The sequence below is a fragment of the Grampus griseus genome (assembly GCF_964374135.1).
Source record: "Grampus griseus genome assembly, chromosome: 1".
NCBI classification, from domain to species: domain Eukaryota; kingdom Metazoa; phylum Chordata; class Mammalia; order Artiodactyla; family Delphinidae; genus Grampus; species Grampus griseus.
In genome coordinates this window covers 148471857-148597737 of record NC_139017.1, presented here as the reverse complement: position 1 = coordinate 148597737, position 125881 = coordinate 148471857, and the positions used below count along the sequence as shown (strand labels likewise).

General features: G+C 46.6%; 3 protein-coding genes, 1 long non-coding RNA gene and 1 pseudogene across 6 annotated transcripts; 2 read left to right on the top strand and 3 right to left on the bottom strand.

Moving 5' to 3' along the window:
• Positions 1 to 6066: 6066 nt before the first annotated feature.
• Positions 6067 to 13733, top strand: ERMAP (erythroblast membrane associated protein (Scianna blood group); the record flags this gene model as incomplete). Its single annotated transcript, XM_082669398.1, has 8 exons — positions 6067 to 6151; positions 6885 to 7001; positions 7858 to 7890; positions 8892 to 8948; positions 11538 to 11558; positions 11651 to 11677; positions 11785 to 11811; positions 13009 to 13733. 8 exons carry the CDS (start codon positions 6067 to 6069, stop codon positions 13731 to 13733), a joined length of 1092 nt encoding a protein of 363 aa, XP_082525524.1.
• Positions 13734 to 17452: 3719 nt separating this feature from the next.
• On the top strand, positions 17453 to 62463 carry ZNF691 (zinc finger protein 691). 2 transcript variants are annotated; one of them, XR_014297618.1, is made up of 4 exons: positions 17453 to 17515; positions 53112 to 53171; positions 58884 to 59023; positions 62216 to 62463. XR_014297618.1 is itself a non-coding variant. In XM_082668882.1 (2 exons), exon 2 carries the CDS (start codon positions 21773 to 21775, stop codon positions 22628 to 22630), a length of 858 nt encoding a protein of 285 aa, XP_082525008.1. In that variant the 5' UTR covers positions 17460 to 17515; positions 21764 to 21772; the 3' UTR covers positions 22631 to 23258. The 2 variants fall into 2 exon arrangements, 1 of the variants encoding a protein (XP_082525008.1); XM_082668882.1 differs by lacking the exons at positions 53112 to 53171; positions 58884 to 59023; positions 62216 to 62463 and adding an exon at positions 21764 to 23258 and having other exon boundaries at positions 17460 to 17515.
• On the bottom strand, positions 58892 to 72015 carry LOC309831620. The gene is made up of 4 exons (XR_014297619.1): positions 71851 to 72015; positions 70766 to 70855; positions 62992 to 63072; positions 58892 to 58934 (listed from the first exon to the last, which is right to left on the bottom strand). It is a non-coding gene; the product is annotated as an uncharacterized lncRNA (long non-coding RNA).
• LOC309829632 (protein BEX3-like) lies at positions 69229 to 69539 on the bottom strand (annotated as a pseudogene). Its single transcript has one exon. The product of its transcript is annotated as a protein BEX3-like (transcript).
• A 2052-nt stretch (positions 72016 to 74067) lies between the features above and the next one.
• Positions 74068 to 102371, bottom strand: SLC2A1 (solute carrier family 2 member 1). Its single transcript, XM_082671598.1, has 10 exons — positions 102169 to 102371; positions 90587 to 90682; positions 79296 to 79456; positions 78902 to 79142; positions 78074 to 78236; positions 77800 to 77987; positions 77436 to 77540; positions 76903 to 77004; positions 75499 to 75702; positions 74068 to 75142 (listed from the first exon to the last, which is right to left on the bottom strand). Exons 1-10 carry the CDS (start codon positions 102184 to 102186, stop codon positions 74942 to 74944), a joined length of 1479 nt encoding a protein of 492 aa, XP_082527724.1. The 5' UTR covers positions 102187 to 102371; the 3' UTR covers positions 74068 to 74941.
• Positions 102372 to 125881: the final 23510 nt, after the last annotated feature.

The window sequence follows — 125881 nt, the reverse complement described above, 5'->3', positions numbered from 1 at the left end:
TGCAAATGATGTTTATGATATTTCAGACATTATAATTTCCTATAGTAATTATAACATTCCTATTCTTTTGAAGTTGAAACTTCTATGTACTGAAACACAGGTTTTCTAAGCTTCTAAATGTAGCCTTTCATTGCATATTTCAGTGGTCAGAACAGATGACCTCACATACACACACACACACACACACACACACACACACAAAGTTGTATTCAGTTTCTGGATTAACTACACAGTTATGATGCAATCACGTTACTAATTTGCTTGCCCAGTGAAATATGCTTATAAATGTTATGGAAGTGGGATGGCAGATAAGTTTAAAATGACACCCTTTTGCAAAGAGCTCAGACTTTTAATGAACTATTTTAAAATGGGTTGGAACTGGGAATTCCCTGGCAGTCCAGCAGTTAGGACTCCACGCTTCCACTCCAGGGGCACAGATTCGATCCCTGGTCAGGGAACTAAGATCTCATGAGCCGTGTGGCATGGCCAAAAAAGAAATAGGTTGGAACTCATTTTTCCCCTTTTAAAACAACTTGTGATCACGAATGCCATTATCTCTCAGATATTTGACCTTTTTGTTTCAGCTTAGGCATATATTGTATGAGTACGTTAATCTAAGCAGAGAGAATCTTTTCTATGCCTCTATTCTAGCGAATAGCAGATAAAAGGATAATAATAATCCTTTTATATTTAATAATAATATAATTTCATTATAATTTAATATTATTAAATATTATTTTATTTAATAATAATCAGATAAAAGGATCCATTTGAAAACTGTTAATTTTGAAAACTTCTAAGAAGCCAAAACATTATGGCCTAAATCACCCAGAAGACATATATATTGTATTTTAGTTCCACGTTAACTTTTTATCGATACTTTAGTTCCACAGTACTAAAAGCAAACACCTTTTACTTTAAAGTACTTTATCATATCATTTGATGTATGCAAGTCTGTGCTCTTTGACAAAATCAACATATAATGAAGACATGGCTTTGTTTACTGAGATTCAAACTTGATGCAATCTTTAAAATAAACTCAGTACTTTCAGAAACATAAAAAAAATGTATAAAATAAATAAGCTACAAGTATATATAGTACAACAAGGCAATATAGCCAATATTTTAGAATAACTATAAATGGAATATAACCTTTAAAATTTTTGAATCACTATGTTGTACAACTGAAACTTATATAATATTGTACATCGACTATACTTCAATAAAAAAAGGGGAAAATTGTGTGATCATCTCAATACATACAGACATATCAGTTGAAAAAGTCAACATCCATTCTTGATAAAAACTCTCAGAAAACTAGAAATAGAAGGGAATTTCCTGACCTTGATAAAAGGCATCTATGAAAACCTTATGGTTATCATTATACCTAATGGTGAAAAAGGAATGTTTTCCCTAGGATCAGGAACAAGGCAAGGAGCCAAGGCAACAAGGCAAAAAATAAGGAAATAAAAGACATTCAGATTAAAAAGGAAGAAGTAAGACTGTGTTTACTCATAGGTGATGTGATCTTCTATACAGAAAATCCTATGTAATCTACAGAAATGCTAGCATTAGTGAATGAGTTTAGCAAGGTCAGGGATATAAGACAAAACATACAAAACTCAATTGTATTTTTATATGTTAGTAATGAAAAATCAGAAATTAAAATTAATAACTTAATACTATTTATAATAACATCAAAATATTAAATACTTGTGAATAAAGCTGACAAAAGATGTGCAAGATCTATATGCTGAAAACTATAAAATACTGCTGAAAGAAATTAAAGAAGACCTAAATTACTAGAGAGATCAACTGTTCCTTGGCCAGAACACTCAATATTGTTAAGATATCAATGGTCCCCAAATTGTGTCATGTACATTGAACTTTAGGAAGTGAAATGATGCTTTATATTTATTAGGGGAGCTTTCTTCATAAAGGAATTTCATGATAACCACACTGAGAAGGAAGGAAGTGATTTGTGCATTTTGTAACTCATGACACAAGGCTGTGCATTCACTCATTCACTCATCTATTTATCCATGTTTTACATTCTACCTGCTTCCAGAAAGGATCCCGTCAGTTTGCTTGCATGATACCCTGATATGTGCAAGATTGCCTTGTTCTGAGCGTAAAATGAGGACAGTAATACCTATTTTTCAGGGTTGTTGTCAATAGCAAAGATAATATATGTAGAGTACCTACAGGTGCAATAAATTGGAGGTATTATGGATACAGAACAATATTAATAACTCAAAAATATATTTATGATTTAGTATTAATTCAATCTTACAGTAACACAATGTTGATTGTTATAATATTGATATATTATAATGTAAGTTAACTGAGGACATGATGCAAGAAGGCCATCCTGGCCAACCAGATGAGAAGAATAGATCTGGAGGTCAGTATGGTGACCAGATAGAGGGTTATTACAACCATGTAAGAAAATAGGAAATAAAAGATTTGGCAGCACTTAATTTTCCACTCAAAGCTCTGAGAAGAGATGCTGTAAAGCAACTGTGGCTGTGGCTTCTGACTTTGGACCTCGGGAGGCACTTCCTGCTGTGCTTCTTTGCCTCCTGGACTGTGTGTGCCTTTGCCCAAAGTGGACTCTGTTTCTTCTCCTCTTTCTCCTTCCCTTCCTGGTCATCCTCCTGATTCTTTCAATATATTTGTTTCCTGATAATCACAGTTATACATGTTCAAGGTAGAAAATTTAGAAAATACACAGCAAAAACCATAAAGCTCACCTTCATTCCCCTCTCCCACCCTCAGAAATACCACTGCTTAATATCTACATTTTTGCCTTTTTTCTAAGCATATTCTGCCTAAATTGTACCATCCTATGCTTCATTTTAAAAATTTATTGTTTGGGATATAGTGAAAATTTCCCAGTGCTATTAAAGATTGTTCTATCATGTGATTATGAAATACTGCATAGTATTTCATTGCAAGAATGTACCATAAATAATCATTCCCATTTTAGTGGACTTTTAGGTTGTCTTCAATTTTTTTCTTTTCGTAAATAACTTTGTGATGAGCATCTGCACCATCAAATCCTCATGCACATCCTTATTTATTTCTGTAGTATTCTTTTCTGGAGGAGAAATTACTGGATTAAAACTTTTGCCTAGGGCTTCCCTGGTGGCGCAGTGGTTGAGAGTCCGCCTGCCGTTGCAGGAGACACAGGTTCGTGCCCGGGTTCGGGAAGATCCCACATGCCGTGGAGCGGCTAAAAAACTTTTGCCTACATGTAAACCTTTTGATACTTATTGCTAAATTTTCCTTGTGAAAGTAGTTTAGCAATGGACAAGGGAGTCAGTTTGCCCACATGTGTGCTGACTCTGGGTATTTTTCCCCCTGATATTTGATAATTTGAAGGAAGACAAAGCATATCTAACTGTGGTCTTAATTTGCATTTCTCTAATGACTGGAGAGTGAAAGTCCTGTATCTGGTGTCATCCTTTCTAGCTCTCCTCCCGAAGCTACCTCACCTGCCCTCATTACTCAGAGTGACAATTGGATGGAAGGACTTCATTTGCTTTTTTAAAAAAATAGAAATATATATTACATTTATTTGTATTTTAACAACCCACATTGTCAGTTTTTAATTATTCCTCATTTATTTCCAACTTTTTTTTTTTTTTAATTTTTGGCTGTGTTGGGTCTTCGTTGCTACGTGCGGGCTTTCTATAGTGGTGGCGAGTAGGGCTGGGGAGGGCTACTCTTCCTGGGGCACACGGGCTTCTCATTGCAGTGGCTTCTCTTGTCACAGAGCACAGGCTCTAGGTGCACGGGTTTCAGTAGTTGTGGTGTGTGGGCTCAGTAGTTGTGGCTCGCAGGCTCTAGAGTACAGGCTCAGTAGTTGTGGTGTGTGGGCTCAGTAGTTGTGGCTCGCAGGCTCTAGAGTACAGGCTCAGTAGTTGTGGTGCATGGGCTTAGTTGCTCCGCGGCATGTGGGATCTTCCCACGGCTCGAACTTGTGTCCCCTGCATTGGCAGGTGGATTCTTAACCACTGCACCACCAGGGAAGCCCTGCTTTTTTATTCTCAGTATCTGGTGCAGACCATTGTTTTCTATGAATGCTCACTATAGCCCTATCTACGAGGTGGGTACTATTATTAACTCCACTTCATGTGTGAATGAGAGGAGACTTGGAGTAAACTAGTCTGTCCAAGGTCACACCAGGGAGGTGATGGCAGAACCAGGGCTTGAACCCAGGCTGACTCTAGAGCCCATCCTCTTAATCACTTAATGAACTATCTGAATCTAGGAAGATGGGGCCCTGGGGGTCTCCTTTTATTAAATTTCAGGCAGCCCTTGTTCAGCTTGCAGCTCCACATCACTCTGGGCATGGCTACCCAGGTTGTGTTTCAAAAATACCTTCTCATTGAGGGTTTGGGGATTGGGGTAATTCCAGGGCATCCAGGGCCCTGCCTACTTCCACCTTCAACCTTAATTGATAAGGTAGAGAGCCTTTCTCATTTACCTAACTTGTCTTGTTCACTTTCTGAGTAGCTGGTAACCTGCAGGAAAGTGGGTGGGATGGAGGCAAAACAAACAAACAAACAACAACAACAAAACCATCCTAACCGTATTCCTAACCTTACAATGTCCTAGCGTTATGTTGCCATTTGCAACATCAGGGGATTGGGGGGGTGTTATATGCATGCATCATGATTTTAAAACAACGAACAAAGAAAACAACCCTAAAGCAGTGTGCTGCTCGCTGTGAGAAAAACAGAACTGGAAACGTGTTCAAAGCTTGAGTCCATCCTCAGTTTCCCCATCTTGCTTTGACTGCCCCACCTCCTCCAAGCCCCACTTCTCCATCTTCCAAGACCTGCAGAGATCTGGCCTTATGACTTCCACAAAACTCTCCTCTATTTTTTTTTTTTTTTTGGTCAGTGCCACATGGCTCGTGGGATCTTAGTTCCCTGACCAGGCATTGAACCCAGCCCCTCTGCAGTGAAAGTGCTAAGTCCTAACCACTGGACTGCCAGGGAATTCCCCAAACCCTCTTCTTTGGAAAGGATTTGAAGTCTTGGAGAGAATGTAAGAGACAGTTTCTCTCTTCCTCGAGTATTTGCATTTGAACTTCAACCCCAGGGGTGACATGAAAGATTTGTTTCCTGCTCAAGGAATTTCAGACAGTAGCAAGTAGGAGGGGAAAGAGTCGTACAGGAGGGAATCCCTTAGGGTCTCCCTGTGCTTAGTGCACACAGTGACCCACACCTCCCAGGGACGATCGTCCTCTTTTAGTTTAGTAATAATAACAATAGGCATATGTGGCAAGTGCTCTACATGCATCATGTCCTTGAACCCTCACATTTGCCTGTGAAGAAGTTTCCCCATTTATACATTAAGAACTGAAGACCCACAGATGTCAACTTTCCCAGGGACACAGAACTAGTACACGGGTGGAGCTAAGACTTGAACCCAGGTCTTTCTAACTGCAGACCCTGAACTTGTAGGATTAGTGCCTTCATAATGAAATGCAGGAACTTCACTGCCCTGGTTTCTTGTTTCTCAATAGTCAAACTTGAAAAGCTGTCAGGGAAGAGCTCCAGGCTACGTTGTGGGTCCACGATTGGCTTGCAATAGGCACTTCCCAAGCCTGACCTGGGACACTAAATGCGAAAAGAAGCCAGTCCTCCCGTGTTTACCTGGCTAGCTCTGGGTATAGGTTCTCATTCTTCTAGACTCCTCCCTGTGCCTTCTAAGTCACACTCAGAGTGTCACCCTGCAGTGCTCACTCATGGCATTTATAGACTTAACCATGATGCCAGCCTCCGTGTTGAGCACTTACCTCCTTCAATCTTCACAATGATTCTGCCAGGAGGCACAGTTATTATACCCATTTCAAAGATGGAGAAACTGAGTCCCAGAAACTCAGGCCACATGGAGGTAAGCAGCAGAGCTGGGATTCAATACCTGGCCTGTGACTCCAGAGTGTACCCAATGCAGCCTCCATCTCTGCCCTACCTCCTGGGTGGTACCCTTTCTCCCATCAAGCTCGCCAACTCTTTCTGATGCCTCCCTGTGTCTGTCCTCCTAGTTTGGATGAAGATGGCAAGTTCCTCAGGCTCCTGGCTCTCCAGATGCTTCATCACACTCGTCTTCCTCCAGTTGCCTTTGCGTGTGTCAGGTGAGAGTTTCCGTACCTCTTTCCCTGCCTGCGACATCTGACAAAGGGGTTCCAAGAATAAGGAGGCCTGGCCCAAGGCCTTGTTTCTTCTCGGGTGCATGTTCCAGAGGGCAGGCCGGGCTTGGCGAGCCTCACTCTCTCTCCGGGGGTCACGCAGTGCTGAGCAAGAGCTCACATCCAGCTTAGGCTCTTCGCCACTTGTCCTAGAGCCTCTCCTGCTGTTCTTTTCTTCGCTCGTTCTTCCTTCCGTCCCTCTTTCTCTCCTGTCTAGACGTTTGGCTTGCTGCTGTGACACCATAGAAATAGTTTTGCCCCTGCTAATAGGGCTCGGGCAAAGAGTTCGCTGACTGCTGTTCTATCTCAGAGTGAGGATTTGAAGGGGGAGCAGGTGGGTGCTCATGAGAAGACTATAGCGGTTCCTGAGGAAGCACCTCCAGTTCTCCAAAGTCTCAGGCAGGATGAGATTGTGGTTGAGATGCTGAGTTTGAATCAATGTCTTCAGGCGGGACCATTGAAACCAATCCTGAGAGATAAACATCTCACTTTAAAGTCATTCCTGGGTCATCTGGGGTTTGAGTCGCTGAGAGAAGCAGAGAGCCTCACCAACTTGGCTGGAGGTCTCTCGCAAGGTGATAGAGGCAGTTGGGATGTGCCTAAGTCACCTGCCATTCGAGGTGGGGCCCTTGCCACGGAGAAGCTCTCAGAGGGTGGTCACAGGTGGTTTCTGTTTCAGCCCCATCTCCAGGGAGGTTCTCCTCATCAGCAGTGGCTCTTGCTGTGATCCTGCCTGTCCTGGGGATTTTCATCATGGTGGGCATTTACATCATCTGGAAGCAAAGAAGGTCAAAAGGTAACTAAGTGGTAAGGGAGCCCAGGCTGGCAGGAATTGGTACTGCAGCCTCTCTAGGAAAAGGCTGGGAGGAAGCAGACAGAGACCTAACAGTTATCCATAGGTTGTTTGGGAGAAAACTGGTAAAGCTGTGTTCTGGGGACCCACACTGAAGAGAGGATCATAGAAAGTGCAGAAATCTCCTGGGCAGAGCTGTGAATTAATTAGAAGACTGGCATCATGCCAGTCTTCTAATTAATTAAGAAATCCAGGGCTTCCCTGGTGGCGCAGTCGTTGAGAATCTGCCTGCTAATGCAGGGGACACGGGTTCGAGCCCTGGTCTGGGAAGATCCCACATGCTGCGGAGCAGCTAGGCCCGTGAGCCACAACTACTGAGCCTGCGTGTCTGGAGCCTGTGCTCCGCAACAAGAGAGGCTGCGATAGTGAGAGGCCCAGGCACCGCGATGAAGAGTGGCCCCCGCTTGCCACAGCTAGAGAAAGCGCTCGCACAGAAACGAAGACCCAACCCAGCAAAAAAAAAAAAAAAAATTAATTAATTAATAAACTCCTACCCCCAACATCTTAAAAAAAAAAAAAAAGAAATCCAATCATATCCATTAGATAAAACCCTCATTAATATGGTTGCATTGCATGGCTCGCAGGGTTGCCAAGGACCTTGAAAGTCACATGACTGAACACTCCTTTCCCTGTCTGATGGTTTGAAGACCCTCTAGTCCTTTCTAATGGTCACACACCCACAGCGACAAGGAGCAAAGTCCTGCTCAGGCAGCTTGTGGTCCCTTGGACAGCTCTGCCTGTTAGAAAAGGGCCTTCCTTAAGCCGAGCTTACATCTCTCTCTCTCTCTCTCCCTTCCAGAGAGGCTTCTCTATGAACACGCAATGGAGGTAGGTGAGTGTCCTGGGCTGGGCAGGTATGTTTCTCTGTTTTGTTCATTTTTGTGTCCCCAGGGCCCACTAATCTAAATTCCGGACCTGAAGATCCCAGCATCTGCTGGGTGGTGATGGTGGTGGTGGTGTCAAAACCTGTTGTTCCCAGTTTCCGCTGACTCTACCTTGTAATAGCTCGCCTTCCAGTATGTTTGGTGATTTTGTCTCTGAGCTCATGGCTTGATTTTATCCTGGGGGAGTCGTGTAGGTCTAAGGTAGGGGACCCTACAAATAATTGATAATTCTCTGCTAAGCGGTGCAGACTGTACCAGATGCTGGGGACACAACAGTGAGTGAAAGCGGATACGGTCTTTGCCTTCTTGGAACTTCTGTCTAGTCAGGGAGGTATACGTGCATTAAATAATTACACAAATAAATGTGTACAGAAGCCACAAAAGGAAGTTCTGAAGGCTGCGAAGATGGTGACTGGGTGGAACCAACCAAACTTCAGGGATGTCAGAGGAGTTTCCAGATGATGTTCCCAGTGATGTTTCATCTGGAAGACGGACAGGCATGGGGGAAGAGGGAATAGGAAATCACCCACAGCAGAACAGCTTGAGAAAGAAACATGGTGCAAAAGTGAGGGGAAAGGTGGCAGAAGGTGCTGCTGCAGAGTTAGGCGGGGACCAGCATGTGAGGCCTCGCAGATCCCATGAAGGGTTTTCGTCTTTCTCCTTGGAGCTGTGGAGAAGCTGCGAATAGGCTATCCTGACCAGAATTGTGCTTCCAGAAAGCTCTCTCTGGCTGCTCTGCTGAGAGGAGACCAGAGGGAGCGAAACAGAATTTGGGGGCAATTTGGGCCGCTCTTTCTGGCATCCAAATGAGAGAGATGAGGGCCTGGATCAGGGAGGTGGAGGTGGAGATAGAGGAGGACAGGTTCAAGAGCCCATAAACTCAATAGGAAGCAGGGACCCTCAAGGTAATGTCACAGAATCTCATTTTCTTTTACTTTCCTTCCTCTAGAAAATCTTCTCTCAGACCATGCAAAAGAAAAAGGTAATTATATATATAGGATAAGGGGTAAGGAACAAATAACATTTTTTCTCCTACATAAATGCTGGTGGTTGTTATACATACAATATATATGTGGTGTACGTGTATACACACACACACACACCCACACACACACCCCACACATATATTCTCTGTTAATACCATTGGAATTTATTTTTTAATATCAAGGGGTTATAGGGTTGGTAGCAGTGGCCAAAGGGATGCCTGGGGTCAAAATTCATAGGTTCCTTCATTGGCTTTCCCACCAATAACCTAAAAAGAAGATTCATATACTATTTTAACATATATTAAAATGGTATTATAGGAGGATCCATACAATCTTTGCATTGAGAGAGGTGGTGTGATACAGTGGGAGGGGCATAGGCTCTGGAGTCAGCAGCACCTGGCTCAGATCTGCCACTTGCTGGCTGGGTTAAGTCACTTTACTGCTCTGAGCTTTGGTTTCCTCATCTGTAAAATGGGGATAATAGATCTCTTCACCCAATTATTTTCAGGATTAAAAGAGACAACTTAAAAAAAAACCCCACACAACTCCTACTACAGTGCCTGAAACCTTTCCCTTATTGCCATTTTGTCTTCATTAATTGAATGTTTGCTCTGGGCCACTGAGGGTAAAAGACAGACACCCCAGGTACCAAAAAGCAGGTGGGGCTCTGCCCTCTGAAAGTCTAGCTGGGAAGACAAGTCACTGGCTCAGAAATGGCTCCACCTGCAGTGATTTCGGCATCTCCTCCCTTCCCCCCTCACATCTGCTCCAGACTAGTTAAAGCATAGGGGTGCACACCTCAGGGACACAATGACCGTCGTGTCCTAGAAGGGAAGGAACAGTGTGGGGTAGTGAGGATGGCCTCCAACTAGGAATCAGAGGGACTTGGGTTTGAATCCTGCCTCCTTGGCCACTTACCAGCTGGATAATCTGGATAAATTTCCATGTCCCTCTGAGCCTCAGACCACCAGTCTGTAAAATGGAAATAATAATTATATGTACCTCATATTGTTGAGCAGATTCAGGGCCTACGTCATAAAAACAGGACACACTAAATGGAGGCTGTTGGTAGTGGGAATGGTAAAAATAAACCGTTATCTTGTTAGGGACCATATCATATTCAGCTTCACTGCCCCAATGTCCAACACCTAACATATGCCCAGCCCTTAGCACAGGGCCTGGCAGTGAACTCAAATGTATAATTTCAACTCTGTGGCAGGGCCAGTGCTAAGGGGAAAATGTGGGCAGATGACCCTTCCAGAGAGGCTGCAAGTACTCCCTCAAAGCACAGAAGCATATGCACATGTCCCAGACCTTCTGGGGTCTCCAAATTTGTGTTTCTCCACAGTACTTCAGCGGGGTAGGGGGAGGTTAGTGTAGAGAATAACAGCCCACATCAGTAACTCGATGGTAGGCCTTCAGCTAGTTTTACACCATAGATATTATAAACAGTTATAAAAGGGTGGCAAGGCATACACTCATGGACACTCGGTTACAAACATATTGGAAACACTCATATGAACAGCGGAAATGAAACCAGACAGACAAAAGGAAGGGAAGAGGAACAAAAGTCAGGGTAGTCCAGGTCATCTGGAAAGTGGCACCAGCACCGGTGAATTCCCCAGTCTGCCCTTAGCGGGATGTGACTGTATTGGGGGCTGATAGGATTGTCATCATTCTTTCAGCCAGGGGTGGGGTTTGGGGGCTGGGGGGCATAGGGGTGGAGTGATGAGACTTCCTGGGCCCTGGGGATAAAGCGGCAGGATCTGCTCACTCGTGCCTCTTTCTCTGTTTTTTTAGGACGTCTCTATAAAGCCCTCAGTAAGTTCTGCTCCTCTTCCGTGCCACAAACCTCCTTCTGCTGACATCTTTGCTTTATGATGAGACTCTCAGATTCACCTCTTGGGGCAGAAGAGAGGGGGCAAGGCAAGGATACTTCAAGCATGAGGGTGGGAATTTCCTGGCTCCCTAAAGCCTCTTTTTCCTCAAATATTCTGTGCTCCTCTTTCCTGCACAATTGTTATGTAGTCACTAAATGGGAAATGTTTTAGCAAGAAGAGAGATACCCTCCATAGGTAAAGACGTCTGGGAGACACTTCTATCACTCAGGCATGACGTTGCCTTCGGTGGGATCATTCAACTGAATATGTGGAACAGTGCTTCTCCACCTGTTCATGTATGAGACCCTCTTCATAACAACAACAACCCCAAATCCTCAGACACGTGATATGTCTATTTGATTTTACATTGAGAAAACACGCATAAGAAAATCTAATGGAAATTAGTAATAGTTTTAAATGAACTTATATTTTATTCTTCTCCCACAACATCTGCATACGTTTATGTTGCCGTCACTTACATGTGTGAGATGTGTTGTTGATTCAATCTGCAAGTCAGGTTTGGCTCCCATAGGGACGCACTGACCCTCTGCAGTATCTCTGGGGACCCCAGGACCATGGCTGGGAGCCATTGCTGTTGGAAACACTGTCAGGGGAAAGTTCAGGGTATTGCTAGTGGGGATCTGCTCTGGGAATGCGGTTGGGATGGGACTGGAGCATCACAGGCATGTACAAGCCCTCATTCTGATTTGTCAAATTGTTATTCTTTAGAGAAACTCCGGCATGAACTGAGTAAGTTCCCCTGTTCTTATAACTTCTATACCAACTTATGTTGATTCTATGTTTCCAGTGAAAGCTCACTCCCCTTGTTTCTTCTTTTGTAGAGTTAAAGAGAGCTGCAGCAAACTCAGGTGAGGTGCACTCTCCCTGTCCCCCCACTCTACCTGCCCCCACTCCAACTGCACCAGGAGGTCTCCATTTCTCCATTACTTTAACAATCCCTTTTTCTGTCTTTTAGGCTGGAGAAGGGCCCGGCTACACTTTGGTAAGTTGCACCAGTTTAATGGATCCACATTTCAGAGCCCATTGCTCTGTTCCTTTGGAGGGCAGACTGTAATTAAAAAAAAAAATTAAGTCAAATCTGTTTATCTGCTTATCAAATTTAAAAAATCTTTGATTCAGAAAGTCTCCCTTCTTTTAGAACACTGGTAAATAATTGGTTTACTCTTCTTATGGGTTTTCTATGATTTTTGAGATTTTTCTTAAGTTCATTGGTTACTTGTATTTTATCTTTTTGGCTTGTCTGCGCCTGTCCTATTCTGGCACTTTTCGACTTGTGGGGACTTTTTCTATATTAACTCTTGTCCTATTTTTCATAAAATATTTTTCTGAGTTTTTCATTTGCATGTTAATTTCCTCATTGTATTTTTTTTTTTTTGGATGCATGAGTGTTTTATTTTTCTGCAGCCTCAGTAGTTGTAGCACACAGGCTCAGTAGTTGTGGCTTGTGGGTTCTAGAGCGCAGGCTCAGTAGTTGTGGCACACGGGCTTAGCCGCTCCGCGGCATGTGGGATCTTCCTGGACCAGGGATCCAACCATGCCCCCTGCATTGGCAGGCGGATTCTTAACCACTGTGCCACCACGGAAGTCTCTCTATATTACCATGTTAAAATGATAATTATAAGCAATAATTTTAGCTAAGAAAATGAGCGTCACACACTCACTGTGTGAACAAGGCACTATCTCATGCATTAGCTCATCAGATCTGCACAACAGCTTCTCCAGCATATTATTCAGTGGTGCTATTATTCCTTCTTTACAGATGAAGAAACTAAGGTTTTGAGGTGAATAACAAGCCCAGGGTCGCATAACTAGCTTGTGGCAGAGCTGGGACTCAAAACATGCTATCTAGCTACAGGGTCTAACATCAAAGCCTGTTTATTATCACGCATTAGATTCCTTTGGACCAGCAAAGACAAAGGCAATATTTCCTAAGGACTAAGGCAGCTTCACAGATGGGTGAGAAACATTTCCTCTTTTACTTAGCAGACCACCAGCAGATCTAGGAGACTGGAAGACAGTTTTCTTTAGTTCCAGGACATGTGAAGGTGAGGGCACCATAAACTAAAATGGGCCGATGACAGTGGTTGCAGACCTAGGGATGATTATTCCCTCCAAAGCTACTCAAAGATCCCTTGAGACCTAGCCGTCTCAAACCTCACATCTCTGTGACTCTCTGCAGTGACTGTGACCCTGGACCCAGACACAGCGCATCCCAAACTCATCCTGTCTGAGGACCGCAGGTGTGTGAAGCTTGGAGACACAAGGCAGCCTGTGCCCAACAACCCCCAGCGATTTGACTTCGTCGTCAGTGTCCTGGGCTCTGAGTACTTCATAGCTGGCTGTCACTACTGGGAGGTGTCTGTGGCAGACAAGAGCAAATGGGCCCTGGGGGTGTGTAGTGAGTCAGTGAGCAGGAAGGGGAAGGTCACCGCCTCGCCCGCCAATGGACACTGGCTCCTGCGACAGAATCGCAAGAATGAGTACGAGGCCCTAACATCCCCGCAGACCTCCTTCCGCCTGAAAGAGCCCCCGCGGTGTGTGGGGATTTTTCTGGACTATGAAGCAGGAGTCATTTCCTTCTACAACGTGACCAACCAGTCCCACATCTTTACTTTCACCCACAGTTTCTCCGGCCCCCTTCGCCCTTTCTTTGAACCTTGCCTTCATGATGGAGGGAAAAACATGGCACCTCTAATCATCTGTTCTAAACTCCAAAAACCGGAAGAATCAACTGTCCCCAAGCCAGAAGAAAAAGGTCTTGCTAATGGAGACGTGGCCCGGCAGGTGGACCCTCTTCTGCTCCCCGCTCAGGCACAAGAGCTCCTCCCACTCACAGATATGATCCTGTCCTGGCCCTCTGACACTGGCCCAGCCCTGCAGGGGCTCAAGGTTCCTTCTTTTTAGGGATGAGCCTCATCACCTGCTCCCCAGATGCTCCAGCCCAGTGCCCTGGATTTCAGTCTCTTGGCCTAACCACCTGATTCTGGACCGTCTCTCCTCCTTTCCCCCAGGCCCCTTTGTGGTTTCTCTTGTACCAACTTTCTCCCAGGGCTCAGTTCTAAACCATGTCTCCCTTCTGGGGACTTGAAGTTTACATTGCCCTGGAAGAATTCTTGAAAACCAAATGATGGGAATTCCCTGGTGGTCCAGTGGTTAGTACTCCGTGCTTTCACTGCTGAGGGCCCAGGTTCAATCCCTGGTTGGGGAACTAAGATCCCACAAGCCGTGTGGTGTGAGCAAAAAGATGGGAGGAAAACCAAATGAACAATCAGATTAGGTTTAGGTGGTGGTGTTGAATGTGTGTCACTGAGATACAGGGGCTCTTTACTCGAGGGGCTGTTTAAAAGCACTTCATCCTGCCTCATCCTGCACTCAGGCTTGTAGTCATGAAGTTATGATGACCAGTGACTTCTTACTTATCCTGTCAAGAACTGCTTTTCTCCTTTTCTCTGTTCAGGCCTCTAGCCCCCATAGCCAGCTTTTTAAAAGTAAACATGTTTTGGATCACACACTCTTCCTTCTTTCTTCTGGAATATAGGGCAGAAGGCCAGGGGAATTAAAAAAAAAAAAGCCACCCTTTTCTATTTCCTTGATCCTGTTTACAGCAGTTTGGTGACATTCAGTGCTAATGTACATGTTTTCAAAGCTAACTTGGTGATAACCAGGTATGGGGACTTTAAACGTGGTAGCCGTAATCCTGAAAAACCTCAGGAGGAAGCTGGGAGGTATGGCTTCAAACAGAGCAGCTCAGCTGTGTGTGGCCTTGAAAAGGCAGCAGTGGGTTAGGCCATCTGTTGCACTGGCCTTTTTGAATCCCCTCTGGGATTCAGAGAGGCCCAGCTAGAAGAAGTGGCAGTTTTAACCACCAGTGCAGAAGCTTTTGTTCTATAAGACCATAATATTGGAAAACTGGACTATTTGTGGAGCAAACAGCCTCTTAGATCACATAGGAAGTTGGTAGACCAGGTGTGAGGATAAAATAATGAACTTGCTTTTTTGGTGTGGGTTTCAGAAAGAACCCTAATCACTCTCAAGTCACACCACATATGTGATCTGACCTCTCTGTGGTGATGTTGGCTATCAGTTTGCAGATGGGTGCACAGTTCTGCCCAACAGAAAGTGGCTCTATGTGTCTGTCAGAAGTTCTCTTAGTGCATGTATTAGGGTTCTCCAGAGAAACAGAATATGTATTTTATTTTATTTTTTTTGCGGTACGCGGGCCTCTCACTGTTGTGGCCTCTCCCGTTGCGGAGCACAGGCTCCGGACGCACAGGCTCAGAGGCCATGGCTCACGCGCCCAGCCGTTCCGCGGCATGTGGGATCTTCCCGGACCGGGGCACGAACCCGTGTCCCCTGCATCGGCAGGCAGACTCTCAACCACTGCGCCACCAGGGAAGCCCCAGAATATATATTTTATATGTGTGTATACAGACGCACACACACGCACACACACACACACACAGCAGGAAGAATATATATATATTTATTTATTATAAGGAATTTGTTCACACCATTATGGAGGCTGGCAAGTCCCAAGATCTGCAGGGTTAGTCAGCAAGTTGGAGGCCCAGGTGAGCCAATGGTTTAGTTCCCATCCAAGTCTGAAGGCCCAAGACCCAGGAGATCCCATGGTGTAATTCCTGTTTAAAGGCTGACAGGCTTAAGACCCAAAAACCAATATTTCAGTTTGAGTCTAAAGTAGGAAAAAGGTTGATGACTCAGTCTGAAGGCTGTCAGGCAGGAAGAATTCTTTCTTACTTGGCGGGTGGTCAGCTATTTGGTTCCATTAGTCCTTCAACTGATTGGATCAGGCCCACCCACATTAGGGAGAGCAATTTGCTTTATTCAATCTACCGATTTAAATGTTAATCTCATCTAAAAACCCCTAAAGGAAATACTCAGAATAATGTTTGACCAAATATCTGGGCACCCTATGGCCCAGTAAAATTAACCATCACAGCTCCTGAATGGAATATTTTGTTTGCTTTTGTACAGTCCTTAAATAAAAGTTTGTTATTCATTGTTTGGCATGCTCTTATTTTCATTGTGAATGAGAAGTTGTGGGGAAAGGCTTTGGGCTGGTAAGAGAAGGGCACCTTATGGGATTGGTTTTGAACAGCCTGATTCCACCCATGCAAGCTTTAACCACAGTTAAAAATAAAGCCACAGCTTTATTTTTGCATCTGCCTTCTCAGTATTTCATTTATATCAGTTTATAAAGTAATAGCGTGTATGGGGTATTTACATTTCACTCATCCATATTAAATTTCAAACATACTTTTGTGAATATCCCAGTCTTAAAACTAATTCACATTATTCACATTGGCTGCACCCAAGGAAACTTACCAGCAGGAAAGAGAACTGACATTTATGGAGGCAGAAGCATTACATATGTTAACTCTTTTTCTTCTTCTTCTTTTTTTGGGGGGCTGCAGTGCACTCCATGCAGGCCAGACCAGGGATCGAACCCATGCCTCCTGCAGCTGAAGCGTGGAGTCTTAACCACTGGACCAGCAGGGAAGTCCTGACTCATTTGATCCTTACAATAAGGAAATAATGCTCTAAATGGCTAGGTAGTAGAACTGGGAGCATAAATCTAGTGTATCTAGCTCTGAAGACAATACCGTTTTCTCTTTGCACTGAAATACCTTGAAGATATGAGAGGCGTGTAGAATTTTAGCATACATATTTGATTAATTAGACTTTTTTTTTTTTAAGTTAAACCTGGAAAAAAAATCCTAATCCTGGATGTGCCTTAGTGGTCTTGTGTCTGAACTGACGAACTACAGTCAGGTTTAATTAAACAGCACTCAGAAAAAACCCTGCGCAGGGGTTTTGGGAAACCAGAGGTGGTTCCTTGGACAGAGAACATTTAGCTTCTCTGACAAATGTATTGGATTAGTTGATCTTTGAACTCCCTTCCAGGGGGAGGGACAAATTAGGAGTATAGGATTAACAGATACAAACTAGTATCCAAAAAATAGATAAGCAACAGGGATTTACTATATCATACGGGGAATTATACACAATATCTTGTAATAACCTATATAATGGAATATAATCTGCAAACAACTACCCCAAATCACTATGCTGTACACCTGAAACTAACACAGTATTGCAAATCAACTGTACATCAATATAAATAAATAGACTCCCTTCCAGTTCCACAATCCTTTGGCTTTAAATTACCACCAGTGAGGCGCGGGACTCTGGCTTCGCGGGGTGTCTACAGGACCATCAACGGTCGCCAGCTCAGAGTAAACAAGCAGCTCTGAATTCATGACCCCTTGGAGGTCATGTAGGTTAGTTAGCGCTACATATTCTACAACTTCCCAGACCGGTGGCCCTGAACGTTGGGCTTTTAACGCCAGAGCGCAGAAGGAAATCCGACGACCTTAGAGGGAATCCAGTCTCCACCACTAAATTCTAAACTCAAATTTCTTCTCTGCGGCTACCATCTTCCACAGGACTACAACTCCCAGCAGGCCACGCCCGAGGCCAAAGCTTACTGGCGGCCCTGCCCGAGTTTCTTGCCTTGTGGCAGCCAGTATAGCCAATAGCAAGGAAGGGCAACCCTCAGGGACCAGTCCTGGAGAGGCAGGGCGGATCCTTTCAGGGTTCCGGTTCCGACTCCTTCCCCCGGCCACCCGAGGTGGTGCTGTCCCTGACCGTACGGCTGGAGCTAGGTTGGTCGGCGTCGGGCCCGGGGTAGCGGTTGCGGGGGGACGGGGGGGGGGGGCGCGCGCATGGCGTCGCGGGGAACTCTAAACGTGGCCCCTTCCCTCTCACCGGGCAGTTGGGGCTGTGGCTTTGCTCCCCGGACCCAGTGGGGAGCAAACGGGCCCCTGTGGTCCCTCCGCCCTAACTCCTGACCCCTTCCCCCGGCCTGCACGACCAGACTGCTGGCCCCAAACCACTACCTTCCCGCCCTTCTCTTGGCCTTTGAGTAGTCCAGCCCCGCTTCCACTGACCATACATTTGGGGTCAGCTTCTTTTCTCCCACCGCTCCGGCCCCAAGCCCGTCGGCAAGCCTGAACCCAGCTCCTGTGCTCTACAACGCTCGTGCCCTCAGACTCCGCCCCGCTGCACACGACCCGGCCTCTAGGGCCGGGTCCCCTGACCAGTCTCCTCGGACCCTCTGACTCTTTTGGTCCTTCTCTATCTCTCACCCCTTATCCACCCCCCCTGTACAATTCCCAGTTCTTTAACACAGTTTCCCTGATCTTTCCAAGCTCCTCTCTCCCCTTCCTCCCCCGCCAGCTCTCGACTTGATCCCAAAGACCCCGAACTAAGGCCCTTCAGCCCGCTTTCCAGCTTGGCCTCTTCCCTCTAACCCAGGCCTTTGGCCTTCAGCATCAGTGATCAACCCCACCTTCTTGGCGCTAACTTCTTAGACTTGGCTCCTTTACCACTGCCTCAGTCCCTTCCACCTTTGGTCCTCCCTGTACCTCTGAGCCTCCTGGGAAGACAAGCCCCATGGGCCCCTTTCTCCCCTGAAATGTAATATGTAAGAGCCTCTTTACTTTACCTGCCACTGTCTTCTCAGTAGATGGTGGGCTCCCCATCTCACTAAGTCCCAACGTTGCTCACCCATCCTGCAAGTCGTAGCTCAAAGACCACCTTTTCCGTCAAGCTGCTCATCTCTGAGCTCTTCAGGGAGATATGCCTGTGTCATCAGAACTACCATGGCGCTGTTCCTTCTTTCCTTTCTTCCTTCCCTCTTTCTCTCCTCTTCCTCCGATACTGGTGTAGTGCTTAAAAGCACTGGCTTTGGAGTGATGGGCATGGCTCCCAGTTCTGCCACTCACTTGCTGTGTGCCCTTGGGCAAATTACGATTTCCCTGCTTCCACTGGAACTTAACCTTCTACACTGTATGAGTTTCTGGAGTTCATGGCCTATTTCACTGCACTGTACCATAAACTCTTTTAGGGTGGTGACTATAATCTTAAATCTTTTTGCTCTTTTTTGACCCAGCATTCAGCCGTGGGTAGAGTCGCAGCTTGGTATATTGTGGGTTCTCAGGATAGCAGGATTGGTAGTGAATGGAGGCCATGTAGCTCGTTGCATAAAGACAGATGTTGGAGCCCTAGGTGGGATGGGCAGCGGTAGGAAGTAAATTAGATCATATCCATTCCCTTGTACTTAAAAAAAGTTTTGAGCACCAGGCCTTGTGCTGGAGAGATTGCCAGAATGACCCAGTCCCTGCCCTCAAGTTGCTTATAAACTAATAGTGGAAATAGACATGTAAACAGATAATTGCAAATCACTGTAAAAGCAAGTACAAGATTCTGTGGGTGCATAAAGGAGGAAGTGGGCAGGAATTAGGAGATTGTTAAGGAATAGTGGGTGAGAATAGACACAAGTAGGCATGAAATGGGTTCTGGAGACAGGCCCGGCCTTCATTCAGTTCGTTCAGCAGATATTTATTAAGGATCTACTAGGTATGACTGCCACTGCTGTAGGAGTTGGGGTTATATTAATGAATAAAGCAAAGAACCTGGCCCTCGCGGGACTTAGGTTTTGCAGGGGGAGGCCGATACTAAATAATAGACATAAAAAACATTGTTAGGAGTTGAGAAGTGCTGTGGGGCAGGGGAGACTGAGTGAAGGGGAAGGGGTCGTAATTTTTTAATTTATTTTTTTGGAGGGGTTGTAATTTTTAAAAGGATGGTCAGGAGACAGTGAATAAGTATCGGAATAAATTGTTCCTGATTTTTTTTTACATTTTTGAAGGTGAAGCAAGCCTGTTATTTTTCACATCACTTATCTAGATTCTTGAAAAAGCACTCTCTAATAGAGATTGGTAAATTATACTTCACCTCCTTTTGTTTTTTTTAATAGATCTTTATTGGAGTATAATTGCTTCACAATGCTGTGTTAGTTTCTGCTGTACACCAAAGTGAATCAGCCATATGCGTACATATGTCCTCATATCCCCTCCCTCTTGAGCCTCCCTCCCATCCTCCCTATCCCACCCCTCTAGGTCATTGCAAAGCACCGAGCTGATCTCCCTGTGCTATGATGCTGCTTCCCACTAGCTAACTATTTTACATTTGGTAGTGTATATATGTCAATGCTACTCTCACTTCGCCCCAGCTTCCCCGTCCCACCCCGTGTCCTCAAGTCCATTCTCTATGTCTACATCTTTATCCCTGCCCTGCTTTTAAATAAAGTTTTATGAAAACAGACACACCCAATCATTTACAGATTTTCTATGGCTGCTTTATGATACAATGGCAGAGTTGAGTAGCTGCAACAGAGATCCTATGGCCCCCAAAATTTACTAAACATATACTCTCTGGTCCTTTACAGAAAGTTTGCTGACCTCCCACTCCTTAAAGATTTAAGGTACTGTCCATATTTCACATTTTAGATTATATGTACTGTACCATTTTTTAATTGAATTTTTTTTGTTTCCCAACAAGATCATGTAAGGGATCTTTTTCATACTTGCCTTCTTCACAGGGCTAGCATGTAGCGTCTTCAACAGTTGTAGTAGCAGCTGTCATGTACTGAATGACTAGTACTGCCACACTTTACACTGGGCATATTATAGGCATTTTCTCTAACAAAGTCCTGCTGTGTCTGTTGGTATCACAATTTTAGTGATGTGGAAGTTGAGGCTCAGAGTGGTTGAGTAATTTGCAGAGTTGTAAGGACTGTATGTGTCACTATAGGGATCCAACCCTAAATTCAGTCGGTGTCCCTTCCATTACCAGACCCCACCTGGAGCAGTTATGAAGCTTTCATTTTCCATCATCAGTGCCCCATCATTGTGCTTCCCTCCCTCATCCCTTTGTTCATGTCACTCTGTACAGTATCTCCACCAGCCCATGCTGCCTTTTGAAATGCTGTTACTTCTTCAAGGTTCAGAGGAACTACTACTCTCCTCTTATCAGTACTTTCTTCCCCTCATTCCCTGTCCTTGGCTGTCAGAACTCAAAGGAGTCTGTGCAGCTTAGCAAGCATTTGCTGATGTTTGCATAAGTAGGCCCTGTGTTGGGCACTCTGTGTGGGGGGCAGGGAATGTGTGTTTGGGAGACTGTGTGTGGTGTGTGAGTATAGCTGGATGTGTGTATGGTGTGTAATTGGATAGCCATGAATGTGGCTCTGTGTGTGGGAGGGGTGTGTGTGGTATGTATGCGTGTGACTGTGTATGTGTGACTGCGTGATACGTATGTGTGTTGTGAGAGTGGCTGAGTGTGTTGGTATGTGAGTATGGCTGTGTGTGGTGTGAGTCTATGTGTGAGACTGTCTGTGTATGCACTGCTGTGTGTGGTGTTTGAGTGGAAGTGGGTACTGACCAATCAGAACAGACACAGCCTAGGCCCTCAGTGGGTCTTGGAGGACCCCGATGTTAAGCCTTTATTTGCTAGACTGTGGTGAGGTCTGGGGAAGGGAAGGAGTGTACACGTAAGAGGATTCAGAGCTGGGCCTTGTAACCGAGTAGGAGAGCCTCAAGAATTAGAGATTCTGTTCTCTTCATTTTGAAAACAGGCAAATAGGTGGATGCTTTTAAGGAAGGCTTTTCAGAAACGATTAAACATAATGGGAATTTCAGTTAACTTAACAGTTAGGCAGAAAAATCGAACGCATCCCCAAATGGAAGCTCCTTTACTTGTAGGTGAATTCGAGTCTAGACTGTGGTATTAAGAAAAGTGACATTGTGCACATCATACAAATATCTTTTGGGGCTGGACAAAGCTGAGGCCTTCTTTTTGCTCTGGTGGGTAGCTTTAAATATCTGTGGAAGTTTGTCACTTGACAGTAAGTAAAGGCATTCTATCCGAGTATTCCAGTTAATTGAGGTTATTTCTGACGGATGGTTCCAAAGGGATGGTGTATACCCACCCCTTCAACCAGGACGAAAGATTCCCTGGGGTCTGGCCTGACCCAAGGAATAAAGGTGTTGGCCATTTGTGTTCATTCTCAGGGTTCAGAGATGGGCAGTGAGAAGGAGCAGAGCCCAGAACGGCACCTGCCTGAGGAAGGGGAACGGGGTAATAAGCCATGGAGAGTGGATGACTCAGAGGGTTCTTGGATCCCAGATGGGGAGAAAGAGCATGGGCAAGCAAGCCTGCCAGAGGGGCCACAAGGGCTCTATCCAGAGAAGCCACCGCAGGACGTCACTGTCCCCGCTGGAGAGCCAGAGGACCTCTCTGCTCATCCGAGGCACGAGGCTGATGAGAAGCCCTTTATATGTGCCCAGTGTGGCAAAACCTTCAATAATACCTCCAACCTGAGAACACACCAGCGGATCCACACAGGCGAGAAACCCTACAAGTGTTCTGAGTGTGGCAAGAGCTTCTCGAGAAGCTCCAACCGCATCCGGCACGAGCGCATCCACCTGGAGGAGAAGCACTATAAGTGCCCCAACTGCGAGGAGAGCTTCCGGCGGCACTCGGACCTCACCACGCACCAGCAGGACCACCTGGGCAGGTGGCCCTTCCGCTGCGACATCTGCGGCAAGAGCTTCAGCCAGAGCTCGGCGCTGGCCGTGCACTACCGGACCCACCTGGAGCCGGCGCCCTACATCTGCTGCGAGTGCGGGAAGAGCTTCAGCAACAGCTCCAGCTTCGGCGTGCACCACCGCACCCACACAGGTGAGCGGCCCTATGAGTGTGCCGAGTGCGGGCGGACCTTCAGCGACATCTCCAACTTTGGGGCGCACCAGAGGACCCACAGGGGCGAGAAGCCCTACCGGTGCACGCTGTGCGGGAAGCACTTCTCCCGCAGCTCCAATCTCATCCGCCACCAGAAAACTCACCAGGGAGAGCAGGCTGGGAAAGATTCCAGCTGAAGAGGGCGAGGAAGAGAGAGAGCAGAGCCTGGGACCCCAACCTAGTGCAGAAAGATCTTTAGGATCTCCTGCTGCCCCCTTGACCTCAAGCCCTTCCTCCCACTTTGGAGAATGGTTTTCTGTTGCCTCTGAAGCCAGGATCTCCAGGAAGTCCTGAGAAGGGACTCTGAGTAAAAATCTTCACTTTTTTTCCAGGCCGATTTCTTGTGGTAGAAAGTCAGAGGACCCCGTCTTGGCTTCACCTCCTTGGGGTGAAAGAGAAATAAGGTAGGCTTAGGACATGCTCATATCATTTGGGCAACTGTCCCCTGGCCTTTGAGGAAGTACCTGTGAGGTGGGCATCACTGTCTGGAGGTCCTCTGTATAGTATGTGGACCGCTTAGGGCACACTGCGGTGGTCCACTAGCTCCCACCTGCTGTGCCTCAGCTGGGCTGGGAGGAGCAGGGGAGAAAGGGGCCCCCTTGGCCCAGAGAAGAGGTCTGAGGTCCTACTTTCGGAATGAAAGGGAAGCCCTCAAGGAGCCATGATCCAGGGACCCTCACACTCCCTCCTGTTTGTGACTTGTCACCCCCGCCCCAACGTGCATCTGTTTCCCCAGGGTTAGCAGTAAAAACCCTTTAATGAAAAGGACCCGTGTACTTATTTGGGGGCATCGAAGAAGTGGGGAGGTGGTTGCACCACAGCCACTCCGGAAGGGAGTTGAATTCCAAGAAAGAATGGGTGGCTGCTCTGAAAAGCAAAAGGAAGCAGCTGACTCTGAGGTCTGTGAGGAGGAAGGGGAAAGGGAAGGAAGTAATATTAACTGAGCATGCACTCTATGCCCTGGATTCTGCAGGTCACTTTCACATTCTTTATCTCATATAGTTGTCGAAGCAACCGCAAGGGAGTAAGATGAGGCAAGTGAGGAAAGGTGAAGTCACTCGCTGTGAAGTCGCACAGCAGGTATGTGGCGGAGCCAGAGTTCAGACCTGGGCCTCCCTTGATTCTGAGCTGATGCTCTTTCACTACATTCACCTTGCTGGCTTCTGAAGGAGGAGCCACTTAGGGGGCTGGCCTGGGACCAAGTGATTCCCTGTAAGTGGGAGTTAGTGTGGCCTCTTGATACAGCCCTGGACCCTTTGCCCTGTGGGATGTCAGTGCCAAGCATGAGAACCTTTTCAGCTTTAGATTGATTATTGATTGACACTTATTCGGTGCCTAGGAAAATGACAGTGACGGAATAGGGGGTGAAGGGTGGGACAAGATGAACCTAAGGTCTGCCCTTAGTAGCAGTAGTGCAGTTCCTAACTGAACTGCTCGTTAGGGATCGTGCCTGGCTTTCTGCCCTTCTGAAGGCCTGGCTCCACGTGGCAGTTTTCAGCATGGAGGTTTAGTGTTCATCCAGATTTCCTCCAACAAATACAAAAGACCCCTCTCTATCTCTCTTGCCAATCTGGAGCCCTGCTCTTCCAGAGTGAGGGGCCCTCCTCATTTGTAGCCAGTTGGCAGAATGTGACTGGCACTGCTGATGACCTGACCTATCACATGGGATCTTGCCGCCTACCCAGGAAGGGATATGCCAGTCGTCATCCTATTCTCACAACAACCCTGTGAAGTAAGAATTACCCACATTTGACAGATGCAGAAGCAGGCTTACATGGCAAGTCAGTGGCAGGGTCAGGAACCTAACCTACTTCTACCCAAACCCAAAGCCTGTATTTTTTCTGACCATAAAAGACGACTTCCCAAACAATTCCCTGACATTTTGTAGGATCCTTTTCAGCTTACAAAGCACTTTTATTTCATATACATTTTCCTGCTCCTTGAAAATCTCCATACAAAATATTTTAAACATATAGTCACCCAACTTGCATGTATGAATTGCTCCCTAATAATAGAAGTTGCCAGGGGCTTCCCTGGAGGTCCAATGGTTAAGACTCCATGCTTCCACTGCAGGGCGCACAGGTTCGATCCCTGGTTGAAGAACTAAGATCCCGCATGCCATGTTGCCAAAATAAATAAAACTTTAAAAAGTTGCCATCTAACACCTACTGAATGCCAGTTACTATACACCATCATTTCTGATCTCCATGACTAGTCTGCAAAGTAGTAGTATCCCCATTGTCAAGATAAGGAAATTCTGAGGGGTTAAATGACCTGACCTAATGGCCGAGCTGGGATTCCAATCAGGTGCCTCTGATTCCAAGGCCAGCTCTTCATTTTGCTCATTACCAAGCTAGGTCTGCTGTTCTCCTCTCAGTCTGGGGAGCTTGGTAATCCTTCCAGACCCAGAGCCTTAGTGACAACTGCTGTGATTCTTTTGGAGTCTGCTGCCAGTGAGACCCAGGACCTGCTTTGATCTTGGGACATAACTTGCTGGCCGATCTCATTTGCCCTTTTTTGACCAAATTCATAGGCTAGGTTTTCTGTGTTGGTCCAGGCTATTGAGTCCTGACTAGTCCATTTATTCACCCTCTGACTTCCTTTTTTGCTAGCTTCCTTTGTTTTCTCCTTCATTCCCTTTTCCTCTTCCCTTTCTTCTCCCTTTCCTCTCCCCTTCTTTCCTTCCTTTCCTCTCCCCTTCTTTCCTCCCTCCCCACTTCCTTCCTCTCTCTCTTCCTCCTAGTTACTAGGAATACTGACAGTGAAGATGTGGCTCCCGTGTTCTCTGATGTGGGGTGGCTGTCAGGTTTCAACAGCAGGCAAACCTGGAAGGGTGGGGCCCTCGTCAACTCCCGGCACTTGATCCTGGTGTGGTGACCACCCACAGGCTCCCTGCCCTTAGCCTGAATTCAAATGAAGCCCTTTCCCTCCCATCAACCTTATGGCCTTCATGCAATTCAGTTCCACCCACCAACATTTATCACGTGGCTATTATGTGTCAGGAAGCAGGAGGTTCTCCCCGCCTCACCTAAGGGAGTTTTAACTGGATGCCCGGCAGGGTCCAGAACTGGGAAGGGAGGCTGGGGGTAGGCAGGGAGAAGGGAAAAGCTGTGCACACGTAGCCTATGTTCAGGCCCTCTTTCTTCCCTCTGCACTGGAGGAACTTGACCCCTGAACTCTCTCCCCCGTGATAGGAAAGGTACAAGGGACATCAGTACAGCCATAGGCAGAGCCCCTGGACCCCAACTTCTGTTGAAACAGGAAGTCATGCCTGGTCTCTTTCTGCTCTGAAAGTTCTGGGTTCCTTCTGCTATGAGATCCCAGATGAAAGGAGAGACCCACGTGCACCTTTACCCACAGGCCTTGCCGCCTACCATCCAATACTCGCTCCTTGGAATCAAGGCATTTCCCCAGAGTCTCTAGTCAACAGGGAGACATTAACCCATTACTGTTTGGGTAACATAACTTCTTTCCCATTCACTATCACAGTACAGTAGTGCAGGCAAATTACAGGATTGCTTTTGTCAGAGCCTGGAAGAGAGGCCTGGAGCCAGTCCTACACACGTCTGGGTATTGGAAAATAGTGATTATAACAGCATTTACTATTGAGCCTAATTTCTAAATCTTCACAATGCTGCAAGGTAATTATTGTTTCCATTTTGCAGATGATGAAATTGAGGTTCAGTTAGATCAAGTGACTTGCTCATTTAAGGTCACATGGCTACTAGGTGGCTCACCTGGGATTGTAACCAACCCAGGTCTCATACTAATGCCTTCTTAATGACCGCATGGTCGTTAAGCCTTGCTCCCTGGAGCCCCGCTCCCTGTCAGTTCCCGCTACTCCTTAGAGCGGTCCCATCCCAGAAGGATGTAGTTCTGTCACGTCTCTCTCATGGTTGTTTGGCTGGGCCTAGGAGTTGATGCTCCTGGGAAAGGTGGGGTGTACAGAGCCAAGGCAAAGCTGCTGAGGGTGAGGTCTGCTGGGGAGAAGTCTGGACAAGGACAGAGGGGTCAGCTGCAGCCCCGTGGAGCTCCTTCTTGTTCTCCCTCCACATAGGGCATCTCCAGGGCAGTGCAGAGTCCTGCTCTTGTCCCCAGGGTGTTTTGGGACCCGAGGACAAGCGAGGCTTGCTCTCCTTTCTCCTTATCTGACTCTGAGAAGCTGCAGGACTTTCTCTTCCCCCTGCCCTGTCCAGGGCCTCAACCTACTGGCCTGAGGCTCCCACCCTGGGTTTAATTTCCACCAATAATGCGCTCAAGTCCTGGGTTGAGACGCCAGACCAGGGTACAGCCCACAGAGCTCCTTCACCTGCAGTAGCGGGCTAGTGACAGGTGGGAGGGGGGGAGCCTCGCGGCCCCAGGTAGCTGTCCCCCTTGTAGGGGGTGGAAAATAACTGTCCCTTCACCCTTCAGAGTTCTTGGCTGAGACCCCTGTAACAAGAGACAGATTAACAAGAGAAAAACAAGTTTATTCATGTGTACACCTCACATATACCTGGGAGACACCCAGGGAAAATGAGTTAACTTGCCCAGGTGGCCTAAGCCATCTTTAGCCAAATATGAAATAAAGAAAGGTGAGGGTGGGAGAGGAAGGCAGTTATGGGAAGTTACCAGGAAAAGCAGGGTAAACAAAGGTAAGGTTTGTTATGCAGATTAAGTCTCTGCCTTCTCCATTGATAACATTCTCTTAAGATTTAGTCATCTCCTCCAAGTGCAGCGAGGTAGACACCCTTAACAAATGGAGATTTCCTTTATAAGCATAAATTTCCCTCTCAAAAAAGTAATTTCTACTCTGTTTTCCCAAGTTTCTCCCTTTGAGTGCAGGAGATTGGCACTTAAACCCAGAGTTCCAAGGCAGGATGATAGGTGTCATTACAGTTGTGCCCGGGGTGTGTGTGGGGGGGTGCTGTAGGAGCCCCGAGGAGGGCCCTAACCTGGCCTGTACTAGTCATTGGGCCTCAAAAGTGAGTAAGACACAGTCCTTCCTGCAAGGAACTCAGAGGAAGAGAAACTCCCTTCTGAACAAGGTGTTGGGGGAACACAGGTGGGATGGCTAACTCTGCAGGGGAGGAGAAGACAGAGAGGGATTGAATTTGGTCTTGGAGAATGAGTAAGTGTTTACTAGGTAAAGAAGAGGAAGGCTATTTCCGACGGAAGGGAAGCCTTAGTGTTTTAGGGAACGGCGAAACATCTGAGGTAGTGAAGATTGCCCTGTGTGGGGAGGAGATGAGGCTTGGTAGGTAGTTGGAGGCCGGGTCATGAAGGGTGTTGGATGCCAGGATAAAGAATTTCAGATTGTGGACAGTAGAGAATTTTAAAGCCGAGGGATGGCATGATCGCATTCACCCTCTAGGAAGAACACCAGGCTAGTGTGGAGTACGAACTAAAGGGGGCAAGTAAGTCGGGAACGTGTATATAGAAGCCAGGTTCCAGCTGGGGCCTCCCAACCCACAGAGAGCTCTCTGATTGCCTCAGAGCCTTGCCAAAGCCACAGCACGGGAGAGTCCAAACCTGCCACAATTTCTGCAGATTCCTGGCCCTTAGGCTCTCATGGTCTCTTGCCTGAGGTTCCTGCGGTCTGCGCAGTCCTTCTCTGTGTTGATAAAAAAATTAATCAGTCGATCTAAGAAAGAAATGGAAAATTTTATTAGAGCCAAACTGGGTATTATGACCCGGAAACAGCCTCTCAGAAAGCTCTGGGAACTGTTCCACCCGTTAGAGGTCAAAGCTCAGTTATATAGGTTTCTGAGACAGAGGGCTGTACATTAAGTGACGTATTATTGACAGTTTACACAATCCAGATCTACGTGTACAAAGCAAGTAGCAGGTCATGGGTCATCATGGGCCCTTACAAGATTAAGAAGGAACGTTATCTCCCAAGGAGTTACGACCCTTGATGAGATTAAGAAGGAATGTTATCTCCTAATGAGGTCTGGTTAGTGCAGGTGCACAACACACACTAAAGGGGAGGGAGGAGGAAAAAAGAAAAATGTTATTTAAATTTTTCTTGTCTTACCATAAAACATGAATTTTACTTCATCATCTGTTTTGTCCCCATTTGCCTTATCACAGAACTAAGCACCTTCATGGGTTCCCTGAGAAGTTCTGTCATACCAAGCATTTTGTGCATTTAGAATCCCTTGAAGAGATTGGGAATCTTGGGGAGAGGTCACATCATGGTGTGTGGCTAACTTGCTCTTCTTTTTTTTTTAAAAAAAAAGTTTATTTATTTATTTTGGCTGTGCTGGGTCTTAGTTGCGGCACGCGGGGTCTTCGTTGTGGTATGCGAAGTCATGAGAACTCATAGCTGCGACATGCGGACTCATAGTTGCAGCACGCAGGATCTAGTTCCCCAACCAGGGATTGAACCCGGGTCCCATGCATTGGGAGTGCAGAGTCTTACCCACTGGACCACAAGGGAAGTCCCTGCTCTTCTTTCTTCCCATCGCTGTCCTTACCCCTTCTCCCTCAGATTGCCACGGAAATATCAGGTTGTTTTACTCTATTATAAAAAGCTGTTTAGTTTTCCTCAGCCTCTGATACTAAGTTGTATACAAAAACACATCAAGGGGCTCAGCAGAACAAGGTCTCACCACTTAACGGTGGTACACCCACCCCAAAAAAAGCAGCTGTAAAAAACCCAAACAAATAAAATACCCTTGAAGATTTGCAAAGCATGTAAACATATTAAAGTTCAAGACAGTAGTGTGAGCACAAGTGGTGGTTTCCCCTTCCTTTTGAGACCTTCATTAAAATGACAGAATAGGAATGTAAACACATAACAGCAAAGAGAATGGCAGGGAAGAGGGGTGGCAAGTGTAGAGATTTCAACAAATTTCTAGAAGTAAATGACAGCACACTGGTTGCTCAGCAGAGTGGAAGAAGCCATAGCCCAGAAGGTAGGCAATGGGAGTGAAAGCCAGTCTTCCTGGCAAGATCCCAGAGAGGCTCTGAACTCATAACCAGCAAGTGCTGAGACAGACATGAAAAGTGGACCTAAAAACAAGGGCGTTTGTAGAAGGTCTGTCTATGCAGAAGCTTGTACCAGTCACCCCCTAACCCCTTTACCTTCAAAATGGAGAGTGATTGGCACTTACTTCCAGACAAGCAACACACACACACACACACACACACACACACACACACACACACACAGCAAAACCAAGAAGGCTTATTCTATAGAAATCCAGTAAGTCCCCAGGAGAAATCTAGGGTGTTTAATGTGTTGACATCCCAGAATAAAACTTTTGTTATTGTGACATTTATAAACCCTCCCCCCACCCTTTCCCCCAACAATCACCCACACATTCACCCTACCTGCCTGCCAGAAAACCCTACTGCCAAAAGTCCTTCATGTTCTGTCTCAGGGAAACAGATACAGGGAAACAGAGGAAATATACAGCAACAGAAGACACCAGCTCAGTTACTAAGATTGTTGGTCTGTTATTCCATAAACATGCAACCAGGAGGACCAGAATTATAAAGACAACTAAAAGCATAAGAGAGAGACAAGATAAACAGAATAAGTGACTCTAGACAACAGAAAGTTGTAATGGCACAGTAGAATCTTTTTTTAAAAATTGAGGTATAGTTGATTATAATATTATATGAGTTTCCAGTGTACAACATAGTGATTCAGAATTTTTATAGATTATACTTCATTTAAAGTTATTATAAAACATTAGTTATATTCTCTGTGCTCTACAATATATCCTTGTAGCTTATTTACTTTATACGTAGTAGTTAGTAACTTAATCCCCTATCCCTATCTTGCCCCTCCCTCTTCCCTCTCCCCACTGGTCACCGCTAGTTTGTTTTCTGTATCTGTGAGTCTGCTTCTGTTTTGTTATATTCATTCATTTGTGTTATTTTTTTAGATTTCACATATAAGGGATAACAGACAGTATCTGATTTATTTCAGTAAGTATAATACCCTCTGAGTCCATCCATGTTGCTGCAAATGGCAAAATTTCATTCTTTATGGCTAATATTCCATTGTGTATATATATATATATATATATATATACCACATCTTCTTTATCCATTCATCTGTTGATGGGCACTTAACTTGTTTCCACACCTTGGCCATTGTAAATGATGCTGCTGCAAACATTGAGGTACATGTATCTTTTTGAATTAGTGGGGTTTTGTTTTGTTTTGTTTTGTTTTTTCAGCTATATATCCAGGAGTGGAATCGCTGGGTCATATGGTATTTCTATTTTTAGTTTTTTTGAGAAACCTCCATATTGTTTTCCACAGTGGCTGCACGAATTTACATTCCCACCAACAGTGTACAGGGTTCCCTGTTCTCCACATCCTCGCCAACATTTGTTATCTGTGGTCTTTTTGATGATAGCCTTTCTGACAGGTGTGAAGTGATATCTCATTGTGTTTTAATTTCTTTGATGAGTAATGATGTTGAACATCTTTTCATGTGCCTGTTGGCCATCTGTATATCTTCTTTGGAAAAATGTCTGTTTAGGTCTTCTGGCCATTTTGAAATTGCGTTGTTTGTTTTTTTGATATTGAGTTGTATGAGCTGTTTATATATTTTGTATATTAACCCCTTATTGGTCATATCATTTGCAAGTGTCTTCTCCCATTCAGTAGGTTGTCTTTTCATTTTGTTGAGGTTCCCTTTGCTGTGCAAAAGCTTTTAAGTTTAATTAGGTCCCATTTGTTTATTTTTGCTTTTGTTTCCTTTGCCTTAGGAGATCCAAAAAAATATTGCTATGATTTATATCAAAGAGTGTTCTACTTATGTTTTCTTCTAGTAGTTTTATGGTTTCTACCCTTACATTTAGGTCTTTAATCCATTTTGAGTTTATTTTTGTATATGGTGTGAGAGAATGTCCTAATTTCATTCTTTTACATGTAGCTGTCCAGTTTTCCAGCACCACCTATTGAAGAGACTGTCTTTTCCCCACTGTATATTCTCACCTCCTTCGTTGTAGATTAATTGACCATAAAGGTGTGGGTTTATTTCTGGGCTCTCTGGCACAGTAGAATCTTTAAAAACTCTAATGATATCCTCAGGAAGATCTTGGAAGAAGACTACCTCCATAGAACAAGAAAGGTTGCTAGTGGAAAGAGACCAACTGGAAAATTAGAAATAACTTTTGGATATTAAGCATATGATAGCTAAAATAAGATATTCAAGAAACCACTTGGGAGATAACATCAAGAAAAGCCCCTAAAATATAAGGCAAAAATACAGAGATAGGGAAAGAAGAAATAAAGGACACAGAAGATCAACTTCTTATGATGAAGACTGCTGGTTGTCCTCCAAAATCTGTTCACCTTTTTTATTGGGGGCACTTAACTAACTAACATTTCCTAGTCTCCTTTGTAGTTAGGTATAATCCTATAATTTAAGTTCTTGCCAATGGAAAATGAGCAGAAATGGCATATGACATTCCTGGGCCTAGACCCTCAGGAAAGCAGGCATGCCTTCACATCATTTTCTTTCCCCTTTTTACCAGCTGTAACCTGCAGGAGCCCAGCTTTGATGATTGCAGACTATACAACCATCTAGGTTGCAGACTATACAACCTAGTGTAGACTTGCCAGATAAAACACAAGGCACCCAGTTAAATCTGAATTTCAGATAAACAATGAATCATTTTTAGTATAAGTATGTCCCAGATATTGCATCTTAGTGGATGGCAGAACAACAGGATAAAAAGAACTGGGTTTTTGAATTTAGCATGTAGCAATGCTACCCCATTCACTTGGATACACATTTCAAAACTGTTAATGACAGAGAAACACACTCTTTTTGTACTCCAAGCCACTGTGTTGTTTGGTCTCTTTATTACAGCACCCTAATCTTTCATCCTAATACTTAGAGTGAATTTCTGCCATAACAAGACTGTGGCTCATCTTACTATGTATGATGTCTTACTCTTGCCATTGGTCATTTTTCCTCCACATTTTAACATCTCCAAAATTAGATGCTGTTTTAGATAAAATAAAATACCATATTACAAGAAAGAGATAAGGCAGTGATTTCAGCAAGATAGTGGAATAGGAAGTCCCAAATGTCAGTCCTCAACAGAGACGCCAGCTTAACAACAATGTATGGACCAAAATATCTTTTTGAGAACTCCAGAAACCCACAAGCAGGCACATCTCAACTTGGGTTGTTTTTCAAGGGGTTGTGGTGAGGGTGGGAAGAAGAGTGGAATATGCATTCAACATTCTGGCTTTTCAGAGGGTTTCCCGAGGGACTGGTTTCTGTCTCTCTTGACTTGCGGTACTGATGGGGAGCCAAAATACTTCGGATGCCACTAAGCACAACATAGTTTGGGATGCTGCTGAGTGAGGTGGCTTGACGCTGTAGCACCAGAGAACTTTCAGTACCACAGACAGACACCAGAGGGAGCAAGAGATTATGAAAAAGAAACCTAAAAAAGAAACCAGCAGACCTCTCTAATTGGAAAATTAGCTGCACAAGCTCAGAGAAGTCGCATCCACCAAAAAAGTTTTCAGAGATTCTCCAGAATCTCTAGTCAGGTTAATTATTAAAGATCTTCCCCTCACAGAAGCCCGTCCAAATGAGGATATCAACAAAGAGACAGAAACTATAAAAAAGAACCAAACAAATTCTGGAGCTGCAGAACGCAGTAAGTGAATTGAAAACTTATTAGAGGGGTTCAACAGCACACTTGATCAAACAGAAGAAAGAATCAGCAAACTCAAAGAAGGTCATTTGAAATTATTTAGAGTCATAGGAACAAAAATAAAAAAGAATGAAGAAAAGTGAAGAAAGCCTAAGGGACTTATGGGACACCATAGAGTAGACCAATATATGCATTATGGGAGTTCCAGAAAGAGAAAAGAGAGAGAACAGGACAGAAAGCATATTTGAAGAAGTAATGGTCAAAAATCTCCCAAAACCAAGGAATTAGACATCCAAATTCGAATATGTTCAAAGGACTGCAAGTATGATGACTCCAAAGGGGCTCACACCAAGACACATTATAATCAAACTGTCAAAAGTCAAAGATAAAGAGAGAATCTTGAAAGCAGCAATAGAAAAGCAACTTGTTACATACAAAGGTAGCTCCCATAAGATTACTGATGTATTTCTAGGAGAAACTGTACAAACCAGAAGTGAGTGGAATAATACATTCAAGGTGCTGAAAGAAAAAAAGAAACCTTGCAACCAGTAATACTGTATCTGGAAAAACTGTCTTTCAGAATGAAAGACAAAGACTTTCTTAGATAAACAAAAGCTGTGGAAATTCATCACCACTAGACCTGCCTTATAAGAAAAGCTAAAGGGGGCTTCCCTGGTGGTGCAGTGGTTGAGAGTCCGCCTGCCGATGTAGGGGACACGGGTTCGTGCCACGGTCCGGGAAGATCCCACATGCTGCAGAGCGGCTGGGCCCGTGAGCCATGGCCGCTGAGCCTGCGCCTCCGGAGCCTGTGCTCCACGATGGGAGAGGCCACAACAGTGAGAGGCCCGCATACCGCAAAAAAAAAAAAAAAAAAAAAAAGAATGAAAGAAAAACTAAAGGGAGTCTGCAAGTTGAAACAAAAAAGCATATAAAAATATACAGCTTGTTGGTAAAGATAAAAATATAGACAAATAGAAAATACTATAATACTGTAGTGGTGTTACGAAAAGCACTTTTAATTCAGTATAGAATTTAAAAGACAAAAGCATAAAAATAACTATAACTATAAAACTATGTTAATGGATACAATTTATATACAGATGTAATTTGACATCAGTATAAAGTAGGGGTGGGGAGATGCAAAGGAGGTTTTTTTTTTGAATTTTTATTTTATTTTTTTATACAGCAAGTTCTTCTTAGTTATCTATTCTATACATATTACTGTATATATGTCAATACCAATCTCCCAATTCATCCCACCACCACCGCCCCCTTGCTTTCCCCCCTTGGTGTCCATATGTTTGTTCTCTACATCTGTGTTGCTAATTCTGCCTTGCAATGGTTCATCTGTACCATTTTTCTAGATTCCACATAATATGCATTAATATTCCATATTTGTTTTTCTCTTTCTGACTTACTATACTCTGTATGACAGTCTCTAGGTCCATCCACGTCTCTACAAATGACCCAATTTCGTTCCTTTTCATGGCTGAGTAATATTCCATTGTATATATGTACCGCATCTTCTTTATCCATTTGTCTGTCAATGGGCATTTAGGTTGCTTCCATGACCTGGCTATTGTAAATAGTGCTGCAATGAACATTGGGGTGCATGTGTCTTTTTGAATTATGGTTTTCTCTGGATGTATATGCCCAGTAGTGGGATTGCTGGGTCATATAGTAATTCTATTTTTAGTTTTTTAAGGAACCTCCATATTGTTCTCCATAGTGGCTGTATCAATTTGCATTCCCACCAACAGTGCAAGAGGGTTCTCTTTTCTCCACACCCTCTCCAGCATTTGATGTTTGTAGATTTTCTGATGATGCCCATTCTAACTGGTGTGAAGTGATACCACATTGTAGTTCTGATTTGCATTTCTCTAAAAATTAGTGATGTTGAGCAGCTTTTCATCTGTATGTCTTCTTTGGAGAAATGTCTGTTTAGGTCTTCTGCCCATTTTTTTATTGGGTTGTTTGTTTTTTTTAATATTGAGCTGCATGAGCTGTTTATAAATTTTATAGATTAATCCTTTGTCCATTGATTCGTTTGCAAATATTTCCTCCCATTCTGAGGGTTGTCTTTTCATCTTGTTTATAGTTTCTGTTGCTGTGCAAAAGCTTTTAAGTTTCATTAGGTCCCATTTGTTTATATTTGTTTTTATTTCCATTACTCTAGTAGGTGGGTCAAAAAAGACCTTGCTGTGATTTATGTCAAAGAGTGTTCTTCCTGTGTTTTCCTCTAAGAGTTTTATTGTGTCTGGTGTTACATTTAGGTCTTTAATCCATTTTGAGTTTATTTTTGTGTATGGTGTTAGGGAGTATTCTAATTTCATTCTTTTACATGTAGCTGTCCAGTTTTCCTAGCACCACTTATTGAAGAGACTGTCTTTTCTCCACTGTATATCCTTACCTCCTTTGTCATAGATTAGTTGATAGGTGCATGGGTTTATCTCTGGGCTTTCTGTCCTGTTCCATTGATCTATATTTTTGTTTTTGTGCCAGTACCATATTGTCTTGATTACTGTAGCTTTGTAGTATAGTCTGAAGTTAGGGAGTCTGATTCCTCCAGCTCCGTTTTTTTCCCCTCAAGATTGCTTTAGCTGTTCGGGGTCTTTTGTGTCTCCATACAAATTTAAGATTTTTGTTCTAGTTCTGTAAAAAATGCCATTGGTAATTTGATAGGGATTGCATTGAATCTGTAGATTGCTTTGGGTAGTAGAGTCATTTTCACAATATTGATTCTTCCAATCCAAGAACATGGTATATCTCTCCATCTGTTTGTGTCATCTTTGATTTCTTTCATCAGTGTCTTATAGTTTTCTGAGTACAGGTCTTTTACTTCCTTAGGAAGGTTTATTCCTAGGTATTTTATTGTTTTAGTTCAAGTGGTGAATGGGATTGTTTCCTTAATTTCTCTTTCTGATCTTTTGTTGTTAATGTTTAGGAACACAATAGATTTCTGTGCATTAATTTTGTATCCAGCAACTTTACAATTAACTTTATCAATTAGCTCTAGTTGTTTTCTGGTGGCATCCCTAGGATTATCTACGTATAGTATGTCATCTGCAAACAGTGACAGTTTTACTTCTTCTTTTCCAATTTGTATTCCTTTTATTTCTTTTTCTTCTCTGATTGCCATGGCTAGGACTTCCAAAACTATGTTGAATAATAGTGGTGAGAGTGGACATCCTTGTCTTCTTCCTGATCTTAGAGGAAATGCTTTCAGTTTTTCACCATTGAGAATGATGTTTGCTGTGGGTTTGTCGTATATGGCCCTTATTATGTTGAGGTAGGTTCCCTCTATGCCCACTTTCTGGAGAGTTTTTATCATAAATGGGGGTTGAATTTTCTCAAAAGCTTTTTGTGCATCTATTGAGATGATCATATGGTTTTTATTCTTCAATTTGTTAATATGGTGTATCACATTGATTGATTTGCATATATTGAAGAATCCTTGCATCCCTGGGATAAATCCCAGTTGATCATGGTGTATGATCCTTTTAATATGTTGTTGGATTCTGTTTGCTACTATTCTGTTGAGGATTTTTGCATGTGTATTCATCAGTGATACTGGTCTGTAATTTTCTTTTTTTGTAGTATCTTTGTCTGGTTTTGGTATCAGGGTGATGGTGGCCTCGTAGAATGAGTTTGGGAGTGTTCTGTCCTCTGCAATTTTTTGAAGAGTTTGAAAAGGATGGGTGTTAGCTCTTCTCTAAATGTTGATAGAATTCACCTGTGAAGCCATCTGGTCCTGGACTTTTGTTTGTTGGAAGATTTTTAATCACAGTTTCGATTTCATTACCTGTGATTGGTCTGTTCATATTTTCTGTTTCTTCCTGGTTCAGACTTGGAAAGTTATATCTTTCTAAGAATTTGTTCATTTCTTCCAGGTTGTCCGTTTTATTGGCATAGAGTTGCTTGTAGTAGTCTCTTATGATGCTTTGTATTACTACGGTCCATTGCAACTTCTTCTTTTTCATTTCTAATTTTATTGATTTGAGTCCTCTCCCTCTTTTTCTTGTTGAGTCTGCTAAAGGTTTATCAATTTTGTTTGTCTTCTCAAAGAACCAGCTTTTAGTTTTATTGATCTTTGCTATTGTTTTCTTTGTTTCTGTTTCATTTATTTCTGCTCTGATCTTTATGATTTCTTTCCTTCTATTAACTTTGGGTTTTGTTTGTTCATGTTTCTCTTGTTCCTTTAGGTGTAAGGTTAGATTGTTTATTTGAGATTTTTCTTATTTCTTGAGGTAGGATTGTATTGCAGTAAACTTCCCTCTTAGAACTGCTTTTGCTGCATCCCATTGGTTTTGGATCGTCATGTTTTTGTTCCGTCGTCATTAGTCTCTGGGTATTTTTGATTTCCTCTTTGATTTCTTCAGTGATCTCTTGGTTATTTAGTAACGTATCGTTTAGCCTCCATGTGTTTGTGTTTTTTACGTTTTCTTTCCCTGTAATTGATTTCTAATCTCATAGCGTTGTGGTCGGAAAAGATTCTTGACATGATTTCAATTTTCTTAAATTTACCAAGGCTTGATTTGTGACCCAAGATGTAATCTATCCTGGAGAATATTCCATGTGCACTTGAGAAGAAAGTGTAATCTGCTGTTTTTGGATGGAATATCCTATAGTATCAATTAAATCTCTCTGGTCTGTCGTGTCATTTAAAGCTTGTGTTTCCTTATTAATTTTCTGGCTGGATGATCTTTCCATTGGTGTAAATGAGGTGTTAAAGCCCCCCACTATTATTGTGTTACTGTCAATTTTCTCTTTTATAGCTGTTAGCATTTGCCTTATGTATTGAGGTGCTCCTATGCTGGGTGCATATATATTTATAACTGTTACATCTTCTTCTTGGATTGATCCCTTGATCACTATGTAGTGTCCTTCCTTGTCTCTTGTAACGTTCTTTATTTTAAAGTGTATTTTATCTGATATGAGCATTGCTACTCCAGCTTTCTTTTGATTTCCATTTGCATGGAATATCTTTTTCCATCCCCTCACTTTCAGTCTGTATGTGTCCCTAGGTCTGAAGTGGGTCTTTTGCAGACAGCATATAGATGGGTCTTGTCTTTGTATCCATTCAGGGAGCCTGTGTCTTCTGGTTGGAGCATTTAATCCATTCACATTTAAGGTAATTATCGATATGTATGTTCCTATTACTGTTTTCTTAATTATTTTGGGTTTGGTTTTGTAGGTCCTTTTCTTCTCTTGTGTTTCCCACTTAGAGAAGTTCCTTTAGCATTTGTTGTAGAGCTGGTTTGGTGGTGGTGAATTCTCTTAGCTTTTGCTTGTCTGTAAAGCTTTTGGTTTCTCCGTGGAATCTGAGTGAGATCCTTACCAGGTAGAGTAATCTTGGTTGTAGGTTCTTCCCTTTCATCACTTTAAATATATTGTGCCACTCCCTTCTGGCTTGTAGAGTTTCTCCTGAGAAATCAGCTGTTAACCTTTTGGGAGTTCCCTTGTATGTTATTTGTCATTTTTCCCTTGTTTCTTTTAATAATTTTTCTTTGTCTTTAATTTTTGTCAATTTGATTACTATGTGTCTCGGCATGTTTCTCCTTGTGTTTATCCTGCCTGGGACTCTCTGTGCTTCCTGGACTTGGGTGGCTATTTCCTTTCCCATGTTAGTGAAGTTTTCAACTATAATCTCTTCAAATATTTTCTCGGGTCCTTTCTCTCTCTCTTCTCCTTCTGGGACCCCTATAATGCGAATGTTGGTGTGTTTAATGTTGTCCCAGAGGTCTCTTAGGCTGTCTTCATTTCTTTTCATTCTTTTTTCTTTATTCTGTTCCATGGCAGTGATTTCCACCATCTGTCTTCCAGGTCATTTATCCATTCTTCTGCCTCAGTTATTCTCCTGTTGATCCCTTCTAGTGTATTTTTAATTTCAGTTATTGTATTGTTCATCTCTGTTTGTTCTTTAATTTTTCTAGGTCTTTGTTAAACATTTCTTGCATCTTCTCGATCTTTGCTTCCATTCTTTTTCTGAGGTCTTGGATCATCTTCAGTATCATTATTCTGAATCCTTTTTGTGGAAGGTTGCCTATCTCCACTTCATTTAGTTGTTTTTCTGTGGTTTTATCTTGTTCCTTCATCTGGTACAAAGTCCTCTGCCTTTTCATTTTGTCTGTATTTCTGTGAATGTGTTTTTCGTTCCACAGGCTGTAGGACTGTAGTTCTTCTTGCTTCTGCTATCTGTCCTCTGGTGGATGAATTTATCTAAGCGGCTTGTGCAAGCTTCCTGATGGGAGGGACTGGTGGTGGGTAGAGCTGGGTGTTGCTCTGGTGGGCAGAGCTCAGTAAAACTTTAATCCACTTGTCTGCTGATGGGTGGGGCTGAGTTCCCTCCCTGTTGGTTGTTTGGCCTGAGGCAACCCAGCACTGGAGGCTACAGGCTGTTTGGTGGGGCTAATGGCGGACTCTGGGAGGGCTCCTGCCAAGGAGTACTTCCCAGAACTTCTGCTGCCAGTATCCTTGTCCCCGCGGTGAGCCACAGCCACCCCCTGCCTCTGCAGGAGACCCTCCAACACTAGCAGGTAGGTCTGATTCAGTCTCCTACGGGGTCACTGCTCCTTCCCCCTGGGTCCTGATGTGCACACTACTTTGTGTGTGCCCTCTAAGAGTGGAGTCTCTGTTTCTCTCAGTCCTGTCGAAGTCCTACAGTCAAATTCTGCTAGCCTTCAAAGTCTGATTCTCTGGTAATTCCTCCTCTCGTTGCCAGACCCCTGGGTTGGGAAGCCTGATATGGGGCTCAGAACCTTCACTCCAGTGGGTGGACTTTGGTGGTATAATTATTCTCCAGTTTGTGAATCACCCACCCAGCAGTTATGGGATTTGATTTTATTGTGATTGCGCCCCTCCTACCATTCCATTGTGGCTTCTCCTTTGTCTTTGGATGTGGGGTATCTTTTTTGGTGAGTTCCAGTGTCTTCCTGTTGATGACTGTTCAGAAGTTAGTTGTGATTCCGGTGCTCTTGAAAGAGGGAGTGAGCACATGTCCTTCTACTCCACCATCTTGATCCAATCTCAAAAGAGTTTATATATACTATTAAAGTTAAATTGTTATCAGCTTAAAACAGATTATTATAAGATGTTTTGTGTAAGCCCCATGGTAACCACACACAAAAAAAATACCTATGGAAGATACACAAAAGAAAATGAGAAAGGAATCAAAGAATGTCAATGCAAAAAGTCAACAACACACAAGAAAGGCAGAAAGAGAGTAAAAGAGGACAAAATAGTCACAAGACAGGCAGAAAACAATGAACAAAATGGCAATAGTAAGTCCTTTCCTTTTAGTAATTACTTTAAGTGTAAATGGAGGGACTTCTCTGGTTGTGCAGTGGTTAAGAATCCACCTGCCAATGCAGGGGACACGGGTTCGAGCCCTGGTCTGGGAAGATCCCACATGCTGTGGAGCAACTCAGCCCATGTGCAACAACTACTGAGCCTGTGCACTAGAGCCCATGAGCCACAACTACTGAGCCTACGTGCTGCGACTACTGAAGCCCGCACGCCTAAAGCCCGTGCTTCACAACAAGAGAAGCCACCGCAATGAGAAGCCCATGCACTGCAACAAAGAGTAGACCCCCTGCTTGTCACAACTAGAGAAAGCCCATGCACAGCAATGAAGACCCAACGCAGCCAAGTAAATAAATAAATAAATGTAAATGGATCAAATCCCTAATCAAACGACATGGAGTGGCTGGATGGATTAAAAAAAAAAAAAACCCTGTACTCATTGTTTGCTGTCTACAAGAGATTCATCTTATGTGTAAAGATACACATAGGCTGAAAGTGAAAAGAAGGGAAAATATTCCATGCAAATAGAAACCCAATGAGAGTAGAAGTGGCCATATTATATCAGACAGAATAGACTTTAGTTAAAAACTGTCGCAAGAGACAAAGAAGGACATTATATAATGATAAAAGTGTCCATTCACCAGGAAGATATAACAATTATAAATATACACACAGTTAACATTAGAGCCCTGAAATATATGAACTAAACATTGGCAGATCTGTGGAGAGAAATAGAGAGTAACACAATAATAGTAGGATATTTCAATACCCCACTTTTGATAATGGATAGATCAATAAGAAAGTAGAAGACCTGATCAACACAATAAACCAAACAGACCTAACAGGTATAAACAGAATATTCTATCATTTTCTATCTATTCAACATCAGCAGAATACACATTCTTCTCAAGTACACATGGAACATTCTCCAGCATAGACCATGTTAGGCCACAAAACAATCATACCAAGTATCTTTTCAGATTACAATAAAATACAACTAGAAATCAGTAACAGAAGGAAAATTGGAAAATTCACAAATATGTGGAAATTAAACAAACCACTCTTGAGCAACAAATGGGTCAAGTAAGAAATCATAAGGGAAATTAGAAAATATCTTGAGACAAAATGAAAACACAACATACCAAAATTCATGGGATGAAGAAAAGCAGTACTAAGAGGGAAGTTTATAGCAGAACATGTGTATACTAAACAAGAAGAAAGAGCTCAAATCAGCAACCTAAATTTATACTCTAAGGAACTAAAAAAAAAAACCCCCAAACTAAACCCAAACTTATCAGAAGGAAGGAACTAATAAAGATTAGAGCAGAAATAAATGAAATAGAGATTAGAAAACAATAGAAAAAAATCAACAAAACTAAGAGTTTTTTTAAATATTTATTTATTTAGTTGTGCTGGGTCTTAGTTGTGGCAGATGAGCTCCTTAGTTGCAGCACGTGGGCTCCTTAGTTGTGGCTCACTGGCTTCTTAGTTGCAGCTCGCGTGCTACTTAGTTGCAGCTTGCTGGCTCCTTAGTTGCAGCACACAGGCCTCTTAGTTGTGGCATGCGAACTCTTAGTTGTGGCATGCATGTGGGATCTAGTTCCCTGACCAGGGATCGAACTCTGGTCCCCTGCATTGGGAGCATGGAGTCTCAACCACTGTGCCACTTAGGGGAAGTCCCTAAGAGTTGGTTTTTGAAAAGAGCAACAAAATTTACAAAACCTTAGCTACACTAAGTAAGAAAAAAAGAGAGGACACAGATAACAAAAATCAGAAACGAAAGAGGAGACACTGCAACTTCTGCCACAGAAATAAGAAGACTCATATGAGACTTTTGTAAACAATTATATGCCAACAAATTGCATAACCTAAAAGAAATGGATAAATTCTTGGAAACATACAATGTACCAAGAATGAATCATGAAGAAACAGAAAATCTGAACAGACCAATAACTACTAAGGAGATTAAATCTGTAATCAAAATGCTCCCAACAACAAAAGGTCCAAGACCAGATGGCTTCAAAGGAGAATTCTACCAAATATTTAAAGAAAAATTAACACCAATCTTTCTCAAATTCTTCAAAAACTTGAAGAGGGAGGAACACATCCAAACTCATTTTATGAGGCCAGCATTACCCTGATCCCAAAGCCAGACAGGCACTACAAGAAAACTATAGTCCAATATCCCTCATGAATTTGATGCAAAAATACTCAACAACATACTAGGAAACTGAATTCAACATCATATCAAAAGTATTATACATCATGACCAAGTGGGATTTATCCCCAGGATACATGATGGTTGAATATATGAAAATCAATAAATGTATATACCACTAATAGACAAAGGACAAGAATCACATGAACATCTCGATGCAGAAAAAGCATATGACAAAATTCTACATCCTATCATGTTAAAAACACTCAACAAACCAGGTATAGAAGGAATGTACCTTAACATATTAAAGGCCATATATGAAAAGCCCACAGGGAACATCACACTCAGTGATGAAAAACTAAAGCTTTTCCTCTAAGATTAGGAACAAGGCAAGGATGCCCACTCTGAACACTTTTATCCAACATATACTTGAAGTCCTAGCCAGAGAAACTGGATAGATAGATAGACAGATCAATAGATAGAAAGACAGATAGATATAGATAAAAGGCATCCATTAGAAAGGAAGAAGTAAATTTATCTCTGTTTACAAATGAACTGATCTTATATGTAGAAAACTCTGAAGACCACGAAAAAACTGTTAGAAGTAATAAATTCAGTACAGCTGCAGAATTAAAAAATCAGCATACAAAAACCAGTTGCATTTCTAGAATAATGAACTAACTGAAAAGAAAATTAAGAAAACAATCCCATTTACAACAGCATCAAAAAGAATGAAATACTTAGGAATAAGTTTGACCAAGGAGGCAAAAGACTTATACACTGAAAAAAACAAAACATCACAGAAAGAAACTAGATGCAAATATTGATAAATGAAAGACATCCCATGTTCATATTGGGGAAGACAATATTTTAAAGATGTCTATACTACCCAAAGTTATACACAGATTCAGTGCTTTCCCCATCAAAATCCTGACATTTTAAATAGAAATGAAAAAAAAATCCTAAAATTCACATGGAACCACAAAAGATCCCCAAAAGCCAAAGCAATCTTGAGAAAGAAAAACAAAGCTGGAGGCATCACACTTTCTGATTTCAAAATACATTATAAAGCTACAGTAATCAAATAGTAAGGTATTGGTATAAAGACAGACACATGGAACAATGGAACATAATAAAGAGCCTAGAAATAAACCCACACACATACAGTCACCTGATCTTTGACAAGAGAGCCAATAATACCCACAGCCAACATCATACTCAATGGTGAGAAGCCAAAAGCATTCCCTCTAAGATCAGAAACAAGACAAGGATGCCCACTCTCAACAATTTTATTTGACAGTTTTGGAAGTCTTAGCCACGGCAATCAGAGGTGAAAATAAAAGGAATCCAAATTGGAAAAGAAGTAAAATTATCGCTCTTTGCAGATGACATGATACTATACATAGAAAATCCTAAATGCAACTAGAGATTATCATACTAAGTGAAGTAAGTCAGAAAGAGAAGGACAAATACCATATGATACCACTTACATGTGGAATCTAAAATATGGCACAAATGAACCTACGTACAAAACAGAAATAGACAGAGAACAGACTTGTGGTTACCAAGGGGGAGGGAGGGAGGGAGAGGGATGGACTGGGAGTTTAGGGTTGGTACATGCAAACTATTACATTTAGAATGGATAAACAACAAGGTCCTAATGTATAGCACAGGGAACTATATTCAATATCCTGTGATAAACCATAATGGAAAATAATATATAAAAAGCACGTCTCTATGTGTATAACTGAGTCACTTTGCTGTGCAGCAGAGATTGGCACAACATTGTAAATCAACTGTACTTCAATTTAAAAAAAAGGAAAGAAAAGAAAATTCTAAAGATGCCATCAGAAAAATACTAGAACTCATCAGTGAATTCGGTAAAGTTGTCAGATACAAAATTAACATACAGAAATCTGCATTTCTATACACTAACAATGAAATATCAGAAAGAGAAATTAAGGAAACAAATTAAGGAAACAAATCCATTTACCACTGTATCGAAAAGAATAAAATACCCAGGAATAAACCTACCTAAGTGGTCAAAAGACCTGTACTCCAAAAACTATAAGACACTGATGAAAGAAATTGAAGACAACACAAACAGATGGAAAGATATACTGTGTTCTTGGATTGGAAGAAACAATATTGTTAAAATGACCATACTACCCAAGGCAATCTATGGATTCAATGCAATCCTATCAAATTACCAATGGCATTTTTCACATAACTAGAACAAATAATTTAAAATTTGTATGGAAACATGAAAGACTCCAAATAGCCAAAACAATCTTGAGAAAGAAGAACAAAGCTGGAGGAATCACTCTCCCTGACTTCTCCCCTATTACAAAACAACAGTAATCAAAACAGTATGGTACTGGCACAAAAATAGACATATAGATCAATGGAACAGGATAGAAAGCCCAGAAATAAACCCACACACTTATGGTCAATTAACCTATGACAAAGGAAGCAAGAATATCCATTCGAGAAAAGACAGTCTCTTCAGTAAGTGGTGCTGGGAAAACTGGACAGCTACATTAAAAGAATGAAATTAGAACATGCTCTAACACCATATACAAAAATAAACTAAAAATGGATGAAAGACATAAATATAAGACGGGATACTATAAAACTCCTAGAGGAAAACATAAGTAGAACACTCTTTGACATAAACCACAGCAATATTTTTTTGAATCTGTCTCCTAGAGTAATGGAAATAAAAGCAAAAATAAACAAATGGGACCTTATTAAACTGAATAGGTTTTGCACAGCAAAGGAGACTATAAACAAAATGAAAAGACAATGCTCAGATGGGAGAAAGTATTTGCAATTGACAAGGGATCAATTTCCAAAATATACAGACAGATTATATAGCTCAATATCAAAAAACCAAACAATTCAATCAAAAAGTGGGCAGAAGGGACTTCCCTGGTGGTGCAGTGGTTAAGAATCCACATGCCACAGTGGTTAAGAATCTGCCTGCCAGTTCAGGGGACGTGGGTTTGAGCCCTGGTCCGGGAAGATCCCACATGCCATGGAGCAACTAAGCTTGTGTGCCACAGCTACTGAGCCTGCGCTCTAGAGCCCACAAGCCACAACTGCTGAACCTGTGTGCCACAACTACTGAAGCCTGCGTGCCTAGAGCCTGTGCTCCACAACAAGAGAAGCCACCACAATGAGAAGCCTGCGCACCGCAACGAAGAGTAGCCCCCGCTCACTGCAACTAGAGAAAGCCTGTGTGCAGCAACGAAGACCCAACACAGCCAAAACTAAATACATAAATAAAAATTTAAAAAATAAATGTGGGGCTTCCCTGGTGGTGCAGTGGTTGAGAGTCCACCTGCTGATGCAGGGGACACGGGTTCGTGCCCCGGTCCAGGAAGATCCCACATGCTGCGGAGCGGCTGGGCCCGTGAGCCGTGGCTGCTGAGCCTGCGCGTCCGGAGCCTGTGCTCTGCAACGAGAGAGGCCACAACAGTGAGAGGCCCGCGTACCGCAAAAATAAATAAATAAATAAATAAATGGGCAGAAGACCTAAACAGACGTTTCTCCAAAGAAGACATACAGATGGCCAATGGGCACATGAAAAGATGCTCAACATTGCTAATTATTAGAGAAATGCAAATCAAAGCTACAATGAGGTATCACCTCACACCAGTCAGAATGGCCATCATCAAAAAGGCTACAAATAATAACTGCTGGAGAGGGTGTGGAGAAAAGGGAACCCTTCTACACTGTTGGTGGGAATGTAAATTGGTGCAGCCACTATGGAAAATAGTATGGAGGTTCTTCAAAAAACTAAAAATAAAGATATCATATGATCTGGCAATCCCACTCCTGGGCATATATCTGGAAAAGACAAAAACTCCAATTCGAAGAGATACATGCACGCCAATGCTCATAGCAGTACCATTTATAATAGCCAAGACACGGGAGCAACCTGAATGGCCATTAACAGATGAATGGATAGAGAAGATGTGGTATATATTCACTGGAATATTACTCAGCCATAAAAAGAATGAAATAAGGCCATTGCAGCAATATAGGTGGACCTAGAGATTATCATACCAAGTGAAGTAAGTCAGACAAAGACAAATATCATGTGATATCACTTATATCTGGAATCTAAAAGAATGATACAAATGAACTTATTTACAAAACAGAAATAGACTCACAGACATAGAAAACAAATTTATGGTTACCAAAGCGGGCAGAGTGGAGGAGGGAGGGATGAATTGGGAGTTTGAGATTAACAGTTATATACTACTATATATAAAATAGATAAACAACAAGGACCTACTGTATAGCACAGGAAACTATGTACAATATCTTGTAATAACCTATAATGGGAAAAATCTGAAAAAATATATATGATATGAATATATGTATGAATCACTTTGCTGTACATCTGCAACTAACAACATTGTAAATTAACTACTTAAGTAATAATATTAAAAAGAGAGAGCTAAGAATACACAATGGGGAAGGATAGTTTCCTCAACAAATTGTTTTGGAAAACTGGGTATCCACATACAGAATAATGAAATTGAACCCTTATGGATTAAAGACTTAAATATAAGACCCAAAACTGTAAAATTCCTAAAATAAAACATAGAGGAAAAGCCTCTTGGCATTGGTCTTGGTAATTTCTTGGATATGACACCAAAATCACAGGCAACAAAAGCAAAAATAGACAACTATGACCACATCAAACTAAAAAGCTTCTGAACAGCAAAGGGACACAATCAACAAAATGAAAATGTAGCCTACAGAATGGGAGAAAATATTGCAAACATTATACCTGATAAGGGGTTAATATCCACAATATATAAGGAAGCCCTACAGCCCAGTGGCAAAATACCAAAATCTCAATTAAAAAATGGGTATGGACTTGAATAGACATTTCTACAAAGAAGACATACAAATGGCCAACAGGTATATGAAAAGGTGCTCAACAGCACAAATCATCAGGGAAATGCAAATCAAAACCACAGTGAGATGTTAGCTCACAACTGTTAGAATGGCCACTATAAAAAAAAGAAAATGAGGGGCTTCCCTGGTGTCAGAGTGGTTAAGAATCCGCCTGCCAATGCAGGGCACACAGGTTCAAGCCCTGGTCTGGGAAGGTCCCACATGCCATGGCGCAACTAAGCCCTTGTGCCACAACTACTGAGCCTGCGCTCTAGAGCCCACAAGCCACAACTACTGAGCCCGCATGGTGCAACTACTGAAGCCTGTGCACCTAGAGCCCGTGCTTCACAACGAGAGAAGCCACCACAATGAGAAGCCCGTGCACCGCAATGAAGAGCAGCGCCGGCTCGCCAAAACTAGAGAAAGCCCACATGCAGCAACGAAGACTCAGCGCAGTCAAAAATAAATAAATAAAATAATTTAGAAAAATAAAAAGTGAGAATGTGGAGAAATTGGAACTCCTGTACACTGTTGGTGGGAATATAAAAATGGTACAGCCACTCTGGAAAATAGTAGAGAGATTCCTCAAAAAATTAAAAATTGAACTATCATATGATCTAGCACTCCCATTTCTGGGCATATATCTAAAATAATTGAAAGAAAGATCTCAAAGAGATATCTACATTCCTATGTTCACTGCAGCATTTTTCACAATAGCCAAGATGCAGAAACCACTTAAATGTCCATTAATGTAGCCTAGATAAAGAAAATGCAGTATATAATACAGTGAAATACTGATCAGCCTTAAAAAAGAAGAAAATTCTGCCATGTGCAATAATATGGATGAACCTTGAGGACATTATGCTAGATGAAATAAGCCAGTCACAGTAGGACAAATACTGCATGATTCCGTTTATCTAAAATAGTCAAGCTCATAGAAACGGAGAGTAGAATGGTGGTTACTAGGTGCAAAGGAAATGGGAGGTATTGTTCAATGGGTATAAAGTTTCAATCATGCGAGATGAACAAGTTCTAAAGACAAATATAGTGCCTTAGTAACAACAGTACAACATAGTACCTGTACAACACAGTGCCTATGGTAACAATACCATTTGTAAGCTTAAAATTTAAGAGGGTAAATCTCATGTTAAATGGTCTTACCACAATAAAAAATAAATAAATAAGATGTACGGATACAGAAAGATCGAAAGTAATTTAAAAAGATATCCCAGGCAATTACTTACCAAAAGTAAGCCAGTGTGTAGCTACATTAATATGAGAAATCACAGACTATAAGGGAAAAAGTATTATTAGGGTCAAAAAGGACCACATAATGATGAATTATAATTCATCAGAAACATATAATGATCCTGATGCTATGAGAACCTAGTAAAGCCTCAAAAGTTAGGTGTGGCCTTGTTGCTTCTGGGTGGAAGCTCTAAGAATTAGCACGTGCTTTGCCACATGCCCTTGTTTTCCTCCACCATGGCAATCAGGACTGTCCAGATGGTACCTTCTCCATCAGCCTGGGTCCTAGAGTGAGGATAATGAAAATACTACTAGCAATTCATGATGCACATGGAGCATGAGTAAGAAATAAATCTTTACTGGGCTGCTTGTTTCTGACAGCTTTATTGAGGTAAAATGAGCACACAATGAACTACACATATTTAAAGTCTACAATTTGTTAAGTTTTGGCACACATGTGCACCTGTAGAGCCATCACCACAATCAAGATAATGAACACATCCAATATCCCCCAAATTTCTTCATGTCCTTTGTGATCCCCCCTCTCATCTTCACCCTCTGCTTGGTTCCACGTGACCACTGGGATCTGCTGTGGTCATTGTAGATCACTTGCATTTTCTGCAATTTTATATACATGGAATCATACAGTATGTACTCTTGTTTGTCTTTCAATCAGCACAATTATTTTGAGATTCATGCATGCTGTAGGGTTCATAAATAGTTCATCCATACTTATTGAGTTGTATTCTGTCATATAGCTGTACATTTATGTATTTATCCATTCACCCATGGATGGACATTCTGATTGTTTCCAGTTTTTGGCTATTACCAATAAAGCTACTATGAACATTCCTGTAGAAGTCTTTGTGTGGACGTATGCTTTCATTTCTCTTGGGTAAATACCTAGGAATGGCTGGATCAGATAGTAGCTGTATATTTACCTTGTAAAGAAACTGCCAAACTGTTTTACAAAAGTGTACAATGGTGGTTTTGATTTTCATTTCCACGGCGACTAATAACATTGAAAACCTTTTTATGAGCTTATTTGTCCATCACCCATATATCATCTTTGGTGAAGTGTCTGTTTGAATATCTGCCCATTTTTTATTGGGTTGTTTGTTTTCCTTTTCAACTCAAAACTTCTGACCTTTGGAAGACACTGTTAAGAGAATAAAAACACCGTTGAGGACAGGTTGTGTGTGTGTAACTATAAACAGTAGAACAAGGGAGATCTTTGTGGTAGTTTTGTATCTTGATTGTGGTGGTGGTTATACAAATATGTACATGTGATAAATAAAACATACATAGTATCAATGTTAATATTCCTGGTTTTGACAGTATATCATAATTATGTAAGATATAACTGTGAGATAATAGGAAATATATATATTGGTCTCTGCCCCTGGTTCCTGGCCCAGAGCTCCTAAAACCCTTGTGATTTCCTAAGTGATAAGAGCACTAGGAGCATCGTTTGTTCCAATATTTGGTCTTTGACCCCATCCCTGATATAGGGTGCTAAATCCCTTGGAACTTCCTGTGTGATAGGAGGGTCTTTTGTTCTAATGAAATGACTCTGGGTGGACTCCCGGATGGCTCTTAGATGGGGGCTGGTCACCAGAAAGACCAAGCCATAATAAGAAGCTTGGGATCCAGCCCCCCACCCCCGCACCCCCCCCTCCCCTGCCACAGAGGCTGAAAATCGAGTTAATAATTGATCATGCCTGCATGAGGAAGCCTCCATAAAAATCTCAACAGAAGGGGTTCGTGGAGCTTCCAGCTTGGTGAACACATCCACCTTCAGGGAGGGTGATGCAACCCAACTCCACAGGGTCAGAAGCTCCTGTGCTTGGGACCCTCCCAGACCTCGCCCTATGTATCTATCTGTTCATCTGGCTACTCATGTGTGTCCCTTATCATATCTTTTAATAAACTGGTAAACGTTAAGTCAGTGTTTCCCTGAGTTCTGTGAGCTGTTCTAGCAAATAACGGAATCCAAGGGGGAGGAAGTCATGGGAGCCTCTGATTTGTAGCTAAGTTGGACAGAAGTTGTGGCTAATCATGGGGTCCTACTATTTGCCATTGGCCTCTAAAGCATGTGTGTGTGGGGGGAGGACTCATGGGAATGAGCCCTTAACCTGTGGGATTTGATGCGTCTCCAGGTTGATTGTGTCATAATGGAGTTAAGCTGTAGGACAACCAGCTGGTGTTGCGGAGAATTGCTTGTGAGGAACCTATCCCCCCACCACACGCACACATCTGGTGTCAGAAGTGTGAGTGTGGTAGTGGTGTGAAAGTAAAGGAGAAACACAGGAGGAAGACTGGGTTTTTCTAACTCAATAACCACTGAGGGAAATTGGGTGAAGGGTATACAGGGCCTCTGCACCATCTTTGCAACTACCCCTGAAGCTAAAATTATTTCAAAAAAAAATTAAAAAGAAAATAAACAAACCCCAGACTTTCTAAAATAAATGGTGTTTGGACAATTGATTATATATTAGGGAGAAAATAAAATTGGATCCCTATCTTACAATATACATAAAAGTCAACCCCTAGAGTATTAAAGACTTTAATATGGATAGAAAATTATTAGAGAAGACAGTATGGAAATTGTCTTTGTGACTGCAAGATAGGAAAATATTTCTTAATGTTCAAAAAAGAGCACACCAAAAGGAAGAAAATCAATAAACTTGACTACATTTATATTAAGGATTTTTGATTCACATAAAGAGAGTGAAAAGATAAGCTACAAACTGAGAGAATAATTGCAACACATAAAACCGAGTAAGATTTAATATCTAGGCTATATAAGTTACTTCGATACATCAATAAGAAAAGACAATTCAACTAGCAAAATGGACAAAGAAATGAATGGTATTTTCACTTAGGAGAAAGCATAAATAATCCATAAACATTTGAAAAAATTTTCCAGTTCATCTGAAATCAGGGAAATGAAAGTTGAAATCATAATAAAATCCAATTACACAGCCACCAAATGCAAAAGTTAGATAATAGTGAACGTTAGCTAGAATATGGACTAAAGGGAACTTTCACGTGTTGCTGATATTGGTGTAAACTGGAAAAGTTCCCTAGGAAAATAGTATGTCGTTACCTTAATAAGTTGAACAGTGCATACACTGTACAAGCTAGGAATTCTACTATGAGGTATACTTCCTAGAGAAACTCTTGCACATGGGCAGCAAGGGACATGTAGAAGAATGTTTATAGCTGCATTGCCTATAATAGCAAAACATACAAACAAACAGAGAGAACAAAAATGATGGCTTCATCACTTTGAGATTTATCTATGTTATTGCATGAAGCTGCATTTGATTTTCACCACTCTATTGTATGAATACTGTTGTACGGGGGGAAATGCCACAACTTATTTACCTATTCTTTTCATTAAAAGCCCTAAAGCCAGACTGTTTTACGGGTGAATCTTTACTAAACTTTCAAAGGAACAGATAATTCTTATCTTATACATGTTATTCCAAAGGGGAGAAATTATCCAACTCATTTTTGTTTTTTGTTTTTTGTTTTTTTTTTTTGCGGTACGCGGGCCTCTCACTGTTGTGGCCTCTCCCGTTGCGGAGCACAGGCTCCGGATGCGCAGGCTCAGCGGCCATGGCTCACGGGCCCAGCCGCTCCGCGGCATGTGGGATCTTCCCAGACCGGGGCACAAACCCGCATCCCCTGCATCGGCAGGCGGACTCTCAACCACTGTGCCACCAGGGAAGCCCCAACTCATTTTTAAGAGGTTAATATAATACTGATACCAAGACCACTTAAGGGCAGTAGAATGGACAACCTCATTTGTGAACATGCAGCGAAAATTCTAAATAAAATATTAAAATTTAAACCTAGTAGTAAATTTAAAAATAATGTATTACATACAACCAGAATACAGCTTATTCTAGGAATGTAAGGATTCTTGAAAATTAAAAACTGTCGTTGCTTTTGGCTTCCTAACCTAGTCCCACTACGTATTTGTAGGCAATAAATAGCACAGGCAAGGAGAACAATCCAAGCAGTAAGCCACTACAGTTACTGTGAACCAGGACAAATTATATGGAGGACCAGGGAATGAATGTCTGGGGTTCGTTCATACAGCAAGGCTAATGATTTCAACATACGGATAAAACAGATGTGCAGCTGCATGATTTATTAACTTTAACTAGGTTGAAGTTGACAGGGAAAACACCTGTCTTATGGATCCAGAACCCAGAAGCTCTCCTGGGTGTAAAGGCTCAGGATAATGTTTTTCTTTCAGGACATCATGTCTTTGTCTTCTGCATAAATCCCTTGTAGGTGCCTCCCCAGATCTTCCCCCAAGGTAGAGTTAACATCTCTAACTTCCACTTATTTCATTTGCAGGTGGTATTATTGCCTTAGAAGATCACAATTTTACAACCATCATGTAATGAATAGATTCAGGTAAGGATCATCAATGTATATACTAAAACTATTGGGTGAAAGATTGCTGCAGAACAGGAAATTTACATTGTTTCAAAGTATCATTCCATAGGTTAACTGATTAACTATAAAGAGGAAAAGGTAACTTTAGAGTAGAATTCTGATGGATACCACCTGAAACAAATTATCAAATTTACCATCACCAGTAACAAGGCAAACTGACATTATGTGCCTCTTGATGTGATGTGATGGGAAGTACACATCATCACACATATAGTATTTTTGCCAAAAATGATTCACCTGAATCTAATTGTTGAGGGGAAGGTGACCAAATCCAGATTGTGGGACATTCTAAAAGACAACTTCCCTGGACTCTTCAAAACCAGTAGAGTCATGAAAGACCACCTATGTGTGTGTGCATTGCATACATGCATGTGTATGTGTACTGTTCTAGATTAAAGATAAAGATAAAAGGATACTAAAAAGGCTTGACAACCAAATGCACTGTGGGATCCTTAACTGGATGGTAGGTCAAATAAGAAAAAAATTATAAAGGAAATTGGCGATAATTGATGAAATTTTACCATGTTATTGTATATTAAATATATTAATGTTAAATTCCTTGGATGTAATAATGGTATTGCAGATATTTAGGAGAATGTTCTTGTTAAAGAACTACGTGCTGAAGTGTTCAGGCATAAAGCATCTTCATGTCTGGAAATTTCAAATGGTTCAGCAAAAAGAGAAAAAAGTACATAGATGGATACCCAGATAAATAAAATGTGGCCAAACGTTAACAACTGGTGAATCTAGGTAATGGATAAGCTATTAATTCATTATACCATAAGTTCACCTTTTCTGGGGATTATTTTTCAAAATAAAAAGTTGGGGGAAAAAGAAAAAAGAAAAAACTAAAAAAAAAATGCATTACTACAGTTGGCAAAAGGCAAGGGCAGCAAGGGAGAAATGATATGCAGTGCAAAATTACAGAAACTTTAATCTTACTTGGTTAATCACCCACTGTGTTCTTGAAACCCTCACTTTTGTGGTCACAAAAATGGAAACATTCCATACTTTTTGTTTTTCTCCTCTCTCTTCATGAGGTCTGACTCATCTGAATAACTTCTCCTGAATTTACTTATTAGTGAATTTATTTCTTGGTAGTTAACCTTGATGCTTTTCCCACCTGCTATATAATAAACTCCCCTTCTCAATTCGCCCCCATTGATCAATGCTGTCCTTTCAACAAGTGAAATTCACCTTAATAGCTTAAAGGAGGAAAACTATATGATTGTTGCCCTCAGTGCAAGGAAAGCACACAATAAAATTCAGTGCCTCTTAAAAAGTGAGAAAAGAATTTCCTTAATATGAAAAGGAGCATCTGTAGCAAAACCTCCATCAAACCTCATACATTAAAGTACAAGTACGCTTATGAACCTTAGAAGCATTTCCTTTAATAGTGGTAATGAAGTAGACGATTAGGATGCAGGGTACTTCTATCACCACTAATGTTCAGTGTGATATTGGAGGTCCTGACCAACACAATAAGACCAGAAAATGAAAGAGTAACTCTAAGTATTGGAAAGGAAGAGATTTATTTGCAGATTATATGATCATTTGCATAAAAATAATCATAATAAGAATAGCTAATGTGTATTGAGTACTTAATATATTGCAGGAGCTGTTCAGTAAGCATTACATGTATAAATGCCACTTAATCCTACTTTAAAACAACCCTAGGGGATAGGTATAACTATTATCCCCATCTTACAGATAGTGACAGTAAGGCACAGAGAAGGTAAGAAATTCGCTCAAGACCAACCAAAGCAGTCTAATTCTAGGCCCTTAAGTTTTAATCACTCTTCTATATTATAACTTTACTGTCATGAACACAACTTGCGACAAAGAGAGGTATGAGAGGTAGTCAAGAGCCAATGCAATAAAATTAGTATGTCTTTAGAGCTAGAGGAGAAGGCGTAACAGTGGTTCTCGATATTGGCTACATACTGGAATCACTTGGAGAGCTTTGAAAAATCCTGATGCCCAGCCTGCAGCCAGACCAATTACATCTGAATCTTGGAAGAAGGGTGGAAAGGCCTTGGTAGTTTTTAAAGAACAATTGCACTAAAATGTCTTAAGAGAACTCAAGAATTCAAATTGTGGTGTAAGTTTCCTTTCTTGCAAGCTGGGTGAGGTTGCACACTCTGAGCAGATGAATTACAGAAGGGTGTAATTTGAACCCAGGAGAAGGATAGGGACTAGAAGTCCCACATTGTGGTGGAGACTGTAAAAAGGTCTCAGTGTATCCACATGCGGCTCAGATAGAGTCATCCTGAACCCTGCAAAGCTCAGGTGTCAAATCTCTGACTGATAATGACTTATTGTGCTAATAAATTGTCAACCCAATAGCCTTGACTTGTTTAAGGTGTCAATCTCAGCCTTCCTAAGAAGGTAACTATATCACAGCCAGGAACTGTTAAGCTGGTTACCTCAATGTGGCCTCCCTAGATGGTAACTCTATCATGATTGTGAATTGTTGACCCAGTAATCTGAAATCCCTGGAGATGGTAGAACTTCTTTCTCAGTGCGTAAGTGGCTTTTCAAGTCTGAAAAGGCTTAGAATTAAATATAGAAATGGGGACTTCCCTGGTGGTCCAATGGCTAAGACTCCATGCTCCCAATGCAGGGGGCCCAGGTTTAATCCCTGGTCAGGGAACTAGATCCCACATGCTGCAGCTAAGAGTTCGCATGCCGCAACTAAAGATCCCACATGCCACAAGTAAGACCCAGCACAGCCAAATAAATAAATAAATATAGAAATGATAAATAAATCAAACCTATCACATAAAATACTTTTGTGTTTAAAATAATTGTGTGTATGTGTTTGGTACTTAAAATGTAATTTTGAAATAATATGGCATATTGAAGAATCTAAGAGATTAGCCTAGTTTGGTAGATTAGACCTATGAAATGTAAGGAAATTTAATTGTTTGTAAATAATAGTATTCTTTTTTATTTATTTATTTATTTTGCGGTACGCGGGCCTCTCACTGTTGTGGCCTCTCCCGTTGTGGAGCACAGGCTCCGGACGCGCAGGCTCAGCGGCCATGGCTCATGGGCCCAGCCGCTCCACGGCATGTGGGATCGTTCCGGACCGGGGCACGAACCCACATCCCTTGCATCGGCAGGCGGACTCTCAACCACTGCACCACCAGGGAAGCCCAATAACAATATTATTTAAAAAAAAATTTTTTTTTTGGCCATGACGTGCAGCTTGTGGGATCTTAGCTCCCCGACCAGGGATTGAACCCAGGCCCTTGGTGATGAGAGCACAGAGTCCTAACCACTGGACCACCAGGGAATTCCCATGTAAATAATATTAGAATACTAGATCTACTAGATCTATATGTTATTTATTTATTTTAAAATTTATTTATTTATTTACTTGTGGCTGCTTTGGGTCTTCGTTCCTGCATGCAGGCTTTCTCTAGTTGCAGCAAGTGGGGGTTACTCTTCGTTGCGATGTGCGGGCTTCTCATTGCCGTGGCTTTTCTTGTTGTGGAACATAGGCTCTAGGCATATGGGCTTCAGTAGCTGCAGCACACGGGCTCAGTAGTTGTGGCTTGTGGGCTCTAGAGCGCAGGCTCAGTAGTTGTGGCACATGGGCTTAGTTGCTCTGTAGCATGTGGGATCTTCCCGGACCAGGGCTTGAACCTGTGTTTCCTGCATTGGCAGGAGGATTCTTTTTTTTTTTGTGGTATGCAGGCCTCTCACTGTTGTGGCCTATCCCGCTGTGGAGCACAGGCTCCGGACGCGCAGGCCCAGCGGCCATGGCCCACGGGCCCAGCTGCTCAGCGGCATGTGGGATCCTCCCGGACCGGGGCACGAACCCGTGTCCCCTGCATCGGCAGGCGGACTCCCAACCACTGCGCCACCAGGGAAGCCCTGGCAGGAGGATTCTTAACCACTGCGCCACCAGAGAAATCCTGATCTATATGTTATTTATATATATGTAACAAATTTTTGTTAAGTACTTGGGAAGAATTTGCTCACCAGAGATGAAACTTGATTGAGCAGGCATATGATGGGTGTAAAATGAAAAGAGAATACATGAAATTTATATTCAGTTTACAATGTTTAATGAAATTACATTTTATAAATTTTAAATTTTTTTTTTTTTTTTTTTTTTTTTTTTTGTGATACCCGGGCCTCTCACTGTTGTGGCCTCTTCCGCCTCAGAGCACAGTCTCCAGATGCGCAGGCCCAGTGGCCATGGCTCACAGGCCCAGCTGCTCCGCGGCATGCGGGATCCTCCCAGACAGGGGGCACAAACCCGCATCCCCTGCATCGGCAGGCGGACTCTCAACCACTGCGCCACCAGGGAAGCCCCCCAAAATGGAATTGTTTAACAGAGTTTAATTGTTCTGCCTGAGTTATCCGAACAATAATAAAAGATCTCCTTAAGCCTAATCATTATTTTTATATAAATATAATCAATTTATAAATAGAATAATATATTTGTAAGTTGAACTTTTAAGTTTTAAATAAAGCCAAGGTTTTGAGTTTGTAGATGAAAAAATTTAATATTAATTTAGAACTTAAAATTCTGTAGTCTTTTGTGCTCACAAAATCTACCCTCAGACATGAAAAAAAAATCACATCAACACTATTATTATCTGCATTTAACTGACGAAGAAATGGAAGCTCAGAAAGGTTAAGAAAACAGGAATCAACTCCATGCGTGTGTGGCTTTAAAGCCTGTGCTCTTAACCAGTGTGCATGTGGTTTCCCTGATGGATCAACCTCCTGAAAAGTCAAATGACTTTGGAATAATTAAGTAAACTATTTTGAAGTGACTTAAGCAATGTCTGCTCATATGCATTATAGGTTGACTTCACAGCTAAGCGGTCAATTTCAGCTCAAGGAAAGAGACTTTACTGGCTCATGTGACAGAAAATTCTGGCTTCAGGCAGGGTTGCTACAGACTCAAACCCTGCTTCTCTCTGTCCATCAGTCTGTGTTGAGTCCATTCAGACACAGGCTTTCTTGTGGCGCAAGATGACTGGTGCTATCCCTCTGGGCTCAAGGACAGCTGGAAAATGTGGCTGCCTCTCTCCCAGTGTTACCACAAAGAAATCATTGCATCTCACTGACTCTGATTAGCTCATGGGTCTATTCTGGAACTAATTACTGTGACCGAGAAAATGTGATGTTTTAAATGGCCATGCCTGGCGTCTCAGGTTGACCCCTAGAGTTGGAGGTGGAGTCAAATCCACCACAAACACGTGGGCTGAGAGTAGGGAGGGAGCAGTCCTGGAGAAGGGTGATTGGATGACAGTCAGAAAAAACAGATGTCCATTACAGTGGGCAAACTTTTCTCTTACTTAAGTACCTCACTATATCATTCACATGTACTGCTGACAAAGTCTCTTCCTTTTGGCCAGGAATCACGATACAACATTATAACTTAACTGTGTATCCTTTATTCTGCCCATTATTGCATTTTGAGAGCAGGGATATCTGTCTTTCCTTCCATCAGTGACCAAAATAAAAGCTGTTCAGGCATTTATGTAAATGAATGAAACCCAGATTACAGGAGCCTGCGTTTGTTACCTCAGAAGAGAAATAAGGAAGATGGGAAAGTGTTTTTATGGTATTGTGGGTGGTAGCTATGTAGTATAAGGAAGGTAAGTCAAATTCACCAGACACTTATTGATAACTTCTTTGTGTTAGGCTGATTCCTGTTGGGGACAGTGTTCCAGTGGCCTTCAAGGAGCAACCAGCCTAGAGGAAGAGACAGATGGAAGGTGTTGGTTACTGTGATTTGGTTTCGGCCCAGATCCATGTTACAATGGGCCACCATATAGCCCTTGGTAATGGGTTGAGTCCTGGAGAGGGTTGGGGTTATCAAGTGTAATGTTGATTGGGTTTAAGGTTTTTAGTTTCCATTTATTGAGCACCCCCATCAAGTTACTTATACCCAAGGCCTGGGGCCTGGGGAGTAGGCAGGTCAAAAGGCTCCCAGAGTAGGCCCAGGTCCTGGCTCAGGGTTAAAACCACCACTTCAGAGTGTGAAGAACCTAGCCACAAGATACCCACAAAACCACAGACATATGGGGCAAATTGAGACAAAGCAGAGACCATGCTTCCAGACACCCAAAGGAATGGAGCATTGTCCCAGAGACAGCATGTCTACAGACATGGAAAGGGTACTGCTTAGTTCCAGAGCAGGGGTGTGCAGGGTACCTGAGCTTGAGACTTTGTGAAATAGAGTTGATCACACTTTTTACTTTGGCTGTTCAGAGGAAGGACATCTTTATCAAACTGCACCCATTCTGAAAACCTGACTGTGGTCATTCAGAAGCCAAGGCTTGCATAGGAAGTGGGGGAAAACAGGAGTAGAGCTAGAGAAGGAGCCATTCAGGCTCTATGAGAGAACAGCTCATTCCTTTTCCCTCCTACCTTCCTGGAGGGAGAGGCTAGTGATAGAAGGCAGCCCACCATGATACTCATTTCTCAGTGTATGTGGGTCTGAGGTAAACATGGAGAACTTCTTAAGGGTGAACAGGGAATAGCCTGCCCTCCTGGTCAAATGGTAACCCTGCTGCTGTTACATATGGGCCCAGGACGGCTGCCCATCACTCATCACTCAAGGCCTGCCAGACAGTTCCCTTGACCCAGATGCCCCAGGTAGGGGATGGAAGAGAACCTGAATAGGGAGCTGGTACCCTGTCAGCACAACAGGAGCAGAGTTAGAAAACACAACCCCAAGGGAAGCCAGAGGAATACTAATCTGGACCCTCTGGAAAAGTTGTCTTCAAACTGGGTATGCATACCCCTGGGGGTTCACAAAAACTTTCCAAGAGGTATGTGAGCATATTTAGCTTACAGGGAATCAATGTAAAGATGCTCAGCTTCCAGGTGTACTCTTTACAAAAATTAATCTGACTAAGAGGAGTGATGACAGCAAGATGGTAAAGTAAGAAGCTCAGACTCCCTTCCCCAACAGAGACATTGACGTAACAATAATAGACAGTCCAAAAAGCCTTTATGAGAATTCCAGAAACCAGTGAAGAAACTCACAGTACCCAGGCAAACTAAAAGCCAAGAACAGCTACACTGAAACAGATAAGAGGAACCATTTCATTTCACTCACAATAGCCCTTCTCCCAAGCTGGCACGGCTTGGAGCACTCAGGAGTAGAATAGAAATCATAGAGTGAGTGCTCTCAGACCACAGTGGAATTAAACTAGAAATTAGCAACAGAAAAATGGCTAGATAATCCCAAAATACATGGAATTTAAAGTATTAAATAAACTTTAAATAACACAAAACTTCTAAACAACACACAGGCCAAAGAAGAGATATCAAGAGAAATTTTTAAATGTTTTGAACTAAATGAAAAACACAACTTATCAAAATTTGTGGGATGTAGCAAAAGAAGTGCTTTGATGGCACTGAATAACATATATTAGAAAAGAGGGAAACTCTAAACTCAATAATCTAAGCTCTACCTTTGGAAGTTTAGAAAAAGAAGAGAAAACTAAATCAAAAGTAAGCAGAAGAAAAGAAATAATAAAAATTAGAGCAGAAATCAATGAAGCTGAAAACAGGATATCAATAGAGAAAATGATCAAAACCGAAAGCTGGTTCTTTGAAAAGATGAATAAAGTTGATAAGCCTCTAGCTAGGCTAACTGAGAAAAAAGAGGACACAAATTTCTAATATCAGAAGTGAAAAAGGGGGCATCTGATCCCATGGACATTAAAAGGATAATAAAGGAATATGAGCAACTCTATGCCCACAAATTTAATAATCTAGATGAAATGGGCCAATTCCCTGAAAGATATAAACTATCAAAACTCACATAAGGGGCTTCCCTGGTGGCCCAGTGGTTGAGAGTCCGCCTGCCGATGCAGGGGACACGGGTTCGTGCCCCGGTCCGGGAAGATCCCACATGCCGCAGAGCGGCTGGGCCCGTGAGCCATGGCCGCTGAGCCTGCACATCTGGAGCCTCTGCTCCGCAACTGGAGAGGCCACAGCAGTGAGAGGCCTGCGTACCGCAAAAAAAAAAAAAAAAAAACCTCACATAAAAAGAAACAGGCTATCTGAGTAGGCTTATATTTATTAAAGAAATTGATCAATATTTAATAACTTCCCCAAACAGAAAGCACCAGGCCCAGGTGGCTTCATTGGTGAATTCTACCAAATATTTAAGGAAGAAATTATATCTATTTTCTACAATTCCTCCAGAAGACAGAATCAAGAAGGACTACTTCCTAACTCATTCTATGATATCAGCATTATGCTAATACCAAAACTAGACAAAGACCTTACAAATACAGAAAACTACAGAAAAATATCTCTCATGAACATAGATACAAAAATTCTCAACAAAATATTAGTAAATGGAATCCGACGATGTATTCAATATAAAAAGAATTACAGAGGGAGGATTCTGGGAAGATGGCAGAGTAGGAAGCACCTGGAATCTGTTTCCCCACCAAGACAACAATTGAACTGGCAGAATCTGTCTGATGTAACTATTTTGGAGATCTGGCTGGAGTCTACTGAAAGCCTGCAACTTACAGGGGAAGGCCTGGATGATAAATAGCAGTTAATTCTGGTCAATTTCAGCTCTTAGCACAGTAGCAGGTACTCATCCTCCGCTCCAGCCTCATAGCAGGCAACACACACATTTCTTGGAGTAACCTACACAGAGCTAGTGGGAGCCATGGTGAATAAAAAGGACACGGTCCTCCAAATATTGGGGATCTGTGCTCTGATTGCTGCTGCTGCTTTCTTTTTTTAAAATAATTTTTATTGGAGTACAGTTGATTTATAATGTTATATTAGTTTCAGGTGAACAGCAAAGTGAATCAGTTATACGTATACATATATCCACTCTTTTTTAGATTCTTTTCCCATATAGGTCATTACAGAGCATTGAGTAGAGTTCCCTGTGCTATACAGTAGGTCCTTATTAGTTATCTATTTTATATATAATAATGTGTATAGGGGCTTCCCTGCTGGCGCAGTGGTTAAGAATCCGCCTACCAATGCAGGGGACACAGGTTCGAGCCTTGGTCCAGGAAGATCCCACATGCCGCAGAGCAACTACTAAGCCTGTGCTCTAGAGCCTGTGAGCCACAGCTACTGAGCCCGCGTGCCACAACTAGTGAAGCCCACGCACCTACAGCCCGTGCTCTGCAATAAGAGAACCACTGCAATGAGAAGGCTGCGCACCACGACAAAGAGTAGCCTCCACTTGCCGCAACTAGAGAAAGTCTGTGCACAGCAATGAAGACCCAGTGCAGCCAGAAATAAATAATAATAAATAAATATTTTAAAAATCTTTAAAAAATACTGTGTATATGTCAATCCCAATCTCCCAGTTTATCCCTTCTCCCCTTTTCCCCCTGGTAACCATACACTTATTTTCTATGTCTGTGACTCTATTTCCGTTTTGTAAATAAGTTTATTTGTACCATTTTTTTAGATTCCACATATAAGCAATATCATAAGATACTTGTCTTTCTCTGTCTGACTTACTTCACTCAGTATGACAGCCTCTAGGTCTATCCATGTTGCTGTGAATGGCATTTGATTGCTGCTTCTGATCACAGAGGTGCAAAGAGAAGGGCAGCTATTGTTGTATCTTCCCCCACTGTCACAAGCCACTCCCCCTCTGGTTCAAGTGACTTCCAGGTGATTTAAAGGACCAGCACCCTTTTCCTGCCCTTCATTTTTCTTTTTCTCCTTTTGGAGCCCAGATATTAAAGACTAGGAGATTCAAAAACAACTGAATATATGGGGAAAATTAGAATGTGACTGTACATACCCAGGGAAAGATGCAGGTCCAGAAAAGACCTGAGGAGACCTTAAGTTTACATCTCAGGCTGATCTGTGGCGCAGAGACAGCCTACAATAATAAAACAAAAAAAACAAACAAATCCATCAAGTCCTGGGGATGGGAGAGAATATGATTTCCAAAGTTACCACATTAGATTCAAATGTCCAGTTTTCAACAATAAAAAATCACAAGGCATACAAAGAAACAAGAAATCATGGCCCATTCAAAAAATAAAAAAATTTTAAAAACCAACAAAAACTGTCTCTGAAAAAAGCCTGATGGCAAATCTACTAGAAAAGACTTAAAACACTTGTCTTAAAGATGCTTAAAGAACTAAAGGGAGATGTAGAGAAAGTCAAGAAAGTAATCTATGAGCAAAATGGAAATATCAATAAAGAGATAGAAAACCTAATAAGAAGCCAAAAAGAAATTCTGGAGCCAGAAGTTATAATAACTGAAATGAAAAATTCACTAGAGAGATTCAAAGTCACATTTGAGCAGGCAGAAGAAAGAATCAGTGAACTTGAAGATAGGACAATAGAAATTGTTAAGTCTGAGGAACAGAAAGAAAAAAGATTAAAGAAAAGTGAACAGAGGGCTTCCCTGGTGGCGCAGTGGTTGAGAGTCCGCCTGCCGATGCAGGGGACACGGGTTCGTGCCCAGGTCCGGGAAGATCCCACATGCCGTGGAGCGGCTGGGCCTGTGAGCCTGTCCGGAGCCTGTGCTCTGCAACGGGAGAGGCCACAGCAGTGAGAGGCCCGCGTACCACAAAAAAAAAAAAAAAAAAAGAAAAGTGAACAGAGCTTAAGGGAACTGTGGGACAACATCAAGCAGACTGATTATATGCATTGCAGGAGACCCAGCATGACAAGAGAGAGAAAGGGACAGAGAGAAAATTTGAAGAAAACAGTGTTTGAAAACTTCCCAAATTTGATGAAAAATATGAATATAAACATCTAACAACCTCAATGAACTCCAGGTAAGATGAACTCAGAGACTCATACTGAGATATAAAAGCAGCGGGAAAGAAGCAAATCATCACACAAAAGTGAGTCTCAATAAGATTTTTGGCAGATTTCTCATGAGAAACTTTGGAGGCCAGAAGGCAGTGGGCCAACATATTCAAAGTGTTCAAGGGAAAAAACTGTGAACCAGAATCCTATATCTGGCAAAACTGGCCTTCAAAAGTGAGGGAGAAATTAAGACATTCCCCAAGAAACAAAAGCTGAAGAAATCAATCTCTATACTTGATCTGCAAGAAATGCTCAAGGGAGTTCTGCAATGTGAAATACAAGGACATTAAACAGTAACTTGGAGCCATATAGAGAAATAGAAATCTCAACGGAAGTAAATACATGGGCAGTTACAAAAGCTAGTATTATTGTAACAATGGTTTGTAACTGCATATTTTGCTTTCAACATGATTTAAGAGACTAATACATTTAAAGAAAAAAATCTAATTAGTCTAAAAGCTAGTAGTCTTGTAACTGGTTTGAAACTCCAAATTTCATTTTTGACATAATTTAAGAGACTAATGAATTTAAAAGAATTATTAGTTTATGTTTTGGGGCACACAGTGTATAAAGATGTAATTCTGTGGCATCAACAACCAAAAGGGGTGGGGATGGAGATGGAAAGGAGCAGAGTTTTTGCATCTTATTGAAGTTAAGTTGTTATAAATTAAAATTAGAATGTTATAAGTTAAGGATGTTCAATGTAGTTCCCATAATAATCACAAAGAAAAGAACTACAGAATATAAACAAAAGAAAATGAGAAAGGAATGCAAATGTTTTGCTACAAATAAATCAACTAAACACAAAAGAAGACAGTAACACAGAAAATGAGGAACAAAAAGCTATGGAGCATATAGAAAACAAGTAGCAAAATGACAGAAGTAAGTCCTTCCTTATCAGGAATTACTTTAAATGTAAATGGATTAAGTTCTCTAATCAAAAGACAGAGACTGGCAGAATGGATAGAAAACACATAATCCAACTATATGCTGTCTACAAAAGACTCACTTTATTTTATTTATTTTTTTAAACTTTTTATTTTATATTGGAGTATACATATACATGTATCCATTCTCCCCCAAACTCCCCTCCCATCCAGGCTGCCACATAACATTGAGCAGAGTTCCCTGTACTATACAGTAAGGTCCTTGTTGGTTATCCATTTTAAATATAGCAGTGTGTACATGTTCATCCCAGACTCCCTAACTATCCCTCCCCCCACTTTCCCCTTTGGTAACCGTAAGTTTGTTTTCTATGTCTGTGAGTCTGTTTCTATTTTGTAAGTAAGTTCATTTGTATCATTTCTTTTTAGATTCTGCATATAAGGGATGTCATACAATATTTCTCTTTCTCTGTTTGACTTACTTCACTCAGTATGACAATCTCTAGGTCCATCCATGTTGTTGCAAATGGCATTATTCCATTCTTTTTAATGACTGAGTAATATTCCATTATACATATGTACCACATCTTCTTTATCCATTCCTCTGAAAAGACTCACTTTAGATCCAAAGACACAAATACAGTAGATTGAAAGTGAAAGGATGGAAAAAGATATTCCATGGAAATAGTAAGCAAAAGAGAGCAAAAAGACAAAATAGACTTTATATCAAAAAAGGTTACAGATTACTAGGGGTATTAGCAGAGGTAAGGGTGTAAGAAAAAGCAGGCCAGAGAGTACAGAGTTTTAAATGGCAGGCTAGGTATTCTTTCTGCAGTGTACAGTCATCAAGGCCATCCAGCAGGGAGGAGCCATAATCCTAGACCTGAGTGTGAAGGATGAAATGAGAAGAGTGTGGAGGAAGTCAACTTGGTTGAGGAGTTATTTCAGTTTACTCAGAGAACAATATACCTTTTTCCATAAATGTCCTGATATAAAATACCTCTAATAGGGCCTGCCTCTGAAAATATGTCTCAAAGAGTTAGACATGATTTTTGAAAGTATAAAATGAAAGGCTAAAGCTTGGCCCAAGCTCCAGCACCTATTGCCCCAAAATAAAATAACAAATAAATGTACAGATTTTGACCCAGTTGCTTTTGTTCTAATTGGTTTTTAAGAGAGCCAGCATAGGTTGGCTGTATAATAATACAATAATAATAAAACACAACATTGTAAATCAACTATACTTCAATTAAAAAAAGAATTAAAGGGCTTCCCTGGTGGCGCAGTGGTTGAGAGTCTGCCTGCTGATGCAGGGGACACGGGTTCGTGCCCCGGTCTGGGAGGATCCCACATGCCGCGGAGCGGCTGGGCCCGTGAGCCATGGCCGCTGAGCCTGTGCGTCCGGAGCCTGTGCTCCGCAACGGGAGAGGCCACAACAGTGAGAGGCCCGCGTACCGCAAAAAAAAAAAAAGAATTAAAAACAAATAAACAAACAAAATGATTATAGTAACCATTGAATGAGCACTTGCTATGAGCCAGGTACTGTAAGTCTTTCCTCATTCAATACTCACAAACCTGTGATGTAGATTCACTTATTATCATCATTTCACAGATAAAGAAACTGAGTCTAAGAGAGGTCAGAGTCAATATGCAGCATTACTTAGATTAAAATGCTGTGCTTTCTATTTCAAAATCATGTCTCTACCCATTGCACTTCATGTGCTTAAGCAGCTGTGCTTGGCAGACAGCGTATAGCATTGCCCCTAGGGATGATGATGTGACAAGAAAAGAACTGCTTGACTTCTTTGTGTCTTGATTTGTTCAGCAGTAAGTGGAAATAATAACTGCCTTTTCATCAGGCAGAGTAACGGGAGATAAGACTGTTTTTCCCTCTTGGTTTGATTGCAAAAGAGGCCATGTCCACCCATAGGTGTGAATGGAAATAAGAGGCCACTTACAGAGTGTGGTTTGTGTTGGTGGCCCAAGTGCAGTTGCCTCATCTATACAATGGGTATAATAATAATAGTGTCCACCTCCTAGGATGTTTGTAAGGATCCAATGTATTCATACATGTCACAGATTTAGGACAGTGCTTGACAAATAGCACTCGCTATCTAAATACTAGCCATTACTGGTATTAAAGATAGAAACTTGGCTACCAGGGATCACTGTGGCCATAAATATATGTAACCTCCAAGCAGAGATAGGGAGAAGCCTCACTCACCCTGGCTTTTTCTCAGTAGGCATTTAGTTAGGAAGATTAGCTAGCTATAATCTTGGCCAATAGTAAGCAGAGCGCAAAGAAAATGACAGGGATGGAGAAATAACGTTATCAGAAAATAAAAATAGCTCCTAATTTTTACCATTTCTACAATCAAGCACCACATTAAGAGTATACCAACTTGGTCTTGCCTAATCCTCACAGTTCTGTGGGGTAGGTGTTATTAACTGTGTCCTCTGTCAGCCTCCACTCCCACCTCTGTAAAAAGACAATAGAAGGTGATGGGAGAGGTGGGGGGAGGGTGGTCCTGCTGGGCTCCTGGCCAAGCAGCTTCTCTTGGCTCTCTCTGAGGCAGGAAGCGCCTCTTCCACAGGACATCAGTGTAAGCCTGAATAACAAAAAGAATTTCTCCCTCCTAAGCCATGGCACATCAGTTGCACAGAAATACCACTTTGGGAAACAGTCTTCAGGAGAGCCTCGATGAGCTCATACAATCTCAACAGATTACCCCCCAACTTGCCCTTCAAGTTTTACTTCAGTTTGATAAGGCTATATATTCAGTGTTGGTACAGAAGGTCAGGAACAGAGTCAATTCCAGGCCTGTGTATGTTTGGCTACCTTCCCTAAAGAGTTACTGAGATTTCAAACGTCTGAAACATTATCTGCAGGATTGAAGGGCTCTCTAAATACCTACAGATTCTGCGATAATGTATGGACTTTTGTATTGAATGATGTTGAATTCAGAGAGGTGACAGAACTTGATAAAGTGAAAATTGTAGCCTGTGAGTGGGACCTCTCTGGTGGACAAGTGGCTAAGACTCTGTGCTCCCAATGCAGGGGGTCCGGGTTCGATCCCTGGTCAGGGAACTAGATCCCACATGTCGCAACTAAGAGTTGCGCATGCCGCAACTAAAGTTTCCTCACGCGGCAACCAAAATAGATCCCGCAGGCTGCAACTAAGGATCCTGCATGCCACAACAAAGATCCTGCACGCAGCAATGAAGATCCCATGTGCTGCAACTAAGACCCGGCGCAGCCAAATAAATAAATAAATAATTTTAAAAAGTGTAGCCTGCAATGGTAAAAATTCTGGCTCCAATACTACAGAATGAATAGAAAAAAACTGGCTTTTTAATGCCATCCTGTTATTGTTCATCTCTTTTCGAAGAGAAGCATAGGAGACTTTTTAAAAAATTTATTCTAGCATTGCAGAAATGACTACACTGTGCCGTACTATCAGAGAATTCCAGTAGAAAGAAGCTTATAACTCTGTACCCTCTTACATTACATTTATTATACATCATGAAGAAACAGAACTTTCTTTTTAATGACACATCAAACACTGTTGCCTTCCTAAGACTATTCTTTAATAAATTCATTTTAAAACAAACAAACAAAAAGTGATGGGTATTCTTGCCTGGGCAATATGACCCCAGAGCCCACACTTCTAACCTCTACCCTCAGCTTCTTTGAGGGTTTACCACTGGGAACCAGACGTCAAGGTGGGGGGTCAACAGGCTGGGGTGGAGGTGGGGGAACTAAGACACGCCATAATTACACCACAGTCTGCAGTAGGGTTTAAGGAAATAAATTATAGGCCCCCAGTACTTTGAGTTTCCTCGTTTAAAATCAGATTTTAAACCCTAGGCCACAAGTATCAATGGTACTTTCTGAGAAACTCTGATTGAAGCCTGTTGACACAAGTGCTTTTGAAAGTTCAAAACACCAATAGATCTTGTACCCTCTGCTTAGAAAGAAAGGAGGGAGGACAGAGAATATCTACTTCCCAGGTTTTATAAAGTTTAGGTTAAATTTATACTTATTCTTGTTTTTTTGGGTTTTTTTTTTTTTTTGCTTTTTAATTGCTTTATTAACTTCACATTTTCCATGCAAATGGGTGAACCTCTCAATCTGAGTTTGTTGACAGAAACTCAGATTGGGTGCCAAGGCAATCTCCAATTAGAAGCTGGTAACACAGAACCCACCTGACATGGAAATTACGTAAGGTTCACAGCAAATGGATCAGAAAAGGTGTATCAGGAAAATGCAAGAGAAAAGAGAACAACAGTGGGAATCACAGTACTAATCTCATGGAAAATGGCAGGAGTCAATGCATAAGGCAGAATTCATCATGATGGTCATGGTGATTAGAGAGCTCCCCCATAAAGATATGTAGACAATTCCTCAACTGCAACTCCCTAAGTTTTCTCCTGATTTCGCTCATCTCTTCATGAACATTTCCATGTAATCTCCATCTCCACCCATCCCATCTTTGACCTGCCTATTGGGTATGGCTCATCAGAAATTAGGGGCAAGTTGGCGAGCCTGTCCCCGTCTATTATTTCCTGCCGGCTGGTGGCCTTCGCCCCCTCCCAAAAGGCGGTTTTCCTTTCCTTTTTGCACAGGCTGCTCCATTTCTTCGTTTCCCTGGGCCTTCCTTGCTGTCTCCTGCTCCTCCCGATTCCCGCCACAAGTGCGCCACCGTGAAACTTAATACTTATTCTTTATACTTATTTCTATCTTGCAGAGCAGTAGAAATTTCCAAGACTCGTTACTGGGAAAGGCAGTGAAATTTCTGTAAGAGTCAGAGGTTTGTTTTCATAATTATCTTCCATGGGTTGTTTTCCCCTTACAATATATTTTCATTACAGAAAACTATATGTGTTGCAATATAGGTCCCCTCCAAGTTGTAAAGTCTGTCACAGGAGGGTGGATTTGCTCACTAACTCTATGATAACTAACCTGCTAAGCATAACTGCATATTATAATGAACACAAACAAAATACCAAAACTGGGAAGTTTCTTCTTACATTAAAAAAAAAACCCAAAACAAAACCCAAAGTCCTCATGTGATATATGAGGCCCTACACGATCTAGCATCCTGCCACCTCTCTGCCCTCATCTCCCTGTCGCCCTGGTCCAGCCATCCTGGCCTCCTTGCTTGTCCTTCAACACACCAGACATGGTCCTGCCTTTGTACCTTTGGACTTGCTGTTCTCTTGGCTTAGAAAAGCCTTTCCCCCAGATTATGCATATGATTTGCTCCCTTACTTCATTCACATTTGTTCAGATATCACACCCTCAGGGAGACCTTCAAATTATCTCATCTAAAATCAAGCCACCCACTTCACCCTCACATCCATCATCTTCTATTCTTTGGTTTGCCTCTTCTTCCCCATAACACAAATCATCATCTGATACTTTATTATACGTTTGTTGATTGTTGATTGCTGGGTTTTCCCCACCAGAATGTAAGCTCCATGAAGGCAAATCTTTGTTTTGTTTGTTGCTGTATCCCCAGCCCTAGAACAATGCCTGGCACCCAGCAGGTGCTCAATAAATGAATGAAGTGAAACTAATGAAAAGATATGGGTTCCATGACAGGAAAGAGCTTGCACTGGGAACCCTGCACCAGGTGGTTTAGGAGATGCCGACCATCAGAGCCAGAGATGACCTTGAGAAGGGAAGCAATCCCTGGGAATTCACAGAAACCTGGGGGGTGAGTACCAGACTTTATGAAGGGGGTGAAAGGGGGAATATGGAGTAACTCTAACTGACACATGCATCACACACACATTATCTTATTTCATCTTAATATCACAACAGATGAGGAAATTGAAGATCAGAAAGGTGAAGTGACTTACCCATGGTTATTCAGCTAAGTAGCAGAGCCTCGATCTGAAGTCAACTCTGTCTGACTCTAGAAACCATGTTCTTTTCAAGACACCACACAGCTGAGGAGAAAGTTTGGCAAAGAGTGTGTGTTCAGTTAAGTAACAGTTGAAGGAATGAACAAATGCTTCATAGAGAAAGTGTTAATTTGGTCTTTTTTGAGATCAAACAGCCTTATGGAGAGACCAAAGGCAGACCTGGAGAAAGAAAGAGATTGAACAAAAAGTTTTAAGATTAGATAGTTAGGTGAGGAGCTGTCCAGGGAACACTGAGTACATCAGCTTAGCTGGATCTTAGAGTGTTAATGGAGCATTTTGGGAGATAAGGTCTCCAAGGACCCAAATGTGAAAGATCTTGACTGCTTGCTTATGGAATTCGGACTTTACCATGAGACGGTGGGGAGCATTAAGCTGGAGAGTAATGTGCTCAGACACTGCTTTTTGCCTTTTAGAAAGATCACCAAGATTGCAGTGTGGAGAATGAGGGGAAAGAGACAGGAAGCAGAGAGAACAGTGAGGAGGTGCTGCAGTGATCCCCAGAGAGATGATGAGTGGTCTGAACTAGGGTCAGCAATTGAAGTGGACAGAAGGGGTCAGATTTGTAGGTGACTTAAGAAATAAAAATCATAGAATGAGAAAGAGGGCATTAAAATGTAGTTTTCAAAAAAAAAAATGTAGTTTTCACAGAAGAGAATGAATATTCTCTCCCCATTATTAAGAACACTTTCTGAATTGTTGGATTTTCTCCCTAAAACTGCAGTGGAAGAGCTCAGATCGTGGAACTTCTTTAGGTCTAAATTCACTCAGTCTGTGGTGGGAACCGGCGACAAAGGAATGACTTAGCAGTTGCCTCTCCACTGGTGGAATAACAGTCAACTGTACAGTGTGGTGAGGGCTTTGATGGAGGAAATACAGGACAGTGTGGGGTCCAGCGGGGGAACCTGATGTAGGTTTCCAGAGAGAGGAGACTTGTGAGCCCAAAATATGCAAAGGATCTCACAAAACTGTCAGTGAGCTAAGCACTGGAAAAGAAGGGAGTCTGGGAGCAGCCCCGTTACCTGTTTACCCCTTTTCGTCACAAACCGTAGGCGTCACCTTATGCGCGATAAGGTGTCCCAGGTGAGCTACATTCTCCAGGATGAAAGCGCTAACCCAGCCACGGTCGCCAGCTCCTGGAGCAAACTCACTTCCCAGAAGACAGACATGCTTAGCGTCCCTCAGAGGCTCCTGGACCACCGCCCAGGGCAGACAGGCTGTGATTGGTGGGAGCTTGGGGCCCGCCCCTCACCAGCCCCAAACTGCGGTTCTGATTGGTGGAGAAACAGCGTAGCCCCGTCTCTCCCGCCAGTCGGCAAAGGAGGCTACCCAGGTGGGTGCGCGACTGCTGAGGGGGCCCTAGAGCACCTATGTTACGGTCTGGGAGAGATGGAAGATCTCCCCGGCCCCAAATCTTCTACACCCGCGATGGACTGCAGTCCCTAGAGAAAAGGCGTCAAGGGACCGGAAGCTGTGCTTCCCGGAGCATTGTGGGCCCAGGCGGGGGTGGGCCGGGTCTTCCGGCGCCTGCGTGCACCTAGCAGTTTGGGAAATGGTGGCCCCCGGCACGTTGGTGTAAGCCCTGTGAGGGGCGGGAACCCGGGAGTGGGTTCTCGGGCATTTTCAGACCAGGGTGTGGAGCCGTGGGCTGGGGTGGGGCCGGGATGCTACCGGGCGCCGCCCCGCTTTGGGGCCTCCTCGGGCGCCACTGCTTTGCATCCTTAAGCTCAGGCCTCTAGCGTGCCCCTTCCGCCCCAACCCCACCCCTAGTCCGTTTCCTTCCATCCGGTGGGAACAGCAGCAGGGGTGCCACCATAGGATTTTAAGAGCGCCGAGTGCGCACCTGGCATCCTGGGCCCCTGACTCCTCTTTGCATTACCCCTCCCGGGGCCCCTGCGAAGCAAGAGCTAACTCCTTTCAGCAGAAGCCTGCTGGGGCCATGTGATAAGGCCTCCTCCATCGCACCTGGTCCCAGCCCTTCATCGGTTAACCACCCTGCCCCCAGGCTCAGGCAAGGCACAACCCTTCTCCGAGCCTCACTCCTGATTTGTGAGATGGGGATGGCTAACTCCTCAGATTCTCTGTACCGAATGATAATACACACAGGCACTGCCAATTACGATGTACCCGTTTTCCCTTCTCACCCTCTCCGTACAACCCCGCTTCATGGCAAGCAGATTTTATAGTTTAACCTGTGTGCAGTTATGAAGGCTTCGACAGGCATATCCACCCCACCCCCCGATTTTGTCAGCCGAGCCTCTAGGGACAAATATCCTTGGTGCTTTTATTTCAACTGTTTTCTGAGTGCCTGCTCTGTGCCAAGCACTGTATTTAGTACTGAAGACCCAGATGAACCAAATTGACTTCTTTCCATGAAATTGAGACTAGTGGGGGAAATAGGAACTTGTGATAAAGGTGGTGATAAAAGACATGTGATAAAAGATACAGTGCCACAAGAAAGGAACAAATGAAGTGCTCTTGAAATTCAGGGATTGGGAGAAGGCGGTTAGAAGTCTTTAGAGGGTGTGCAGTAGCCTATAAGCTGGATCAGAGGGGGCATTCTGAATTAAATAGATGGGAGAAGGCAGCTTGACAGCTCACTCTGCCCATGCAGTGAACATGGTTCATTTTGCTTTGGAGGGGCTGGGGGTTTGGGGTGAGGAGTGGGGTATAGGGTGGGGGGTGTGCAGTATAATTTTTTTTTTTTTTGGCCACGCGGCTTGCGGGATCTTAGTTCCCTGACCAGGGACTGAACCTGGGCCACCACAGTGAAAGCGCCGAATCCTAACCACTGGACCACTAGGCAGTTCCTGCAGTATAATTGTTAAAAGCAGGGGTTTTAGCGTATTTGCTGTGAGACTTCAGGCACGTTAACCTCTTTGAGCCTGTCAACTGTACAGAGATAGTACCTACCTCACATTCAAGATAACGCGTATTATCTTGATGCCTGAGCATCAAGGTCAGCACATAGCTGTCATTTTTTTGAATACCAGCTATCCTACGTGAAGGAAAATGGGAATGCCTCGAATGCCAAGATTTTTAGATTTTTCTCTAGGTAATAGAGATCAAACAGATTTTTAAGCAGTAGAGCGTGTTGATCAAAGGTGCTTGGAAGTGACAATCTTGGAGTCAAAAAGTCTGAAGCCGCTCTAATAGTTGCTTCTTTCCCATTCCCATCCAAATCTGTCTACCCTCAACCCATATGCATTTCAGAACGATGTTTCTAAAAACCAGCCATTTATATCTGCTTAGGTAAGTTACAGAGTAAGGTGGTGTATTTACAAGTTGGTTTGTCCAGATATACTATAACTTAGTGTCTGTATTTAATATTGACAACCAAAAAATATATATAAATATCTTCCAACTATACACAGCAGGGCAGGAGTGTTCACGTCTTCTTGAATAGTGAGTTCTCAGTTTCCCATGGCCCTCCTCTCTTGGTGACCGTCTGGCCCTCAGTGCAAAGGAGACTAGCACCTGGCAGCCCAGTCTGGCCCTTCCCCTCTCCTCCCTGTACTCCAGTGCTCCCAACTGGTCTCAGGCAAGGGAAGATTAATTTGAGTGGTTGGGTAGGAAGAGACAGGAATGGGCGAATCCTAATGGAGCCTGATCCCGGAGCCTGATCCCTAGGTGGGGAGACCCAGGCCCACAGAAGGAGTGGCCAGAGCCACCTCTTAGGGTAGAAGACTCATGGTTCGTAGTTCGATTAGTGTGTCCTTGGGTCATAGGTCCGGCCCTACAGATTAGCTTGGCAAAGAAGGCAAGTGTCTAGGCAGGGCTTGGTCCCCACCCTCAGGCACTGAGCCATTCAGGGTGAAGCCAGGGATGTGGATAAAGGAGACTCTGGCTGATAAAAAAATAATAACAAAATCAGTAATAAAAAAATTATAAAACCTGTTGCTTGTCTGAATAGATCTGAGCAACAGTCATGTTAAAATCCTGGAGCCATTAAAAGTCCTGAATATTCTTCTGGACATCACTACTGGCTGAAGGAAAGAGCCCCAGGCCCAGCTCTGCTGAGATCTTGTCAGTTTGAAAGTCTCATCCAGCTGCCTGTGCTCCGAGAGATCCTTGGGCTGCTGGGAGCAGACCGGGCTGGTGGTGTGGGGCACCTCACACTTGTGAATCAGCTCCCAGGGGGTGGAACAGCTCCTCGGGTGTCTTGTCACTTTGGCTCGCTCCCCCCTGCCGGAAGCCGGAAGCAATCTCATCGAAGGTCCTGCCTTTCGTCTCGGGAACTTTGAAGTAGGTGAAGATGAAGAACAGAACCAGGAGCACGGTGAAGATGATGAAGACATAGGGACCACACAGTTGCTGAAAGATACACAGAAACACTCGGTTGGAGACCTGACCCTACATCGGGCCGTAGGACCTTGGCTAAGTCACTTTACCTCTGGGCCTTTGATCTGAAAAAGGGAACACCCACCGACAACCCAGGAGCATTGGGATGTTAGTATTAGACTCTGCGGCAGCTGGCATGTGATAGGAGCAGTTTCCCACAGCAGAGCAGAACAGAAAATTCAAAGATAAGGAAAGAACCCTGTGTGACTTGGGCTTCTGAGCCCCAGCATGATTCCCGTAAGAACGGTAGGGACAGCATTTTGCACAGTACTATGGGGTCCTGCATGCAGGAGAGAAATGCTGAGTGTGGGCACTCTGGGAGTTCTCACCTCCACATACTGGAAGCACATGCCCACAATGAAATTTGAGGTCCAGTTGGAGAAGCCAGCGACAGCAATGGCAGCTGGACGAGGGCCCTGGCTGAAGAGTTCAGCCACAATGAACCATGGGATGGGGCCGGGGCCCACTTCGAAGAAGGCCACGAAGCCAAAGATGGCCACGATGCTCAGGTAGGACATCCAGGGCAGCCGCTCCTGTTGAGGACGAGAGACGGGAGGAAAGTTAGATTGGGCTGTGCTGGATCCTCAGAAGAAACAAACTGCAAAGGCAGCCCAGGGCAGGCCTAAGAGCTCTAGGCTGGAAAGCAGGAGGCCAGGGTTGATCCTGGATTTGCCGTGTGACTTAGGTACCCTGTGCCGGGTCTCGGATTCCTCATCTGAACAAAACAGTTTAAGTCCTGTGTGGTCTGCCCTCCCAGAATGGTCATGTAGTTGCGTGTGGAAGGCGCTAAGAAGAGGTCCCTGGGGTCCCCTGGCTCTGGCTGTGGAGCAGTCTGCTTACAGTAGGAGGATGTGGAAGAACATTCCTGGGGGTGGGTGTCAGAAGACTTATAAGGTGCCCTACTCGGGACTGGCACAGAGCAGGCATGTGGTTTTACGTATAATCATTCTCGAGGAAGCTGCAGTAGAAAAGTTCTATGGGCTTCGTTCCAGATCCCAGATCAGCCGCTCATTGCCTACGGTATTGCCAGGCCTCTCGGCCATCACCGCACTCTAAGCCTTGGTTCGGCTGTAAAATGAGTGTACTGGTGCTTTCCTTGCCCAGGTGTTGGACAATCAAGCGTTGTGTGTGAAGTGCCTGGGACAGGATCATCACAGAGATTACAGTCACGGGCTTGGGGCCAGCAGACCTGAGGTTGACTCCTGGCTTCATCCTTTATCTGCTATGTTACTAACCTCACTGGGGGAGGCTTCCTCACCTGAGAAATGGGAATATTGACTGAACTACACCTGTGCGTCGTGAGGACTGAGTGAGATGAGGCATGTTTCCACGCCTCTGTGGTGAGGAGGGCATTACTTTCTAGGGCTGTTCTGAAGATGAATTGAAGATGCAGAGAAGACTTTGAAAAATTTAGTATCAGGCAGAGTAGCTCCTGGGGAGAGAGAACTTGAAGTCTGGGGCTGGAGGTGCGGTGGTGAGAAAGCACCAAGCAGCGAGGAGCCATTTGAAGACAGGATGGGAGCGGGATGGAAGAAGCCAGCCTTAAGAGGCAGAAGGTCAGGCCCACGCCCGGGATTGTGAGGGGTGCAGAACCAGGGCGAGGGCAGCCCCGCTGCCAACACCTGGCCTCCAGTGCTGCTCGCCAGCCTGGGGCTGAGACAGGCACTTTGGGGTCTGATGCCCACGTGAGCTCCCCCCACCTGCCGCCTGGCCCCCCGAGCAAGGCAACTCACCAGCAGCGCCAGCGCGATGGTCATGAGCACCGCACAGCCTGCCATACCGGCCAGGCCTATGAGGTGCAGCGTCCGCCGGCCAGCTCGTTCCACCACAAACAGCTGTGGGCAGAGAGGATGTCAGTGCAGCCTGCCTGGTGCCCCTCTGAACATACCCCTTCCTCCGGGAGGGTGGCCCCCAGTGCTGGGAAAGCCACGTGGCACTGCAGAGATGGATGCCTCCTCCCTGGGGCTCAGCTCGGGGACTACACAGGATCTGAGGGAATGCGAGCTGGCCCCCGAGAGCCAGACAGCTGAGCATTCTGGCTGTGGCCTTGGGCCAGCCATTGCACTTCTCTGAGCGCCAGTGTCATCAGCTGTTTGATAGAGTAATGAACTTGACGAGTTGTCCAAGATGAAATGAGAGAGCACTTAGGGAGCCCGTGATGCGTGCCTGGCTCACAGTAAAGGCTGCTGTTTGGTCATGAGGCCCTGAGGCCCCAAACTGGACCCCAGCTGCCGACTGGCTGTGGGCAACGATGCAAAAGACTCACCGACACGACAGTGAAGGCTGTGTTGACGATGCCGGAGCCGATGGTGGCATACACAGGCTGCTGCACCCCCGCCTTCTCGAAGATGCTTGTGGAGTAATAGAAAACCTACGGGACACAGAATTCGCGGAGCTCAGCCAGGTGCGGTGGCTCTTCCCCGGCCTCTGTCCCAGTGGGGTCAGGACACACGGTCAGTAAAGAATGAAGGGGACACTGCACCAGTGCCCTCATGGGTTCTGGTTCTAAAGGACAGCTGCTCCTCTGGCAGGGGCTCGTCTGTTGTTTTAAGTGTGGGACCTGTCCACAGCACACACTTGACTGCAGGGTTTGGCTGGGGCCACAGGAAAGGGTGGGTGAGGGCACTCACAGCATTGATGCCAGACAGCTGCTGGGACAGCTGCAGCACCACGGCAATGAGGATGGGCTGACGGTAGGCGGTCGAGCGGAACAGCTCCAGGATGGTGACCTTCTTCTCCCGCATCATCTGCCGGCTCTCCTCCTTCATCTCCTGCAGGTCGCGGGTCACATCCGAGGTCCCGCGCAGCTTCTTCAGCACTGGGGGGGCCGGAGGGAAGGCGGGGGTGGCTCAGAGCAGGGAGGAGGCCGGGGCCGGGGGCGGGGAGGGGCAGGGCCCGCCGTACCGCTCTTGGCCCGGTTCTCCTCGTTGCGGTTGATGAGCAGGAAGCGGGGGCTCTCAGGGCAGAAGGGCAGCAGAATGCACTGCAGCAGGGCTGGGATGAAGATGACGCTCAGCAGCAGGGGCCACAGGTCCTGGTTGCCCATGATGGAGTCCAGGCCAAACACCTGGGGGCGGCAGGGCCAGAGCAGCAGCTGTGAGCACCTTGCCCTGGGCCCACTCGCGGCCCCGATCCACCCAGGGGCCTTCTTTGCCTGCTTTGTGGCAGCTGCTGCTTTCGAGAGAGGGCTCTCGTTCTCAGTCTAGTTCTGCCACTAACGTGAGGCTTAACTTCTCTGAACCTCGGTTTCCTCATCTGTGACAAGGGGGAAGTAGGACCTACATCACGGCATTAGTGGGGGATAAGATGGCAGGGCTACAGACATGTCTGGCAGGGGGATGGGGGCTGCTACTTTGCCACAGGAGGATTTAGGGATGGGGCAGGGAGAGCCTCGAGAGAGGGGAGTGCATATATATATATATATATACACAAGCATCAAGGCGTGGAGGTGTGAGAGGGTCGGCATGTTGAGGAACCAGTGGGCTGCCCTGTGGTTGGATCCCCACAGTGAGAAGAAAGGACGCGAGGCTGAGTGGGCTGGGATGAGAAGGGTCCAGGCATCTGGACTTGCTCTCCCACCGGGGGGGCCCCGGGAGAATGGTGAGCGGTGTTCTCGGGACCTGCGCCTAGGATGTGTCTACGAGGCTGCCCTTTGCAGGGCTGTGGAAGGCCAGGTGAGGAGTTGAATCAGGACACACACCTGAGGCACTGGAGCCACGGGTGGGGGCTTACCTGGGCGATGAGGATGCCGACGACGATGCCCAGCTGGTGCAGGGTACCCAGGGCCCCGCGAAGGTCCGTGGGGGACACCTCCCCCACGTACATGGGCACAAAGCCAGTGGTCAGGCCGCAGTATACACCAATGACGAAGCGGCCGAGGATCAGCATCTCAAAGGACTTGGCCAGTTTTGAGAAGCCCATGAGCACAGCGGACACAAAGGTCAGCAGGTTCATCATCAGCATTGAATTCCGCCTGGGGGGCAGGACGGGGAGGAGGTCACAGGTCAGGCAGGTCCCTGGACCCCCCAGAGGCCCCAGGGGCTGGGTCATAGGTAGACCCTAGGACAGCCAGGGAAGGCCCCCCACCTCCCACTCCCTGGGCAGGGCCAGGACCCCTTCTGCTCACCGGCCAAAACGGTTAACGAAAAGGCCCACAGAGAAGGAGCCAATCATGCCCCCCACGGAGAAGATGGCCACAGAGAGGGACCAGAGCGTGGTCAGTGTGGTGGGCAAGATGCGCTCCCCATAGCGGTGGATCCATGTCTGGTTGTAGAACTCCTCAATCACCTGCAGGAGCAGAAGCAGCCTGGTGGGCGAGGCCAGGACCCAGTCATCCTTCTCCCTTGCACTCCCCCACCTCAAAGAGGACCATTTTATCACGGGATGCTAGAGGCGGCCCAGGGGCCCAGCACCAGGCCCAGCCCCAAACTCGCTGCTTTCTTACGCCGGGTGCCACCCCTTTTGTGGGCCTCAGCCACCCACACCACCGAGGGAGAGTGGCGCCGGCTCTCACACCTCCCCCAGGGGTGGTTTCCAGTGCCCCGTAGTTTCAGGCGCTCAACAGGACTTTCTGGGGATGATGGCAAGTGAACAGTGGTGGAAGTTCAGGCATAGCAGAGAGAGGCTCAGAGAGAGAGTGCTTCTTCCCGCATGCCCCTCCCCAATCCCCCTTGCTGGGGAGGAAATACAGCTGGACAGAGGCCCTTCGAGGAAGGGAAGGGCAGGCTGACTTTGCACTCAGGCCTGGTGTGAGCAACTTGCACACAAATGCTTGTGAGACCCACCCCCGGCTGGCCTGGGAGTTCCGCTCTGAAGGACCCATGGCCTCGTCCCCTCTCTCAGGTGCCCAGTTGGGCGGTACAGGGAAAGCTACAGACAAGGAAGCAGTTCCAGGAACTGGAGACACCTGTCCTAGAACAGGCCTCCTGCTAGCCCTGCCCCCACCAAAGGGAGGGCCTGGCTGGCCCAGGCCCAGGAATGTGGCAGGCGGGCAGCACTGGTTCTGCTTGCTCACACTCACCCCTCCTCTCAGGTGATGCAGATACATGCCCAGTGCCTCGGGACAAGCCCGACCCACCCAGCAACACGCGCAGCCACAGGCCCACCGTACCCAGAAACAGCCTCCTGTGTACACACGCCATCACACACACGAACTCGCGCTCACATAATCTGAACATTCCCGACTTCCGCCAGTCACAAACCTGCATGCCCCTCTTCCCCTCCCCACTTGCAGCTCAAACTCAACTCCGCGCGAGCCCAACCCATCTGGCACCCCTCCCCACTGCAAGTTTGTGTGCACCGGGCAATATGCAGCCTCTCATACAGTACGATCTCCACTGGCACTGCTCTTGGCCCTCCATAACCCTCCCAAGCTCCAGGGGTCTAGCAGAAGAGGAGGCTGTGGGTAGCCGCAACCGCCAAATGGGGAACCAAGCCCCACAGTCCCAGGGAAGCTGGACAGCTCAGGGGTGAGGAACCCGGACGCAACCAAGTTCAGACCCAGCTCTACCACTCATCTCCAGTGTGACCGAAGGCAAATGATTTTATCTCGAATGACATTAGCAATATCCACTTCCATAGTGTTGCGGGAGGTTAATGAAACACCCTTGGCAGTGCTCACACGGTGCTTGGTACCACCACTGAGCTGAGGGACCCCACCACGTTCCGGTACTGACCCAGGGGCAGTGCAGGCCACTGACAAAGGCTAACAGAGCCTGCGTCCCATAATTCAAAGTCAAGGCTCCTGCCAGGTATCAGTCCCACCTCCCAGCATCTCTACTTTTGCCCTATGCACCCTTTCCCCCAGTTCCACGGTTACTCCTCCTGGAGGGCCCACCTGCCTTACCACGCTGAAACCTTTTGAGACCCAGCTCAGAGGGTCCCAAGAGTCTGTCCTCCCTGAGGGCAGGGACCCCAGTGGATTCACCCCAGGGCCTGTCCCAGAGCTGGTGCAGGGGGGCCTAGCAAGTGGATGGAGGAGCAATGAAAGGGCCTTAGGCTTCCCTCCTAGCAGCCCTTGCTTCTGCCAGGGGCAGAGAAGGCAGATTTCAACAAAACAAACACAGAGTGCTTGTGTTCTTCAAGGGACAAAACCAACCCCAGAGGAGGACTGGTTGGGAACAGTAATGCTCCACTTATCAGGCTCTGCAGAAGCAAGCTGTCCTGGGTAAGGGAACTGTCCAGATAGATGGCCCTCACCCCTTGGAGGGCCCATCATCTGGCTGGAAAGCTTTCTCCCTCCTGTCCCTCACACTCTGCCGCCCAGAGCAACCAGACCTACAAGCAGGGCTCCAGGGCACTGATGTCCTTGGGGCTCTCTGCAGGGGCAAGGAGAGGTGTTTGCCCCAGATGACACTTAATTTTTGCATGCTGTAGTTCTCAGGCTCACCCCCTGCCCCCTGTGTTTCAGATGCTTGTCTCACAGAGCTCTCCACATCTCGTTTTAAAATTTGTCAAGTCGGCTAATGGAACTTGCCTGAATTGTACGCAGAGCCAATACGTGTAGTATTTAGGCAGTAAGTGCTTACTACCTAAATGGGTTTAAGGGTGTGAGGCTGAGGTCTTTAACCCTCTCCTTGGGATCTGGCTGGAGATGTTGAGGAACCATGTGTTAAGTGAGGTGTTACCAGAGCCTCCCCAGTTAAGTCTCCTGCATGTGGTAACAAGTCAGAGGGGCCAAACCCTGGCCATGGCTAGCTCCTTTATGGCTCCTGAGCCCCTTGCTGCTTAGACCACTTTATGGGGTTGAGGCACGGTGAGCAGCCAGCACCGTCCACCTTGGCCCCAGGCTCATCCTCTTCACCCCCCAGCAGCACTTCTTGGCCAAGCCGAGGTTGCCCACTGGGTTCCTGCCTCTTGATCTGGTGCTTGAGATTTGTGGGAAGAAGCCAAGTGTGGTTTTCCTTTCCTGTGGGCGGTGCGTGGGCTGTTTGTCCTCTCCCCTCGGGTCCATGCCCTGTGTGGGGGGTGAAGCTGGCCCTTGGCCCAGGAAAGGCGGTGGGTCCCTGGAGAACAGGAGAACCCTGCGTGGGGAGAAGTTCTGGGGTCACCTCTTCCACCCAGCCGCTGCCTTGAGCATCATCCAGCAGTGGCTGGGTGCCCATCATGGAAGAAGAGCCTCCTTACTGCTCTGCACCCTTAACAGGATCCCACAGGCCCGGTCTCGGCAGCGAGCTTCCTGGCGGCCTCCTCAACCCCGGCTCATGTCTGAGGCGAGGCCTCACACGTGCTTCTTCTGAATGTTCTTTGCTCACATTCTGGTTACAAGCCTGGGAGCTACCCTTGATCCTGCCACTGCCCCACATGCAGTCACTCACCAGGTCCTGTCCATAAAATCCTACCTCCTTATCGGTCCTCCTCTCTACTCACGCAGCACCTGCCCTAGGTCTCACCTGGATTCTGCTCCTGATTCCTCCCATCCACCGAAGCCAGATTCCGATTCCCACCATTATTCCCTGACTTGGCAGTCGAGCCCTGGACGTCAAGCAGACCAGGCTCAGCTCTCCGTTTGTCTCTGTTCCCTTGCCAGCCCATTCCCAACCCCTCTCCCTGCCAAGGGTCGGTGTGAGTGCCCGCGTGCTGGGGAGAAAAGGCAGGTCCCGGTCAGCCATGGCATCAGGCTGTTGGAAGCTGAGGGGCTATTAGAGCTCTTTCTCTAAGCATCCCCTCATTGAACCTAGGGCAGAGGCTCACTTGGCGACACTGTAGGGGCCAGCCTGGAGAAGCAGGATGGCCCTGGGCAGCTGCCATCCCTTGGACTGAATGGTTTCCAGTAAAGAGCTATTCCTCATCCCAGCAGTTCTCCTGGGGGTGAGGGTGGGGAGAGGCTTGTGTCATGTCTGTCATCCCCCCTCCCTTCCCTGCCTGGGTAACTGTGGCTGAAGGACCACACGTCTCTCTGTCTAGAGCAGAAGTTCTGACTTCCTCTGTGTCAGGGCAGCGTCTGTAGTGAGGCTCTGGGTGTGAGGCGGAGCCCACTGCCTGGCACATGGAGTAAGCTGTTCCTTGTGTCACTGTTCTCTCAAGGAGAGAAGCCATCTCCTTGAGAGGAACATTAAGGACAGAGTTTTCCATTTTTTAATTACTGCAAGACAAAGCATTAACCTAGGAATTATAGTACAAGAAAGAACCTGAAGGAACTAGAGGCTTGCCCTGGGGAGTAAAGCTCTATCTTCAGAACTCGCTGGCTGCCCAGGCCGAGGGACCCAGCAGGTCTGCAGAGCCCCAGGGCACAGACTTCAGCTCAGGGGAAAGAAGAGCTTTCTAGGCTTCAGAGGGTGAGATTACCCATGTTACAGTTAGTGAGTCCCCTGTCAGCAGGGAGCATACAAGTCAAAGTTTGGATCAGGGATTGATATAAACAATTTATGTAAAAGGCTAGATAGAAAATATTAGAGTCTGTTGATGACTGCTTATTTTTCTTCCCTTCCCTCCCTCCCCGCCACCCCAACCTTTTAAACACGTAAAACCCATTCTTGGCTCATAGGCCATACAAAAACAGGCTGCTAGCTGGATTTGGTCCCCCTGCCAACCCGTGTTCTAGAATTCCAGACCACTGCCAAGAGAAGGGGTATATGTTTTGGAATTGCTGGCTGCTCTCCACATATTCCCTGCAGAGGCCTGGTCTCCTAGATCAGCGGGCCCCAACCTTTTTGGCACCAGGGGCCGGTTTCATGGAAGAGGGTTTTTCCACGGACCGGGGGTGGCAGTGGGCGTGATTCAGGCAGTAGTGATTCAGGCAGTAACGCGAGCGGTGGGGAGCGGCTGACCGGCCCGCCGTTCACCTCCTGCTGTGAGGCCCCCCGTACTGGTCCCTGGCCCGGGGTTTGGGGCCCCCTGTTCTAGATCATCCTGAGAGGGAATCAGCTCTCTCTCAACCCTTTCTTCTCTTAGATATACTGTGGGGATGAAGGGGTTAAACAGCCGCCCAAGCTTCGAGGTCCAGTCGGGAGGAAGAAAGGGCCAGCTTGTCCAGTTCAGCCCCTCAGCCTGGCTTTGACCCCTATTTCCAGTTCCCTACCTACCCCTCCCCCACAGCTGGGGCTGCCCCCACCCCTCGCCCCAGGTGGTATGTCTCCATAGCAACTCAGCCACGCCCCAGGGTCAGCTGGGAGTTCGGAGACAGATGCTACAGGTGGGGCTGGACAGATAACTTCTGGGTTCCTCAGGGCCTCTCCCTGGGGCCTGGTGAAGAGGCCCAGGCAGCCAGATGGAGCTAGAAGCTGGGCCCCAACCCCAGAGCAGATGATCGGACCACCCTGGCTGCTTTTCTGGAAGAGCCCTGATAGGGCTTCTCTCCAAGCCTTTGCTCTGACCTCCTCACTGGTCCCTGGCCTTTGGGGTCTCCCCTGCAAACAGAAGGATCTTCATTTCCCCTGCTCACAGCTTTTCTTGTCTCCCCACCACCCTCAGGATGAAGTGTCTCTTCCCACCCCACATGGCAACGCCCCCATGCTGCCTGGGCACCCCACACCTCTGCACCTTCGCTTTGCTGCTGCTTCGCCTTCTGCCTGGTGAGCTGTTGGTCACTTTCTAGAGAACGCGCCATCCCTCCTCTGGAAAGCCTTCATAACCTCTTCATTACTGCAGTGGTTCCCAAACAGGGGCAATTTGCTCCCCCCCACAACGTCTGGAGACATTTTTGGTTGTTACACTGGCAGGGGTAGAGGCCAGGGATGCTGCTAAACGTCCTACAGTGCATGGGACGGCCTCCGTGATGCCAAAGAACTATCTGGCCACAAATGTCTATGGTGTTGAGAAAAACCCTCCTCTATGGGCCAGGTACCCTCTCCCTCCCCCTTGTCCGCTTACACCAGCCTGTCCTTGTTTCCATCACCGCCCCGGACAGCTAACTATGAGGCACTGTGTGCTCCCTCTAGACTAAACTCCAACAGGGGGACAGTCTGGTTCATCTGGGTCCCAGCACAGGGCTGGAGGCAGAAAGCATTGTCACTAATTGATGAACAGGCCATGAACCGGAAAGGCTTAAGAGATGAGGGAGCTGTGGCAGGGTGTCGTGGTGTAAGAGGCTGTGCAGCTGTGCGTGGGAAACTGGGACGTCTGTGCGTGACTCAGCTTGAAGTAAGAGCAGGAGAGAGCAGCAGGGTAGCAGTTGTTGGCATGTAAAAGGGTGTTTCGGTGCCTGTAAGTGTAACTGCCATTTCTTCTGTGGTGGTCAAGGATGTAGACTGGAGCCAGACTCCCTGGATTTAAATCCCAGCTCTGCCACTTACTAGCTGTGTGCCCTTGGTTTAATTGCTTAACATCTCTGTGCCCTAGTTTTTTATAAAACAGGGATTATGGTGTCTCCCTAATGGGGTTATATTATATGGAACAATTGAATTATTGTTTCTAATGCATTTGGAACAATGCCTGGCACGTGACAAGTGAGCTGTAAGCTGTGAGGGTCCATATAAGCGGAGATGGGCGAAGGGGAGAGGGGGCCCAGAGCCCTCTGGATCTAGGCAGAGGTAAGGAGAGGCTGCCTGGAGCCTGGGCTGGGAAGCCCATCTTGCCTCCAGTACTTTCACTCACCAAGCAGGTCGTCCTGGGCAGACCTCGCCTGCTCTCTAGACCAAGTTCTTCCTTTGGCAAACAAGGAACGTTGAGCCTGCGGACTGTCAGGCCCCTTCCAGCCCAAGCGGTCTGGTTTCTGAGGATGCCTCAGACATGCCTGACACTGTCCCTTGGCCGGGAACTCATGGTTCCTCAATGGCCTTTAGTCACCTCTGTTGGCAGCTCAGCCGTTTGGGGAGGGGAGAGGTAGTTCTCTCCACTCAGTATGATGGTCAGGACGCCCTTGCTCATTTATCTGCTCTCTGTGTGACTGGGCTCCCCTCCTACCCTGCAGAGGCCGGAGGCCTGGCAGGGCTGTCGTCATCAGGCGTGAGGCCTGGCGTCCATCTGTAACTCAGCCTCTCACTCTCCAGGTGACCTCTCCCAGCCTCGGTGCCTCCTTTATGAGGGGAAGATAAGCCCGGCCCCACCCACCTTGTGGGGCTGCTGTGAGGAGGCAACTTATTAGGAGGTGCTTTGTAAACATTTAAGATGATGTTATGATTAATTAACCACTTCCAAGAGGAAGCCCTTTGGGGCCTGTTTTATGGAGGAGACCAAGCTTCCGGTAATTAACAGCAGTACTGGCACCCTCACCTCTAGTGGGACAAAGTCTCCATTGGCAAGTAGGCCAACCTGGCCAGCGCAGTGCAGTTTCCTAAGGGAAGTGCCTCTAGACAGACAAGGGGGGTCGGCCTGGTCAGCGCGGGCCGTTAGCAATTCCCCATCAGTGGAACACTTCATGCCACCGCATCTCTGCACAAGCCGCTCCTATTGCCTGGGATACCCGCCCCTCCTTCCCTCTGGGGCCGATTTGCCCTCAAGGTCTAGCACAGCTGCTAACTCCTTCGTGAGGCCCCTTCTGTCTCTGCCATCAGCCCTACCCCCAGCATTAGTCATTCCTTTCTCTTCGTTCCCATAGCACCGAGAAGCCCTCCGTTAATAATACTGCGGCTCTTCCCAAGGGGTCTCCCCTCCCCACCCCGCCTCTGCACTCTGGATGGTTGAATGTCTGGAGGGCAGGGACAGGGCCCAGCTCTGACCATGTGTCAGGCAGCTTCCTGAGGGCCAGGGTGAGCCTGCGGTGTTCTCGGCTCTATCCCTCCCCCCATCTAGGGCAGTGCCTGGCATAGTCCACGTTGAGTGACGGTGTTGGCACAATCACTGGGCCCTCCCAGGACAATGGCTATGGTGCCTCCCGAGGCATGGCTGTCGGCTCTGAGCCCCGCTTTCATCTCTTCCTCTAGTGTTGTCCTCTCCCCTCTTCACCTGTTAAGTTTATCCTGTTTGCTCCGGGTTGGGAAAACTACGGCCAGGCTTATGAGAAGTGTCTGTAAAGTACAAGAGTAAACAGGCGGAGGAGTGCCTGAGCACACGCCCCCGGAAACGCCACGCAGGTCTCTCACCTCAGTCCTCAGAGGCCGGCTGCCCAAGTGACCTTTGGACAGGTGCCCGCAAATGCTCCTATAAATGTTTACCGCTGGGCCGTCTGTGCTGCCCGGATCCCCTGCCCGCTGTCCCGCCCATCTTCCACTGTAATTCTCACCTTTCGCCTGTTTCTGATTAGATGGGAAGTCCCAAGAATTAGAGAACATCACTCTGGGTTTGTCCACAACTGCACCCTTGGAAGTGTCTTAGTCCCTTCCGGCCAAATGCGACCCCTTTGCCTCTGCTCCACCACCACCGGCCTCCTGAAGGACCACCCCCCCCTCCTTATCTTCACCCTCTCCTCCTCTGCTGATTCCTTACAAGCTGTTTAAAACTGAAGTCTTCGTATTAAAAAAAACCTTAGCCAGACAACCCCTCTGGTGACCACCCTTCTTTCTTCCTTCTCTACCGAGTCCCTTGGAAGGGCTGTCTCTGCTCTCCCCCATCTCCCTTCTCCCTGTTCAACCCACTGCAGGGAGTCTCTACCCACAGGACTCCACTTGGACAGCCTTTGCCACGGCAGGGTCACCGGAGGGTCTTTTGCCTTTGGCAATATGGAGCTGATCTGCCCAGGTCAGCCTCCGGAGCACCGGATAGCATCCCTTCACTCCGTCCACATCTGAGTGCCTGTTCCTATGGACGGGCACTGCTCTAGGGACGAAGGACATGGCCATGGACGCTCATCCTCAGACGCTTCCATTCTTCCTCTGGCTCAGAAGGGTCTTGTCTCCTGGCGTAGAGGTGCCAGCTCTCCTCCTCCTTCCCAGGATCTTCTGTCAGTGGGTGTGCTCTCCAGGGCTTGACCCTTACTTCTCTTTTTACTCTGCAGTCCCTCTGGGAGATCCTTCTCTATCACTATGGATACCGGTGACCAACCTATCGGTCTTCTCCCACTGACTACCCTCCAAAGAAACAGACCCCCATGTCCAAGTGCTTGTCCCGCCGTGTCACCAAACCTCAGTTCCTGCATATCCCACGGCACCTCCCTGCTCTGCCTCCAGACCCACATCGCCCGAACCAGAAATCTAGAAGCCAGTTTTAAACCCCACTTTCTCATCCTCAGGCTGAATCGATGATCAGCTCCTGCCCATTCTTCCTATTCAGTGTTGCTTTTTCTACCCCTAGTACAGCAGCAGCCTTCTCACTATTTCCCTGTCTCTAGTTTCACATTCTGAGACCCATCCCACTGCACCAGACGCCTGAATCATTTCCCTAAAATGCAAATCTGATCCTATCCGTCCTCTTTAGTGGAGCTCTGAAGTCCACACTCCCCAGCTCGGCCTACACATTGGTGCCCACCTGCCCATTCTTGCTGTGCCACGCCCTGCCAGTGGCTGAAGATTCTGCAGATGAAACTACCGACCACAAGAGCCCCTTGTGGGCAGCTTCTGGCTTACCTCGTCGCCCTCCCATCCTTCTCCCTCCTCCCATTTACCCTAGTGACACACAGACTTTCTTTCCTCTGGGCATTTTATCCCCACCTGTGGGCCCCTGCTTACCACAACCCTGTTCTGTTTCCGGAAAACACCTCTATCCTGTTCTTAGAGTCCTAGTTCTGTCACCATGCGTAACTCACTATGTGATCACAGTCACGTGACCACCCCTGTGATCACTTAATCCAGTGCTTCTCATCTTTTGCTGCACATTAGAATCAACTGGGGAGCTTGAAAACTTTGATGCCCAGACAGCATCCCAGACCAATGAGGTCAGATTCTGTAAGTGTCAGGGGACACTGTCTGTCCCCTGTCTCTAAGACTGTACACACTTTGCATCTGTAAGGATTCCCAAAGGAAGCCAGCTCCGAGGCACACACCTTGGCAAGATCTGCTCAGAGCACTTAGCAGAAGCAGGGCTTGGAACTGCTTCAAGCATGGGCCCATGGTCGCCATTTCCCACAAGCTTGGAAAAGCCCCATCACGTCCGCTGCAGCTGAGCATGACTCAGCAGGCCTGGCCGCTCTGGTGACCTGCTCCCCAGCATCGGGTGTGGCCCCCACGGCCACCCTCCGCCTATTTGGAGGAGGCCCAGCTCCCCCAAACAGGCCCCAATCCTCGGGAAGCAGCCACATTCACTTCCTGGCCTCACCCGTCTGGACCATGAATGTGGCCTTGACAGGACAATCCACTCTCATCTTGTCCTGCCCAGGAAGGTAGAGACTTTTAAACTGACCAGGTGGCTGGTCCGGAAGACAGCCTGAGGTTGTGTAAACAACAGAGTTTGGCTTCTGACTCCACCATCCCCTAGCTATGTGACCTTGAGCCCATTGGTCATTTGACCTGCCCTGGGCCTTGGTTTTCGGGTGTATAAAATGGAAATCACCGCCCGACCTTATGAATGTACACAACAGGCCTGGCGCAGAGGAGGGGCTCGTTACAGTCTCCTTTCCTGCCCCCATCCTCCGCTCTCCTCCCCAGAGCGGTGGGTTGGCTACGCTGGAGGCCCTCACCGGGGCACCCCCCAGTCCCGACACTGGTGAGCACGTGAGGACAGATCTGGGTTGTGCTGTGGGGAGAAGGGAATAAGCGCACACTTGCACCCCTCCAGTTCCCTAGGGCAAGACGCCATTTTTGCTTTGCCTGGCCCAGGGCCTCCAGGGAGATAGGCAGTTTCAGCCTAGAATGGGCTCCCTTACAAGGGAGTGTGCTGCATGTGGATGGGTGAGAGCACGGGCTTGGGGACCACCTGGCAGGGAGGGCGCCAAGGCAGACTGGTGTCGTATACCAGCTCCATCCCTGACTAGCTGGTCATGCTGGGCAGGTTCTGGCCATTCCCCACACCTGCAGGGTAGGAGTGGGCACGGCTGCCTGCCTGCCTTAGGGCTCGGTGTGATCAGGTGAGAAAAGCACCACGGAAGCCCTCTGTAGCCCCAGAGGGCCGCACGAATGCAGCATCACTACACCGAACACGGCTTCAATTTTTACAAGTTTCTGTGTCGGGTGGGAGGTTGGTCAAGATGACCTATAAAGGGCTTCCCTGGTGGTGCAGTGGTTGAGAGTCCACCTTCCAATGCAGGGGGACATGGGTTCGTGCCCCGGTCCGGGAAGATCCCACATGCCGTGGAGCGGCTGGGCCCGTGAGCCATGGCCGCTGAGCCTGCGCGTCCAGAGCCTGTGCTCCGCAACGGGAGAGGCCACAACAGTGAGAGGCCCGCGAACCACAAAAAAAAAAAAAAAAAAAAAAAAGGTAACCTATAAAGACCCCGTGGTTCTGTGGGCCCCAAGGTTCCAAGGCCAAAGCTAAGAGCCTCTAACCCATTCAGGGCCAGAATATTGGCTGGTAAGGCAGATGGTGAGTTGATGTAAATGACTCCAATGTCCAAGAGGCAGGGTGAGCACGTGTGTGTGTGTGTGTGTGTGTGTGTGTGTGTGTGATGGGGGCTGGGGTGCACAGCAGAGCCCTCTGGTCTCGAGAAGCCTAGGACAGCACAGCACTCACCTTCTGGGGGGCATTGATGACTCCAGTGTTGTAGCCAAACTGCAGGGAGCCGAGCACTGCCCCTCCCACGGCCAGCATGAGGCGGCCCGTCAGCTTCTGCAGAGAGAAAAGCCCACACTGTTGGAGGCACGCCAGGCCCAGGTGACTAGAGGGCAGGGCCTGGGCTGGCAGGTTCCCTTGTTCAGATAGCTTGCCTGACTCCTGGCACCACACCAGCCCTTCTCTGAAGAAACCTGGCCACTTCCTGACCTCAGGTGCCCAAACCAGCCCTGCCAACTTCTAGACACCGGGCTGGCCAGACTCATTCCTGGGGAGAGAGGGTAATTAGGGTCTTCCCCCTCTCTGTAGCCAGGGCTTGGCCTTCTCCGGGGTCTCATTCCCCTGTTGAAGCCATGCCTGGGCTTGAGGTGGCTCCAGCCTCTCTGGCTGGGAGGCCCAGGAACCAAGGCAAGGGGGGCCCAGTTACGTGGGAGGAGCGGCATGGATGGGCGAAGTGCCCTGGATTTGGAGCCCAAGATGCCGGCTTCTAATTCCAGCCCACCTGCCTCCTTGCTCTGCGAATTCCAGCAGGTGAGTCCCCTTCCCCACTCCTCCCAGCCCGTCTGGTTGCTTGTCTGCAAACCCTCGCCTCCATTCACAGGGTAGATACTGAGGCAGAGACAAGTTCCAGCTTACTCAGGGGTCTGCAGAGAGCCAGGCTGAAGCTCGGGGCAACCATCCCCAGACCACGAGCTTCCCAGGGTTGTTAGGACACAGATGACATACCAGCCAGGAATGTGCTTTGGAAAAGTACACGACACAAGGTGAGTAAGAGTGCTGGGTCGAGGTGTTTCCAATGGGCAGAGGGCTGGGGGAGAAAAAGGGCAGTGGGTTCTGTCACCTGGAAGCCAAGGGCTGGAGGCAGCAGGGAGGGAGGAGGCCAGCAGGCAGGAGGGCCCGGGGAGAGCAAGGTGCCTTGCTAGGGAGAGGACTTTTGTTTTCTTTTAAAATGAAGACGCCAAGATGTATGACAGTTAAGGCAGGCCCTTAACTGACCGAAAGAACGGGGCCCGGGGGGAGGGATGCCAAAGAAATGATGGGCGGGCATTCACCAGGTGCACCACATAGGGCTGGGCACTGGAGGAGAGGGGTGGAGGCACAGATCCTGAGCCGCACCTACCTGTGGAGGGGAGAGCCTCAGCTTGGCGATGGCCTTGGTCTCCCCCCCTCCCCCCAGAACCCAGAAGCAGCCCTGACTTCGAGATCCTCACAGATAGCGCTGGGCTTAGCTGTTAATCAGACACATTCCTAGTATGTTCTTTTCATTCTCTAGAAGCCGTCAGGCCATCGATTGCGAAAGCTAAGGTTCTCACGTCAGAGGCTGAGAGTAAGGTTTCAGCCAGCAGGAGTTCAGAGCCCATTCCTTGTCAAGGGAGAGCTGGATCCTTCCTTCCCACCACGGGCTCCTTCCTGGCCAGACTCTGGACATTCATCCTAGACGCTGGGCCTTTCCTCCCAGCGGGCTGCACTCCCTGTAAATCCTGTCTGTCACAGCCCACCCTGCCCAGCACCCCTCAGAGCCTCCCTCCCAACTCCTTAGGGAGCCTTCAGACCCAAGGCTGTTGGTTCCGAGTGGGTGGTGAGCACCTGACAGGCCTCCTCTGGTGGGCCCCGGCCAAGCCCAACTCCTCGGGTGACCACTGGGATTAAGTAAGAGAAGGTCACAAGGACGGCACGACAGCGGCTGTTGAACCCCCACGTGGGGGCTTTCTGCCTGGTGAGTCACAGGTGTCACGGCTCAGGGTTGGCCTTGAGGTTGGCCATCGTCTGATACTAATGGTATACAAGGTATATATTATTCTAGTACACACTCGAATAAATAGAAAACTAGCAATGCAAACCTAGGATTTGAAAAAATGTGGCATAGCTATATAATGGAGTACTTAACAAAGAAAGCTCTTTAGGTACTGATTTGGCATACTCCCCAAGTTATATTAAGTAAAAAGCAAAGCTTCAGAACAGCGTGTTGTATGCTACCTTTTGTGTGGGAGGGAAAAAAAAAAAAAGGCTAGGATGGGGGAGAATATACACATCTACTTCCTTAAAAGAACGCACAAGAAAGGTAACAGTGTACCTTGGGGATCTGGGTGGCAGAGGCAGGGTAGAAGGGAGAATTTTCATTTTATATCCCTTTGTACGTTTTTGAATTTTGAACCACATGAATGTACCACCTATTCAAAGTATTTTTTACAAGCCCTGTGGTTTCATATTATTTAGAACACAGCAATTTAAATAAAAATAGAAGTGAAAAATGATACAGATGATATGCGGCTCTGGTAAAAATCGTGCCCTTGCACGAATGCCCTCGCAGAAGGGGCTCTGCTGGGGGCAGTACTGTTACTACAGCCCTGTCTCCAGTCTGGCTCTGGTGTGCCAGGGGTCTCTGGGCCTCTGAAGTCAGTCTTGGGGCCCTGCTGAGCAGCTGTGCCTCTGAGAGCGGGGGCTGCTGGGAGCCAAGGACAAAGCCCTCTGCTGGACTTTGCCACTTGGCAGGTCAAGGTCAAACTCTGCTTTAGAAAACCTGCCCACCCACCGGCTGGGTTACATCCACATCCACCCAGGCAGGCTGCTGCGTCAGGAACTACTAAAAGGCTCAGTGACTCGCGCCCTGGGCCCTGGTCCTGACATCAAGGAAGAGGCATCAGGTCCACTGGGAAGGGGAGGCTAGTGTGGTCCGAGCTTCAGTTGGTGCACTGCGGGAGCCCTGCAGGGACAGACTTGTAATTTTGCCTGGGACAGTCAATCAAAGGTGGGTTCCTGGGAGGTGACACTGGAGTTGGGCCGTGAAGGACATGCAGGGAGTCTGCCAAGTGGAGAAGCGGTGGCAAGACTGCATTCCAGGTAGACAGAACAGTACGTGCAGGGGGAAGAAGGGGGGGCCCTGCAAGGCCGGATCTAACGGGGTGCTCAGTGTGGCTGGATGCTAGATCCAGGGGAGAAGCATGGCCCCCGCTCCTGGGTAGGCAAGAGGCACCCACCACCTCTCGCCCCCACCGCACCCAGCGTGCTCACGACAGGACTTGGAATCTGAAGACCCAGGCTGAAAGGCATCGAGCTGCTTCCCTCACCTTGGAGTTGAGATATGTGGTAGCCCTGACTCTGGGTCTCAGTTTCTTCACATAAGAAATGGGGATAAGAGTGCCTTCCCTTAAAGCTTGCTGTCAAGCTCTGCATCATGGAGCCGGCAGGGTTCACTCGACAGGTGTTCGCTGAATCAAGGAGGGATGGGAAGTCCCCATGGTACCATCTGCCTCCACCAGTCCCGTGGCTGGAACTGAAAGGCGGTAAGTCCATTCATTCAACATGTATATATTTACGTGCCAAGCTGATGGACTCGTTGGTGATGCCTTAAAGAAGGGGTACAAGCCCCACAGCTCACAGCTTTCTTGTGGAAGCCTTTTATAGGGGTGGAGGAGCAAGGGAGAGTCTAGAATCTGGGACCACGGCCGCCCATCACCACCCCTGGGGATGAGGCTACCTCCTAGAACATCCCGTGCTGTTCCAGGCCTTTGCCCTTGCTGTGTGCTCTACAGTCTCCAGCTTCTGCTCCAAGCAGTTGGGAATACCCATCTGCTGTCCACCCACCACACTGGGAACTCCTTAAGAATGGTACCTAGGGTGCCCAGAGTAGGGCGCAGCGCTGAATATTTATACAAAGCAAACCTGTCACTTCTGAAATTAACTTTTTGGGCAAAACTGGCTCTGCATGTATCTGTTCTCTGAGAACAGTGTTCATCCTAACAGATTTGAACTCGGCCATGTAGCAAACCCCTGATGAGTACTGGAACATCAGCTCTGAGAGCTGGAAACAGCCTAAAAGTAACTCTCCAGGCCCCCACCCCAACCCACAGGGCTGTGGAGGAAAGACCTCTGACCCGAGTTCAAATCCTGATTCTCCTAGGGGTGCCCCAGGCCTCTCAGTTCAGCAAGCGCTTGGGCTCGGGGTCCTGCACGAGGAGGCTCTCATGCCCTCACCCCTCACCACCCCATCCCAATTCTGGGGGTCTTGAGGCCCACTTAGAGCTCTCCTCCTCCCAGGAAGCCACTGATGAAATGTTGGCTTCAGAACCTCTCCTCCCACACACGGGGATGCCGGGTGGCCTAGCCAGGTCATGTAACTTGCCAAGCACCGTGCGTGGCCTTTCGACTTGCGTCCGTGGGCCGGGCCTTTCCCTGGCATGTACTCCAGCTCCGGGCTCTCCCAGTCAGTACTGGCAGAGGGAGGGCATGTGGCCACGCCATTCAGAGGTAGGTTACTCCCAATGGGAGGAGGGTCCGGGAGGAGGGTCCTGGAGCCGGGATGAGCCAGATGTCACTCACGTCCTTTCCTCCTCCCACAGCTCCTGAGTAGCCCTGGGTGCACTGGAGCATGGGACAAGGACCTTGTAACTGCGTGGTCCCCAGTTCTAAGCAGGGTGGAGCAGGGGTTTATGGGATCCGTGACAGCTCCCTTTTTATTTATTTATTTATTTATTTTTTACTTTAATTTTCTAAGATTTCATTTGAACAAAATTCTGGGAGATGAAAAAAGAAGCGCAAGGAACTGCAGAATTGCTGTAATACCCTCATGCGATTGATGGGGAGCCTAAGGTCAGAGGGTAGGGGCCCAGGATACTCGGCAAACAAAAGCTAATTCTGGGACTTGAGTTCTTTGGATTCCTGGACAAGGCATTTTACCCTCTGAACTCTTCCAGCCTGTCAGGTCTTTTCAAGAAGAAGAGTAATAACCATGTGAAGCCTGACCTTCAGGTGACCTCAGGCATTTACTCCTCCCAGCCATCTTCTTCAAGTCCTCCAGTGATGTCAGGACTTCTGCATGGCTGAGCCTCCCCTGCACCCCGCAGTGGCCCTGGAGGCAGAAGGTGCTCATCAGTCTTTAAAAGCAGAGAGGAGAGGGAGCTGCCGCTTTTATCAGCACCAGCAGCACCGGGCAGGCCCTAGGCAACGTGCCAGGGGCTGCATCCACATCCTGATTTAACCACCATCACCAGGCTCTGGGGGAGAGATGGCTCCCACTTCACGGATGAGAAAATGGGAGACTCAGAGAGGAAAAGGCGGATGATCAGGAGGCCTTCGGCTGCTGGAAGCTTCAAACTGAGGGGTCTCTGCCGCCAAACCCTTCCTGCTCATGTCCTCCCCTGCTTCCGGGTACTGGTCCCCAAAGGAAGCAAGGTTTCTATCTGCTCCTTCCTTCCTATGTAGGTCAAATTCCATTCCAGCAACTCGCTGGGCCTTGCCCAGTTTGAGCCAGGACAGCCCAGGCCCAAGCTCAGAAACCTCTCGGTCGCTTGGGTAGATTTTGCTCTAAGACCAGGTTGGTCAACTATGGTCCGTGGCCAAATCCAGCCTGCCAGCTAAGAATGGGTTTTACATTTTTAAGTGGCTGGGGGAAAAAAAAAAAGAAGGCTAATATATTGTGATACATGAAAATTGTATTAAATTTAAATTTCAGGGGAGTTCCCTGGCAGTCCAGTGGTTAGGGCTCAGTGCTTTCACTGCCGTGGGCCTGAGGTTCAATCCCTGGTTGGGGAACTAAGACCCCACAAGCCGTGTGGCTCGGCAAAAAAAAAAAAAAAAAAAAAATCAAATTTCAGTTTCCATTAATAACATTTGATTGGAACACAGCCAAACTGTCCCCCATTCCTTTGGGGACCAGAAGTCTATATTGTTTATGGCTGCCTTTGTGCTACAACAGCAGACTGTATGGCCCACAGAGCCGATGGTATTTACTTACAATTTAGCCCATTACAGAAAAAATTTGCCCATCTCTGCTTTAAGCTCCAGGTGCTCTGAATTGCCAAGTGCAAACCCAACACACGAGCTGCACAGGACTTTTCAAAGCCTTCCAGGCAAAACCAAATCGTCTTCCAAAAAGGTGTTAAATGCAAACAAATGACTCCCTGAGAGTCAGTCAGCACCCGGGCATCTGGAGAAGCTGACACCCCAGAGAGGTACCCATTCAGTGGAGAGGTGGGCACCAATTTGACTATGATAAGATTAATTTGATAAGACCATGGGAATATGTAAAGGTCCTCAACACTCTCAGCAGACAAGTTTAAGTACCCCACTTGTGTGACCTTGAAAAATCCTCTTCCCCTAAGACCTCCTGTTCTCCATAAGAGAGGCTTCCTAAGAATAAGAAATTATATTACTAAGGAAGGACAATACCTGAGTGCATGTTCCCAACGCTATTCTAGTCAATGGAGATTCAGCAATAAACTCAACCGAATCCCTGCTTCATGGAACTTGATATTTTAGTTGGGGGCTGGCAGCGGTGGGTAGGGTGGAAGGATAGAGAAAAAAACACCTAAAATACATCAGGTGGTGAGTGGTATGAAGAGAGAAGGTGACGAGGACAATCACTTAATTCTTAATCACGGTGGGACATTTTGTGATGGAATATTATGCAGCTATTGGAAAGAATGCAACACATCTGTATGTACTTGATACGAAAAGAGTGCCGGGTAAAAAAGCAAAGTACTAAACGACGTATAGAATGTACATTTTGTGTACGGAAGGAGGAGATAATGAACTTGTATAATGGCACTTCCTTATATGTGCAGAGAGAAACACTGCACGTATTGGTGGGTGAACAGGATGGGCTGCACTGGGCTGCACAGAACTATGTAGAAAGCGTGATCCAATTACACTGAATTCCATTTATAGGCACACATACACACATGCACAAAAAGAGGTCTGTGAGGGTAAACACCAAACCATTACAACTGGGAGAAGATGTTTACTCTCCTCCTTTGCATGCTTCTCTATAGTTGGCTCCATTACAGTACTTCTGTAATTTAAAAAAAACCCCTGCAACCTGACCTAGAGAGGCAGGTATTATCCCTGTTACAGTTGAGGAAATTAGCTCCAACAGGAGCTGTGGCTGGTCTGAGGTCAAATGGTAGAGATGTTTCTGGTGGAGCCCTTTCCTCCTCACTCCCCAGTGCCAAAATAGTGGGGGTGAACTCTGGGCTAGGCGCTCTGGGCAGATGTCCTGTCCAGCAGAGGCCTCAGTAGCCAAAGGCTCGTTAAGCTGGGGTCTGGCGACAGCTCTCTCCCCTTCCAGGGTACCAAGGCCCTGGGGAGGCAAAAGCCAGCAAGGTGGTGGTGCTGAAGTCTTAGAAAGGGTGAACACTGCCCTCATTCTGCACGAGTTCAAGGTCTGGGAGCCCTGCTCCATTACTGCAAAACCCCAATGTTTATGCATTAGCTATTGAGCTACTCCCTCCCTGGCCTGGAGGCTGGATGGCAGAGCCTTAGGCTCCACTCCATGCCTCCCACGGAAGAGGCCGGTAACAACTGGAGGTTTGTTTTGGTGACCAGGCCTAGACACAGCCTCTCTGAGCCCATAGGTCCAACCAGGAGCCTTCTCAACCTCTACCATTCTGGGACGCAGGTTACCAAACTGAGCGGCTCCGCCCAGGAGTGAGGTGGGGGAGGGGTGAGGTTGCAGGTCCCAAGCCAACACTGCATGCTTCCCCTTTGTCCCAGGCCTCCCCAGCTCTGCCAGCTAGGGTGGGAGGGGGAGAGAACTGGATGCCTGTACCCTTGGAGCTGGAGCAGAGCTCTAGGCCCTGACATCCTGTGACCAGGAGGCACTGGGTAAAGCTGAGCTCCTTGAAGTCACAAGCTGATTACAGGGGGATTGGGGGTTGACCCAGCTCCAGGCCAGGTAGGGTTGGTCCCGGAATGGCCCAGCATGGGACAGGGATCATCATGGAGATGTTGACGATGTCCGTACACCCAAACTGGACGTGCAGAGGGTCCTTCCACTGAAAATAGCCGCCACCCTGCTTGAGGGCACTGGGCAGTCGCCACAACTACCATGCGGAGTGAGCCTCCATTTTACAGGGAAGAAAACCGAGGCTCTGAGGAAGGCCACTTCCCCCAGGTCATAGTTTTATGAGGATGTGTTTTGTTTCCATTCACAGAAGACTTTCAGTTGTCAAATTATATCTAATCCAACTATTAGACTGTACCCAGAAAGTGGCTGGAAAGTCTGGGAGTCGGGGAACTCCTGCTCATTTGGGGTGAGTGGAAGGTGGCACATAGGACAGGGGTGTGCAGAAAAAAACATGTTCTTTAAAAACAATACTGAAGAACATCTCAAATTTTTTGTGACAGCCTTATCTTGGCTAAGCCTCTTTCCTTCTCTGGCCTCAGTTCCCTATTTGTCAAACAGAGTTGGGACATGCACTGGAAGGTCCCTTCCTGCTGGGGACTTTCTTTTATCCTCTTATGCCATCCTAGAAAGGCTAGCAGGTGTTTTGTGGTGGGAGGCTAGTATGTGACCTTGGAAAAGTCATTTTCCATTGGACTGTGATGTCATCATGACTTGTTATCACCCTCACGGGGGCGGGGGGCAGGGTAGCCACATCAGTTGTCCCATCTCTGGGCCTGGCACTCTCACCCATGGGCTACTCTGCAAACCAGCTTCCTGACAAAACCCCTACTGGAGAACTAGCCAGCAGAAACTTTAATGATTTACCCAACCAAGCGATATAGCCCGAGCATCCTGGGACTCCCCAAAAGCTCATGTTGCCCAAATGCCAGACTTCTGGACAGAGGCTGCAACCCAGGTAGCAGGTCACCTGGGGCCCAGTAGGTGCAGTGCATCATGGGAAGCCAGAGAAGCAAGGGATATTTATGGAGCATCCATGGGGACAGATAGACACATTTATTTCTGAATTCTTACAGACACTCTAATGACAAAAATGACATCATTCTGCAGACGTGGCAACTGAGCTAAGCTGGAATTCAAAACCACAAATGCAGGACTTCAAAAGCCTATGCTCTTCCGTATCACTGAGGGGCTGAGGAACCCCACGGATTTCTCATTTCTCCTTTGTCTGGAGGGCGGAGTGGCAGAGTCCTGGGGCATGACTGGGGTGCTAGGAGGGACTAGTTGGGAGTTCTTCACAAAGGGCTAGGTGAGACATCTGGGGGCAGGGCTCACCCTCATCTGCTGCCCAGGACGGAGCATGAGCAAAGCGCTGGCTGGGACAGGAGGGTCTTCAACCTGTCTCCTCCCTACTTCCTACTCAGTTAAACTCAGCACAGTGAGCCACAGAGGAGCACGACAGAAAGCAGGAAAGTCAGCTGAGTCAACTGCGGAGATGAGGAGGAACATAGCCGAAGGAACTTCAGAACTAGACACACCTGGTTTTAAGACCTTGGGCAAGTGATATAACTTCTCCAGGCCTCAGTTTAACCTTTTGCACAAAAGGGCTGGGCTTGCTGATCGAATCAGCAGCTCCAAAGGGAAGGGCTTTTTTCTAGAATGTATACAGGATGATCCATAGAAAGTTTAGCAAAAAAATAAAATAAAAAATAAAATGTTTTTACTATAACTGTTATCTGTATTTGTCTTTTGAAATTTCTACTTTATGTAGGCATATAATCTATTATTATAACAGTGCACATACATGAATTTATAAATACAGATAAAGCACTGGGAAGGAGGTGCTCCAAAATTATTTATTGATGGAGCCGGCAATCAAAAGTTTGGAGGATACTGCATGAAAAGCACCTACCTGCTACAGAACTGGCTGGCACATGGGCACCCCTGAAGTTAGGCAAACTCTCTCCCCTCAGCTCAAAATTCAAGAAAGTCTATGGTGAAAAGGGATAGTGTAGACTGAAAGCCCTTTCTGATTGGCCTGGGTTCAAATCCAATTCAGCCACTTACTAGCTGTGTGACTTCAGGTAAGTTACTTCCCTTCTCCGAGCTCTAGGCCCCTGAACCAGCAGAGCTATATATGGAGGGTCAGTGACACTGAAAAGCATTTGAGCCCAGAGCCTAGTGAACTACAAGTGACTGTTGACTTTCTCCTCCACTTTTCTGTCTCCTCTCAAAATACTCACTTCTCCACTCAACAGATGAACACCCAGGTCCTGCATCACATGCTGAACAGACATTTCTTACCCTTGCAGGAGTGAAAAAAGTTTTCCCTTTCTTACAGACAGTGAAACTGAGGCCCAGAGAAGTTAAGTGACCTGCCAGAGCCCTGAGGTAACACAGCAAATATTTAAGCTTTGCAGTGGCAACGTTCTCACCACTAGCTAAAATAGCTTCTCATTTTATTTTTATTTTGTTATATCCCAGCATAACGGCTCACCTATGACTGTCAGGAAATGTGTTCTGGGCTCAGGGTCTCTCTTCAGGCCAAGGCGGGGTGGTGAAGCAAGTTGTTTGCATTCATCAGGCATAAAGGAACCTTTTCCCGCTGAGGGTACAGCCTGGCGTCGCTGTCACGCACCTCTCCGCCCAGCCAAGACCTTGTTCAGTTCCACCGGACACCTCCACAGCCCATAGGAAGGGCAGTGCAGAGTTCAGTGCTAACCCCCCATGCCAGGTGGAAAAACGGACATCCTCGTGCCTTCCCTGCCGAATTTCAAAGAAAAAAGTCACTTGAAAATATTCTATAGAAAGGGGAGGAAGGGAGGGAGGAAAGAAACAATGCCCTACAACACACAAGGTGGGGCCCAATAGATATTTGTTGGAAAGGAACCGTTCTGGGAAAGTCACAAAGATCCCCCGTAGGACAAGCCCGTTTACAGATGAAAAAAAGAGATCTTATCTAGGCAGTTGCTTGCTCCCAGGGGAAGGGAGAGTCCTCATCTATTCAGTCCTGCGTCCCTCAGCTCCCTGGCGCGCGCTACTCCCACTCCACTCCAGCCAGGGGCCCCTTCCCGACCCTCGGCCCCCCCGGGATCGCGGCGGCGGCCCCTGGGGTACTCTCTCCGTCCGGCCCTCACCAGCTCCGCCCGAGCAGGGAAACGTGCCACCTCAGAGCACATCTCCCCGGGTCTTGGCAAAAGCTCTGGGGCCTGCACTACGCGGAAAGAAGGGCCTCGGAAGTCAGGTTTTTCGCCTCAACCCTGTAGCCAGGCACCCTGGGGTTGGAGCCCGGGCCTTAAGAGAGTGCCCTCCGCCTTGGAACCCCGGAGGACCGGCGCGGGGACTGCGCGAGGCCGTGGAAAACGCCCAACACCAGGCCGCGCGCCCAGTGTGGCGCCCAGGAAAAGGGAGCATCTGTTCCGAGCCGGCCGAGCGGGGGCGGGTCCCTCCTCCTCCAAGCGCCCGGGCCGGGGCCCGGCCGGGGGCTCGGCCGGCTCAGCCAATGGGCGCCGCGCTCGGGCCCCCTCCCCCGCCCCGGGAGAAGTCGGAGCAGGGCCGCTGAGGAGGAGATCGTGAGCGACGTGCCGCGCCCGGGCCCTGGGTCCCCCGGCCCTGCCGGGACGCGTGGACGGCGCGGCGCCCCCGGAAGGAAGCCAGCTGCTCGCTGCGGGCGCCAACAACGCACGCGGCGCCCACGCGCCCGCCAGATCCCGACCCCATCCCCGCCCAAGTCCCCGGCAGCGGCAGGGCGCTGCGCTCCAGGCCCGCGCCGAGCATGGCTCTGAGAGGCGCGCCGCCGGCCACGGGCTCACAGAGCGTCCGGGCCGCCGGGGAGGCCCGGGGAGGCCTAGGCCAGCGGAGGGGTGACCGGGGGTCCGCGCCTTTGTTCCAGGTGGGGAGGGCCCGCGGGCGCGCGACTCACCTTGCTGCTGGGCTCCATGGCCGCGCTGCGCCGGAGGCTCTGGCAGCGCCGGGTGCGCGGGCGGCGACGGGCGGGCGGGCTGCACTCTGCGGATCAGGCTCCGGCTCCGGTCCCGAGACTCCGACTACGACTCTGACTCTGACTCTGGTCGCTTGGCCTCCCGCTCCCTAGCGAGCTAGCTCCTGGGACCTGCGGCCCACGATCTGAACGCTCGCTGGGGTTACCTCTGAGCGCTGGGACGTTCTCGTTTATAGGACCCCAGCCATTGGCTGGCGCGGCTGGGGTGCGGGGGGGGGGGAGGAGGGGTGGGCAGAGCCTTGGGGGCGGGGACTGGGGCACGTCCGGGGCGGGGCTCCGCGGGGAGGGGGCCAGGGGCGGGGTAGTGGGGCGGGAGGGAGCCCCGCGGGCACCTCGCTGTGGCTGAGCGTCTCCCCTGCTCTCTGGGTCCCGGGAGTTCCCTCGCTGTGTGACCCTCAGCAAGTGTGCGCACCTCTCTGAGCCTCGGCAGCCTGTAGCAAAATGGAGGAGCTCGTACCGGCTGTGAGACAAAATAGGAGCGGCAAAGGGTAGCGCTTAAGAGCAAGGACTGGAGTCCTCACTCCGCCACCGGATAACTTCGGGAAACTAGCTGTACTGATAGAACCACCTCATAGGTTTGTTATGAAGATTAAGTGAGTTAATATTTGTAAAGTGTTTAGAACAGCTTCTGTTACGTGGTAAGTGGTATTTAAGTATTTGTTAGACTACGGGAGGTCTCGCTCCGCGATTTTCTCCCTTCCCCTCTCCATCCCCACATTCCTGTTTGTAAGCCAAGCCTTGCTTTAGCACAGGCTGGGCCCTCTGCCTGGAAATCTATGCCCACCTCTTCTTTGCACTTTAATATCACCCCCTTTGTGAAGCCTTTCTCCACTCCTGACAGTACATGTGACTCTATGGTGACAGGTAAGTGTGAAAAATATGAATGGTAGGAACATAGGAGAACTTGGATTCGAACCAGCTCCACTGTAGACCAGTCCTCGAGTGATCCTAGGCAAGGTGCTGGCCTATGAGGCTCAGCTTTCTTCTGGGTTAAACGGAATGAACATGACCACCAACTTCATGTGCTATCATGAGAGATACAATGTCCAGATAAACTCGTGAAATACTTAGCACAGGCTTAACTCGCGGTAAGTCCCCCTTTAGTGGTAGTGGTATTATTTCACCTTATTTCATCTGATTTCACCTCGTTTCTTCTTCTAGACCCGTGTCCTACTCGAGACACAGTGAAAGGAAAGACCCCCCAGTCCAAAGGTCTGGACAAAATCCTGAGGTTAGTTTGAGGGTCCCTTTCCCTATGGAGGGGCCCAGGGAGGGGCTACTTTCTGTTGGGAAGGAGGAGCCTGAGCTGACCCCATGACCCCTGGCGTCCTCTGTCTGGGCTGTGGGTCCAGTGCTGGCCTTGGGAGGGGGCACCCTGGCTGACCGAGAAGCCCTGGAAGGGAAGGCCTGCCCCTTCTGGGCACACCCCTGCCCATGGCTCCTATTTCTGCGGTCTCCCAGCTGCTCAGCCTGGAAAGCTTAGGGCCACCCCTCTCCTCATCTGGTGCCAAGGGCCCCTGAGTCCTGTTGATTTCACCTTCTGTACCACCTCATCCTCCTTCCCTTCCTTCTGTCTGCAGGGCCTCCAGTGCCTCTGGCCTCATGTCCTCTAGTGCTGACCCTCACTCTCCTGTTCGTATGTCCCCCGTTGCCGTAGAGGCAGCAAGGTCCAGCCTGGCTAGCAAGGCCCTCGGGGCAGCGGTTTACAGGCTCAGCCTCACCCCTCACACCAGCACTTTCCACATCTGTACCTTTGCTCAGATTGTTTCTTCTGCCTGACTCCCTCCACCTCCACCTCACCAAGCCAAAATGCTTCTGACGGCACAAAGCACCCCTAGAATGGGGCCCCTTCCAGGAAGTGTCCCTGAGTCCTCCAAGAGCTTGTTCTCTCCTTTACCCTTCGATGCTTCTTAGTGTGCTGCTGTCCTTTCTGTCTCCCTCCAGACTGAGCATCTCGAGGATGGCTTCTGTAGCTGAGACACAGGGGTGAAGGAAGAAGGCAGGAATGAATGAACATATGAGCAGCTAGTCTGCCTGTTTCCTGCCAACACCAGTGTTCCCTTGAGTACTTTTTGGGTTTTGCCACGTCCCTGCTCAAAGTCTCTCCATCGCTCCCTGTTTCCGAGCACATCCAGTCTACTGCATATGTCTCCTCCCAGCTGTGGGTACACCCCACCCAGCTCATGGGGCATACTCACCATCAGGCTCCCTTTCCTTCTCCAGGCCAGTCCTGTGCTCGCCACTTCCCCAGGGACAGAGGCAGGCAAGCCTGTTGCTAGCCTTATGGAGCCCCCAAACTGGAGAGGATGAAGCGGCGAGATGCACAGCAACAGTACCAAGTTGGGTGTGCATGGTTAAGAATGTGTATGGGAGGGGCTTCCCTGGTGGCACAGTGGTTGAGAGTCCGCCTGCCGATGCAGGGGACACGGGTTCGTGCCCTGGTCCGGGAAGATCCCACATGCTGCGGAGCGGCTGGGCCCGTGAGCCATGGCCGCTGAGCCTGCGCGTCTGGAGCCTGTGCTCTGCAACGGGAGAGGCCACAACAGTGAGAGGCCCGCGAACCGCAAAAAAAAAAAAAAAAAAAAGTGTATGGGAGAGAACTTGTACCACAGAGGAAGGAGAGGGAGTGGAGAGAGCTTCAGGAAAGGGAGAGGGCAGGCTGAGCAGGGTTTAGAAGGCTGAATATGAGTTCACCAGGTGGGTCAGAGGGAAGGCCATCCTTGGCAAGGGGAAGAACATGTGCAAAGACAGTAGACAGGCAGAGAGTGACTGCTGAAGGGGAGAAAGAATCTCTAGACCACACTCAGAGACTGATGGTGGAGCCCTGGATTTGGACTCCTGAGTCCCAGCTCTGCTATTTACTTGTTAAACATCACCAAGCAAATCCTTTCTCTTTTCTGAGCCTCAAGACTCACATCTGTAAAATGGGTGTAACAATCCCCTCCTGACTTGGCCAGAGGAAAAACGGATTGTGTGTAAAAGTTTATCCAAATAAACAGTACTAATTCATGATGTCAGAAGTCCAATCAAACCCCCTTCCTATGGTCAGGGTGGGACTTGAAGACAGAGCAGAGTGGCTAGAAAAACAGCTTTACCTTCGCCCTACCCCATCACACCTGCCCCAACAGACTCCCATTAACTGCTTGAAATTGCATTTCTAGATGTTCTTTGTGTAAAAGCTTTATGATCCCTGGAGGGTACAGTATAGAGGTAAATTCATCAGAAGCTATTGACACTGATCAGATATTAGAGTCACAGGTGGGCTAGTTTAGTTTTTGGATGGCTGAGTCCTGGGCAACCGGATTTAACTGCAACCAGAGAGGAAGCACCAGAGAAAGCCTAAGGAAGTGAGCCTGGAAGTTTGGGATGCCTGGGAAGAGAGAGCGAATGCCCAGAGCGGGCTCATGGAAGTGCAGCTTAAGCCAGAGAGCCAGGCTAAGCAGCCCCTGCGGCGGGAGTGCAGGGGATTGGGAGCAAGAAGAGATGAAGTTAGGGGGAATTTGATGGGAGCAGAACCTGAGGAGGGGTCAAATGCCAGGTATAGGAGTTAGGGCTTTATTCAGTGGGCAGTGGGGAGCCATGGAGGGTTTTTGAGCGGGGAAGGACCTGAGGAAGTCTCAGCCTCCTCTCAAGCCTTCCCTATCCCGAGGCTTTAAAGGGAAGTGTGAGGAGGCTGGGGTGGAGCCCTTGGGCTCCGCTTGGAAGGACCAAGTGCCCACCTCCCCAAGCTGCTCTCACACTGGCAGCTTTGTTCCCTGGAGGCTGCTTTAGCCCAGGAAGGAACTCGGACTTTTGGATTCCAAGCAGCTCTAGCCCTAGCCAGTCGGAGGAAAAGAGCTCCCTGGGACTGGCGGGGCGGTGCCAGGTGGCCAGGCGGATGCCGGCGGCCTGGTGCGTGCCTGTGCGCACGCTCGCACGCTCCGGGACCCCAGCCGCGCTGGGCTCGCTGTGCGCGCTGGGGGCGGGGCGGGGTGAGGGGGTAGGGGTTGGTAGCAGCAGCTCCCGAGTCTGGAGTGAGTAAGGGGTGCCCGGGAAAAGGCGCTTTTTTTTTCTTTTTTTTTTTTGCCTTTAAAGGCAAGTGTCTCTGGCAGCAAGCAGAAAAGGCTTTGCTGAGTCAGCTGCCGCTGATGCAAGTGGAGCTGGCAGGGACTGGGACTGGAGAGCCCCTGATCTGCAGGATATTCTGCAACCCCGATCCTCACAGGCTGCAGGTACACACTGTGTTGGACTCCTGGAAGTCCTGATGGGCCAGGGAGGACAGTTTTGTATGTTTAATATTTTCATTCTGATTTGCGCACCAGTTCATACCACCTGCTCTCAGAGAACTTTTCAGCTTCCCTCCTTTATCCTTTCACAAGCCTCTCCCCGGCCCTCTGCACACGCTTTCATCAGGGCCACCACCTGCTCGCCCGATGCTGGGGGATATTGAGGGAACACTTCCTTCCCCCAATTCTCTCCCGCACCGGGCTTGTCTGTCCAGCTGCCCCCAGGACAGCCCTCTGAATGCCCCACAGGTACCTGGCCTTCACCATGTTTAAGTCTAAACTCATTATCCTCTCCCATCCCTCCTGGTCCCCCACTGCAGAGACGGTTCCTCTATCCACCAAATAGCCCAAGTCAGAGATCTGGCATCTTCCTTGACTCTTCTCTCTCCCTCATCCCCAATATCCAACCAATCCTGTGGACTCTGCCCTTCCAAAATAGCACTGGACTCCATCCCCTTCTCTCCGTTCCACTGGTCCTGTGCTAGCTCTGCTCATTCTTCCTCCCACCTGCCACCTCCATGGTCCCTCTCAAACATCCAGCCAGCACATGGTCATTTCCTTGTTTAAGCATCTTTCCCTGGCACACAACAACGTGGCTACAGCTCACAGACACAATGTTGTGTGAAAGAAGCCATATGCAAAGGAGTGTGATTTCATGGATGCAAAGTTCAAAAACAGGCAAAACTTATTTATAGGATTAGAAGTCTGGGTATTAGTTACCCTTGGGGGGATGAATGACCCTCAGGAGGTCTGGTAATCAGGGCTGGGACCAAGGTGAGGCAGATGAGGCAGGATCAATATTACTGATATTTCCCTTTTGCCCTGAGCCTTAATGTGACCCAACACAGCATTGTTACTAATCCTGTCTTTATCTAAAAGTTTAATATTTTGTCATCATGCATTTTCTTGCATTAGTTTTGATTTTTAAAAAATATTGCATTAAAACGTTATTTATCCTGATGGCTGAGCTTTTCGGTACCCCCTTAAATTTTACCCAGGAGGTGAGTGTCTCACTTGCCATGTCCTAGTCCTGCCCCTGCTGGTGATGTTTTGTAATCAGAGTGCTGGTGACACGTGTGTGTTCAGTTTGTGAAAACTCATTGGGCTGGACAATTCCAGTTTTTACACTTCCCTGTGTGCATGTTAGGCTTCAATTAAAAAAAATTTTTTTTACTTAAAAAAAATTCTTTCTGTGGTTGCAAGGGAATGACCGCTGTCTGCTTCTTCCAGCACCCCCAGCACCCAAAATGGTACCTGGCTTCTTCCAGTTAGTTTAATCCCCACAAGACCTCAGTGAGATGAGTCTTTTTCTCTCCATTTTCTAAAAGAGAAAACTGAGACTTAGGGAAGTGAAGTGATTTGCCCAAGATCACACAGGTAGTAGGTATGAGTCCTAGCACCTTGATTTAAAAAAATAAACAAAAACTCTGACCTGTAGCACCTGCTCAGTCACCTGGCCCAGCACCAGCACGAGCAGTGCACCAGGGCCTGGCTCTTTACCGCTGAGATTACAGTTATTTGAGCCGTATCTTTCCTCCCAATAATGACCTCCTTGGGGTAGGGGCTCAGGCATCCCTGTCTTCCCTCTGTCCAGCGAGTTACTTAGAGCACAGAAAAGAGGCTCTAAATGTTTAATAAATGAATGAAGCAAAGAACGAACGAGTGAGGAGGCCGGCAGTGATATACGGTGGGTGGAACACAGGCTGGGGAGGCAGATCTGCTAGCTGTGTGTCTTTGGGCTTATTGCTCAGTCTTTCTGAGTCTCAATTTCCCCACCTGTAAAATGGGAATAATATCCGTACTTACCTCAAAGATTTAGTGAGAATAGGAAGTGAGAAGATGACTGTCAGGTGACTGGCGTATAATACATTCTTGAAAAATGGTAACTATTGTTACTCTTTCCAGTGTTTCACGTTCTCAAAGCCTGATTTACTTTAGGGTGGCAGGGATCGACCTCTTTCGATTTCCGTGTATTGTTGGAAGCAGGGGACCTGATGCAGACCCCAGGAACTTTCCTCCTTGAGCCCACAGAGAGGGCCAGTGCCGGAATAGTCCGCAAGTCTGGCTTTAGGGCCCAGCTCTACCCTTCCCGTGGTGTCATCTTTGATGAGTTGCTTCTTCTTTGTGAGCCTCTCTTTTCTCTCTGTAAAATGGGGCTCAGAATAATCTTGACCTTGTGGGGCTCTGGGGAGGGTTCAGTGGCTTGTCCCTGGGCCTAGTCCACAGTATGCCTTCCGTTAAGGTTGGCGCCCTGGGGAAGAGCAAGGAGACCAGAGGCTCTCAGACCCTAAGAAGTCCAAGGACTGATGGGTAAAGCAAATAAATAGCCTGGCTGGGCTCTGTTTTGTTCTTAGAACTTTATTTCTCCCGAGAAGTGAAATAACAATGCCGTTTATGCTGGTACAACTTTTTAACTGTGCAAAACACCTTCTCAGTGTCATTCCTTGGGTCCTCCCCACACCTTGTGCGGAGGTCAAGACCAGATTTATTCATGTGCCCATTGGACAGGTGAGGAGACCGAGGCACACCAAGGTTAAAGCCATTTGCTTGAGGTCACACCAAAGGAGGAATTGGGTAGCAAATGGAAGGTGTGAGACCTGGACCTCTTTACCTCCAGATACCACTATGCAGCAATTTGGAGCCAAAAGAAAGCACAGACCTCACCTCCTGAGTGAGTGGCCATGGCCCAGTCGGCATCCGGCTGCGCGCACTTCCCCCACTCCCAGCCCCACCTGGATGCCACCTGGCAGTCACATGTACATTCATCATGGAGGAGCCGGCTGACTCACCGCATTATACCGGAGCTGACTCACCCTTTAGAAGATGGAAAGTGAGACACTGAAAGCCTGGAGAAGCCCTCCCTTCCTCACTGAAGCTTGAAACCCACGGCAGCTTAGCTCTTAAGAAAGGGAAAGCACTGGAGGTGGACATCCCTGGACTCAGAAGGCAGTGGTTCTACTCCACTCTGGGCAGTTACGGGTTTGCTGGGTGACTTCAGGCAAGTCACTGTCCCTTTCTAAGCCTCTGTATCTTCAGTTTCGTAATGAAGGGGTTGCATCAGGTGACTTCCAAGACCTTTCTAGCTCTGGGTTGAGAAGCCTTGTCATAATAAGTGCTAGACCTCAGTGTCCTCATTTTTTTTTTTTTTTTTTTTTTTTTTTTTGCGGTACGCGGGCCTCTCACTGTTGCGGCCTCTCCCATTGAGGAACACAGGCTCCGGACGCGCAGGCTCAGCGGCCATGGCTCACGGGCCCAGCTGCTCCGCGGCATGTGGGATCTTCCTGGGCCGGGGCACGAACCCGTGTCCCCTGCATCGGCAGGCGGACTCTCAACCACTGCGCCACCAGGGAAGCCCTTCAGTGTCCTCATTTTAAAAAATTGTGATAAAATACACATAACATGAAATTTACCATTTTAACCATTTTTAAGTGCGTAGTAGTTCAGTGGCATTACATATATTCACACTGTTGTGCAACCATCACCACCATCCATTTCTGGAACTTTTTCATCTTTCCAAACCGAAAGTCCTTACCCGTTAAGCAATAACTCTCCACTCCCCCTGTCCCCAGCCCCTGGCAGCTACCATTCCACTTTCTGTCTCTTTGAATGTGACTACTCTAGGTGCCTCATTTAAACCGTCCTTGTCTTTATTTTTTTATTTTTATTTTTTTTGCGGTACGCGGGCCTCTCACTGTTGTGGCCTCTCCCGTTGCGGAGCACAGTCTCCGGATGCGCAGGCTCAGCGGCCATGGCTCACGGGCCCAGCTGCTCCGCGGCATGTGGGATCTTTCCGGACCGGGGCACGAACCCGTGTCCCCTGCATCGGCAGGCAGACTCTCAACCACTGCGCCACTAGGGAAGCCCTGTCCTTGTCTTTAAACTGTGATAACAACAACAACAAAACTGATAACCAATGTCAAGGGTAATTTGATCCTTCTCCCAGTGGGCAGTTGGCTCAGACTTGGATTGAAGTTTCAGCGCTTCCATTCAACAGCTGTGTACCCTCAGGCAGGTTGCTTAACCTCTCTGCCTCTCCCATTTCCACATCCCTAAAATTGGCCTAATAAGTCCGGCCTTGCAGAGCTGTTGGCAGGCTCACAGGAGACAGTGGATAGGGAGGTGTTTGGAAAGTCCAATGCCCCTGCTAGAGCTTGTTATATATGCCCTCTTCCTGGCATGCTGGGGCTGGGACCCTGGCTTAGACTGGTAGGTGTGAGAGCTGGAAAGACGTTAGAATTGTGCTTTTCAACACATTTACAGATGAGAAGACTGAGGCCTAGAGAGGCGGATATGACTTGCCTAAAGTCACACATGGAACTTTATACATCGTGTGCATCTATGCCTCTCGCACAGTGCCCTGCACGTGGCAGGTGCCCAACAGACGTTTGCTGTTGAGGCTGGAAGGCGGGGGCCGTGTCATCGAGGGAGGGCCCTGACTGCTTGGCTCTAGAGCCCTCCCCTCAAACAGCTGACATTCCAGCCTGTGTACCCTGTATTGGAAAGTGGCTTATAGAAGGTGCTGGGGCACTAGTCTTCTGTCTTGGGTGTTCTTTCTATTGGTTCCCAGAGGCCTGGCCTTGTGGCTGAGAGTCCCATCTGTCTTATTTCCTTAGAAATAGGAATTTTTTGGTTGCCAGTATCAATATATTTAAGCCAACTTCAGCCAATAAAGGAGACTTCATTAAAGGCAACAGAGGTGTCCGGCAAACAGTGGCAGGGGTGCAGTCAGATGCTGACTAAGCTTGGGACCTAGTAGAGTGCCACCAGGATGGTCTACATCCCTCATTCTTGCTTTATTTCTCTTTCCCTTCACAGACAGGCATGTTCTGCTCCACGTGGTAGCCTGTAACCACCACACAATGCCAGCATTTACCTGGGACCACTTCAAGGCTGACTCGACTCTCTCCTGGTCTGGATTCCAAATTTCTAGAAGAGAGAAGCGGATTGGCCCAGTTTGGGTGAGATGTTTGTCCTGGGTCCTATTGGCTGTGGTTAGGCGGTGGGGTCATAGAAAACGAACAAGGTTGGCAGGGCTCATATCTGTTGTGAGGGTGGAGTGGAGGAGGGTGCAAACACATGCACCCGTTAAAAATGTGGAACAGAGATATATGGTCATTGACATGGAAAGGGAGTCAAGATATTTTTGAATTGAAAAAATGGGTTACAAAACAGTATGTTTATCACATTTTAAAAAGTAAATATGCATATGTAATGTAATTGAATTTCCATACATAGATGCTAAATGTTCATTGAAATTACGGGTAGTAGAATTAGGGGTAATTTTTCATTTCTTCTTTTGAAATACCTGCATTTTTCTCTAATGAATGAGTGTCAGTTGAGTAATAATAAAATGATCACTTTTACCACCCAGGGCTGCAGTGTGTGTTAACTAAGACATTTATTCACTTATTCAATAAATATTTATTAAGCACCTAGTACATGATGGTGCTTGTGAAAGCTGCACGATGACTGGCCAGCAGTAGAGGTTCAGCCATTGGGGTCATCCAAGGCTCTCCCTCCAAGATTTGCACAGCAGGCTGGGTGCTGAGACACAGGTGCTTCTGCACTAATGGTCTGTACACGTTCTGAAAATCTAGGAGCTTTCAGGGTGTTTAGGTGTTTCAGGGTGTTTCAGCTATCTACTGCTGCCGAATAACCACTCCAAAACTTAGTGGCTTTAAACAGCAATGATGTATTTCTCTTGATTTGGGGGATTGGGCAGTTCTGTTCCCCGTGATGCAGCTGAGGTTATTTATGCAGTTGCATTCGATGGGGTACTTGGCTGGGGCCATTCTCCACACATGGTGTTGCATCCTCCTCTGTCTCCAGCAGGGTAGCCTGGGCTTCCTTACAACATGGCGGCTGGGGCCACATGGGAGAATTTCTCAAGAACAAGCCCAGGTGTGGAAAAACTTATCAAGCCTGCTCATATCAATGCAAATCATTCTGGATATGACTTGCTTGGTCTCTTAATCTATAATGAGCATTTTCTCTTTGAGTAAATATTCTTCCCAGCCTGATTTTTAATGGCTGACTGATAGCCCATCATTGATTCAACCAATCCCCTACTGATGAATATTTAGGTGGCTTTCATTTGGGAACAGTTATAAACAACACAGTGAAGATCAACTTTGTACCAAAAACTAGGTACAAATCCTTGTAGGAGAGGGATTGCAGAGTCAGAGTCGAAGGAGACGGGAATTTTTAAAACTTTGCCAAATCGCCCTTCAAAAACATAGTATTTACTTGTTGCATTTCTACCGGCTGTAAAGGGACCTACCCTTTTCACGATCCTCTGGTCAATCCTGGATGTGGTTTATCTTTTTAATCTTTGTCAGTTGGATGGGTGAGAAATGGTATCTCATCTTTGTCTTCAAAGGGTGAAAATTAAAAGTAAGTTGCCCAGAGCCAGATGCTTAAGAAGAGTTGTTATCTTGCTCTGGGAAAGCGCCCTAATAAATCAGCAGGGAGAAGGCAGTGCTCTGCGGTGTGTCTCTGCCCGCTGACTCAGGCTGTTAAAAGGAACACAGGGCTGGCAGCTGAGCTCCTGGCTGTGGAGATGAGGTCACCGTGTCCTCACAGTGTGGATCGATTGGGACAAGCCCGCTGCTTTCGTGTCCTGTGTCTACGGGTCTTCCGGTGTGCACAGGGCACACGGCCCCACCTGCCATGACCGCCAAGTCCATCTTGACTCTGACCCTGTCCACTCTGACCCACTCCGGAGGGCCTGATGTTGAGGCCTGGAACCTGGCCAGCTATGACTAATGACGGTTGTAAGGTGAGGCGTATAAAGCAGGATCCTGAGATCGGTCCTTGGTCTTGAGCAACCAGAGGCATACCTCCTGGCCTCACAAATTCATGAACTGGGGGACAGCTTCCTGTGTGGAAGCAGGTGTCCTGGACTCAGAGTCAGCCCTGCTTCTCACTAGCTGTGGAACAGACAATAGAGCTTTTCTGAGCCTCAGTTGCTTCATCTAGAACGTGGGGGTAACAGAGCGATGAGGATTATTATGTATTTCCTCTGTGCCTGACCTTCTAACTCTCACAGCACCCTCAAAAGGTTGGGAGTATCGTGCCCACTTTGCAGACGAGGCAGAGTGAGGCTCAGAGAAGAGAAATAACTTTCCCAAGATCATGCGGCCAATAAGTGGCAGAGCTGGAAATGAGCTCAGGTCAGCCTGGAGCCAAAGCCCACGCCGGCTCCTTTTACAGGCTTTGTAAAGGAGTGGAGGAGAAAAGGCCATGTGAAAGAGTTCTGCAACGTGTGTCCAAAACAGCTGCCGTTACAACCTGCCGTCACCCTCTGGATGGTTAGAGTCATGCTCAGTGGGTGGGATGGCTGCGCTGGGGACCGACCTCGGAGAGCCAAGTTTCCCATCAGGTTCTCCAGGAAGGTGCCTGACTGCACAGCTCTACTTCGGCTTTGGTCTGCTCTCTCCACAGAGAGAGGCAAGGCCCTTCATTTAATAACTGCTGCTGTTTACTTATGGAGCTATTACTCTGTGAAACACCCTGTATTTGCTTTGGTTGTGATCCTGTTCTTTAGCAGGGGCGCAGGGACGTGAGGAGGGCAGGTAACCGCCAGGGCGGCGGAGGTGGATTCCAGGCCGACAGGGGACGCCACCCTCCTAACCAGGACTCGGGAGTGAGGCAGTCAGGGCTGGACCACCAGTGTTTACGAAGCCTTTTACCCCAGGATCACCAGAGCCTCCTTTCAGCCCTGCTATTGTCTGCCCAACAGATGGAGAAACTGAGGCCCAGGGAGAGGAGGGGGCTTGCTCCCCCTACTGCCTCAGCCTGCTCCGTCTGGAATGCGGATGGGGAAGTTGCAGGGAAAAACTTGCCAGCAGGGCGGGACCTTTGCCTACCAGCTGAGTTGTGACCTCCGCAAGGGCTGGGTGTTCCTCCCAGGGAACTCAAGGTGGGGCAGTCTGGGTAGAAGTGAGATCAGAGGGCATGCCAGTCTGCGAAGAGGAGAGGGCAGGTCTCTGGGGGGTTGTGAGAAGAGGAAGGGAGCCTGGAACAGGCCAGCAATGGGGCATGGTCTGCGGATTGCTTAGTGGAAGTTTTAAACTGGGGCCATGTGGGAAAGTGGAGCTCTGGGTCAAAGGCTCCTGGGTGCAAATCATAATTGTGCTGCTTATGAGAATGGTGTGTTTGGGCAAATATTTCCCTGAGCGTCAGTGTCCTTATCTGTAAAAGGGCTGGAACATTCCCTGAGTTAAATCCTGGTTCTACCACTTATCAGTGTGACCCAGGGCAAGTGAATTCACCTCTCTGGGCCTCGGTTTCCTCATGTGTAAGATGGGCCTGATAATAATGGTACCTACCTCACCCAGTTATTGTGAAGATTTATGGGTCTAGCAGCCTTTGTAGCTTCCAAGCTTTTCACCTAATCAGTCTTTGCCATCATCAGCAGCATCATCGTCTACCTCAAAGGCTTCCTGGGAGGCTTAAACAAGGCTGCTGATGTAAACTGTCTGGCAGAGGTATTATTAGATATATCGCCCCTTGGTATCCACAGGAGATTGGTTCCCGGACCCCTGTGAATACCCAAATCGGAAGATACTCAAGTCCCTTATGTAAAGTGGCATAGTATTTGCATATGACTTACACACATCTTACCACACGTTGTAAATCATCTCTAGATTACTTATAATACCTAGCACAATATAAATGCTATGTAAATAGTTGCCAGCATGTGGCAAATTTTGCTTTATCGGGCTTTCTGCCATTTTCTTTCCAGAATACTTTTGATCCGCTATTGGTTGAGCCATGGATGCGGAGCCCGCGGATTGGAGGGCCGACTGTAATTACAGGGCAGAGTGACAGGTGCTACGATGTAGATGGTAGGAGGTGCTGTGAAACTCAGGAAGATGAAAGTTCTGCCTGGCTGGAAGATAGGTGTGGAAGGCTTCCTGGGAGAAGTGGCATTTTCTGGGCCTCGAAGGAAGGACGTGTAGAAGTTCTCAGGTGGACGAGGGGAAAGGTAGAGAGATGAACTTGAGTGAAAGCTTGGTGGTGAGAGAGCCTGAGCATGTCTGGGAACGCGGAGCCTTTTCATTAGGCCTCGTGTCTGGGGTGAGGGGCAAGGCATGAGGCTGCCTGGGGGAGGGGGTAGGTGCTGGCTGCAGAACGCCTTGCCTGGGGGGTTAAACTCACTCCAGTAGGTGGGGAGTTCCTATGCCTGTCTACATGGAAGAATCACCTGAGACATTTAAAAAGCACAGAATCCGGGAATTCCCTGGCCGTCCAGTGGTTAGGACTCCGCGCTTCCACTGCTGAGGGCCCCGGGGTTCTATTCCTGGTCGGGGAACTAAGATCCCGCAAGCCAGGTGGCGTGGCCAAACAAAACGAAACAAAAACCAAACAGAATCCATGGTCCCACCTGGCAATATTCTAAGTAGCAGGCCTCAGCTGGGACCCAGGACTCTACACTGTTTAAAGCACCCCAGGAGATTCTGATGCCCACCCACGTATGGGGACAGGGTGTCTTTATGCAGGGAGGGGCAGATTTGAGCAGAGAGCTTGAGAAGATGGGAAGGGGGTGTAAGAAACCCCTGACTCTGACCCCCAGCCTCCCACCCCTCTCCAAGGAAGTCCACACTTTGATGGTCACATTTGCCACCAGGGCTGGACCCTAGAGATGCTACTGCCCTATAGCCCTCTAGCTCCAGGAAGGACAACCTTCTTTCTCTCTGCCCATCTGTCCATCTGTCCATCCGTCCATCTGTCCATCCATCCAATACAGTTTTTGAGTTCCCCACCCTGCCATTTTCCAGGCATGGTGCCGGATCATGGAGGCATAGGGTGAATGAAGTGGACACCCCGTGCCCCCCTAGAGAACCTTCCATCAGTCCTGACTCCCTCAGCCGGCTAGCCTGGAGTGCACTGGGAATGTGGCTGAGCACAAGAGAGCTGGGACAGGAAACCCCCCCGGGGGCTCAAACAGCAGCAGCAGTGGTCCATCCTCCAGGCCCCTTGGCTTCCTGGTTCCCCTCGTCTCACAGGCCCAGTCTCCTGTCCCAGGTGGCTCAGGCCTTGCCTGCCCAACTCCCAGGCCATCCCTGGTGTACCCCCTGCCAGGAGGGTCCTGGTGCTCAGGAGAGGGGGTGATCTGTGCAGCCCTCACCTCACCCCCCGCCTACAGAGAAGGCAACAGCCTTGGGTAAGGCCTGAGCAACTCACGGAGCATTTCCTCACAGGGGCAGCAGAAATAACAAACAGGAGGAAATGACAGGGATTCCCAGGATTTCAGAGCACGCAGCTCCGGTACAGGATGGACCCATGCAGAGAGATGGAGTTAGAACCGTGTTGCGGCAACTTCCTTGCCTCTGTCTCGGAGCCGTCTCCTTGTGGCTTCACGCTTTTGTTCTGTTCTTCTGTTTCATCATCATCCCTTGCCCACCCCAGCCCCACCCTCACCGTCACCAGTGTGGGTGCTGCGGATGTCACTGTCACCCACTGCCATCCATTCATTTCTTCCCTTATTCGTTCAGCGCGTAGGTACCACGTGCCAGACAGTGAGGATGAAGCTGCAGGCGCAATCGGGCCTCACATGGAGCTCCCACCGGGTAGGGAAACAAACACAGGCACAGAGCTCTAATACTGATACAAGGTGATTATGGCCACTGTGGAGCTGTGCGCAGGCTGCTATAAACCCAGGGAGGAACGAAGGCAAGACTGATCCTTGATGAATGAGCAGGAGAGCGTGCCAAGCAGTGAGAACAGCACGTGTAAAGGAGTGATGTTTGCAATGACTCCGGCACCGGGAAGGGTCAAGGGACAGAGGAAGTGGAGGCTGGAGAACTCAGAGGGGCCATCCATGAAGGACCTTGAATGCCGGGCTAAGGGACTAGAACTTTCTGCTATAGCCAATGGGGAGCCATTGGAAGATTGTGAGCGGGGGAGGGACACGGTCAGATGTGCATCTCAGAAGCTGATTTGGGTGAATGGGCTGGAGAAGGAGAGGCCGGGCGGAGCAGCCAGTGAAGAGGACCCGACATAGTCCAGGGAAGAGCAGCCGAGGCAAGGGCAGATGGCTCAGCAGGCGTGAGCACCTCTGGGTGCAAGAACTGAGGTGGGCACGGGGCAGATGGGCTGCAGAGCTGGCCCCGCTCAGGGCAGCTGGGCATTTCCAGGGCTCGAGGTCAAAGAGAGGCTGAGGCAGGCAGGAACTCCAAGAGCTCCTGGGCTTTGGGCTCGAGCAAGCTCAAGGTCAGCAGATGCAGCTGGGTTGTGTCTAGAGACTTAAGAGGTCCACAGCAGGACCCCAGTCCACACATAGGAGTCAGGGCCAGGTCCAGCCCTAGAGAAGAGTTCCCATGAGCCAGGCTGGCTGTCAGATGGTGCCCTGGTCCTGAAGGGAGAAGAAGCTACAAGTCAAAGCAGCAGAGGATGCCTGGCTCCAGCACCTTTATTTCCCGGACCACCTCCCTTCTCTGGCTACCTGTGAAGATGGACTATGGGGGCACCTGGGGCTGTCTTCCTGCCCATGCCTGGCCCCCTCACATAAGGCTCCCCTCAGACTCTCCAGCTACCATCTACTCCTGGCCTAGGGACCCGAAGTCTTCACGGATCTGGCCTACCCCTGGTTCCAAGGTTCTTTGAGGATGAATTCTGGCTTGGCCTCACCTGCTCAGGTGCCTTTGGGAGTGTGCCCACCTCGCCAGCCCCCCTCAGGATACAATCACAGGATGATGATCTCAGGGTGTATGGCCGGAAGAGCTCACTACCTAGAGCCCGCTTGGCCAATTAGTCACTTGTATTATAGGCGCTTATTTAAGCACCCACAGTGTGCCAGTCCCTGGACTGAATCAGATCCAGTCTTTGTCCTGTCAAAGTACAATGGAGGCAGACAAACACACTAAACACAGCACAACCTATTGTAACATAACAACACAACTCAACAGGACCCAGCTCAACTCAACACATCTCAGATCGCAGGTCTGTTTTCCAGATCTCTGGGGCCTGAGCTGGAAAGACGCTCAGCTCATAGGCAAAAGGGTTGTGAGGGACAAAGATACTTGAAGGAATGCCAGCAGTAGAGGGCACAGGTAAGGAGCCTCCACGGTCAGAATACCTGGCTTCAGTCCTGCCTTTGTGATCTGGGACTGATGACTTACCTCTCCGTGCCTCAGTTTCCACATCTGCAAAATGGAGAGAATAATGTGTATCTCATAGATTTTGAGGGTTAATTGAGATAATACAGGTAAAGTGCCTGGCATGTGGTAACACAGTAGCATTGGCTGTGGTGGTAGTGGTTGTTGCCTTAGAATTATAAAACTGTTATACTCTTAGATTCTTGGAGTCATAGAACCCTAGGATCTTACAACCTTAAGAATAGAACCTAAAGAAAACATAGAGCCTGAATATTAGCTGGGTGGGTCTCCTTGTTCCCTCAGATGGAGGTGAAATTTCCTCTAATGCCTCAGGCCAGGGCTGTCACATTCAGTTGCTCGGGTCGTGCCCTATATGCCTCTAGAGAGAGCCATCCACATAGACTTTGATAGGAATGGAGTCCCCTAGATGCCGTTTGACCCCTAGATGCCTGCCCCACCACACAGGGAGGCCCCACTTTCTCCAGAGAAGCCTGCTAAGTGTCAGGGGGTTCACACTAACCCCCATACTCTCTTCCCCCAGCAAACCTTGCTGGCTTTGTTCTGAACCACACTGAATTGAATGTGATAAAACTCACATTTTTTGGATTTCATATAAAAACCAAAATCACTCCTCCCAAGCATTCCTGAGAGTAGACTTTACAGACGTTTTGGAATGCTCCAGAGAAGGAGCACATCTCATGGAGCACAGCCTACTGGCATCTAGAGAGTACGATGGGTCATGTACTCCCTTTCCCCACCTTACATGTCCCCCCCACCCCACTCCCTCTCTCCCTTCCAGTTCATTCCTCAGGAGTCCAGGCTCTCTATGGGGTCTCTACCCTTATCAAATCATTTCCTCCACAAAGGTAGTTCCTTCTCTTCCCAAAAGGACTTCTGGGCCGCGTGTTAGGCAATAACTTTTGTATACCTCATCACATTTAGTATCACTTATGAAACCCAAGACTCAAGGGAACTTTAAAATCAAATAATCTTAGAAGAAGAATCTTGGAATCATCTAGCCTAAGGATTGTAAATTCTGAGACTCATGGAGAATTTTAGAATCTGCCACATCTTGCAGTTGGAAGGAACCATAGAGGGTCCTGCAGTCCACACCTTATTCGGTGCAGGCATCTCCTCTATAACAGCGTGGCTGGCAGCTGTTCTGACTGCTGGGCCGTCTCTACTGAAACACAGCTCTCACTCTCTGACCAGGTGGCCCATTCCATTGTTAGATTACGACAGCAGCTGCCTGTAGAAATGCTTGCAATAAGGACGTCCCTAATTAACTTTCTTCTGTACCTGTGATAACACAGGTGGACTCCAGCTCAAGGTGTGCCGAGTTTTTAGAGCAATGACAATTGGGAAGACCAAGATGCAGTGTACTAGCTAGACCTGAGAGCTGGGACCTGAGTGATCCGGTGCGTGATAATCATGGTGAGCTCAGCTGTGATTGGGGCAGGGCTGCAGCCAGAGAATGAGGATAACGGCGATGGCTACCATGTATTGATAAGTTGTATTTTCATTTATTTCAAAATATTTTTAAATTTCTCTTAAGGTTTCTTGTTTGACCCATGCGTTATTTAGAAGTGTGTTGTTTAATCCCCAAGTAATTTGGGACTTCCCTCCCAGCTTTCTGTTACTGATTGCTAGTTTAATCCCCCTGTGGTCTGAGAGGAGCTCTTGTATGACTTCTACTGTTTTAAATTTGTGAAGGTATGTTTTATGGGGTAGGATGTGGTCTGTCTTGGTGAATTTTCCATGTGAGTTTGGGAAGAATGTGTATTCTGTGCATTCTTCTCTTGTTGGATGAAGTAGTTGATAGATGTCAATTATATCCAGCTGATTGATGGTGCTATTGAGTTCAACTGTGTCCTTACTGGTTCTCTGCCTGCTGGATCCATCCATTTCTGATGGAGGGATGTTAAATCTCCAGCTGTAATAGTGGATTCATCTATTCCTCTTTGCAGCGCTATCAGTTTTTGCCTCATGTATTTTGATGCTGTTTAGGTGCATACACATTAAAGATTATTATGGGGCTTCCCTGGTGGCACAGTGGTTGAGAGTCCGCCTGCCGAGGCAGGGGACACGGGTTCGTGCCCTGGTCCAGGAAGATCCCACATGCCGCGGAGCGGCTGGGCCCGTGAGCCATGGCCGCTGAGCCTGCGCGTCCGGAGCCTGTGCTCCGCAACGGGAGACGCCACAACAGTGAGAGGCCCGAGTACCACAAAAAAAAAAAAAAAAAAAGATAATTATGTTTTCTTGGAGAGTTGACTCCTTTATCACAATGTAATGCCCCTCTTTATCCCTGATAACTTTCCTTGCTCTAAAGTTAGCTCTGTCTGAAACCAATATAGCTGCTCGAGCTTACTTTTGATTAGGGTGAGCATAGAATATCTTCCTCTATCCATTTACTTTTTTTAAAAAAATTATGTATTTTTTATTTTTGGCTGCGTTGGGTCTTCGTTGCTGCACACGGGCTTTCTCTAGCTGTGGCGAGCGGGGGCTACTCTTCATTGCGGTGCGCGGGCTTCTCGTTGCTGTGGCCTCTCGCTGCGGAGCACGGGCTCTAGGCACACAGGCTTCAGTAGTTGTGGTTCGCGGGCTCTAGAGCACAGGCTCAGTAGTTGTGGCGCACTGGCTTAGTTGCTCTGCAGCATGTGGGATCTTGCCGGACCAGGGCTCGAACCTGTGTCCCCTGCATTGGCAGGCGGATTCTTAACCACTGTGCCACCAAGGAAGCATATCCATTTACTTTTAATCTACACGTATCTTTATATTTAAAGTGGGTTTCTTGAAGGCAACATATAGTTAGGTCTTGCTTTTTGATCTACTCTCACAATCTCAGTCTCTTAATTGGTATATTTAGACCATTGATGTTAAAGTGACTATTGATATAGTTGGATTAATATCTACCATATTTGTTACTGTTTTTTATTCATTGCCCTGTTCTTTGTTCCTATTTTTGTCTTCCACTCTTTTTCTGCCTTTTATTGTTTCAGTTGAACATTTTATATGATTCCATTTTTTTCTACTTTCTTAACATATCAATTATAATTTTTAAAAATATTCTTAGTGGTTGCCCTAGAGTTTACAATGTACATTTACAACTAATCCAGGTCTACTTTCAAATAACACTATTCTGCTTTACAGTAGTGCAAGTACCTTATAATAACAAATATTTCTAATTCTTCCTTCCCATCCCTTGTATCATTGCCGTCATTCATCTCATATACACATGTTATCATCATCAGACACATTGTTGCTGTTATTATTTTGAAACTTTTATCTGTTAAGATCAATTTAAAAAAATTAAATTTATGATTATTTTACCATCACTTATTCCTTCTCTGATACTCTTCCTTTTTTAATGCAGACCCAAATTTCTGACCTATCATCATTTTCCTTTTCTCTGAAGTTATTTTAATATTTCTTGCAAGGCAGGTCTACTGGTAACAAAGTCTCTCAATTTTTGTTTGTCTAAGGAAGGCTTTATTTCTCCTTCACTTTGAAGGAAATTTCACAGGATACAGATTCTAGTTTGTGGTTTTTTTTCTCTCAGCACTCAGTTTCACCTCATTCTCTTCTTGCCTGCCTGGTTTCTGAGGAGAATTTGGATGTAATTCTTATCTTTGCTCCCCTACAGATGAGGTGTTGTTTTCCTCTGGCTTCTCTCAAGGTTTTTTCTTTATCTTTGATTTTCTGTGGTTTGAACATAATAGGTGCAGGGTTGTTGTTTTTTGGGTGGGGCGGTGTTATTCTGCTTGGTGTCCTCTGAGCTTCCTGGATCTGTGGTTTCGTGTCTGACAATTTGCGAAAATTCTCCGTCATTATTCCTTCACATGTTGCTTCTGCTTCTTTCTCTTCTTCTCCTTCAGGTATTCCCAGTACATGTATGTTACACCTTCTGTAGTTGTCTCATAGTTCTTGGCTATTCTGTCGCATTTTTTCCCCAGTCTTTTCTTTTTGCTTTTCAGTTTTGAAAGTTTCTATTGAAATATCCTCAAGCTCAGAGATTCTTTCCTCAGCTGTGCCTGGTCTACTAATGAGCCCATCAAAGGCATTCTTCATTTTTGTTATAGTGTTTTTGATTTCTAGCATTGTTCTTTTGTTTTTGGAATTCCAAGTTTTGTTCTTAGGAATTCCAACTCTGTGTACATTGCCCATCTGGTTTTTTTGCTTTTTTTGTTTTTTTTAGCCATGCTGTGGGAGCTTAGTTCCCCGACCAGGGGTTGAACCTGGGCCCTGGACAGTGAGAGTGTGGAGTCCTAACCACTGGACCACCAGGGAATTCCCTGCCCATCTGTTCTTGTATGCTGTCTACTTTTTCCATTAGAGCTCTTAATCTATTGACCATAGTTGTTTTAAATTCCCAGTCTGATAATTCCAACATCCCTGCCATGTCCGAGTCTGGTTTTGTTGCTTGCTCTGTCTCTTCAAACTGTGTTTGCCTTTTAGTATGCCTTGTAATTATTTATTAAAAGCCGGATATGATGTGCTGGGTAGAGGGCACTCCAGTAAATAGACCTTTAGTGATATGGTGGTAAAGGTATGGGGGATGAGAGGCATTCTGTAGCCCTATGGTTAGGTCTCTGTCTTTTAGAGAACCTGCACCCCTGGACTGTGAACTTCATAAGTGCTTCTCAGTTTTCTCCCCTTAGGTGGGACAGGATAGGATGGCTGGAGAGGGCTGGAGTTGGGTATTGCCCTTCTATGTAGGTTAGGCTCTGATAAAACTCCAATAGGTTAGGCATTGGTCAAATAGTTTCTCCCAAGGGCAGGTCTTGTTAAGGAGAGCAGAATGTCCCTTTTCCCTTGCCCTTGCCAGAAGCAGAGGGGCAGAGCTCCGGAGGTAAAATTCACAAACATGTGGGGTCCCCCTGTGTTTGGGCCCCCACCTGGGCTTTTAAACTCTCCATGTCTGCACGGAGTCTTCAGCAGTTCAGTGACAGCTCAGCTTTTCCCATCCGGTGCTAGTTTTGTGGAAGTGTCTACACATAGGTTTCTACTGCGGCAGATTATGAATCTCTGCATTCACCTGTCTGTCTCTCCAATTTTCAGTGCAGTGCTTTGCCCTGTGACCTCACTTCTCTAAAAACTCTAAGAAGAGTTGTTGATTTTTCAAAGTTTATCCAGCTTTTTAACTTGTTTTTAGTATGGAGCGATGACTTCCAAGCTCTTTGCATGCTGGACTGGAAACTTTTTTTTTTTGGCCACGCCTCCGGGCTTGCGGGGTCTCAGTTCCCTGACCAGGGATTGAACCCGGGCCACAGCAGTGAAAGCACCGAATCCTAACCACTAGACCACCAGGGAACTCCAGTAAGTACTTTTTAAAAATATCTCATTTAATCCTCACCTCAATACTGTGAAGTAATACCATTATTTGATTTTGTAGTAGCGATCCCTGTGGCTTAGCAAGAGTACGTGACTCCCTCAAGTTCACACCATTAGAAGTAGGATTTGAACTTGGGTCTGTTTGATTACAAAGCCAGTGTGTGTCCCACCCATCTCCCCCCATGTCACCTTCCATAACTAAGCAGGTTCCAGACAGGGCTTCAGGCCCAGAGGCAGACGCAAGTCAGAACTAGACACAGGAGCCCGGGCCAAAATGGAGGCTCTTTCCGGGCAGGCAAGACACCAGGTCTCTGGAGGTAAGTGCTAAACCATGATTCTGCCCCTTCTAGCTATGTGACCTTAGCGGAGTCACTTTACGTCCTCCAGCCTCCGGTTCTTACTAAGTAGCCCAGGGTCAGGAAAATGGCAGTTGCTTTAAAAAAGGAAATTCTTACTGTTGTTGCTAGGTAGTAGTTAATGTTGCCAGCTGGGAGGCTGCAGGTGCCAGCCCCTTCCAGCCCTGGCCAGTAACCAGAGGAGAGGTCAGAGCTGTCAGAGACTCCAGCTGGGATGGCAGAAGGAGGAGAAGGCATTGGAACCTCAGTGCGGAATCATTTTGTTGACAAAGTTATAATGAAATAGCCCAGCTCGACTTCCCATGGGGCATACTGGTTACCTCCTCTTCCTGGCTACTGCTCTGGTTGGCACCCAGTGCCTGAGAGCTTGAGAGCACACTAGGATCAGCCCTTCCCTGGGGCCAGCTGTGCCACGTGGTGTAAGAGAGGAAAAACCTCCTAGATGCAGCTCAGAGCCAACCATGACCAATTCCAGTGCCAACTCTGATGATAGGAATTTCTGCTTCTGATTAAGATGCAGTAACAGAGACTAGATTTACCTTCCCATCTGAAATAACAACAACAAAAGACCACCCCGCCACACACACACACACAATGGCACTCAAGACATTGCACATCAGGCAATGACAAACAGTGATCATACTGCTTGGAGAAAGTTGCCAGGCCATGGCACAGGGGTAGGGGAATTCAGGCAGAGCCTGACAGTCTCCTGAATAAAGGAGACATAACTGGGAACCTGGGGGATGCCAGAGAGGCTAGAGTTTGTAGGGAGAGAGCCTGCAAGAATGAGGGCCCTGGTGATCTGCAGCGGGTACCCCTCCACCCTTCAGCAGAGTATTAATCAACTAGAAATTATCTGAGGCTGCAGAGAGACGCACCCAAAAGGATAAGAGGGCATAGTGCTCAGGGCTCACACAAGTCTGAGAAATAGAGCCTGTTCCTCACAGCCTGATAGCCAGAGTGGAAAGTCTCATAATTCAAGGGACATCAATTAGAGTACTAAGAAGGGTCTAGGCTGAGTGCTGGGGAAAAAGTAACCCTAACGAAACACATTTCTGGTCCCACCTATCAAAAAGATGAAATTGTTTCCAAGTAACTTAATTACTTCCAAGAATAAAACTCAAGATTATTTATAGAAATACAAAACTATACAGAACCCAAACAGGTAAGATTCTGGCATCCAATCAATAATTACTAGGCATGCAAAGAAGCAGGAAAACACCATCCATAATGAACAGACAATCAATCAATTGATACTGACCCAGAAGCAACACTGATGGTAGAATTGATAGATAATAACATTAAAATAGTTATTACAGATGTATTTTATATGTTTAACCGGAAGAAAGGTTGCCTATGTAGAGACATGAATCAACTTAAAAACAAAAAAGCGGCACTTCTAATTTTAAATTAAAAACTTTTTTTTAATTTTAAAAAAGATCCAAATAAAACTTCTAGAGATGGAAACTACAATGTCTGAGATAAATAATACAGTGGATGGAAATAATGGCAGATCAGTCGTTGCAGAAGAAAAGATCGGTAAACTCGAAGACATAGTTATAGAAAGTACGCAAAATGAGAC

Coding starts and splice junctions, on each gene's coding strand:
- ZNF691 (XM_082668882.1), top strand. CDS start 21,773: ATGGGCAGTGAGAAGGAGCAGAGCCCAGAACGGCACCTGCCTGAGGAA.
- SLC2A1 (XM_082671598.1), bottom strand. Junction 77,005..77,435: donor CAGCCTTCACTGTCGTGTCG/GTGAGTCTTTTG, acceptor CTCTGCCCACAG/CTGTTTGTGGTGGAACGAGC. Junction 75,143..75,498: donor TGTGCTTCCAGTATGTGGAG/GTGAGAACTCCC, acceptor TGTATCTTTCAG/CAACTGTGTGGTCCCTATGT.